Genomic DNA, 122,629 nt, shown 5'->3' on the forward strand with positions numbered 1-122,629 from the left:
CTATATATATATATATATATCACATAAAAAACACAATCAGACAAAAAATGCAAATTATATAAAAACTAACATATAAAGTAAATAATTAATACAACAATTACAATTACAATATATATATACACATACATTTTTTTATATTTAACACTGGTTCCAAGGTTTGTATTGTATTTTGTCTTAAAGATTTTAAGTGAAATGAACAACTCATTTTAAGGGACTTTTTGTTTTTCTCTCAAACATAATTAAAACAAAGAAATGTCTGCTTCAGAGTGATATGGAGAGCAGGCTCATATGGCACCCTGAGACACTATAAAAAGTCAGTTAACCCAAATTGTATTTTTCCACTTACTGGTATCTGGCCATGTGATCACCCCGGTCAATTTACCACTGCTCCTCTCCTCATCTCCTACTTCTGACTGAGATCTTCTCAGCAGGTAGAAGCTGCAACAAGGTTAATGATCCACACGTGACATTATAAAAAGAAGACATGACGTGCGAATGATCGATCGACGAGAAGTATCGTCGCGTTTCGTCTTGCGAGATCTCGTCACACCCCTACTAATTAGTGACAGCTGAGTAAATTTGTTACAAACAGTAGTCAGTTCATTTAAAGGATGGGTTCATAGTTTTTCATATAAAATAACAGTCAGGTGCTCAAATGAACATTAAACCTGTTTTTCTTGCTATAATCAATCCTCCTTTTCATACTGGATACTATATCCACAGTCCTCCTCCTGTGCAAAAATGTATATAAAAGTTGAAGCTAATATCAATCCCAGCCTTCCAAATGAGCCAAATCAAGTAGACAGACAGTGTTTTAGTGCCACAGTCCCTCTTTTTGTTACTATACTTCCACCACAGATCAACAGGGAAACACACAGAGGGAATTTGATGCTAAAAAGACTGTAAATGTGTCAGATATCCACTTGATATGACTAACCAAACAGCAGACAAAGCTGGCAAATACACTCACCATATAAACTATATAAGCTGATAATGTTGCGTTTGCAGCTAACTCTGCTGCCCCCAAGTGGCAAAAAACAAACATGTTGTCATTAAGGGACACAGTCAGGCAAAAGATCCACAAAACAACAGCATGATATGCATGTTTCTTTATTTCATAAAGAGAAATGGTGTCTAGACAAAAAAGTCATTTATATAACACTAGCAATTGAAATGAATGAAAATGGGGTTTGCACAATACCGTATTTACAATGGTTATTAAGTCATTTTAATTAATTAGGGTCATGTAGCATTTAAAAATTATAAAGGTAAGAACTCTTAGTAGAGAATAAGCAAATAACAGCTATTTCAAATTGACAATATTAACACAAACAGTCATCTAGAAAAATGAAAGAAAAAACAACAACTTGAACTACAAGTTTAAGAGCTATTACATTAAAAATGATGCACCAAAATCTACTAATACAATAATCCATATAATCTGTGTAAAAAGCATGTAGAAAAAACACCTGATGCAGTTTGCTGATACAGTCATTGACCAGTAATGAGAGGTATGAAGGATTTCACAGGTAGATAAGTGTGAGAAAGTCCGCACTGGTGACTCAGGGATGGGGGCCCAGGCCCCTGCATACACTCACTTCGCTTGAATGTGAACTATGGCCTCTGCAAGTTCTAAGGCAAATATCGGAGGTGCACTTGTATCCATGTAATGCTGACCCATCCCAAAAGGTGGATTAAAGACAAGGTGAGGACACTCATTCTTTATACAACACCGAGAACCAGTCCAATTGAACCGAGCAATTTTACATGGCAAAAATTGATCAAACATGACATGACACCTATTTGTAAACATATTCCATTTTTTTTTTCTATTTTACTCACTGATTTCAGCCTGCACATTCAACCAGGATACCAGATTTTTTTCAATAAAGTTGAGCAATCTGAGAAAAGGCATGTTTTTTGTTCATATTCTTTTATAGAACAACCTTTGGAGTTGAAAAGCCAGTGTTTGATTCAGAGAAGCAGCAACAAAAAAATGTAACTAAACAAGACAAATACACAGCAAAAAGGTAAGAGCATTCAATTACAGAGTTACAGCCAGAGTAACATTATTGACTTAAATTAGTCAGTTGTATTGGCCATAAACAAATAGTCACATATGACCTGACAAAGGATTCCTCATACCTTTGTATCAAATTCTTAATTTCACTTGTTGTATTTTCTGTTTGGAATCAATTTAGAGCTGCACTAATCAATATTTCTATATCAAAATTGATCAAATGTTTAATGACAAAGGGGTCACTTGTAGCCAACAAAGAATTACTGTATCACCACACTTCAATTTGCTTTTTTGGCGCTTCTGAGCCCTTTTAGCTCAATGTTTTGGTTGTCCAGCCCACAAATTTCACTCTCGTCAACTGTGTTTTCAGGGGGTTTAAGCTGGAAAACCACTTTCAGCCAGACACAGTTCAGAGACTAGCTGGTGAACATAGTGGAGCATTTAGTATCTAAAGAGCCACATTCTCAGGGTTCGGTGGGGATCAAAACAGCTGAAAGGAGAATGAATACACAGACATGACTCCAAATGAATGCTGATATCGCTCTGTGTCTGCTGGATGGGTAAATATGCTACTGTTTGCTAGAATATCATTAACAACCATATAGAGTGATACATCAGTGTTGTGTTTACAGCTTGTTCTGATGCTCCTAAATGGCCTGAAAATCAATTAGTGCAGCTTTAAGTGAAATTAACAACTCATTTTAAGGGACTTTTTGTTTTTCTCTCAAACATAATTAAAACAAAGAAATGTCTGCTTCAGAGTGATATGGAGAGCAGGCTCATATGGCACCCTGAGACACTATAAAAAGTCAGTTAACCCAAATAGTATTTTTCCACTTACTGGTATCTGGCCACGTGGGTAGTTTTGGTTATCCGTGTGTGAGATATCTGCTGCCACCACTTTATATTGAGGATTTTGTTTTTTTTATTTTTTAAGTGTAATTTTCCAGTGATCTGAGCACAGTGACTATCTGCATGGCAAGATACCACCAGAGGTTTTTTAGGGGGGTAATTTCAGCGAACTAACCCTTTAAACAACAGTAGAATTTTTTTTTTTTTTTAAAGGTGTTATTAAGATGTTGACATGAAGTCATCTCATCATTGACACTGAGGATCTCTGTTACTGTACTTTTACCTAACAGCCAGTGTTGGAGCATGCAGCAAGACAAAGAGTTTACAAGCTTTTTCTAACTGGAGAAATCTCTTCATAACTCTATGAGAATCCAGGGGTTTGGTAAATTGAATAAGCAACATACAGCAGATGTAATAGAAATTCTGCTGTGGAAAAAAACAGAAGATTGGGATTATTGTAGGATTATTGGGGTATCTGAGGAGATACCTTGGGAGATTTTGTTACAACAGCTACAATACAAACTTTCTCAGATAGGAAAACATAAAGCTGAATAATCTGTGCTCTGCAATGCAACACTGGGCCTCCTCAATTTAAGGTGACGGAAATTATTAAAAAAAGAAATTTACAAAAAAGTACATGAGCAGTAAGAATGAGTTGCATAATGTTTGCAGAAAATAAGCTGTGATGTTTCTTGAATTTTCTGGCATGAACCTGGTAGAACCTCCACATGGGCAAATACTGTCCTGCTTCAGTAAATATAGGTACAAGGATGAAAAGAGCACAAATAAGAAAAAAAAAAGAAAAAAAGATCAGAACGAACATGAGAAATCACACCAGTCGACGAAGAACCACAACTGCTCCCACCTCAGGCTGTGCCACAATGTATGTACTGTGTGTGTATTTATTGTATTGGGTATATACTGTATGTGTGTGGGTGCGTGTGTTTGTGCGTGTGGGTCATCTACAAAATAGGGACCAGTCTTTTAAAAATGTAAAGACAGGTTTTTTTAAAATACACTTAGAGTTACTCTGCGGCTGTATGACAGAAACAGTCTCACATGTGAGACGAAGATTTTCAACTACATCTAAAAATTTACATCAGTACAAGTCAGGGGGGAGAACTTCAAATGTTTTTTTTTTTTTCAATTTCAACATTTCATCCAAGCCCAAAAGCCCCAATCCAAGATTTTTCTGACCATAAAATATTCATACAGATTTCTTTTAGGAATTAAATTCACAGCTTAAAGTAATAAAACGCTGCCTTTGAGCCTGTCCCTGGGGCGGGTGGGTGACAGGGTGTGTGGCTCTCTGCTTTAAAGTTTTAATTCTCAGATAAATTAGCAGACTACTGCCCTTTTCTACTAGAATTTGACCTCTTTGTGATTTTAACGACATACTGTTGAGCAAGGTGATGTTGTAAAGATGAAATTTCAGTCATTTGCATTATTACGAATGTGTTATACATTGAAAATGTATAACACATTCTGTATCCCAGTTTCTATGAGCAGGACTCTTTTAAAATCTATTTCTTAGCTCAAATAAACCATTACAATATTGAGGTCTATGTTACAGAAGCTCATAATTAATCCAAATGTTCTGGTCCTGGTGCAGAAGAACAAAACCTTGTTCAAAAATCACATCTGTAATAAAGTAAAGCAATAAAAAAAAGGATAGAAATCCCTTCAACATAACCATGGTCAGCGGTTTGCCATGTGGTTGACTCCACGTGTTGAGATAATGACAGTAAATTACACAAAATGATTTCAGTTTTTAGCTGCCTTTAACAAACATTCCCCACAAACGGGTTTTAAATGTCTCCAGTTTGACAGACGGCTTTGACCGACCACAGCTAGCTTGGACACGGTTGTAGCGATAGCAGGACAGAGAAGGCTAACGTCATGTTTTTTGGACAGCCACGATATTAGAAGAGAGCTTTGGTGGATACCGTGGATAAGGGAGAAGCTAACAACTACCATGACGTATTCTACAGGCTGTCGTGCCGGTTAAACTTCACCAGAGCTAATATGCTAACAAGCTAACTGTTTTACTTTGTTACAATCACAAAGGGTTCAAAATTCCAATAACAAGTGTTGTAGTATGCTGATTTGGATAGTAAAGCCCAGGAACATGATTATTTTTGAATTGTTCTTTTGGAAAATCCAATGAAAGAAATGCTAAAAGAGGGTGTGTTGAGCTACACAAGCTAACAGAGGAGCAGCTAGCCTTTAGGTGACACCATTTTGGATTGGGGCTTTAAAGAGCAACAAATAAAGCTTCACATTCTAATTGAATTCAACCGTTGAGATAACTCAGCTTGTTTATATATATATAATTTAAAAAATATATCATTTTAAAGGCAAACTGCTCCGGAAAGAACTTACGAGGCAAACAGAAGCTAGACAAACTAACTAGGCTTATAGCTATAGGCAGCATGCATGCACATCACCAAATAGGATGTTCAAACAAATGCACAATTAGGGCAAACATGTTACTATTTTTTATATGATTGTTACTCAATCATTTGGACAACACATACACTGCTTTCACGTCAAATGAATTCTGAATTAGCTTATTCAAATCCTAAAGAAATACAAATAGAAGGAGTGAACACTCTTATACTAAACATTAGCTTCCTTTTGTGTTAAAAGAGGTTTCAGATACGTGTTCTTCTTAGAGATTCTTTTTTAACTGTATATTGATACAGTTTGATCAGCAAGATGTTTCCTCTTGAAGTGCCAATTTAAGTGCTCCAGTCTCAGAATTTTAAGGGGTCTGAAAAAGAAACAAAGACCCTCATAGAAGTGCTAAAATGGCTCTTAGCGCCTGGGGCTGGAAACAAAGTGCCTGAACTAAGTCTAATTTAAACAAAATTATATTTTTAAATACTGATAAGAACTAAGATTTCCTCCAAAAACACAATGCAGAACGCTTTTTTTTCACATTAAAAGAAGAGTCAAGGGTGGAGAGGAGCTGGCCTTTAGCCGCGCGTTAAAAACATGTCTTAAACGTCTAATTTTTATACATGCATGGGGCTCAAAATCTGACGTGTTTTGGCGCATGTGTCTGTATGTACTGTGTGTGTGTGTGTGTCTATGTGTGTGTAGAGCTGATTTCCTGAGTATAAGAACACCCACCATGATGGGGAATATTCGTTAGGCAGGACAGGAAACAGCAAAGCAAAGATTTTCCCTTAGCAAAAAGGTGCTTGATATAACCCCGGTGAAAAGAAACATCTAAGCCTCTACCTGTACAAAATCACTGTTACAGTCATCATGCTCCATACTATATACATTTCTGCCAAACAAGCACTTGAAAGTCACCGTTACAACATCCAAATACAATGGTATTGCTGATGAGTGGGAGAAAAAAATAGCCTTTTAACTGCCTGCAAAAATCTTTTTTTTTTCCTTTCAATTCAGTGCTGAGGAAGGCAAAAGAGGAATGTTTTCGGTTTACAGCCTGTACAAAGTTCTCCTGTACAGAAATACAAATGCGAGACGCTTGAAGACATTTTTGCATATGAACATTTTACAGTCTAACTGCATCGCAACTTCCTCGTGTACAGAAGCCGTATTCTCATTTTTCATGAATTAGGTTGAACATTCAGAGGATTTTCTTTTTCCTGAGTTTGAATTGCTGTGACGAAAAGGGCCTCTGAGATATAGCGAGAGAAAAACCACAGAGAGAGAGAGTGAGAAAGAGAGAGAGAGAGAGACAGAAAGAGGTAGAGAAGATTGACGGAGACAGAGTGGGAAAAAAGAGAGAAAGGCAGGAACAGAGATACTGTTGGTACACAGAGAGACAAAGAGAGCTGCTGTTTAGGTCCGATGAGGTTCAACTTTGAGTTGTGATGTGTGAGATATGAAGAACAGAGTCTCCACTGTAGAGGTTGCTGCCGGGGCGAGTATAGCACCATTGTAAGGGTTTGGTGAGAAGTTCCCACTCTGTCATGGAGGAGAATACCTGGAGAACAGTATTGCTGCTGTTAAGACAACTTTAGTGTCAACCGTTCAAAAAACAAAACAAAAAACAAACAAACAAACAAAACAAAAAAACCCGACAGCACAAAAAGACATAAATACAAACAAAGCTTGTTTTTCAGTGAACACTGGCAGAGGCTGACCGTCTCAACAACCCCAAGAGAGGGTTTGTCAGAAGAGTAAAATTAAATAATTAAAAAAAACAACATCAAAAACAACAACACAGAGAACCACCACTACATGGTGCAGTCCTTCCTTGGCTGCTCGTCAGTTGTACATTTATCAGTCATTTCCTGGCAGAAATCGACTGTTACCGTCTGGTTGGATTTTACGGACAGCTCCGATTGTGTGTACAAGCTGGCGTCCTGTCCGTCCATATCTCTGTCCGCCCCGTTCCTGACGGCCGAGTCGGGCTCGCTCTCCGAGGGGCCGGGTGACCCGTGGAGGCTGGGTTCCGGCGTGGCTGAGCCAGAGTGGGTGGTGAGGTCGATGCTGGTGGTGGTGGTGATGGTGTTGGTGGGGGCGTGCGCTGGTCTGGAGGCAGGCTTGGGCTCGTGGGCGGCGTTGTTGCCGGCAGTGGAGTTGGTGGGCCGCAGCATGGGGCAGTAGGTGTTTAAAGACTGGACCTGCTCGGGGCTCAGCTGGACGTCCCTGCACACCTCCTGAGACAGGCACGAGAAGTTCTCCCACAGCTCGCCCATACAAGCCTTCAGCTGGTTCCTCTCCGTCAGCAACTTCTCCTTCTCACACACCTGCACGCACGCACACACACACACATATAATGTGACTCAGTTAAGGTTCAGAGAATAAGACAGACTGTGACTGGAAGAAGCAGAAAAACCTCCTACTCACTGTCTACTGAGCTTATAAGCAGTGACATTTACTAATAAAACACTCAGCACTTCAACTCACATAAAGCTGTTTATCATTCACTATTTCATAACCCACAGCTAGTTGGCTCTATATTTAATAGTAAATTGAGATTTTGGACATTTATCATTATCATTATCACTTTAAACCATCACTGAATAACTGTAATGCATTGCACATAATGTATATATATTTTTATCAACATGCAAGGACCTAAAATTCTAAGAGAAAGTGAATGCAGTGTACTAGGTATGAAACCGTTAATGATTTACACATGGTGTCTGAGTTAACTCAACACTTTGACAACACATGAGCAGCATTTAGAACAAAAACAAACAAGAAATAAAACATTTTTTAAAGGGGCATCACAACTAGTTTGGAGCCAATCGTGGTCCAGTATTCAATTTACACAAGTATGATGTAGAAACTTGAAGCCTCCAGTGCACAAACATTGAGAATGAGAAGTAGGAGACATGTCCAACAATTCAGCTTTTGAAATAAAAAATGTTTATATATCTTTAATGAGGCAGTTTTTTTTTGTGTGGAAAAATATTCATTATTCTTAAAAAAAAAAAGATTCAGTAGTAACTTGTGTACTAAATCATTGTTCAAGGCTACAGAGCTATGAGGTCATTTACAGGCATCTGCAGGAGAAAATGAAGTATGATGTTGCATTTTCAACATGCTGCCACTAGAGGCCGACAAAGCCCATGTTCTTATCACTTAAATATCATGTAATCTCCAAAACTGCTACAATGTGTTATTTATGATGAGGTTATCATTTATCAGGTGGGAAATGATTCTTCTCTTTCTGATTGCCTGCATCTACAGCCGGTCAGTCTGTGAGTCTCCTCTGAGCTGCTTCTCATACATAAAAGGTGCTACACATTTAAAAGTTTACTATTATTACTGTCATAAAACTTTTACCACACTGGTGTAACATTTCTGGAGGCTGACACATCAAATCCAGCATGATGGTAGCCTGAAAACTGAAGCAGCCCACACACTATACTACACTGTCAGCATGGCAACCAGACAGCACTCCAGTGGTGTGTTAACTGCTGACAGGATGGAGATCATATTTCATGACATCATCATTTCTTTCACTGTGTCCAGGTGGCAGGTGAGATCAGGGCTGTTTGTGATGATGACAGATGGTGACAGCGTGCCAGTGGAAGTGGTTCACTCACCAGTTTTCTGATCTCGCACTCCAGGTTCATGATGCAGTCGAGCTTCCTCTTGCGGCAGCGCTGCGCCGCGATGCGGTTCTTGCTTCGCCGCCTCATGTCGTGGATGAACTCGAGCTGCTCCGAGGTCAGTTTGTGCATTTTCACCAACATTTGGAAGTCGTTCCGTGGAAGATTTGTGATTTGATCGACGGGGAAAGGGAGCTTCACCTGGAAGAGGACAAAGATTAGACAGGTGTCATTTATTTGAGTCTTTATTGAGCTGTTCATACTATTACTGTCTTTCTGAAGAGAGCCACTGGAATAATGATAGTCTTTTGACAGTGATTCATCTATTAAGAAGTGGATAAATGGAAATTACAGTCTTCTTAAGGGGGAATCAGGTTTTTTTTTTCATAATCAAAGTTTGTAAATTTGCCAAAAATATATCAGGATTTAGTATTTTATCCAGATTGTGACTCATACCATCAGCAATGCTACAATTCTATTTACAGCCCTTAGTTACAGTTGTATTTAACACAGCTGTCTACAACGGCAGAGTTACATAACTACAGTTCTATGAAATCCTACTCAGTGCCAGAAAGTGAATGTAATACCTGGATATTAACAATCTGTGGTGGTCAGGAGGAATAAAATAGAACTGTCCACACTGCTGAGTGTTGATATAAGTGTTTTATTAATAGAGGAGCTCAACCCTGGTCTTGTATTTTTAGGTATTTGGACAAAGTTCATTCATTTCAATGAGAAAGTGCATCTAAACTGCTGACTGGTACTGTAAACTTTACATATAAGTTAGTTACTCAAATAAGTGTATTAAGGTTTAAAGTACTCTTCAATTAATCACATTTAATTTGCTTTAAAAAAAAAACATGTATTAGTTTATCACTGATTATAACTGAACGCTGTAAAAATCTATGATCAACAAAAAGAAACTAACTGCTTCTCTTTTATTCACATCTTCTCTGTGATTTAACAAAAGAGGTCAATGGAGGATTATGGCTGACTGTAAACACAGGAGCATTTATCAGGTGAATCAGTGCACCATTGATGCCTGCACTGACGTAACACAGTTACCCCATCCGAGCACAAGATGGCAAAAGAGCACTGCTCCACATGGCACGCAGAGCAGCACCCTCAGCTCTCTCAGCCTCATATTTAACATGTCGCACAATCCCAAGCAGAGGGGAAAAGGTGATCCAAGAAAAAAGTCCCTCTCCATCTGTCCCTTAGCACCTGGAATGGTGCCAGCATGACAGATTGAGGGGGGCAGTGACTTGTCAACCTGATCCAAATCAATGTCAGGTGATTTCTGGGGGCATGAATATCTGCACCGGCAACAAGCAGCAGTCTCCACGGCTGCAGAACAAAAGAATTATGGGGATGAATGTGAAAGCGGTGTTTTGGCACAGGAACACAAACCAGAATCAGAAGGCCATGTGATATTTCTCCGCTGATATGTGTTTGCTCTCTTTCTCTCAGTTTCGGGAGCAACAATACGTCGGCCTCTCTCCCTCAGGTGATGGCAAACCTTATGATAAGCACATCATAGGCAGATCCACCCCGGCAGTATCTGCGTGCACCAGGGAGCTGTAGCTTTAGGCAGCGAGGGAAGCAGTGGAGGCATAACAAAGAGCCAGAGGAAGACAGCCGGAGAGCTTGGCAGAGATGAGAGAAGCTGCAGCTCTCTCTTTCTCCCCTCTCTTTCCTTTTCCCCCTCTATGTGGCTGCCTCTGCAGAGCAAAGCAAGAACAAAGTCAAACAAAGGAGGAAGAGAGGAGAAAGAGGAGCGATGCCATTCCGCGCTCCCTCTACCTGTACCTGGCTGCTCGAGCGGGGGGGCCAGATGCTCCCCGGAGACCCTTAACCACTCAGAGGCTGCAGCAGAGAGGAACGCGGCTCCGTTTCTAAACCAGACGGCGTGCAGCGGTGGCTGAGGCGTCACCTGGTGTAAGCGCTGCACTCGGGGGATAAAGCAAGGTGCCTACTCATGACAGAATCGAAATTACTCTTCACTGAAGAGCAAATCTAGATGTCAATCTATCCCTGAGAGAGAGCGAGAGAATGGCTTGAGTTTCCTCATTAGAAGTGCAGCCCTCTGAGCCGCCAGGAGCCCTATTTCTCATCTCAGCTCGACATCTGCATGCAGACACATGAATAAGTAATGACCCGAGCTTTCAAGGCCACACTCGGCTCTCGCTGCTACTTTGCCAGGGCATGACAACTCCAGCCTCAAAGAGAGGCGCGGGGCGAGCTATAAAACATCGCTCTGAGCTGCCAGCTTCATCTAAAGCAGAGGAGAAGATGACTCTGTTTGTGATTGTGAACCATAATGCACTGAGCTTTCCAGACACAGAATCAGATGGGATCTTTGTAAGGAATCAGGCCAGAAAAACACTGTGGGGGGAAGGAGACGCTGCGACCTTGTGATGGTTTCTTTCTCCCCTCCCTCATCCACCAGTCGCTCGTTACGCTGGGGACGGCTAAATTTAGCCGCTCCACCGCGAGACCCAGTTCAGCGGCGAGGCCGGGATGACAGAGTAGGCTTCAACGTCGGTCATAAATTCACACCCCCAAATGTTCTGGATTTACATTTTCTTTCTCTCAGTTCTCTTCAGGCCTGCTCGTCCTCCCTCCCTCCCTTCAGTCACTCTCTTTCTCTCTGGGTCATTATGCTGCAAATGGGGTACAGAGTGAAAAGTAGGGCTCATCTGTTATGAGGACCAGTGCTGTGCTGGGCCTCCGTCCTGGCACTGTGCACCTCTGAAACATAATGGATGTCCAAGGTTTAAAAATACTATTTATGTGGGACAAGTGAGCAATTCAGCCTCCTTTTCTTTTCCATACAACTTCTGGTTTATTACAACTCATTTCATAAACTGGAGATTTAAAAAGTTACAAGATATAATGTGTCAATCTGTGAGTTTTAGACGTGTTGGTAGAATGATAGAAATCTTCTCCTTTAACTTCTAGAATGATATTAAATAAGAATAATTTCCAAAATACTCCTTTAAAATAGTTTGTCTCAGTCTTGCAGGCAGTATTAAAACAACCTGATGTATTCACTAGTTTTAAAAAAGAAAAGAAAAACAACATCCAGAGATATGAGGATGAGTACAGGTGGATGTTCTAGCAGTGTGTGTGTGTGTGTGTGTGTGTGTGTGTGTGTGTGTGTGTGTGTGTGTGTGTGTGTGTGTGTGTGAGGCTGGGCAGCTGGCAGGTGGAGAGCTGCAGACAGCTGTAGCAGAGGTGGATGGATGACCCACATTGGGAAGAAGTCACTGTGCTCTGTGCTCACCTGCAGTCTCTTGACCTGCTCTAAAGCCTCCCCGCACTAGAAAAATCAGTCTCCATTCACCTACACGCTCCACACAAAAGCCTCACTGATATTTTCTCTGCTAGTTTGCTTTAAAAGCTGAGGCGGTTTCCTGCCTCACAGCTCAGGTTCAGGTCTGTGTGAGACTCGTCCAATCCAACCTAAAATGAGATCTTATCTTGTAAAAGTGCCATTTAGAATTGTGCACATCGGTGTTTCATGCTACCTCTGTAATTAGCCCTGTTACATTTCACATGCTTGTAAATGGGATTATACAGCAGCAAGTCTTCAGTCAGATCCTAATGAAGATAATGTGCAGAGGTTCAGCTGTGACTGTTGTTTCCTGAGGGGTTAAAGTGATAACCTGCAACATTTTTAGAAAATAAGCAGCTGTTTTACTGCTCTCTCACTGAATGATGTATGTGTATTATGTCATCATGATATCAACCTGTATCAGGTTCATAAAAAGATTTATTTATGTTCTGAGCATTCAGATGTTTCCAGTGAGAAATCCTCTGATGCTTTTTGCATTACTGGCAGCAGAGTTTGTTTGGAAGAAACGGTTATTTAACTGAGAAAAACCCCCATCACATTCCATCAACAGAAGAAAAAAAAAAACACACACCAAAAAAAAAAAAACTAGCAGTGCAAACATACTCGTACGTATTTCTGGGAATGTCAGTGAGAAATAACCCACAGCGCTGACCGCCAAGCAGCAACAATGCAGCCAAAATCAACATAACAAGAATCTGACAGATTAGCACTGTAAGGTAGCTGGATGTTAAATGTCTCAGTGCTTCCAGGTCTGCCACAGGATTTGAGGCCCTGATGTGCAATAGAGGAGTTTCTGTGCCCCAGCTGGCCCTGAGGGCCCACGTACTTTACAGTTTTGCACTAACTAAGCTGTAGCAGCATCCTGGGGATCTCCAGTCCAGCTAGACTCCACACAGACTCAACACGTTACCCTCCTCTGTGCACACACGTTAGGTAAGAGCCCCGAAATATCTCCTCTGTTTGGTCTCTATATTTGTCCCCGCGCTGCACAGCACGGTGAACGCAGCATATACTCCAGGGGCAATTTGAGGGGGTAATGAAGAGGCAACATATCTCATTACCTTGTTACTCCATTCTTTTATACGTGCATCAAGCTAAATATAGATTTCAAAATAAAATGCCTGGGTAAACAACACTGCTCCTGCTCAATTTGAACAAGTCTCCCTCTGTGTACTCCGCAGGCTACAAAATAAGGCTCCCTGTGTTACCATGAGAACATTTTTTATAGGTTTAATATAGATTTAAACTGTACATGAATGGGCAACACATGGCAAAACCTCCAATATCTTTATGTCATATGTTTATATTCCATGACATCATTTCAAAACTACAGTACACTTCTTGTCCAGGTGACTGATGGATGTGTGCATGTGGCTTTCATGTCATAGTGCTCAGGGATGAAAGAGTAACATTACTTTAACGTGACAGACGCTAGCTCATGTATATATTATCATTATCACACAGGACTAAAAATAAGTGAACAGCTCTATCAGTATGAATGGTAAATTGGACTCAGACCACAGCCACATCATATCTGGAGTAGAGCAAAGGTTCTCTGGCATTGTGCAAGGGTAGCGGAACTGATATTAAGGTATGTGCACTTCCTGTCACACGTTCACTCTGGTTCATTTTGCGTCTGGTAGAAAAAAATAAAACAATGTGCTGATGTATCAGGACTACTTCCTCATTCCTCCCACTCGCTGTGAGATCAATATTTGCACCTCTGTGGCCAGACGATACGCTAGAACGAGCTCCAACGCCTACACCGTGAGCGAGAGCCGGAGCTCTGAGAGACAAAGAAGGAGACAGACCGAGGTGCAAATCGGTGCCGTGCAGATCTGTGCGTGATACGTCCTCGGCTGAGATGCCGACGGTTGCGGTGTCAAGGTCAAATCCAAGTGGGATTGTGGCAGCGAAACGGCACTGACTGATTGCACACTCCAATCTGCTCATCGACATGACACAGTCACCTGTCATGACATGGTTCTGCTGGGAAGCCCCCGTAACAGAGCTGGAATAAAGGCCGTTAAAGTAAGCCTGTGTCACTTTAGTTAAAACGCGTGATAACGATAAATAAACGTTAAATAAATAAACAATACAGTGCAAGAGTAAGATAAGTGAGAGGAGTGATACAATCAGTGAGCTGGCACAGTGATAACAGTTACGCAACGATATTTATCTAACGTTTGCTAAGATTACCGATCACAGACTGTATTGAATGTTGCAACGTGTTTGTTGTTATTGGATCCGACGTATTATTTGGCAATGATGAGATAGTGACTGCTAAGACAACACTATCACTGTACAACAAACAGACATACAGTGTGTGAACTGACTCTAATGTCAGCGACAAGATAATATCTATATAGTTTAGTTTTAGTTTAGTTTGGTCATTTTTTTGACAAACTAAAAAAAAGCTGTTTCTGACTGAAAAGGTGTCGGCTGAAGCATTAACTTATAACACCGACCCTTTTTATATTAGTCTTTGAAATAGATTCTCACATACATAACATGTGACACATTTATAATAATATATACATAAGGCACATATAATAATACACCTAAAATATGGATTGGATTTTTATATTTTTTTTTATAATTTCACCCCCAGTTTAACCCTTTATAAGGGGAATAACTATATTTGGTAACTTCGGTAAACATCCAAAATAGCCTCCCCATGTCTCTCTGTGAGCTTGTAGAACCATGTGGAGACTTTTTGGAAAATGTTTTACCTTAGACCTGCGAGGAACCATATATGGTAACTTCATTAACCTTGATTTGCAACATAAACATTTTTTAAAGTCACAAAAGCAAAAAGGTCATGTAATATCGGCCCAATAACTCTCTAGGGTTGAAACTCCGAATTTCCAAGTATTTCAACGAGTTCTCTATGAAGGGTTCAATTTTAAGATTATTGGATCTCAAAATTTTCCAGATATACATCCGCTTCATACTAAAAATGACAAAAAAAACCCCACTTGATTCCACCATTGCTGTTGTGTAGGAGATAAGTCTGACCTCCACTATAGTAGTATACTGCTGTCATAGTAAGCTAGATTAGTTTACAGGCAGATCTAAACCACAGTGGGACAACACATCAAAATCTCACTCATTTGTGAGAGAACAATGTTCTTGTTCTTTCAGATGTTCCACAGTACAACACAGTGTAGAGTGAGCCTGTGTGTGAAAGGTGCTGCTAGTTTCACACAGATGTGGCTCATATGAACGAAACGGTCCATAACCACAGAGCGGGAGCTGCCCGGAGACCTCAAGTGACACGGGCTACCTTGAATGACTAGGCTTCGGTCGGACTGGCCTGCACTTTAACAACTTCCTTCCTCATCGGGATTCATTGTGTCCAGTCCACTGCTGCTATTTTTACCAGAGCTGCTTTCCCTCCCTCTGCCGTTTGCTCTGCAAACACACACAGAGCAGTTTTCTCCCTGTGTTTGTTTGTATGGCAGAATTACAGAGACGCATGGTAGGAAAATGAGCGGCCCAGGAAGTGTGAGGTAGCATTTCTTCACCACACATAAAGGCCAAGGACGAGTAACCTAACACTAAGCTTCATTTTGTAAGTACCTCTCTGTGACCTCCACTATAAGACTGACTGCTGCAATAAACTGCAGCGCAGGCTGATCTGGGAAACATTCATTCATGAGGAATCTTATCAACAGCCTGTGATAGTGAAGCTGGCAGATAACACTGTGTGAGTCAATAGATTTGACAGAGGATATTGTGTGGAGTAATGGAGCACCTACAGTACAATGGCTGACACATATATATATATAAACAAAGTCATACCCACACAAAAAAATAATGACAAAGGCAGCTAAAATGTCTCCTAGTCATTTTTGGGCCGCACTCCCGGTTGATAGCTCAGCGCTGTAAATCAATCTCACATCATTTACTGCAGTACATTCAGCAGCCTTTTCAATGAGCCATAAATCTGATGGCGATGGGAGTTGTGTGCCACGCCATGAAGGTAATAATTACACATTACTGCTGAGCCTCTTTTCTTCTGCAGCTCTGTTTGTGCAGCGGAACTGAATTCTTTCCACGGGAAAAAAAAGCACAATCCTGTCATGTAGCTCCAACCATTGCACAAGCGACTTGCTCTGTGAATCTGATCACCATGGCAACGCGCCACTTTCTCTCTCTCTCTCTATCTCTCTCTCTCTCTCTCTCTCTCTCTCTCTCTCTCTCACTCTTTCGGCTCCCTCTGTGCACTTGGAGCAGCTCTCTCCACCGAGCTCATCAAACATAATTCTGCCTACACCTCGAGCAAGCATCACTGAATGTAATATCACAAGAGTCAAGATGGCTTCCTGGAGCCAGAAGGTCGTAAGTTCAAGCTCTGCAGCAGCCGATATGTGAAGTCATGGAGAAAGACATGTATTCCAATGCTTGTGTCATTTAAATACCTCATAACTGATCTAGTGTGATGTATAATTTATTGTAAAAGCATTTCAAATCCCCGGCTGGGAAACTCAGCTCCTGGCTGCATTGGAGATATTTTGGAGATAAAAGGTTTTCACCTGACAGAAACAGCATTTGTCAGCAAAGGGCCTGAGATGCACATGGAAATTTGAATCATTAAAGTGGGTACACAGCAGCGCTATGAGGAAGCTAAGCCATTCTTTGTGAATTGATTTTACTGTCTTTCACCTTCCCTCAAGTGGGAAATGTGCTCATTCTAATGTTATTACACCTGCATTGTGCTCCATCTGCGAATTAAAGGGTCCCTTAATGATCTTTACCTGGTAAACAACAACAGTCGTCTAGTCTGCAGCTTGGAGGACGTCTGCCCAGGTGGATTAGGGGAGGAATATTAGAGGATTGGCTATTCATCCTTGTCAGCACTGTGGAGCTGCACTACAGTCTCATCATGAGACCAAACTGAGCCTCTCGCCCACTCACATTTAACTCATTGCAACCGCCGCCCACTAAAACTTTATGGCCAGAGCACAGTGCTGTTATGTATTGGTTGTAATCCCTCTGCAACACACCGCACACTTCACCGCAGCTGTGTGTCTCAGCTAATTGTCGATAGATCACCACTGTCAGAAGTCAGCAAGACTATGCTGAGAATTAGCATATGCATATTTATGGCGCCGGATTATGTTGCTTCTGCTGGGATAAAATGAGCTAGTTAGGATAGTTGGCATTGGCAGGGAGACAGATAGAGCCAGAGGGAATCACTTCAGAGGGCAGCTCCTCCCTGGGAGAATTTTGACACTTCAATTGCTTGCAGTGCTTCTCAGATAAACGCTACTTCCAGCTGAGATGATCAACCAATCACAGTCTTAAAAACAGTATCACAGCCTCCTGCATTTAGACAGTCCGACTGCATTTGGGCTCCCATATTCAGACTTATTACACAGATCTCCAGCAGTGCATAAAGCAGATTAATAATATCAAAGCACATCTGTGCCCTTTGGCGGTGCTGTAAATCTTATACTGAGCACTCTTGCTTCAATTACATGATGATTTAATGACTGCTAATGCAGACCTGGAGAGCAAGCCACTGCAATATAATTAGCCAAGGTGGAATTGAGTGTGGTGGATACATTCTGTGTTACATATGAGAGACAATGTTTTACACTCACCTCTGGCCCTCGCTCCTGTACATGGCAGGACTCGCTGTCTCCCTCCGAGAAGGAGCCCGATTCATCGCTGGAGTTGGTGCCGTAGGACTGCTCGCATTTGATCTTGGGCCGCACCTGGTTAAAAAGGGCATCCCCTCCCACACTTTGCTCCTGCTGGTCCACATTGAGGCAGCGTGCCACATTGGAGCACGGCGAGGAGGAGAACTCAAACTGAGGCAGGCTGCAGGGAGAGCCTCCGCTGCCGTCCTCCGCATAGGAGTACGAGGAGCAGGAGCTGGAAGTCCTGGTGCGTGTCTCACAAGGCGGCGAGCGTGGGCACACTTTGATTGGCACTGGGCAGCTGGTGATGGGCCGTGGGTGGCACAGGAGTGGGGGCTCAGTGGAGGTGGTGCTGGGAGAATAGGTCTGGGAGGTGGGGAGGGACTGGCTGGCTCCAGCCCACAGGCCTTTTGGCATGTGCTCAGAGAGCTCCATCTCCAAAGAGTTCCCACCAGGGTAGGAATGCGCTGGGGTTCCCAGACGGTTGCAGGCCCCTGAGGAAAATATGACACTACGGCGGTCTAGCTCAACTTCCTGTTTGCAGACCCCATCGCAGGAGGCGGACTTGAGGGACAACCCTGCAGGGAAACCGTCCACTTCCTTCGGGGATGTAACAGACAGACCCAGCTCCCCAGTGAAAGGCCTGAAGTCTTTTTTATGATCTCCCTGAGAGTTTCCTTTGTCCTGGGGGCAGACAAGTCTGTTGGCGAATAGCTGCTGTGATGTGTTGGGCAGACTGGGGAGGTCCACCCCTTTCTTGAAGAAGGCTCGGAGGCAGGAAGGGGACTTGGTTCTCTTGGTTCTTTCCACGGATATGGGGTTATCCATCTCCATGGCTGTCACACTGTCCTTATCCCTGACGTCCTGCTCATCCCCTGACAAGCACAATGAGATGGCCTCTTCCTCTACCTGCGGTTCAACTTTGATCTGTGCCAAAGGCAGCCTGTCCTGACCTGGCACTGCCCCGCCAACGCCACTCTCACTCTTTAATGTGCTTGGAAAACCTGAGGTACTGGTGTGTGAGGAGGTGTCATTATTGTGCTTGTTACAAGCCCATTGGTATTTCCTGTACTTGGGGCATCGTGGCAGGTCTGACGATCCATGCCGATCAAAGTCCAGCCGGCCATCCGTGAAGTTACTGGGTATAGCCATTGCTAGCCGATCATCGTCAGGAGAAGAAGTGAGGACGTCAGCACACCGCCGCGCCCTGGGGGAGGTGGGTCTTTCTGCCTCTGACTGCATGGTCTCATCCTCCGAGTTGTTGACCTCTGTCGCCACCTTGTGGCAGAGCAGCAAGCTGTCCTCCTCGCTGCGCAGCTGAGCTTCCAGGAAGCGAAAGCATGAGTCCTCGAGGTTGTGCATGCGCAGGAATTCGGCACAGCGGATGACCTCCTGGATGTTTTCTCTGCTGAGTAACAGCTTAGCAGTGTAGGCAAACTGCAACAATGGGGCGAATCCCCTGGCAGTGACCTGCAAAAAAACAGGGAAATTGCCAGCATTACCATCAGCACAGCCATTGTTCGGAGCCCTTGGAGTGTGGTGAGAAAACCCGACAGCTCCAACGACCATAAACAAACATTGTAAAGTACCGGTTAATCTTTTTATCGGGTCAGCACTGAACATTCTGTAAAGCAGTAAATAAGAACTGGTGTTCTGGGGCTGTTGGAAAGTTGTGTGTCCAGCCTCATGTTCACAAAAAACAACCTGTGGGACATTCCAGCATTCCACCACTGTCTGCTCTGTGGTCATCACTGATTATGTCTACACCCACTCCTGTCAATGCTTTCCATCTGCAAAACTCTTACTTCTTCATGTAGAATGTCTTAGCACAAATGTTAGTCTTAGGCATTTAACTGCTCTATATTCATTCTGTTGCATGTATTCACTCTTGGCAGCAGAACATGTTGCCTCAAATGCCTCGTTGAATGGTCAAATGATGGCAATTCTTAAGAAGGGATCTTTGCGGTTTGCTCAGTGAATTATACGTCGGGCCTGGTTTTAATTTTAGTTTTTGTACAACGGTTTGGTATTGTTTTGAGGGTTTTGATCCAGATCCCAAACTAATACTTGGGACCTTATTTAAGAAACACTTTTTCATTCAACAAAACGCCAAAGTTCTTAACAGATAACATTGTTTAAACACAAGCAGCCTAAATCAAATGCCCTAAAATCTGCAAAACTATTTGACTAAAGAATAAATGACAAGATTAGGAAACTGAGCAGACATTGACATTTGACTACTGGTTCTAGAAACAAAAGAGTTGATGCCTGGGACTTTGTTTAACCTTTAGAGTTTTGACCTCCCCACACTGACATGAATGTGTCTAGCAGTGCTCAGTACTATAAGTACTCAGATCAGGGCATGGTCCCACAGCCTCACTTTCTGTGTTAGTGCCCTGCCTCCTCAGGTCAAGTGTCTGTAAAGCCTAATGGTTTGTAAGACTGTGGCTTATCCCTGTTGTGGCCATGTGGCATGGGATGATAGAGGGAAGCCTTCCATTTAGACTTAATGCCAGATAATTAGGTAAACTCCTGAGCCTGCAGAAGTCCAGGCCGCCCTCTGCTGTTGTTGTCACTGAGCACACAGACGAGAGAAAGAAGCTAGGGGAGCCGGCTTTAATACAAGGCTTGTCTGCTGTTTGGAGATCAGCGTGAGGTTCACACTAGGTTGTGTTCATCACTTTACTCAAGCTCTGGTACCCAATCCCTGCAGCTTTATCCTGATATATTCTCTGGTGACAAACACATACTGTTAGGCGCTCTGGAAAGTGATCAAACCACACAGAAAAAGTGCGCTCACGAACCCAATTACAATGGATTCACTTTGAAACTCAGTTGCTATTGTTTGGTCTACAGTACAAAGCACCTTTTCAGGGGCTGAGTGATGTAAAGTCTTCCTTACAAGATTTAACAGAGGCTTGCAGATGTAGGGGATGAGCAGCACAATGTGGTTTTAATGAGCCCACTGTTTACTGATTGTTTTGCTGCCTTTGTTGGGGGAAACAAGATGAATTACCCGAGGTGGAATGGCATACACTGTTGTAAGCATTGCAGCAGCTTCCAGGTCCAGCGGTCTCTGACAGACACCCCAGTCGTAAAACAGGATTTTCCCTCCTAAATAATCAAGCTTTAAAAACCACAGAATTTACTCTGTGGATTTTTCTGCCTGGAAAAACGACTATGTAGTGTGTATGAGGAAACACAAATATGTCTGTAAAAAAATAGCTCGAGGTCATCTATGAATGTATTAAATCATCAGGCTATGTGGATTTTTCTGGAAGTTGAATAAACATGTGTGTTAGGGTGCTGCTTTTTATTTTTTAGAGGTTTTAGACCCCATAGAGTCAATACTTTGTTGACGTCTTCTTTGTTCATTTCCCAAACATGATCTTAAACTAGAGACAGTACATACTAAAGGCTTAAGACTCAACAACACAATAAAGGAAGGGTCTCTGCTAATTTGAATGGAACAAGACCCCAAAATACAGAAAGGGGTGATGAAAGAACAGATATGAGCATTTTAGCTTTAAAATGTGAAGCACCAAACTTGACTTATAGCTAAACTCAAATGATGTCATGATTATGTGTAAGATCAACTACACTGAAGTGACTAGATTTAAAATGGTATATGAGACTATATCTAATTGATTTCTGATTGATCCTGTTTATGAAACAGAAGGTGGTCTTTTCATTTCTGCCATTAATCATTTGGATTTTTTCACAATTTACTTTGGAAATGTATTATTATTTATTATGTCTGTAAACTATATTTCCTAACATCAAACGCTGTTTTGTGAGCACATATGTGGGGTCAGACATTCTACGCTCAACGTTTACCTACTAGCTTCGTATTAGGCTTTCAACCAAATCCCATGGATTTCTTCACTGTTATAAAATATTGGAGTAAGTCTATAGAAAATTCCCATATTACTGACACCCTCAGATTCACAAAGGAAATCACCCCAGTATGTTCAATAGTAGTTACAGCCCTGTGCTTGTGACTTTAGTGACGCTATAGTTCAGTTACAGTTTGTTTTACATTCCAGCCACTACAATGTAGCTACAGTAAAATGCGCTGAAAGAAATGTGCTTCTGCTTTCCAACCTCTTGTGTATTCTTTGTCCATGAAAACCATTTTTATGATCCAGTAGAGTGAAGAAAAACAGCTGAGACTTTTTTTTCATTACGAATGCATTTTGGGAGCAATTTAAAGCTTTGAACATTATCATGTGTTAACATTATTGCCTTTTTATTGTGTTGAAAGTCTCTAGAACTGCACTGGAGGGATAAACAGCATTCTCCCCAATGATATTCCTTCATTTGGTTTTCAGTCGGGTTGAGATTTGGTGTAGAAACTACATCATTTGATTCACATCATACTCTGCGTTCATCATTCAGACTTGTGCCTCGTGGGCTCCCTTTAAACTCTCTATCAAAGCCTCTACATCTTTTCCTCTTGCCAACTTGATCCAAAAAAGAAGTCAGCTGGGCTTGCTCTTGATTCTTGCACATGTCATAGAGCATGATGTTAACTGTTTAATTGTATCATGGAGTACAGTTGTATTGTATTGATGTATTTTCACGCAATAATGCATTTTTTGTATTTGTCATCCCTCTGTACCTGTGTAATTCATCATTTCATCATATCATCCATTTATCCCGTTGTCCCTACATTACACATTGTTCTCTTTCATGAACTATCTACTATCTGTTAGTCACTCTTACAAAGCTATAAATAAATGTCTTTCTTATTTCATAGTGTAATTCTAGCCCTGTCAAATGAGGCAATTCTTCTTAGCGGCAAACAGCTGTCAAATCTTTCAGCATTTCTTTCAGTTGGACAGCTTCAAATATTCCCTAGTCTGGTTTAAAAATCACATTTGAAGTTATTTACATTGCCAGTGCTGTGGTGAGAACATTTAATAAACCATGCTGTAAAACGTTCTTCTATACTTTTGCTGTTTGTTTCATTTTGGGTTTTAAATCTTTATTCTTATGTTAATTTTATTTACACATCAGCTGAATTTCTTCTCTGCTGTGATATGTTTACAGACCAATGTAAATGATTTAAAACATCATACCAGAAACAGATGTTTGATATGCTAAATACACATCTGTTTGCACACAGCATATAATGTATGATGGGATTATTACAGTAAGATATTTCTGTATTTTCCAGGCTTCAGGATACGTCTTGTGTCAACCCGGTGGGAAACAAACAGCTCGGTCATGAGAAACAAGAAGTTAGTGACACCCAGGACAATACATGTACTCCTGAGGCCAAATCCAGTGACATAGAATACCATTTAAAATTTTAAATATGGTGCAATTGTTATTCATGCCGGTGGTAACAACTTCTGATTACAACAATTGGAGGTCACTAAAATTGATGCTGAGTCAGCATATACATATGCAAAGACAATGTGGGACTCTCTGTGCCCCTGCCTTATCTGACCAATGATGAAATGTATAAGGTGCATGTCATCAACTGCTGGCTGTTGAGGGGGTGTCCAGCAAATGACGTGGGCTTTGTAGATAATTGGTGGACTTTCTGCTGTAGACCTAACATTAAAATAAGCAACGAATTCTCAGCAAAAGAGCAGGAAGTTAATACTTGCAATTTCCTGTTTATCACACATCCAAATACATATATATATGATGATCAACAACAAAAACAACAACAGCATCTACCACGAGTGTCACAGCCATGAGTAAAGCTATGCCCCCTCCTCATCCCTGAACCTCTCAAAAACAACTTTTTGTTGCTCCTTTTGAATTGAATTGTACTTCTGCACAATTTTCACAAATTTACTCCACAATTTGAAATACAAATCCTTTTGAGTGTGGTCCGAACAACAGGTTTTTTTTAATGGAATTTTCCTCTTAAATTGTACCACCCATTCTGTCTGAGAACAGGTTTTGTATGTTGCCAGGGAACAGATTATTTCTTGCTTTGTATAATATTTGTGCAGTTTTAAATTCTACAAGGTCCATGAACTTGATAGCCTGGGATTTTAAAACCAGTTTGTTAGTGTGATATGTTGAATGTTGTTTACTATTCTTATGGCTCTTCTTTGTAGTATGTATAATGATTGTAGGGGTGCTTTAGTAGGTTTTTCCCCATACCTCCACACAGTAATTCACAAGTGAACAATACAGAGATATATAATAGAGGAGAATAAAAACATCCCCTGGTTTCTTTTCAGTACTTTGGCCAGGTTGACAGAGTAATAATGATCCATGTATTCCTATAGCTCTCAGTAGTAATGGCTTCATGAGCTTCTTTAATTATAAAATTCTAACTATTATTATTATTATTATTATTGTAAAAAAAAAAATCATCATTTCCTGCCCTCAACTGGCACCAAACCTTAGAAACAGTGATAAAGCCTGATATATTACATTTATTTATTCCCTTATATGACTTAACCTGAATGATTTCTTCAGCTTAACCATCAACCTGTCTCTTAGACCACATCCCAACTAGACTGCTTAAGGAGGTCGTACACTCAGTCAGCACCTCTTATCAATCTGTCTTTAGTAACAGGATATGTACCACAGTCCTTTAAAGTAGCTGTAATTAAACCTCTTCTTATAAAGCCTACTGTTGATTCAGGTTCAACTACAGACAACTACAGACCTATATCTAACCTTCCCTCTCTGTCTAAGATCATTGAGAAAGCAGTCACCAATCAGTTTGAGGATTTTCAGTCTGGATTTAAAAGCATCACAGCACAGAGACTGTAATGGTTAAAGTTACAAATGACCTTCTAATTGCATTGGACAAAGGATTTCTCTCTGTACTCGTCTTGTTAGATCTTAGCGCTGCATTAGACACTATTGACCATCACATCCTATTACAGAGACTGGAACATTTAATTGGCATTAAACTGCATTGTAACTGCATTCAGTTGGTTTAAAATCCAATTATCAGATCAATTTGAGTTTGTACATGTTAATGATGAATCATCCATGAGTACAAAAGTTAGACATGGAGTTCCACAAGGTTAGATTCTCGGACCAATACTATTCACCTTATAGATGCTTCCTTTAGGTAATATTATCATCAGGAAATACTCCTTAAATGTTTATTGTTATACAGATGACACCCAATTGTATTTCTTAATCTGTTGTGATTTGGTGCTATAAAAACAACATCGTACTTGACTTGAGTCTGGTATAAAGCACATTGCAGTGAGCTCTGGGTAACAGACAGTCCGATAGCACTGCGCATATCAGTCATTGTTAAGAGGAAGCTGCTGACTCCATATCCATGAGGGGGGATGTGGTGTGTGTGTGTGTGTGTGTGTGTGTGTGTGTGTGTGTGTGTGTGTGTGTGTGTGTGTGTGTGTGTGTGTGTGTGTGTGCCTATGCTAGAGTAGGTGGGTGGGTGGTAGTGTGTGTGTGTGTCTGAGTATGACGGATTGGGGGGAGGGTAGAGGCTTTGACTGGACTATCCGCTCTACTGATGAGCACAGCACATCCACTACACCGCTGCTGCAGGACTGCTCAGGAACCTGAGCTTACACACACACACACACACACACACACACACACACACACACACACACACACACACACACACACACACACACACACACACACACACACACACACACACACACACACACACACACACACACACATTTATATACCCTCTGCAATAATAGATACATATAAATCAGAATTTCCTCATCTTTTTGACTATAAATTATATGATAGATGTAGTGTTTTCTCTTTACAATCATACTGCCATATTCTATTCATTTATTTATGCGTTAAAGGGTTACTCCTGAGAGGAGGACGAGGTCAAAATTGAAGCAGCAGGGACTGAGATATCCTGACTTCTAGTCCAAGCTCCAAAAACACAGGATCCAACATTTACCATAATAGAAACAACAGCATTTTTATTAGACCACCTGTATGGCAAATCCTTACGTCTTTCAGTTTGTAACACAGGATTTCTGCAACTCTAAGCAAGACACCACAATAACCACAATGACATCACTATGATGTCATTAGGGGTTATTTTCTCAGTTGACAAAGCTTCTCTAGACCTAAAAAAGACATTATAATCCTGTGCATCACGCTCAGTAGTGCTGAACATGACTACTAAACTGATCATCTGTAAAAATCTGTTGAAAGTCCCTTTAAAAAGACCCATTTCTGGGAAGATTAATATTAAAAAAGAGTCAATTCAAGCTTATACCTGTGCTTTATGACTGCAATTCATAAACATACAGAGATGACGGGACAAATAGGAGCTCCACCAGAACTTGTGTAGTTGTTAGATGTCACGTAAACACCACCCAGACACAATCCCACACACACAAATTGGTTGGTGTGTTGCTACAGTAGTGGGATACAGATAACGTTTGTACTGTTGGTAGTTTGGCTGTTTATGGTGCAAAGACAATCCAGAGGGAAAGTTTAGCTGTTCCCTCTGTCTTAACAAACTCTCAAAATATTACTTTAAAAGAAAACTGACATTTTGAAAATAACTAGGTCTATACTTCCATTGTAAAATATTTATATAGTCCAGAAGGGATTCCAAACAGTTCCTGCTTCTAATGAATTAATATTATGTTATATTAATATTGAGTCGCACTGTTTTAAATAAGAATATAGAGTGTATCATATCTAACCTGTTACCATATTTTGAAGGATGAGGTTGATTTTTTTTAAAGTAAAGGATTAAAATGAAGTTTTATTTAAGTAAACATCAACATTCTGCTTGGATTTTATACGTTTTCCAGAAAAAGACAAAACCACACCAACACTCCCAACTCGTGGAGTATTACTCAGCATTAATTGTCTTCATCACTGTGTAATTACATGTAGGATGCTGTTGATGTCATGCACCTGTGCTGTATGACTTGTGTGCTGAGGGGTGACATATAAATTACATACATAACAAGAACAGAACACAAACCCTCAAGCGACTTTAGAAAGTGTACCTACAGGTAACTGCCACTGGCCTCTCTTCATGCACACACACCCACACACACACACACACACAGTTGGTTGCTGTGGATCGAGCCTTGCTGACTGTAATAGTGAGGCGGTCATAGCTTAAATGAGTCTGGGCGTCCGCCTGCTGCATCCAGGCCTGCTGATAAACAGCAAAGCTGCTGGAGGAAAAGTGCTGAGCGTACCAGGGATCTATTTTCAGCTAGTATCAGCAGCTGCTGCCTGCGGGAGCGCGTCTTTATGTGTGCCCTGCACCATATGTGATTACTCCACTGTTACAACCAGCACAGCAGCCTAATGAAGGAAAGCATAAAGGGAGTGACACAGGATGGATGGAGGGAGGGAGGGAAGGGAGGTAAATACTGGGGGAAGATGGACGGAGCACGGAGGAGAATGAGAGAGGAAGGGAGACAGTCACAGTGTAGGAAACTAAATGTTAAAGGAAGAAGAGGAGGACAGGGAGGGTACACAGAGTGTTTCCTGCTCATTAGCTGACTGCCATGACGTTTGAAGTATTTCAGCTGTTAGTTAACACTTAATGCTTGAGTTAAAACAAAAAGGCAAATTCATAACCGTGACAGATTGGGGCCATGTTAGGTTAACGCAGCCCTGCTCTGCGTCTGGAGTGGACAGACGATACCATTACAGGGCAGGAAATTATAGGCAGTGGCCAATCACAGACACGGACAATTCGCCTGACATTTTTAGGAAGCCTGCCAAATATCCTTTCATAAACAGGCTGAGCAATACTACACCACCCTCCCCTCATCCTCTCACCTCCCTCCTCCCTCACCCAGTACTCCTCTCTTATATTGGCCTTTCGCCCTCTGTAGAGGAGAGGGCTAATTTATGCAAATGTGCTTCAGTGAATTCTTGCATGTCATGCATGCTAATGAGGACATGGCATGGCATGACAATGTGTTTCCCTGCGCAAGAGAAAAACAGTCCATCTCCATTGGAGGGAGCAGCCGATGCTTTAACATCAGATCTGCTGAGTAACCTGACATGAACCTCTGTTTTCACAGACAAACAATAAGGAGCCTGAGTCACAGCACTAATGGAAATGAAGCAGGCCCTGTACTGTACGCTGTCATGACGCCATTGTGGGTTAAGCTGTTATCCTGAAAGAGATGATAGGAAATGTGAGAGGACAAAGAGCCGCCACAGAACAGAAAAGCTCTCAGGCCAAAGGGAAGTTTTTATAAAGACATACATCAGACACTTTCTGTTTGCATAACACTTCCATTATTACTGAGAGAGGAATGAGATAATGGGGCAATCACTTTAATTTTGATATAATCTTCAAAATCTTCCCACCTGCAGGCATTCGACTCTTTCTGTTATCATTTCACATTACTGCAGTTGTCAGGGCAGAATGATTTAACAGGTATTCACCCAACAACAGTAAAATAGATATACTGAAATAATAATAATGTGAACGTGTAACATAATCATTACTAGACATGTTATTCACTGGCACGTATATAACAACCCCTATCTATTTTATCTTTCAAGTCTCTGTATGTTACAAATTACGTCAAAATCATTGAATGAAACAAGATAGTGAACAAATAAATATTATTATTATTTCTAAAGTGTTCTCTGGAAAATAGTTTGGAAAAAAGCACACAATACACAATGTTTTAAATGAATTAAAATCATAATATAAACATTGGTATGGTCCATTAAAAGTAACTATTTTATCCACACCATGTACTTATGTATAATAGAGAACACTAATATATATGTATCTGATCAATTACTAAAAATATATACATTTAGAGGTTGATTTTAATACAGATTTAACAAACTTTGCATTTTTTGTAATTACCATAGATTAAGTAAGTTATTATGATAAAGATGTGCAGTGAAACAGAATATTTTGCAGTATTATGGTTAGATATACAAAAAAAGTCAATAATACATCAACCACAGCGATGAAATGTTTGCTTGCCTGCCAACACACACATTAATACAGATAGAACTATGATAAGCCAATAGCGGCTCATAATATCAGCCTGCCACTATCAGTCGAACTCTAGCGTTAAAGTGCAATAGATCAGCTGGGGTAATGATTTTGTACTCAGGGGGGTTTCATTCATATTAGATTGAGTGTAAGCAGTGAAAAGACTCATTGAGCACAGTAGTTCCATTGTCTCACAGTGACGTTGAAACAGTTGTAAACGTAAGGAAAGTGTCTTTCTAGGTGACAGCAGAAGCTCAGACATTCCTGGGGCTGAGCTGCTGGTAAATAAACCTCCCCCTAACAGTGGATTAAAACAGATAGTGTACTACCTAATCCTCTGCCAGTGCAGCTTACAGTACAGACCAGACATGGGGAAGGACATGACCCCACCTCTTCACTCTTTTTAGACATCAAGAGATTTTGTTGGGGCTTTACCAAACACACATCAAATCATGGACATTTTCTTAAGTATATTATATGTGTCTGGACTAAAAAAGGTGTTACTTTCAGTTTTGTGTGAAGAATTTGTTTCCTTTCACGAAGGAGGATGTTCTCTGCTTAACTGTGCTGGGTTTGGAGGTTAAATACAAAGTGCATAAACACAGGGATCACACCACAGGCTGTCGACCGGCAGGCTGGCTGCTCAAGGTGTTCCTCTACCCGGTCTCTCACACTCACACAAAGACCCTGCATCTTCTCTGTCAGCTTATGGGATGAGATGTGTCCTCGTGTTGGCAGGGAAAGAGAGACCCCCTGCTGGACCATAGGGGGCTGGGTATTAGTGCCAGCACTCCCACTACACCATATCACTCCTCTCTCCATCTCTTCGCCTTCATCTTCTACCACCCAACCCCCATCTTTAAGGAAGGCAGGGCTCTGTCTCCTACCATCTGTCTAATAGGCTGTGTGTATGTGTGTGTGTATGTGTGTGTGTGTGTGTGTGTGTCCGTGTCCTGATAAGGCACTTGATGCACGATCAGTCTCTGTGAAGCCCCTTCAGATTAAGCTGGTATTGCAGGTCGAGTCCTGATCAACCGTTTGACCTATGCAAAACCTTCATAAGTACGTTACATTTGCTTATGTGAGGTCTATCTTCAACTGTTGCTTGCTTGTCTACAAGGAGAAAGTACTGTCTTTGTTGCTACTGTTGTCTCACAAGCAAAAAGAAGCTATCAAGTCACATGATAGTCTGATCTACCACCTCTGTGGTTTAAGTCTGGTTGAGTTTAGGTAGTAAGAACTATTGGGTTATGGTTAAGGAAAGGTTGTGGTCATGGTTAAAATAATCCAATGTTGTCAGCATCTGACCCAGCAATCCACCCCGATTTCCTCCCAAAAAGGTTTGTGGAGAAAATATAAACATACAGTACCAGTTAAAAGTGGTAAGGGTGGGTTGCCAAGGAATTTGTCATAATGATTCTGATTCTAATCTTCCCTGTAAAGTCAGGTCGTAGACAAATAACAGTTGTCATTACTGAAATGAAAATGATTGAACACCCACTGTCTCCTATCTTTTATCTCTCTGCTACCATGCCATTGATGCTTTGGGGGGCTCCACCGGAATAAATGGGGATCCACATGTTGTGTGAAGTCTTGTGTATCATCCACTGGTCTGTGCTTGCCTTTGGCCCCCTTTCAACACTACCTACTCCGACCCTACCCCTACCCTGACACTGACCCTACCTCTTACCACCATCAGGACCAGAGCTGGGTATCGTTTAAAAAATGATGATACCAGTACCAATTCAAGTACTCTTAAAGTTATACTGATACACACTGAGTACTTCACTGACACTCATCATGTGGATAGAAACATTAAATTACATAAAATGCATTTTGAAAGTCTTTGAATTATTCATATGTAATATTTATTTATATTAATATTTAGCATTGATTGGCTGTTAGCAAGTCCATACAAATAGTTATATTTTCTAGCTCTGGATGCAAAAAGGATCATTACTACTTGGTATCGATTTATTTTGGTCAATACCTTAAAGGTATTGAGTACCGATATCCAGCCCTAATCAGGACAAACTGCTTTTTTTTGCTGCTACAGCTACTTTTAAAACACCATTCATAACAAGCTCTTCAGTATTCCACTAAACATATTTGAACAGTGTGGTGCAAAGAACAATGAAGCCTTTAGGGGCCACAAACACCACTTCAGTTTAAATAAATCCCAACAAATCCTTTGTGAAACTGCAGGTGGATACACTCTATTTTAACACAGGGTGCACATTTCTGTGTGTGTGGGTGTGTGTTGTGTGTTTTCTTTTGGCGATGAAAAAAGTGCAGTGTTCCCTGGCTCATGACTAAGGAAAGAACTGACAAACAGGAGGTGGTTTGAGGTCTGTGAACCAGCGCTCTGCTGAATCACAGTGCTGCCCTCCTCCTTTTTTCCAGAATAAAAATCAGACGGGGCATTCTGGAGCCCTCCGCTGTCCCCACAATGGTCTGGAATGAATCAATCCAGACCAGTCAGAGCATTCCCACGCTGGATGTCAGATGTGGAAACAAGTGGACGCTGCAGCAGTTAATCATTGGAATGACTCTGTGAATGGTTATTAGATTTATTTAAGTCAAAATAATTGATCTGATTACATCAATAAATTAAGTTTCTGCCGCAATGTATGAATAACATTCAAATGTACAGTAGTGAGTATCATCAGACTGTCACTATCAGCGTCTTGTACAGGACGACAAAGGTAACATACTGCTCACTAATAACTAACTGGCATCAAGGACTGAGTCACATCTTTGCACACGGTTGGACAATATGGAGGTCATTTGTGTTTGTCAAAGTGATGACTGCTCCTCTCCAGTGGAGGGCTCTCTTTGAAATTCTTCTCCCTGGCTTGTATCTGTGGCGCGCTGATTCTTATGAATCCCCCTTTGTTCTGTCGCTCGCAAGAAATATGATGGAGAGAAATGCGAGTGTGTGTGGAGCCTCCTTCGTCCAACGCAGACCTAGTGCGCTTCTGTTCCTTCCCCCTGCAGGCCGGCCGGAGAGGACGGCATCTCTGAGATAAAGCGGGATTGTTTTGTTCCCATGATGTGATGGCCAACAAAGCCCCTCAATGAAACTGGCTGCCCCTCTGCAAGCCTACAATCACATTAGATATAGATGATGTCACTCACCGCGCCGGCCCCGGCTACTCCAGGGGGCGATGAGGCCATGAGAGAGGAGTGATGAAGGTGGTGGGGGAGGTGGTCTTTGTTTCACAGTTCATGTGCATCAGCCCTAACCCACCCCCCCCCTTCTTTGCTTTCCCCCAGTGAGGAAACAGGGCTTTGCCCTTTGTTACACATAGGTGGCAGCCTACAGTAGCTGCTGAAGCAATGCTCTCCATGACCGTGGCCAGACACATGAGTGTCAGTGAAGTGTTGCTAACCCAGCAGAGCTACAGGCTATCGCTCTGAGCTGACACAGAGCAGTAGGGGCTTAGCGGACCCACTACCCCCCCACCTCCACCCCAACCCATCATCTGAGAGAAGACAGCGTTCAGACACGAGGCAGGGGATGCGTCAGCACGCCTCAGTCACTGACCGTGAAGCAAAGGGCGACAAGGGACCTTAAAAAAGTTGACGGGCTACATCAATGAAAGGACATTCCTCCATGATGCGGCTGTGGCTTGTCTAGACAGCCAGATAGAGATGTACTACCTGCTGAACACACCACAACTATACTGTTTTCAGCTCAATCCAACTTTAAATAGATACAAATGGTAAAATAAAGAACCACTGGTAAACTAACTTAAGTTTATGCCACTGTACTCTGCATATTGACAACTAATACTTTTGGTGTTTAATCATATTTAACTGATAATACATACTTAATTAATATTTATAAATGCAGGATTTTTATTATTAACTGAGTAGTTTTACATTGTGGTATTACTACTATATAAATGATCTGGATAATGCTCCTGCCACTGGCAACACTAGATAAGATGAACTGGTTATTCATTATAAATCACTTAATCAAGTAAAATATGCATTAGCAAATCTTTGGTTGCTTTTCTCATTTTTATATAATTGTAAACTTAATATATGAATTTTAGTGATTTGAAGACATCACTTTAGGTTTTCCAAAATGACATTATTCATCATTTTTCATAGATTAGAATTATAATGTAAAAACTGTTACAGTATATAACTACATTCCCGTGGTTGTTGTTGAACATGAGACAATATATTCATTATATGTTGTTTTGCCATTTAGATGAAACAATACAATATGTGAAATGTTGTCAGATTGAGTGGGAATGGACAAAGAGAGGAAACTTGGTTAAATCCTCTACGGGTGCAAATCTTTCTGTGGCACATTTAAGAGACAGTCATTGAAAGATGTTACTTTCCACACTCCATCTCACACCTGAAACACACAGCAGCTCATCCATTATTCATATGCGTGGCGAGTGAATGAAAGGGATGTTGCTTTGAGCATCCAGGAGCCATTCCCTACAGTCATACTTTGAGTTACAGAGGAGAAAAAAAAGCCGCGATGCTCATTTTACATAAGACGACAATCTGATGGAGAATTCTTTTTCAATGAGCGCGGCAACAAAGTCGTTTGACAGGCGTTACTTTATTAATGCGCGCTGGCCCCAGCGAGGAGCCAACTCCACAGCACATGCAGGATGTGCCCCAGTTTTAACCACAGCACATGTATGTATGCGTATGTGTGTGTGTGTGTGTGTGTGGGGGTGTGTGACATCAATACGTCAGATGGATACTTTCATCATGTGTTCAGTGAAGAGCTCTGAAGGGGATCAGTTTAAAGTGACAGTGTGAGAGCTGAGGTGAGCAAGAGTGAGGGAGTGTTGCTGAACCTGATGAGCGCTGAGCTCGAGGTGGCGTTAATCTCGCCGTGAAGTGCTACCTGCTGCCGAAGACGGCGGCGGTGGCAGCTGTCGGGTGCTAATTGGCAATCGCAGCCTTATTGGCTCAATAATGCACTTTTTCGCACCTTTCACAGAGTTTTAATCCCCCAGCGAACGACGGTTCAAATTAAAACACTGTTTACTGGCATCCTCTGTCATGACAGGAAGAAAAAGACGCTGCGAATGGAATACAAAATTAAATCTAAAAAGTCTAAAAATAATCAAAAATCAACAGTGAAGGGAAGCTGTGAGGCGATGAAAAAGGAAGCAGATGGAGTTAAGGTGAGAGTGCTGAAAATGTGCAGTGGAGAACAGCCAGGGGCCCCTATACCAGCTAAAACGAATCAATATCCAATTATTACTTCTAATTTGAAAACTTATCATGTTATCTAACTGTTTTGAAGTCAATATTAACCTTCCTAACACCTCTGTACTGGATAAATCAAGCACGTAATGCTTACAGTGGTGAATTCCTCTCTAAAAAAAGAGGATTCTTTCTTTAGATGGACTTAAAACAATGAAACAAAGCGTCAATCTGGGGTTCTGTTGTAACTAATCGATCACATTTGACCTCTTATGGTGTATTCAGCAGGCAGCAAGCTAACTGTTATAGAACTAGTCCATCAGCTGCAGAGCACGTTACCCCTTCCACAACAAGCATGCTCACTTCTAATAAACCACGAGGCTGCAGTTCAAGCTTAATTTGGCTGGTTTGGTGTGATGGAGAATGACTTGCCAGTGTAATTTGAGGCTATTTGCAGAGATGTATGCTAAGAGTCTACTGAAAGAGAGAGGAGATCTATAGACATACATACAGAACACATCACTTAGTGTGGTTTCTCAGCCTGCCTGCTTTCATAGTTGTAAATAATTCCACTTCCCTCCCATTGTGGCAATCCAGAGAGTGGAAGGAAATGACAGGGAAGTGAAGGGACAGGGAACAGAACGAGAGAGAGAGAGAGAGAGAGAGAGAGAGAGAGAGAGAGAGAGAGAGAGAGAGAGAGAGAGAGAGAGAGAAAGATGGAGAGATGAAGGGAGAAAGAGAGAGAGAGAGAGCAGCTGTTAGAGCTCTGCTAGTGCTCCATTCTGATGTGGCCTTTTATGTCTGATTAATAAATGTATTCTATGAGTTTCAAACAGTAGCCTACTGTTGTTCTTGTTATTTATCCTTTCTGAGGTTATTGCATGGTAAAATCAATTCATTTTATTTTAGCCCCCCTCGTCATTTTTAACAGCCCCTTCAGTCACTTCATGTTGGCACTGAGCCTGCTATTCATACACAATGAGAAGTTTCACTTTACAGGGAAAATTTCACCCCTGAACTAATTTTGCAGCCCATGTTTAGTCACCCCAAACAACTAATGAACCAGATCAGACATTAGCTAGAGCTCACTATTTAAGTACCCACCCACTGACTGGTGTGTGGGTGTGTGTGGGTGAGTGTGTGTGTGTGTGTGTGTGTGTGTGTGTGTGTGTGTGTGTGTGTGTGTGTGTGTGTGTGTGTGTGTGTGTGTGTGTGTGTACACCCAATAATCTCAGAACTCACCAAGAATTCAATTTTTTTATGTTATTGTCCTCCAGTCTCTTTGTTTTTTTCTCTCTTTTCTACATATGTTGGCACATAAAGCCTTGGGATAGGAACAACTCTTTTTGTCTGTGCTTCAGTTTGCTCTGTCTCAGGGGATTGCGTCTTTACATTAACTTTATGTGTAATCACGCCGTCTCTAAAATCTACTTTGCATTCTGTATAAACACACTGTTATATGGAAGATTAAAGCAGCTAGAAGCTTGAGGGGAAGCGAACAATATTGTCGAAGTGAACTTTATTGAAAAGTTTGAACTGGTGAATACTGGACACACACTGGTTAGAGGCTGGATAGAGTGTTTCATCAGTGTGTGTGGCTGCAGAAACTAAAGGAGTGTGTGGAGAACCTGGTTAGTGCTGCTTTTGTATTGGTGTCAGTGGGGAGTTTTAGCGCTGCATTGTTTAAAAGCCGGGGGCATTTCCACTCCTGTGAGAGAAAACTGTCAGGGAAAAGCTACGTGTTTTGATGGACGTACCTCTTCAGGAAGGCTAACGACCAAGCCATTCTCCGCCTGGCGAACCAGAGCCTGGAGGAAATACTCGCTGCAGGCGGCCAGCACGGACCGGTGCCCGCGGAACTCCTTTCCCTCCACCAGGACAGTCACATCGCACAGGATATCCTGCTTCCGCTGGTCGTTGAGGCAGAGGAGGATATTGGTACAATGAACCGTCGACTCATACACATACATGGGGGCTTCAGGCTTCTCATCCACGGACATTCCGCTCACGCCCTGGAAATAGAAGCACAACAGAGGGGGGTCAGCTTTCAGCCGAGCCCAGCGAGCGCATACCGCAGGGCTGACATCAGCCCCGGCGCCCTGCTGCAGCCAGCTCCATGATTCAACACATACAAGCTTGACTGACTACTCTCTGCTTCACGTGCTCACCCTCCCTTTAACATTTAAAACTCAGCATAATGTCGCCCTTGCTCAGTGTGTGGACACATAGAAAAGTATACACACAAATCACTGAGAGCACTGAGAGTTTTTCAAAGCAGTACAAACACACAAATCACATGCACAAACAAACCCGGGGAGATTACATCATCCAATAAAAACACACAGAATAAAAAACACATTTTATTGAAAAGCCAGTTTCAGTGGGATTAAAGCGAGACAAGTGAGCTCAGAGCAAAGCGCGCTGTGGTTCGTGCTCCAGACGTCCACATGTGTTTGTAATCTTAGGAGGACTCACTGTAAAGGTATGCTGAGCAGCCTGGACACACTCAGCAAGAGAACATCAGCTGAAGGAGGGTGGGGGGGGGGGGGACAGTATAAGTACAAGAGCAGCCTCTTCACAAAAAATAAGCACCATCATGACAGCAGTGATTCATTTTTTCAGGCGTGGAAATGAAAGAAATACTGGATATTTACACAACAGAAAGAAAAATTGAAAAACTGGCTTTTATAAGCTTTATCAGGCCATCTCTACAATATGTACACAGTCTTAACTCTGTTTTAACACGGCTGGAATAACCTGCTTAGGTGGCAAAAATGAGATGGGGGACCTCCAACTAATTTACTCAGAAACAAAGTAAATATTAAAGGTATGAAGGACAGGACCTACTTTAACCCTCCTGTTGTCTCTGAGCCTTGCATTTAAAAGATAAAGTGTGTATAAATGAGTCATATCAAATCAAAGAGTCCCACTTCCATCACAAAAACACAAACCCCAAGAAGTTCAGCTCTGGGAACAGAACAGCACGTGGCTGTGATTTTTTCCTGCCAAACGTTCCATTCCTCTCACCCTGTGATGACAGACGCAGAGCAATCTTCCCTCAGAGAACCAACCAGACACATATACACAAACACACATACACACACATGCACAACTTTCTCAAAGAGCCTTTATATTAGATGATACTCTGTGCCAAGATGCCTGTCTCTGCTATATGTGGGCTTGTGGTTGAAAAGTTTAAAATGAACCCTACCACTCTGTGTCGTCAAGTGGCACAACAGCACACGCTGATTCTATCCAGTCGACAGCATTACATTCACTGTTCTGTAGCTGTGAAGGAGTGAAGAAGGGAGAGTAGGAGAGTAGGATTCTGACCTTGAATTAATTTGTGCTATTTCACTGAATGAAATTACGTTTTCTGTCAAAACTAATGCCTTGACATGAGGTGACTTTGTCCTTTTGTCCCAGTTTTACACTGCTCCAAATTAGATTTCCCAGGGAAAGTTCCTATCAGTGTGTTTTTGGCCACCGAGCTATCAGAGAAATTCAGAGGTTAGAAAATGTGATTATATAGAGAAAATGTCCTCATTCTCGTTGAAATTGTTCTAATTCAATGTATGCTCATTATAACTGGACAGAAAATAATCTGCAGTGCTGAGAGTTTTAATGTGATGTGACTTGGGTAACTTAACATATAAGTGACAGCTCGTGGGTCACTTTTCAGAAGGTTTATCTATTTTATTTTTTTTGGTAAATAATGTGGTAAAAAAAAGATTACAACATAACTTCCTATTGTCCAAATCACAAAGGAAGTTCTCAGTGACTCACACTTTTCTGTATGAAAAATGCTTAGCAAGAGGAGAAGTGTTACTGAAAATGAGGAATCATAGCTAACATCCTTTAGGTAAATAAAGACTCTAAAAGTCAGCACACACATTACTAGCACCACATATTTGGTGGCTGCCATAGCAATCGTTTTCCTGAATCTGATGACATCCTCACACACTCGAAGCTTCAAGAAAAGGTGGTGTGTGTGTGTGGAATGGTGCAAGTGTTGCTACTAAGTGTGAAAATGGTGACTGGCAGGCGTCTTCAACTTGCAAATGGTACCAGCTTCCATCTCGTGAAAATAGAAACCGGTCGTCATGCAAATAGAAAGGGACGGGGTGGAAATGCAGTGAAGGAGAGCCTTTAACACTTAGTCAGGCAATCAAGCTGGTTGACAACTGCCAAAATAATAAATACAGTTGCTGAACGGAATCATTAGATATTGGCATCTGTTTGTTTTCCATGTGCCACATGGCAATCATGAGCTGTACACAGATCCAGCCTTTTCAAAAACCTGCATCGAGTGTTTCTGCCACTGCTGTTCTTTTGTTCTTCATCAGGATATATATGATATTGTCTGAGGCTTGTAAAGGAAAAGGTGGTTCCCCTGAAACAGATGCAGCAGTCAGATAAATGGTAGAGAGCTTGTAAAGGACCAGGGGGAAATCTCTGACCTAACTCAAATGTTCGAAAATGTGTTGCAAAAGTATAGAAAATCAGAGAGTAACTGGTAGCTGCATTTACATTACAATCTGTTGTCCATAGAGTGGATTGTGAAAGGTTTAAAATGTGAAATGTCATCATCTCTGACCATTTCCACAAAATCACATCTACTTCTCACTAACTTTAATAATTATAAATTCTATTCAAAAATGAAGTTGACAGTTCTAAATCAGACTGAATCCAGAACACAACTGTAGAAAATCACATTTCTTGATTGTAGTAACTCACAAGCTACTGCAGCTACATACATTTCACTCTTCTGATCTCATCTCTCTATGAAACAAAGAACTCTCTATCTGTATGTCTGTATGTATGTCCTCCACATATCTCTGGAACCGTTCATCCGACTGACTCCACACTTGCAAGGTATGCGGCAATTGACCCAAAGGAGTGCAGTGTTGAATTTGTTCAAATCTGGATATGCGACGTGCACAAAATGATTAAACTATGAATAAGCGAGACATTAGCAAGCTGCTCTACTCTGCAGTATTGGGACAGGGCCTCAGTGGCAGAGAGCCATGGTGAGGAGAGCCAGTGGTGGATAGCTTTCTCTGAAAGAGAGAGAAAGTCTGTGAATGACAATAAATATATACAATATTATTTTTCTGATTGTTTCAGCGAGCCTAAATAACCAAACTCAACAGTTAAATATGGAAACAAACTCTTAGTATGACTTTTGTCCACTGCATTTCTCCTTGCAGAAGTAAATACAACGATCAACAAGACAAATCTGTGTGGTGACTGCTGTGTTTCAAGCATGGCAGCTGAGGAACTATATATATATATAGAGAGAGATGTATATGTGAACATATATAGAGAGAGAGAGGGAGTGAGAGCACGGCAGAGTGAAGACAGGGAACCAACAGAAAGCCTGTGAATGAGATAAATGACTGACCAATCATTGGTCTGCAGGGCTTTCACATCACTTTTTAGTATCAGGCCAGCTCAAGAAAAGCTTTTTCACATGGCGTGCTCTAAAAACAGAAAAGTAGACACCGAAAACACCACTTTTAATCAAGAATGAACAGACTCATAGGCTACTTCCCACGGGTAATTCAAAATCAGTACGTCTCATATAGGCACAAATCTTATGAAGAAATGCACCCGCTCAAATGATCCCGACTGAAGCCACACACAATAAATGATCTAAGTGTCCAATTTTTATTTTTATTCAAAATCTCGTCTGTATTTTATTTTGGAACGCAGCCCTCATTATAATTGAAACGAGGAAAGATTCACTATGACAGTATCTAACATCTGTGTGTAATAGAATGTCAGTTTCTGTCACGTCGTTGGCGTATATACTTATTCACTTCACATTCTTATTTTAGATTCTCATACCATATTCTTAAAATGCTGCTGTAAATCTGAGACACTTCTAACCACATTTGGATTTTCGGTTTATCTTTTCAGTTATTTACTCCCATACTTGGTATTGCTTGAGATTTCTGTTAAGTTGATTAAAACAACTTTTTTTTAGCATTGTATTCCTCTAGCAGATGTAATCAATTGTGCTACCGGCTATCTCAGTCCATCTGACATTAGTTACTCATAGGGAAGCTTTATGCTTTATAACAGGTACATTTAAGTGTCTATATACTTAAAGTTATATTAAACTCAAAGACTATTAGGTGCTTCTAGGTGCTACAAGGGATAAAGTTGATGTTTCAGCACATCTGCTGCACTTAAAATGACATCTGTTGCAGGTAAATGCGTAGTGAACCTAAACCACAACAGGGGAGGTGAAAATTGTGGGCAGACTGAAGCTGCACTGAGTCGCCAATTCCTTTAAGTCTATCCACATCTGGTCATTTGTAGAGTCATCTCTTTACCTGTCACATAGCTGTAGTAATGATTTCACTAGAGCAGTCTAACACTACAACACACGGTCTTGTGTAGGGGGCTGTTTTGGAACATCTACGTCAGTCCAGACTTCTCCTGTGGTTCTGGCTCGTCCGACCGTTGTATAGTTTGCTTATTTCCACCAAAACATTTCTCAGTTGGCTTCCGAGGATAATGACCTGTCTTCCAAGAATAATGTTTCCAGATGCGGTTGCGAGGTTCAGAGCAATCCAAACATGCTATTTCTACCCTGGAATGCGCGTTCGCTTCACTTGGACTTCGAGATGGTTTGTTACAGTGGGAGGAAAATGCAAGGATGACACAAACACAACGCACATACACAAACAGCGCGAGTATATTCATACACACGCGCACGTACACGCAGACACATACCCAGACATACACACACCGCAAAATAGCAGGTTGTGGCAGAATTCTGATTAGAACTGCTGATGGATGCAAAAGATTTCTTTTTTCTCTCTCTTTTTTTTTTTTAACTTCCAGGGTCAGTTGTTGACGGCACACTAATACGTGCGCCGCCATCCTTCTCGGTGAGTTTCCTAACATATCTGTGTAGATCAAAAGTGCGGCATGATGGTGATGAGTACGCTCTGGCGGCGGTCAGGGCTGGATGCACGGTTTACCGCTGGCTGCTCCTGGAGTGAGCCTGCTGATGTAAGGCTGAAGCTGATGAAGACTAATGTGGTTAGAGACCTGTTAGCTCTGCACTCCACATTAATGCAATTATACTCCTAAATGTACACGCTGCCGTACTGTACTGTACTGGACTGAAGGTGTATTAAAAGGGCTTTTTACACAGAATGTTCACCTGTCACTGTGTGAATGGAATGTAGGTACTGACTGTGCCTGCTGTTGCCTGAACATTGTCCTTGGTAAGATAAATGACTTACCAACAGCACTATAGCACTGCTACTGAAGGGCGTTACAGTGTAGTCACAAGTACTGCTGAACAAAACTGTCCAAATGTAGTCTTACTTAAAGGAATAGATCATCATTTTAGTAAATATTCTTTCTTTCTGAGAGAGAAATGAGAGAATGAATATTAGTTTCATGCCTGTGTGTTAGCCAAGCTTAGCTTAAAGACTAGAAGCAGAGGGAAACTGCTCGCTTAACACTCCAAAGTTCAACATTACACCTACTAACATCTCTAAAGTTCACGCATTTCACACTCTTTTAATCTGTATACAAACCAAAATGTAAAAAACAATGTGTGGTTTTGGGGGAATTATCAGGGAGTTATTGTTCATGCTATGCAAGCCTAACTGCCTCCTACTCTGTACTTAACACCGTCTCTGAAAGAAGGCGTATGGCTACATTTCCCAAACTGTTGACCTATTCCTTTAATAAGGCTAATTTATAATGTCTTCTTGGTCAACTGATATTCTTGAACTCAGCAAAGCTGCAGCAAACTGTAAAAAAACTGTGAAAAATACCGTTCAAAATTTCCCCAAATGCAGAGAAATGTTCTGACCTTTTGTTTTTTGCTTGACATATGCCCTTCAAGCTGTGAGAAGTTAACAGATACAAAGACAACTTCCTAAGATCCTAATATACATGTTTCTATAGTCTTCTACTGTTGCATTGTTTCTTCTGCTCCACACGACAAACTGCTTTCCTCTTTTTCATCAGTTATCAGCAGATCACAGGTGTCTGATAAATACAGTGGAAACAGAGTTACGCTTGGCAGGGGGGCAGAACAGATAACTACAACTCTTCCTTATTTTTTCATGTTTATTATATGAGAAAAAAAAAACTATGACTCGGAGAAACTCTAACCGATCAAAACCGAACAAACAAACAAATAAAAAAAGAACACTAGATATCATTTTAACTGATTTTGGTGGAAATGCACCCACAAATGAGTATTTACAAGAAGAAAAATCTCATCTAAGTAGCTAATCAGTGACTATGACAGGACCAGCAGTAGGGTGTTTGAGTCAGCGTTGGCTCGGGTGGATCATATGACGTGGTCTGGGTTCGGGGGCTTTAAGTAGAAGGGGTGGGGAGGGTAGGGTTGGGTGCTGATGTGTGACAGTGTGTCATAATGTGCTCTGTAATGTGTGTCCCCTCTGCTGGGTCTCAGCAGAATAAAGTGCAGGGTGTGTGGAAGGAAGGAAAGGGAGGCAGTGCTGTGGCTCATGACGGAATGAAATATAGAAATAAGTGAGTGATGAACTGAGCCACAGTGGCACAGCTAATATCATACTAAAAAACAAACAAAAACTTCTCTATGTGGATCAACAGTACAAACATGAGCAAAGAAGCATTTTACCGTAGCTTTTATCTGCTTTTTCTTGTCTTTCTACTTCCCCTTAAAGCAAAAAGACAAAAGAAGACAGTAAGAATAGAATCAGACTCAAAGTTCACTGTATTTAAGTTGTAGGATGTTATGACCAATCACGCTGTTCCACTGAGTCAGTGGTCAGATGACTCAAGACAGACTCAGTTAACAGTTTCAGGATGCATTCACATTCTTGAATTCATTCATGAACAACCTTTGATATTAAAGCATGAAGGAGAAACACAATCATAAGGGAAAAATGAAAGTAATTTCTTTGTGGTTGACAATTTGTTCTCCACTAAAGGTCCAAAAATGACTTGCTTACAAAAATAAGTCACAAGCTGTCAATAATCTCCAGTCATCTATCAGTCTCTCTCGGTTGCTATGCAACTGAGAGAGGTTCACATCTCCAGTAACTTACATTTACCTAAATCTTCCATTACAGTTGAGTCAACATGGCCTGCTGATGAATGCTGTGCAATACAGTCGAAAGCGCTGCAACAAGCATGGGAATGGACATCATTTCCATCACTTCTGATAACCTCCTACTCACCAATGGGAACACAGTGACATGACAACAACAAAGTCAAAAAAAGACTTATTTTATCCGGAGGTAAAAACTGCAGGTGAGCACAAACGATGTATTGCTGATAGTCATTGCACAAGAAAAGTGTGCGTGCACAGCCTTGATAAGTGTGGTAAGTAGGTCAATGTTGGAGGAGGAAGTGGGTTTGTAAACCGTGATGGATGTTTACAACAGCAGTCGAGGTGACAGTTCTGCTGTTCACCTTTGTTTTCTCTCTGGAATAAGTGTGGTCCGATCATGCGACCGCTCGTTTTTTGTTGCCCTGTCGGAAATCTAGACAATTACAGTGATGATACATTATCATTACTGATTGGACAGCTGGCTAAAACTGTAATACATTGCAATGATCCTTTTATAAAGAGTAGTAAGAGTTCAATTTTGTTTTTATTTCAGAATAAAACATTATCTTGCTTTATATTTGCATCACTCTTTGATATCCCACATATTTCTTGACATTAGTGCATCAAACAGGGATCAGAGTGGAGCAGAATGACTTGGTGGAAATAACAGTCAGGAGGTCTGACTCACAGTTTATTTACTAGCATTGGGCAATAATCTGAACATCTCTTGAGTGATTGGAATGACTTTGACCCACGGAACATCTACACATGTGGTAAGATTGTGACAAAATACAAAGTGCATGCTGTGGCTCCTTGTTATAAACAAGGTTAGTCTCAACTTCTGCTGCTCCGGTCTAATAACATTATCCACTGAGCCAGTGCAGTCAGAGGGAGACAACATGAACACTGTGTCACTGTGCACAATTACGGGGGAGGACTCCTGCCAGATGACTGTAATTACACTGAGGATGAACATGGTTTTAATTGGAATTATCAAATTAGGCTACAACGATGAATGCCCTTGGAGCTGCGCAAGGCGACAAATGTCAACATGGGATGGTGATGAGGATGATGGGAGGTAAATGGAAAAGCTCTAATCCGGAGTGTATGTCGCCATGTGAATGTTCAAGTGAAAATCACCTACACGTCTGCTGCATGTCAGTGTTTGCGAGCAGGAGCCTTTTCATGCATACTAACATGCAGTGTCTGTGAATACAACATGCAGAGTATTTTTTTAGAGGGGTTTCATTTCCTCAAATTATACTATCTGCTTCCCCATATTGTCTGATTATGTTTGTGGTAGTGTTGGTCAGAGTGATGGTCCATATTTTTACCAGCATGTATGAAAGTCTGTAATAGTTTGGTCCAAATCAAATATTGCTATATTGCTATGAAATATCGTTGGTCACCAGAGGATTTTTCCTAATCATTTTGATGACACCCCCTCTCATTAAGACAAGACCAACACTTACCTCCATGATAAGGTTATCTCAAAAGCTAATGTCTGCATGTCTAATTAATTTAATCTAATATCTAAAAGGCACATTGCTGTGACATTTATGGAGCACATCCAAGGGGATGAACCTTATTGATTTTAAAGGGGGTCTCTGGTTATTTATTATCACACTTCCATAAAATTGAGGGATTCAGAGGCTGCCAGATTTAGATTTTTAGTCCCCTCGTAGAATTCTGCTACTGACCATGAACTCAATGGGTCTAGAGCTTCAGGGTTTGGTCTGGTTCCTTTTTGTGTATTCTCAAATATATTTAGAAATTTCTCCTCAAGCGTTCTATATGTGTCATACGATGCATGTAGATACACAATTCCCAATGGGAAGAGGGAAAGTCTAGTCATATGACAGTAAGGTGTTGCCTGGTGAGCTAATGGTCAGTAAATGATGGGTGTGGGTCCAAAAGTTGGCAGTAGCAGTGCGGTTCATTCGAGTTGAGTCTTAAGGGGGTACTGTAGGACTTTAGTGCTTCCATATAGCTGGAAGAAAGGTTAAACGTGAAGCAGCAGGCGCCAAGGTATCCTGATTTTAAGTCTGTAGCATAGGTCAAACTGTAGAAACACTGGATCCTACAGTTCTCATAACGGTTGGGGGTTGATCAGTACTAATTTCTTGGAGTTGTTCTGACTTGCTGTGTATGAAGTACATTTAAAAAAAATAGATTTGAAATTCATGAAAACATTCATTTTACAAGGTTGAATAACACTTCAGTTCATATTTAAGACAGAATCTTGAAATATGTCCATATCTACACATACAGCACACCACACTTTTAATGCACCATATGTGCTGTGCTTTAATATGTATCAAAAGGTGGTGCTAATCATACCCTGGGTGGCGCTTCTCTGCCGGACAAACTGCAGAGATCATCAGAAATGTGTTAATGGTTCATTACCAGCGTCAAATGGGGATACCAGGCACAGGGCTTGATTAAACAGGGATGTCTCTATTTGGACGTTTATAGAAAATGTTAATGGCATGGAGAATGGACTCAGACCTGACTCCTAACCTGCTTCAAATGTCTCCCTTACGTAATTACACATCCCTCTATGTTTCTTTCATTCATTTATTGCAAACTCCAGCTGTTATAAGACTTGGGTCTCCATGTCGTAAGATGGTTAATATACTTGTAATGAGTTAAATTATCCAGAAATAAGCATTATTGGTCATGTAAAAACTCTATCTTTAACTCTGATCCGAGGTTTTCACTTAACTAATGATCTTTATTACTGTTATGTTGTAACTTCAGGGGGATTACGTGTTTGTCTGTGGCGTGACTCAACTCGACTCTGACCCTTGTGGCTTATGAAACCATTGCAAAACCAATTGCATACCATTAAACATGCACTGTCATCAAGACTAAAAACGAGAATGTTTTTCTTAGTTCCTGAAAAAAAATGACATTTTCTAAGAAGCAAATGTTGCCACAGACAGAGTGTGCTGCTCAGGCTCTATCATACTGTATAACTAAACAACAGTATTGTTCCAGCGAAAACACTTCCACCTTGCTGCCAGCATTCAAACAACACTGTAAAATCATGAATGAATGACATATCCCTGCAAACTGTAACCTACAATTAACTAAAGTAGCTTGAAACACAGAAAAAAAAGATCTAATTTGGCAGTGGGGTGAGATTCTTTCATGTTTTTTGACGTCAGTGTTCCTCACAGCATGAAGAGAGAGTGATGAATGTTAAGGCTCATTGAAATAAAGAACATCCTGTGTTCAGCGTCAAAACAAGCAACAGAACATCATCCATGAAGTAAATTCCTCCATTTAAGATTGCAACATGAGATTAAAGCCTCGACAAGTTGATGGGAGCAGCTTTTGTTTTTTTGGGGCTTTCCGCTCTGACCGTAGAGAAAGCCTGTTAACATCCATGGAAGAGGCTCCTCATTCTCCACACTGCTGATTGGGTAAACATCCTTTCAGAAGGTCGCCGGGTTGCTGATATTGATCCTGAGATAATATATGCAAAGACAGCCACGTCTGAGACATGCTGCTGATGCTCTACTGATTACACGCTGGACAATGTGGAAGCATAATGAGAGTTTTTTCTTTGCCACGTTTCGTCACGCTGACTCAGATTAAATCATTTCTCATGCGTAATAAATCACAGAACATTTACACTGATTCATACTCAAAATAAACAGACAGTGTGAAAGCAAAAGAGCAGGTCCGATGTGACAGGTAGAGTCAAGTTTTTTACAACAGAGGGCATTGTAGAAAGTTCAAGGTAAAATCTGACATGAAGGACAAAGAGTCATCTCAGGCTATGGTTGGAGTCATTATGCTCGAGTCCATCTACACATGGATCAAGTGCTTTTCACTCCAGATAGAAATCAATACTGTCTCCCTACGCTTTGATTGGAGCACACAGGAAAAGACAGCACAGCATCAATTCCTGAAAAATAATGCTCGACCTGGACGATGTGATCATGTGTTCCAGCTTCACTCCAGCAATGATGTTCTGGTTCTACTTTACATTCCTGACCCACTCTGAGAGTCCTTTCATATCATGTGATGTCTCAACAGCTCTGAGGTCCAGTGTGGTCAGGTGAATGGGGGTAACCCAGGTTAGGCTGAGCCCATCAGACCATCTTGCGGTGCTCCTCCCGCTGACAGTGATGAATACCCTGCCTGCTGAGCAGTTACGGCCACGAATGCACTTCGGAGCACTGCACAAACCTGCTTCTATCTGCAATCGGCCTAATTAACACCAGAGCTACTTCATCTCCCTGTGATGGAAAGGTCCAGGCAGTGACCTCAACCGCATGAATCAATACTCAAACCACTGCTGAGATTTACCTTTTAAAGAAACAATTAGTGTGGAGCACAAACTGCATGGAAACCATCAAAGACAGCTGGATTACACACTAAGAAACTAATTATCTGTGCAACCGCAATCTGCATTCAAAATGCTCTCATGGCTTATATCTTTGACATCTGCAAAATATCATGAGAGGAGGGTGAAAGTGAAAAATCTCAGTTATGTTTCTATTCATGTGATCAACAACAAATAATATGTAAAGAGCTGAATGTCAGAGGACTCATGGCTGGGTTTTTGAGGCCAACTGTCGTATGGTGTTGGGCTCTGGTCCCAGTCGGTTTATAACTTGCTAAACTTGTTGCATTTTCCCTTTGGTTCAGCTTCTTTAAAGCAAATCAAAATGCATCACTAAAAGGTCAAATGAGAACCCCCGTTGGTCCTGAAGAAGCTCCCGTCTGCCCAAATACCAACATAGTAATGTACTTCATCGGACCTTCATTCAAAAAAATGTTGATTCCACACATCTGCAGAGTCAAACTTGTAGAGGTACGCCATGTAGTCGGGTCAGATCGAGGTCGGATCACATTCCCACCACAGATGAACCGCTCAGAATTTGTTTGTGAGCAGACCAATACCACATCCTCTAAAGGGTCTTGCGGTTGATTTGGTCCACCCCTTGAGTACAACTGCTGTGTTCAGATCAGCCCAAAACTAATTGTACCAAAAGTAAATAAAATGAACCAGAGTCTGAAAGCCAGATTTGAAAAGACTTCAAAGCTTTCAATCAATCACTGCACCAATACTCGAGAGGCTATTAATAGACATATCTTGCTGACTAATCGTTCTTGAAAGACCGTCTGATTTCGAAGAAGAAGAATCAACAAAGAACAACAGGAGGATCTGTGGTTTGCCAAGCGCCCGTATCCATCTTACATAAGCAAAGACATGCAATCAAGTAATCATTAGTATAGCTGCAACCTGTTTCAATTTGGTTACCTGTTGCACGGGCCTAGAGTTGACTTTAATTTCTCAAAAAAAAATCTTTGCCTTCTATTAAAAAGTCAAAGAAATGTATTGACAAGAAGCCTGGAAAGCGTGAGCAGCGAGTGTATGTATGTTTGGCATTACCTCAGAAAGGCATCAGCACAGATCCAGTCATCTTGTTATTCCAGTCTTTGCTCTGACAACTTGTAATGTCTCTCACTGTATGTTACCGACTGCATCTGAGCCTATCAGTGTCTGTGGGAGGGTGAGTATGACTGAGCAAGTGAGGTATGTGTGAGTGTACGTGTGTGTGTGTGTGTGTGTGTGTGTGTGTGTGTGTGTGTGTGTGTGTGTGTGTGTGTGTGTGTGTGTGTGTGTGTGTGTGTGTGTGTGTGTGTGTGTGTGTGTGTGTGTGTGTGTGTGTGTGATAGTTGTGTATGTGTTTGTGTGATGGCATGCCAGAGTATTTTTGGGCCCTGCCTGCTTAAATGCAGCTTGCATGAATCATGACTTCCCACATAGTAGGTCAGTGAGTGGGGTGAGTCATATTGCTGTCTTATATGGTAACACGCTGCACATGTGATAGAAACACTGGGTTATCTATAGACCGGCCTCGCTGTTTCAAATGTCTGAAAGCTGCTGCTGCTCTGTCTCGGTTCCGTCTCGGTTATTGAGATGATATTAGACCACGTTTGTCTTCAGTTTTAATCTCTTTTTCTTCTTTTTTTTTCTGACATGCCTGAGAACAAATATGTGTGACATTTGTGTTTAGAAAGTGTGACTCAACATGACTCACACCCAATTTGACACATCTTTCAACCTTAAATGTAAAATACCGCACGCCATACATTACAGCACAGGACTCACCACAAAACAACAATATATGTACAGTCTTTGACACCATATAGAAAGTATAGCATATTGATAATTGCGTTTCCTACCTCATGCTCGACTTGTGCGCTGACAGTAAAAAAAGGTACACCTGCACGTCTTCCTGTGCGATTGGCTGAATCATCGAGGAAACGAGTTTGCAGACACCTCAGTTTGCAAAGTGCAGAAAAAAGCATGGAAGTGAAAATAAATGATCGCTGCCAGAGAGGGGGAAAGTGGCCTTTGAGGGACTGGATTAGGATATGTGGAGTATTTTCCGGTAGCAGCTCCACCATCACAGCCAGAGAAGGAGCAGATCTTGTGCTAATTAGGCCCAGTGATTGGCAGGCCGAGGGGCTGCTTGGATGAGCGTGCCCGAGACTGGATTATGTGCTGCATTATTAATGGGGCCCGGTGGAAGCGGACGGAAGAGTTAAGTGGGGGGGGGTGCTTTATTTGAAGCAATAAATTCAGCGCATGCATGAAGTTGACAAAAATTCAACTGTCAGTTTTGACAAAAAAGCTCACGCTCGCAGCACTCATGGAAAAAAGGCAAGTGGAAAGTCTCCCCACAGGAAAGAGTTGACACAGAGGCATCGCCCACGTCAAAACCTTCAAAAGCCACGTCTGTATGCGTGTAAGTGTGTGTGGGTGTGTGTGCAAAGCCAACAGAGTGCGTGTGTGTGCGCGTGTGTATATATATATATGTGTGTGTGTGTGTGTGTGTGGGCTGCAGGGTACAAGTCTGTTGATATGGCAAAGAAAAGCAGTTTTACACAATCTGCTGTAACGTTAAAACCCGAGCAATGGTATAAATATCCAGCTGAGATCAAAAGGACGGAGAAGCCAAGCTGTGAGGAAGATGAAAGACAACATCTACTGATGTGACTGATGGTAATACAGCCTCAACCGGCGCAAAGATGCAACCAACATGTTTGAAAAAAATTCGGGGTGGATGGAGCTGGACGCCACGCTGATGCTTTCTCACATCAGATCCTTTCTTTAGATTAGTTTTTTGTGTGCTGTTCTCACGTCTTGTTTTAAGTTGTAAATGCTGTGAAAGACCACACGCAGCACCGGGAGTCTGTGACAATTCATCCCCTTCAAACTGTCTTCCAAGCATTAAAAAACAAGCTGGTGTGGTAATGCACTTTGGTCTTGTTTTCTTCCTGCGAAAAGTCTAGGAAAACAACTTCACACACACACACACACACGCGCACACACACACACACACACATCTCATTCATGCTGGACAATAACTACAGCATGTCACCTCCTGACTGCACACTCATCAGTTGGGGGACTGTAAAAAAGACAAAGAAAAAGACTTACGTGTCATTTTTACCTGCACGCATAGAGTCTGGAGACCTGAGGCAGTGCAACAGATCCCTACTCCACCCTATTACACAAAGTATCATTTAGACCACACACCACTTAGGTCATGATGGGTCTCAGTTACTTGGGCCACTAAGTCCACTTCTTATGTTGTGATCATGATGATTTTAGATGTCGTGTCCTTTAGCAAACAAAGTGTTTGGACTGCTTCAGTAACACAGCAGTGTATTATAGTTCAAGCTCAGAATTGAAACTGAAAAAAGCTAATCTGTTGTTACATAAGTGTAAGTATATGTTGAAATGAATCTTGAGAGGATTTAAGTCCTCATGCATGCTAATACATGTGTGATCTTATATTGTTCACATAAATCGTGGTATTACAGGTCTTCATGGGTCCACTCAGGTCTGATTGGGCCCAAATTCTTTGCAGTCTAATCAGTTTGGGTTGGGTTAGGGTCACCGCCATGGGTCTCGGGTCTGTTTGTCAATGTGTCAGAAATCAGAAAAACAAGTGTGATAAAAAGATAAAAGGAGAACAAGGAGGTAAAATGAAACGGAACATCAGCTGTTTTCTCCACTTTTATGCAAATAGTCGACAAAGATAAGACATGAAGCTGAATTTCATCTTAGAAAAACAGTCATCCATAAGATTTAAATCTATTAAAATGAATTTTGGAATTTGACTAACAGATATGACATTTATTATGAATTCATATAAAATTAAAATAAAAAGATTAATAGGTAAGAACGTATATTTGTTTGTCTATCACCCAACTGGTTATTAAAGGTTTTATTGTCAGTATCTACACAAGGACTTCTAGTTATTATATTATATGTTATAAATGTGTGTTTGAAGTATATAAACTAATTATTTTCATTTCTATGACTTTACACTTGTTTTTAGGACATTATTATTATAATATTGCTGCTCTTTGCCACTGTGGCTGCTTGTTAATTGATCAAATTCATTGATAATGCATCAGGCTGCAGCTGGTGTTTTTTGTTTTTTCTGTTGGGGTCGACCACAGTTTGGATCAGCTCTGTTATGTTCAGGTGTATTCAGGTCAGGTCTGGCTGTGCTGGGGTCCCCCTCGGGTATTTTTAGAAAATAAATGTATGCACGTCAGGTTCGGGTTCAGGTTCGGTCTAACATTTTGGACCCGTGAAGACCTCTAACCTGTGCGTCATTCAGTCAGTCCATGTCCAGGGATCTGCTGAACAGCCGTCGCTGTCAGTTTACTGTGACGGCAGCAGTGCCAGTGTGAGGGGCGAGGAGGAGGAGGAGGAGGAGGAGGAGGAGGAGGAGGAGGAGGAAGAGGAGGAGGAGGAGGAGGAGGAGGAGGAGGAGGAGGAGGAGGAGGCTGCAACACATTCACATGTTCCAGCACCCCAAGCTGAGCTTTAAGCTCACTCACATTACCCAGCCAGAGAATGGCCATACCAGGTTATATGACCCTCCAACGGCAGCAGCCGCACAGAATGAGGGAGCTAATACACACACGCACACGCACAGGCACACGCACACACACACACACACGCACGCACGCACACAGGGGAAGGGCACTGGACTGTGTGAGTACAACAGAGATTCAATGACCATTTGAGTCAGGAGTGCCAACACATGCATCTTGCAACACCATGTCTTTAAATAAAAAGGGCTGTGACATGCTGCTTCTCTAACTACTCTAACAATAACATGTTACTGAAACATGAACACATCATGTGACAAAACCACAAAGCAGACACATAATTTATATGATCATCATGTGCAGTCGTTAATTTAGGAACGTCTAACAAGTTTGGATAATGTCAGGGTTAAAGTCAAAGCATGCAATTTGTCATTCATATAAAACAAATCTGCATCAGTCCATAGATTATCCAGGAAATGTAATGCTGTGTATTACTAGTCTAAACCTACCAAATCAATAGATGCAGGGCTTTAAGTCTGCTCTCTTGTGTTACAGCTCTGCACTTTGTACACAACACCGCCCACTCCTACACCCATACTGATGTTCTACAATATACAAATGTCAATGTCTGTGCAAAATATTAAAAACCCTGAACTGCCCAAACATTTGCAACAAGCCCATCTTGTGGGTTACAAAGTGTTATACAGTGTATTAAAGACAAATGTATTGTGATTTATATCCGAATCATTGACTGTAGTGCACAAAACCACTGAAGCTGCTTGTACTTGTCTCTCTTTGTAATCTATCTATCGCCTGAAAGTATATTTCTCTCACTCTTCATACACACAGCATGTATTTGCGGTTGATTTAACCACTGTTCTCATTTCGTAGCATTTGCTGGAGCACGGCCGTCTGAATCAAGAGCAAGAGTCTGCAGGTTTCGTACCAAATATCACTACTCAGCTGATTTGGGTTGATCTGTGCCTCCTAAAGCTGCTGTCAGCCTGCGACGTGACTGAGAACCACAAAAAGAGCCTTGCGGGGAAAGGAGGGGCAAAAAAATGTGATTTCCAACAGCTCTCTAAAACAAGACGCAAGTCATATAATAAGCATGTCTGCCTTATCTATTGTAAAGCATCAATTTATCATAGGTCAGTCAGGGCTGTCAAAGTACGTCAACACAAGAACAGAGTGCCTCAGCTCGAGTGCGAGGGCACACAAAGAAAGGTTATGGTTTCGAGTGTGCGCTGATGTGACACAGAGTGTGGTTTGGTGGCTTTTTGGGCAGCAGTCATGATGACTCAACCTGAGAAGAGAAAAGAAAGTGCTTATTGATTGGACCACTTTTGAAAAAACGCCCGAGCATCGCGAGTGACAGCGGAAATATTCACAAGGAGGAGGAAGAGGAGGAAGAGAAACTGTACCGAACGTTTGTGGCATGGTTTGGTTTGAATCGACTGGTCATGATTTCTACATGTGTTTATACTCTGAGGCTGCAGTGTGTGATGTCGTCTGTCTGGTAGTGACACAGCATCTAATTCCACAACCTGCAACATTTTATTCTGTCTGGCTAAGTAATGATTGGGTTCATATCCAACCTATGATTTATTTACACATGGGTGGGCCAGCTGTGTCATGCGGCCATTAGAGCAATGTGTTAGACGCCGTGTTGCAATCTGGTTTCACACTATGATTCTGCTGCATCTGTACACACAGACAAAAATCACAGAAACATCAGCGACACAGTCACAAAAATGGAAGTATTTCATATTTCAAGGAGCAACTTACGAACTCACTGATAAGTAATGATTCACCATTAAGTAGTTCCTGAATTACTCTAAATTAGGGACTCAAGGACCACTTACTAGCTTTTCCTGATTAACACTAAATCTGCTCCTGAGAGTACACATTAATCTCTAATTACTTTAATATCAGCTATTATATTTTTGCCCCTTCGAGTAGAGTGCTGCATCATATTGAGTAATAATACTTTAAAACTTCTTTACTTTTATGCCACTTCAAATTAAAGTAATGCATCATTGGGAATTCCTTAATGACTAACTGCAGACGGCACAACCAATCACAACTCAATGTGCAGTTACTTTCTTTGTGCAGACCTGCTTTGAACTGAAACTCCAATAGGAAAATGTGAAAAATGTGCCTGTGTGTGTGTGTGTGTGTGTAAATATCACACAGGAAGTCCAAGAGAGTGCTGTTTGACTACAGTTATGACTCAGATCATCCACTAGTTCATTAGTTGAACTTTTTTTGGAAGGAAGAACACAGCTCCAAACGTTTTTAATTTTTTCCATTGTACAAAATCATGTCATGAAGAAGGAAACAGAAACATGCGGATTTAACTGCTTAGTTTTTTTGACTTGATTTTGGCATGTAAATCCAGACTCAGTGTGGAAATAAGAAAGTAATTCACAAAACTAAACACTACATTAACATTTAATTTACATAGTATCTTATGATTAGCTGCATAATACAGTTATTCTTTTGTTCCTTGTTGGATACTAAATACTAAAAATATGTGTCATATTATTAAATCAACACACATTTACACTCCTCACACAAAGCTTTCCTTCTCTGCTGCATTTTTTCCCAAACACTCATTATGTGTATGTGTCTGTGTGTCTATAAAGAAGGTGCAGGCTGCTGCTCAAATGACTCAGTCTTGGCTCTTGAGAGATCAATATTTATCTCTAAGACTATTGATTTCCACTTGATTAAAACCCTGAACTGCAACAAGTTCAAGGAGAAAGAGCATTGAGTGCAAAAGCAAAGATGCAAGCTTTGTTGGAGTCAACCCGACCTGAAACCTTAGCCCACACCAACACTGTACACCCCACAACCACAGCGCACACACTGAAGGTATACACACACTACTCAATGACATTTTTTTTCTGAGCAATGTGTGATTGATTTTTCCATCATGGCTGGAAATGACTAATCCAATAATCAGTTGAAAGCACCATATCTATAGGCAACACGCAGCCAGTCAGAGCTGGATTGGTTGTGTTCACGTATTGACCCTCTTCTGATGAGATTTCGTTTTTTCTCACATTCTCCCACAAATGAGTCAAGATTTTTCAGACAACCTTCTCTTTGTTAAACATCCAATTTCAAATAAAAAAACACAGCCTTAAAAACCTTCAGTCATCCATCATTAATCTCAGTCTGGCTTCTCCAATCCTGCCAGTGCGGATAAGCGTGTGCTACTGCTGTTTGTTGGTGTCATTATGGATGAGAGCAACGAGGCTGACTGGTAAATAAAGCACCAGACTGACTATCTGTATCTGCATCTCTCCATCTCCTTAAAAAGATAAACACACAAACCTGTATTAAAAGAACAGCGTCTGAAAGTGACTGTCCTTTCCTGCATGTGAATTTCCCTTTCAAAGTAAACATGAGAAAGACACACTAAGGGAAATTCTTGTGCCCTGTTTTATTCATTAGTCAATAAAAGGGGAATTAATGTTACTCATATGCAAATGGTTTATTTTAAGTGTAAGTGGTTCCTATCATCAGAGGTGTGCTGTTTTACCTCTCATGATGAGCTAATCCATATTTTTCATATTAGCGGTGATCAAATGGCTTTAAAAGGTGTGACCAAGCTGTTCAAACTGTAATTATGAGCAGTCGAGTTGAGTGGGATAAACTGACAGTCAGAGATATTGAGAATTTCTAACAGCTACAATATCTCCAACTTAGCAAACGAAGGAACGAACGATTGAACTGAAGTATCCAAACCTGTGATAAAATGAGTAAAAAGCCTCCATCACTGGCAGTTCCATCTATATACAATTCAAAATGAACACTGATACAATCCATTTAGTTCATTTAAAATGAGCTATACACTTCTTATATCTAGTTTCACTTGATATAAGAAGCTATAAGAACCTACATTTAAAAAAAAAAAAAAACCTGTGAATGCTGGTTGTGTAAATAAGTTAAGATGTTACTAATTCTAACTTCATATGGTGACAATATGTACTGCTCCAAAAACAAAAAAAATCATTTACAGCTGTTTTAAAGATGTTTCTTAATCTCTGAGATACTTCATTGTGATGATTAATCAGTCAGTTTAAAAAAAGAAAAAGGAGAATAATCAATAACTCTAATTTAGTCCACCAGCTGCTATATGGAACTCTCTTGTGTGTGCTCCAGGACTGTGGCAGGAACAGCCTACATGACTAAACTTTTAAACTACTTGACACTCTTCAGCTGAACAGAAATACTCAGAGTCCTGCTGCCCTGCTCTCAAAGGTCACCCTCCTCTGACGCTCTCATTCAGCCTGAAGTCATGTGTAGAGCAAACATTACACTGACTGATGCAGGACGCCAGCCTTCCTCTCAGATCAGCCCTGAGGAACCTCTGGGAGAAAAAAAAAAAAAAAAAAGCAGACGCAAGCTGCTGCTATTTGCGGATGGGAGACAGCGTTGGCTGAAATGACACGTTGGACCATGGTCTGCGGGAAGACGTCGGCTTTTTCTAGTGGCGCGCAATTCTTGGAAGGCATGATTGATGCACATCTCTGCTTGAGCGTCCTTAAGCGTTTTAGCTTGTCTGTGGCCGTGCAGCTGCCGCACAGTGGACACGGTCCGCGAGAAGGCCACTCTTAAGCTCAAAACAGGGCTAAATGGCCCTTCTTTATCCTGCCGCTGTTTCCTGACCGAGGTCAACCGCTCTGCACACCACAAATTACTCCCTGAAATGCTGGCAGAGCGGTCCACGGAGAAATTGCCATTTGTTTGTTTATGGTTTAGACTGCGCACTAAGTCTGCTATCGTAAGAGGCTATTTTTAGCCGCCTAATCCTTCAATGGATTTATAATGGTCCAGACTGACCAGATGACAAAAATAAACATGCAAAGGTTCACGTTAGATTATACTGGGTTTATGTCTGATCTGTCATTATTTTTACCCTTTATATTTACAGTATGGAAAGAAAAAAAAAATCTTTGCATCATGCAGTCACGGTTATGAAAAATGATACATATATATATTTACATGTTTTGCTTATTATGGAACATGAGAGCATTTCTGGGACAGCGACCATGATGATGATGATGTATGATGAATCAGACCTATAGGAGGGGGATTTCAACAGCTAGTGCTACAAACAACAGCTTTTTTCCCCTCTTTCATAACATGCTGGATGTGTCTCACACAGACCCTGACATTCTGCTCTGCTAAGCATTAACTGTGCAGCTAATCTGCTGATGTGGGAGGGGACAAACATGACCACACACAGACTGCATGGACCCCCCCCCCCACTCCCAACTCCCCCTCTTATCAGGAACAAACTCTTCTAACTGTCTGGAACACTGCAGACACATAGAGAGGCTTGGCTGGGCTGGGCTTTACCCTCTTGCCCTTTAATAGCCCCAAAATCATCAAACTAAGAGCCGGGCCCTATTTTCCCACCATTATCCACGGCTCCATCTTACTTGGCTGGGAGTGCTGCTGTGGGCCAATGGGCACTCCAAAAAAAAAAAGAAATCCAGAACAAAAGCAACAGATGTAAGTAGTTTTCAGCACGGTGAAAGGGACAATTATTCAATTTGAAGTTTATTTATGAGCTAAAACTGTATACAGTTCCACCTGCAGATAGGAACCAGCCAACAAAATGCTAAGTCATGGCCATGCAAGCAATAATACAGTTGAAGCCAGAACTTTTTTTCTTTTTTTTTTAAACAAAGATGTGTATAAGATGCTTTTGTGGTTACACTTTGGACTGTCTTTCCTAGTTCATTTTTCCCCCCAGGCCTTTTCATGTGGCTAACATACCCACAGGTGCTTTCCAGGCACTGGCTTAGACTTAGAAACATGAACAGAGAATAAATTAAACAAAGACGTGCATAAACAGACAATATGCCAAATTTTCATCAGCTAAACTTTTTCTGATTACTCTTATTCTAGATGACTAAATTCTAATTTATTGCAACGTGGCCCTTATTTGTGTAGTTTTATTATGATTTCTATAACTTATTATAACAATGTATTAACCCAAGTAACTGCTGAGTGACATCATGACAATAACGTCAGACTGCTCAAGAAACACAAGTGGTTAGACTATCAACAGTTAGGGTTAGGGTTAGGGTTAGGGGTTATCATGCAGATGATCTAAACTGCATCATTTGAATGTAAAAGTAAAAGTGAATGCACTTGAAAGGTCTTAAATGACACCTCACTGCACAGGAAACTACAGTACAGGAAGTACACTAGTTGTATTATGACTTCAGATTTTAGTGATGTCATGAAGTGTCAGCAGTTAAGTAAGATTGATGAGTACAATGGTGTTAATACTGATAGGAGTGCAAAAAGAATCATCCTCTAATGGATGCAGATTGGCCGTGATGTCCTTTTCTACATCTAATGAATCATCCCAAGATATAAATACAGCTGTGTTCACATTGTCGGCTGATGGCCTTCATGTCACCTGATGAAGGCCATCTGTTCAAAAGTCATCCTCAGTATCAATATGAAGCTGAAAAATCATGTTCTTCTTTTTTTACCATCATTATTTGAGTGTCCATTTTGGCTGTGAGAATGTATTACTGCTGAAGATTCAGCCAAGCGAGGTGTAAGTGATGGTGATGATCTAGTGCAAAATCAATCAGGTTCACAGAACAAAAAAAAACTGTACTGGAGTATGATTAAACATGAGGTGAGACAGTGGAGTTTTCCCTACAGTGAGTATTGAATCTAAAAGAAAAGCGGCGTAGTTTCGCAGCAGAACTTTCACGTCAAGGGAAGCCGGGGGTGTGTACCTCTCAAACTCTCAAAATAACTGCCATGTCCTATAGCTGCAAGCAGACATGTGGCGTGCAGCAGCAAAAAAAAAAAAAAAAAAAAGAAGCACGAGGAAAAAGTGTGTTTAAGCGATGCAGAGCCTATCTGAACTCTCCTCACTACAGTGAGATAAGAGCCGACACATTCAGGGGATGATGTGATAGCAGGTGATTTATTTTCCTGGATTTGATGAATGGCTGCTGTTCCACGTGTCAGAAGCGAGTATTGGAGCCTAACCAGCTGCTCTCGTCGCCCTCCATCCATGCTTAAGTCCTACCGATGTCCTATTTCCCTACATGCACAGCCCCTGGCTCTCTGCTCAATATGTTCTAATGTAAAGCCAGCCATTGACCATGGGCTCAATAACAGTACGGACACACGCCTGCCTCACCCTACCTATAGACTGTGAATGTCATTGAGTTTAACCCCTAAGTAGACACTGTCATTGTCTAAATCAGAATGGTGCTGCCCTGCTAAGACAAACAGGAAGATTCATCAGTCATGTGTGACCGCTGTTGACTTGGACAGTCTGTTATTGGTTTGAGGCTTTTGGTTTTGTCTATTGAAACTCTGTTTTTCTCAGCTTGGTGAGCACAAAAACATTTGGTTCCTGGTAGCAGGTTGGCAAACTGGTCCGCATGGGACTGGATTCAATTCCAGCACACTGTCTGAGACTGTTTTCATCCCATATTTTCTGCTTTTTGTTGAGTTTTGATATGCACGATACAGAGGCGCTGACTCACTGACTGAGGAGCATAGAGGTTTGGATTGATTACAGTCATCACTCTCTCTTCTCTCTGACAGATGAAGGTAATCTGTGCCAATGTGGATGTTATTCAGTCTCAAATTGCCGGCTTGAAATTGGTTATTATATAGGCTTTGAAAAAATAACATTAATGTAGGGCTGCTGACTTCAGACTTGAGTCAGAGTTGAGTTGTGAAAATGAGGACTAGTGACTCAACATGTCTGCTGTGAGGTTCCTTTCTGGAATCCAGACGCCTGATCAAACTCTTGTTGATATTAAAGCTTTTAGATATCATCTGCATTTTGTTAGATATTGCAACATCTAACATGTTAGTCAGGATTAACAAAGCTGTGCAAAAGCAGCAAAAAGTGAGCTATAACCTTTATTTAAATGTCCCTAAAACACTTCTTCACTAGTACTTGTCTTTAGCGCTGATAAGCTGCATTCCATCAGTGTGTTTTGGGGCAGAATCTCACATATGTCAGTTCTTTTACACAAGCTTGAGCAGGAGCGCAGTTTAATAGCGAGGCTCAGCGGTGCCTCGGGGCCCCTCACACACCTCATTTGTTGAACTTTTCTCACCTCTGCAGCTCGCAGATCTCATAAAAAAAAAGCCCCAGCCCAGACTTCACCTGTCAGGGCAACAGCCTCAAGTGAGTCACGGTCCATTCATCAGCCCTCCACTGACTGAAGGTTATTTGAGGGAAGAGCTCATGTGGGTGATTCACACAGACTGGTGCTGCTTCGCCACACAATTTGTGTCTTTTTTTACTTTGACTGCTTGGTGATCTAAGAATTCACCATGGCAAATCACACACAGGAGGGAGGGTTAATGTAAACACCAGCAGCAAGATATCATTTAAGAGTATACTCGACAAGCTGACTTATTCTGAACTCTTTCACATCCTGTGTGACTGTCGTAATCTTGTTTCAAACAGTTGCTCGGGCTCGTCACAACAAACTTTCTCCGCCGAGGTGACGGGAGGTGGGAGTGAAGGGGGGAGAGAAGGGGAGGTTGGGAGGGTACAAGGGGGAGGAGCAGGGACGGTGGAAAAGGGCTACAGAGGAGACTCGTAAACAGCTCACAAAGCACCGGGGTTGCCGCAGGACATGCATCCACTCCCATTCTTACACACACACACACTATACTTATGGAGGTGTAGGTGGTGGGGTGGGAGGTGGCGGGGGCATTTGGACTGTATTTCACTTCCCCATTCCCACAGAAATAGAGCAGCGCAGGGCCACACACGTTTATGCAGCCTTGTGAGGTGTTCATTCTGTGTTGGTAGCGTTACTCAGTGTGAACAAACAGGTCTGATGCGTGTTTAAGAGACTCATCTGACATATTTACACTAGTTTCAAGAACATTTTAATTCAATAATTGCAAAAAAAAACCCAACAAATTCTGTCAAGTCATTTTTGTCTAATTATTGAGTCTTTAACAAGAAAATCCAGCAAGAATAAGGTAGATTTTCAAGAAAGGTTTGAGTTTATTTGTATTGCATCCAGAAAAAAAGCTGATTCTAATTAACCTGTTGTCAATGTGTCAATCAGTAAGTCTTGTTTTCATACTGTTTTCAGACTTTTGACAATGAAGGGAGATATATAAAAAGACTAGACTCACTCATCATGTGTGTTTAAATGTGGATTTTGATGCTGGACTGACTACACTTTGATATATCTGTCCAGCATTTCCTTCCTTTTTATGACTTCTGCTATGTATTTTTATATTTAAGATTTCCTGATTTCTTTTTGTACTGATTTATCCTTTTTTATGATATGTTGTATCTGTGGAGGCTTATATGTATTTGGACATTGAAGTTACAACAGTAAACTGCTTTTCCAGGCCAGTATCTGAGGAATTCTGCATTTCCCGATCTACTTCCAATGTCAGCGTTCAGGGTCAGTGCAGGAAGTAGTGTGTCCTTCATGTAGCGAGACAGAGGCTAAGGGTATGCTGGTTGGCATGGACGTATATAGTGCATTTGACTGCTCCTCCTGTCACAGACCTGCAATGAACATCTCTTTTTATTTTTATCGGCCTTTCTCTTTAAAAAAAGAAAAAAAAGAAAAAAAAGGTATTATTAACCTTAACTATAGTTTATTTGCCATAACCATGATATTTTACTGACGATACGACGCGGTATGATATGATGCAATACAATACGATACAATGTGATACGATGCGATACAATATGATAGGATACGATACACTGTAATATGATGCGATGCGATACGATACGATACGATACGATACGATACGATACTATACGTTACAATACGATACGATACAACACCATCCAATCCGCAACAATATGATTGCACTGAAATTCATGTGTCATTAGTTCGTTCTGGTAAAGAGGTTGACACACAGATTAGAAATATGACACACTAATCTGGACCATACTGCTGTTGCCATTCACAGATGAACTGAATTTTGAATGTATTTCAGGGTTTTGCAGAATTGTCCAATACTGATGTCCTTGTCTAGCTATAGGGTTGGCACTTTGCATTTAAACTTTCATGAAAAAGCATATGTGTGCTCTACTTGATGCTTCATTCATTTTCTGGTCTTGGCTTCATCAGACATTTTGACTAATGGCACCAGGAAAGGCACAGGTGTAATTAATAACATTAATGATGGCTGCTTTCCATTTAGGTGTTCCCTGATATTATACATGGTTCTTCAATAGTGTTGCTTACTGGCAGACTTAAATAGAATGGAGCCATTATTAAACTGACATTATTATCTAAATGTCAGCAGTGAGATACAAAGATTTGAAACCCTCAAGTCTTTTTTCCACTACTTTGGAAACTAGATAAACCTTTCTCACACTGCGGAGGACTCTTTCACTTCTTTTAAAAAAAGATAATTCCAATAATAAACACTAATGACTTTTTGCAACGCGGGCGGCACAGAAGCTGCAACAGGATCATTGAGGCTGAACGGGGGGGATGAGATGCAGCCGCTGAGTTTATGTGCATTATACACATACTCAGCCTCCTTTAAAGAGGCTCCTGTAAAAGCCCAAAAGGATTCTGTGCCCAGCGGGTTGCGGGTGGTGACAGGATTAACACTTTCATAAATGCATGACTTGACATGAATCCATAAACAAATCTATATTTCATGAATCTAACTTCTAAATGTTCGAATGAATAATTCAGGCAGTAAAGAGGATGTAAAGTCATTTCTATGAACAGTCGCAGTAATAGAATCACTTTTAAAAATGTATCATGAGGTAACTCAAGCTTCTTTTACATATTGTTATATTTGAGCTAGTTAATTCAGTTATTGTGTATATTTAAGCCTTTAAGTACATTTGTTTTTGTATTCTGAATGATGTCAAGTTTCCTTGTAGGACTTATGAAGTATTCTATCCATCAATCTATCTTTTGTATTTGTGATGTGATTACATAATTGTATGGATTTAGTAACAACTTTTGCATTAGATCTGTATCTGTCTGTCACACACACACACACACACACACACACACACACACACACACACACACACACACACACACACACACACACACACACACACACACACACACACACACATTATCAGAGGAATGCTCTGAAGACTGAAACTTTTTTTTACCCTCTGACTCTGAGTCATAATATGAAGGAGGAAGCCAGGAATGAGTCAGAAAATGTTCCACAAGCCTAATAGTACATCTTAGTGCATGAATGACTCTCAGGGACTGTTTGTCTCTTAACACAATAAATAACTCTGGTGATGAGACTCAACTTGCTGTCTGATGGCATTAGGCTGCAATAAAAAACACTATTATTGATAAACAGTGATTTTGTAGTGTAGGGAGTAAATATGAAGGGAGGTTTCCTGAGGTAAACTGGATTCTCTGCTTCTGACAGCTTTAATTTTTTTGCACAACTTCAAATACACAGCAGATGCATCGTCTACTCGTAACGCTGCACTGCTCTCTGTTGAAAAATCAGGAAAAAATACATACGTCCCTTTCTACAGCTGCTCTTTGAAATTCTACTCCACGCCACAAATTAATTGGCTTTGCAGATGAAAGAAATGTGCATTGTTAACTGCTAAGTGCTGAATTGAGAGGCTTAGCCGAGCGGCATCACATCAAAGCTCCACCAATTACGTAGGGTATCACCCCTCGCCACTCCATTGAAAAGGAGCAGGATTCGCCGTGAGGAGGGGGAAGAGGAGGAAGGTGGTGTGGACATAGAGGATGCTGGGTAGTTGGTAGTTGACTGAAGTCTGACAGTCCGCCTTACGCATGAGAAACATCTAACTTGATTTATGAGTCATTTCCACCGAGCTAATCACTTCAAACTGCAGGACGATATTCACACAACAGCAAACATTAACTGCTGGACTGTGACAAGAACAATTTCTAGTGTCCTGATATTTAGATGTGCTTCATGACTTTCCCCTTCACTCCTTATTTACCACACAGTGCTGTACGTTTACCCTCCACCATTTTATCTGAGTGTCTGAATGCTGAGTGTAAATGTCTCCACAATTTAGACCCCTCAAATATTCCACCATGGAACGAAAAAAGTAGTGTTCATGGTATGTGCACTACATGCAATGTATTCATTATAGGGAATAGTGAATGAGTGAATATGGGAGTGATTTAAGACACGCCTAAATGTACAATAGTGACATATTGCGGTTGCAAGTTTTAGCTCTGGAACATCAAATCAAGCGTTCTCTATACACTGGTAAACTGACCAATCAGAGGTGTTTGCAGTGCATGGTGTTATTTCCTACTCTCTGTTTCTCACACATGTGGCTGCAGGTGAGAAAGAATAGTAACTCTATTTAGGGACATCTTGTGGTGGCCATATTAAAAAGCCTTATTTTAATATAAAGCTGCATGCATTTGGAGATGATTTTATCTGTTTGATGGTTGACTGAAACTAATGAACTAATTGATGATTTAAAAGTTGTCTGTTATCCTTCTGTTGAGTGACCAACACATTATTTGTTTCAGTTGTTTTGTTCACTTTGATTTACAAAAAAAAAAAAAAAAAAGCATGAACAAGAGAACTATGATTTTAGTCATAGAGCTGCATCCATAATTCAAAGTGTCTTCCTGTCAAAACGCTCGCCCACTAGCATAATGAATAACCACATCATATCTATCCAAACAAACAAAGAAAGTGCCAGATGACAGGACTCCAGAGAATGCCCTCAAACTCAATATTATGGAAAAAAATTGCTCATCAGCGCAAAAACCGAGGTTCTTACAAAGACATGAGAGGCTTCATCAGCAGATCAGCAAATGAAGCACTTGAGCTGCAGTGAGAGTGGGGATAGTTAAACAGCTGGTTCTTTCCCTCCAGAGTTGAAGTAGTTTGAAGCAGCATCCAGATCACCTGTCCATCTAAACACATGACCTCACTCCTGCCTCCTGCCTCGTTCCTTACAGAGAGAAGGATGAGGATTCCTATCCTTTCTACCTATCCTGCTCTTGCTTGAACCACAGGGGGATTGCACTCATTCATCAAACTGCTGGGCAGCTCCTAGAAGAGCCCCACTGTTTGAAACAGAGCCAACTTGGTCAAGCTACTTACCCACCGACGACTACATGGAGGAATAATAACACGGAAAAGCATAAGAGCCTCGTATAGAATCAGGAATTTCATGGCAGCTATTTGAAGGCAGATCTGTGCACAGCAGATATTCTTCAACTTATCCAAACTAAACAGTACAATGCATGGCTGGAATCTTTTATATTTCTCTGCTTTTAAAGCCAGATGTTTGGGTCTTTTGAGGTCTGCTGCAGGATGTCTCGTCTGGTTTTTCTACTTTCGGTATTTGGCAGAAATATTTCCATAAAGATCCTTTATAAACCTCGCAACATTAAAAATGATTTTGTTATTAAAGAGATTTTACTTGTTTTTTTTGTTCCGAACAATTTTCTTATCAATACAACAAGAGTACAACCAGTTTTAAAGTCTACAGCCGTGTTAGCGGATCTGTGATTGGTGTTCAGAAGATCACGAAGGATCACATGAGTACAGAAGTCCACAACAATCCACCAAAGAGTTGTTGAGATGTGTTACTCAAAGCAAACCTCATGGTGGTGCTAGACAAAAAATGAGGTGATCATTTTTTGGAGTCAATATATATCAGTGCCAAAATTCATGTTAATCCCTTCGGTAAATGTGGAGATATTTGACTGGATAAATGATGAATGACAACGCCTTTCTACTGCTGTGGCTAAAAAAGTATGGTTCTTAAAAGAATGGTCCTAATGAGTTGAGTTGGTTTGTAAGGAAACGGTATTGTTGCCTTAATCAAATTCAGGAAATCTTATTGTCTAAACTGAGAGACTAAACTCTCTCACAGTATCCTGCCGGGCAAATGAAAGCTGTTGTAAAATCATCAGGTGTCAGTGAAACCCTAACCTGCTACAACGAAGACCACTCAATCGCCCACATGAGTTGTCCCAACAGAACCTCAGTGATTTATTTCACAGTCCAATAAAAACACTGGCAGCGAGAGTCATGGATGGGAGGAGGGGAGTCCATCAATGTTTCAAACCGCTGAGACGTCGTCGTATTTAACCGTCCATCGACCTCTGTTGGTCAGTAGGTAGGGTCCCTGTTGATGAGGTGTCTGTGTTCGGGAGGCCGAACAATGCACAGAGGCAGGAGGTTGGAGGGACACATCAATGAGTTCCTTTTTCTCCGGGGAGCCACTGTTTACTCAGCACAGGGTAGGTGGTGGTGGTGTGGTGGTGTAGCACAATGGTGTTTCTGGGCCTCTGCGCCTAATATTGATGTCATACTACTCATCTCCACATTATCCCTGCTATTGATTAGTCTGATCTCAGCCTGGAGCTCTGCGGAGCAACAACAAACAACCCTTTTTTTTCCACTCTCTCTCTCTCTCTCTTCTCTCTTTCCCAGTCTCATCCCACTGACTCCCACGTACTCTGAGACAAACCGAGAAGCCCATCTGTTTTTTTCCAGCCCTTTTTCTTGATGAATCTTCTGCACCCTTTGTTCATGGTGTATCGATCAGAGCCTCGTCAAAAATGCTGAGATTCTAAAGTCCTGAAGTGCACAATCGCAACAGGAACAGAACGAGGAGAAGCTTTTCATCCCTCAAAGCTAGATTGGCTTTGCAGAAAAGCAATCATTAAGAAAAGCATGCCAACTCTTTTGGCTGTTGGGTTGCTTGTCCTTGTGTTGCAGATGCCCAGTAGGTGTGGTTGGGTCATTGTTTATTGGGAACACCTGGGCCCAGTGTTCTCAGTACTATAAAGGCACACCTCACTTGTTGGATGAGGGAGAAAATAGGGGAATTTGGGCTCCCTACACTCCATTCAACACTCCAATCACCATTTTATCATTCATGCATAAACACAAACACTACTGACTTACTGACTGCCACACCTCATAGCATTTTGACATGTTTGGATTATTCAAATAAACAAATAGTTTCTCTGCTTTAATCTGGTCTTGTGTGACCTCCCATTACTTGTCAGGCGTTTTTCAGGAGGCCATGACAGTGCACATAAAGCAGCAGCTCTCAAACTGCTCAATAAGAGTACAGATGCACAGTGTGTTTCTATATGACAGCATCTGTATTGACTTGACTTGTTTCAGATGTGATGATGAGTTGTTACAGAGATGTAACTTAGCACACAAAGACTTTAAAGATGCTGTCATGTCATGCTAACAGCTAACACATTACTCACAGAGAAGCGTCAGCTGCCAGAAGCTTTACAGTAAGTGGAAAATCTGCATCACCCACTCTAACGCTTCAACCCCAAGAAAGAAAGAAAAAATCAGTGGAAATGTAGGCTGCGCCTACTAACCATCATTGTTTCCACACAGGAAAAATGTACAGAGGTTTTAGCATATTCATAAAATCAGACAGTATCACATCCCTGACTGCAGGATATCTGCCTCCACTGATGAGGAAAGTGGGCAGAACAATGTTTTGATCTCATGCATGATGAGAAAGTGGCATTTAGTGAAATGTATCTGTTGATACATTAGAAGCATCTGTTAATGCTCCACACTGCACTGCTCTGCAAATCAGATTTAGTCTAAAATAATAATTCCACTTTATTATTCCTTGCCTTTTCCCACCTCTTTTTTCATAGGTTTGGCCACCAAATGAAATGCTGCCCTCCAACCCTCCTGTTGTCCTCAGGTCCATTTTGACCAGGGAGGACAACAGGGGTTATCTCAAAAATGAGGTATAGTTTCATTTAAATGAGACCTATTGACCATCATTTCCAAAAATGTGTGTAAAACCCGTGGTAGTAAATTGGACTGAAGGTCTAACACAGAATTGGGTGATAATTTATACCTTATGCTTTGTAAACAGTCAAACCAGACTGGGTCAATTTTGCACAAAAGTTGCACGGTCAACGGAAGAAAACAGGAGGGATAGAAACACAGTAACATTGCTACAAGATGTCAGAGACGACTAAAAACAGGAGCAGTCAGATAATCAGAGAGGTCGTAAACAGTTCAGCCAGATTTCTGAAACCATATCACTGAATTACCAAATCTCACAAACTGAAAGATGCAAATGTTATATAAACTACGAAAATAACACCCACATTGAAATAAACCTGAATAAAGTTTTTATCCTACTCAAAACAAAGGACGGGTAATTATTATTCACAAGTGTCACAAGTGAATAACAATGAGAAATATTAGCACGTTATGAGTCAGAAGATATGAAAACATATTAAGGACTGTATAACTGCTGTACTGGATTTTAAGGACGTGATTAAATATCTTAATTTGTCTAAAATTGCTTGCAGTTAATGTGTTAACATGCCAATCTCAATAATATTTATACATTATATATATACAAAGTGAAAAGTAGTTACTAAGTAATGTACTGTTTAATTCTGAGGTACTTTACTTTAGTATTCACAGTTTTTGATGCTTACTGCTACTCAACAGTTATTTAAGTTATATTTACCTTTTAAATTAAGATTTTAAAATCCTGTAATAAGCATGTAAATATGATGCTACAAAAATCTACCCAAAAGTATATAAACTAATTCAAATCAGTGCATGTGGGCTTGTAGATAATCCTGCAGTGTGCTGTGTGTGCTGCTGCTGATCACAACTCTCTGTCCTCATAAGCGTGCAGCACAGAGTCCAGGTGGCTAACAGCGCTGACACCTTTCTCTGTGTGACACGGGGGGGAGCGCTCTGCCCCGGCTCGTCCGGCGCTCCGCTGGCACCCTGCCTGGACTCTCCTGCCTCCGCTCGTGTTGCCTTTCAGCCTTGCCTCTGACATCAGTTGCCGTCTCACTCCGGCTCGTCTTATCTAGGGTTTCACGCGAAGCAAGGTGTAGTGGGAGGATAATTGGTCCTCTGATGTCTGGCGGGTCACAGTATCTCCCAGAGCTAAAAATATATACGTACACCCCTCGTGCGTCTGCGCTTGTGTGTGTGCAGAGGAAAGCCCGTGGAGGGACAGCAGAGCTTTATAAAGCTTTAGTGATGATGGAAAAACAAATAGGAGCCATCTTTGAGCACCTCGAGGTGTGCCAGTGTGCCGCAGCTGTCACTTTGAAGGCTCACTCTGAGAATTTACTCTTTCTCATGCTTTCATTTGAGCTGCAATGTGAAGATTTCTAAGTGTAAAATGGCAGGATGTGGATCATTCATATCAAGCAGATGCAGCCCTACCTCCCCACACACACACACACACAAAACACACACACTGTGCTGTCTTGTCTTCTTAAATATACACCTGGTTAATTATTCACAGCCCTCGGGGTCTGCAGTCTAGCAGGGTAGCTGCCTGCGTAAGAACCCGTCTTTCCTGATTTTATCTCTCAAGATTTCGTTATTCTGGGCACGGAGTCAACGATAGGCACGTCATCAGAATTTTTCTGGTTTCTAGGAAGGGAGGGGAGGAAAGAGGTCACAGAGCAGTTAAACTGACAAACCTGGCTGATGGAGCGGCTAGGTGAACAAGGCCTCTGAGTGTGAGTGGCAGTGAGGAGGGGAGGGGGGGGGGCAAGGGGGAGGGCGGCCCTCGTGAGGCCCCTGCTGGAAACAGATGTCAAACAGGAACTTGTGTGTTTAACGTCTCCTCTGCATCGAACTTCCTGGAGACGCGATCTGGCAGGCCGGCAAACTGCTGCCTCATACTTTACCTCGGTCAGCCTGTGACCTACTTTCTGCTAGGATGTGGAGAGTCAAAACAAAACGTACAAAAAGAAAGAAAAAAAAAGGAAATTAAAAAAAAAAAGGTGCACTCGCTCACTCACTCTGTTTGATTTGGAAAGGAGGTCTTACTTAGTGGTGGGTTGGGTCTTTTCTAACTGCTCTTTACCCCGCAGGCAGAAACACAGACTGATGTCAAATGTCATTTAAGGGAAATATGGTGAAGAATGTGTTTGGAGTTCTCTCAGCGGCTCAGTAATGATGATATAAAATACAGGAACTGGCTTTACCTCAGACTCAGAGCACCACTAACTTCCCATCATCTGCCTTTAAGAAACATGAAGCCAGACAGTTAAGTAATAATAAAGACAAGTGTTCAAGTTGATAGTGATTCATCCGATTCAAAATCCAAGATGCAATCTGCTTATTGAATCCAAATCCTTTCAATCCCTTATCAAATCTAAACAGGTTTATCTTTCAACAGCTACTAAAGTTACAACTAAACCCTCGCAGTAGGTTTTTGGTCAATTTAATTTTTAACCCTCATAAAAAGTGTCTATAGCAAATGTTGAACCACAGATGTGTTTAGAAAGCATCAATAGTGGATCTTTTTTTTTTTTTTTTTACAGTTGTCAAATGTCAAAACAGGTCAAATTTGACCCAAACAGTATGTAAGGGTTCATGATACAACTTGATATGTGTAACTATTAGTTTGATAAACTAGTCTGGTTAGCCTGCAAATTTTACTTTGTAAGTAAATCCCTTTAAGCTATAAAAGCTAATCGAGTCGGCTAATTATATACTTTCAATCAGCCTCAGACATGAGCATTTAGGAAATATTTATGTACAGTTTACATTCATTTAGAGAGTTTTATGAGGCTTGCTCCGCTTGCCATGATAAACTCTTTTTGAGTCCACATTTCCAACAAATGTGGCCAGTGTAGTTAATGTGACCCAAAGTCAAAATAAGTGCAATCACAAGAATAAGGTTGAAAAATACTATAACATACTGTACAGCCAAAAGATTTATTACAGCTGATAATGAACTGAAGCAGAATCTGCTGATGCTGGCATTTGTCATTCTACAGTGGAGCCAGCTAGTGAAGAACATGAACAATAAGATTTTAGTCAGTGTTAAAGCAAAGTCTTAAAAAATGATGTGTTCTGTTCGAATGTGATCTTGATGTTGGACGGCCACATCTTTCCCATTATTCCCCCTGGCTCTGAGGTTCAGCTCTGTCAGCTTGTTCAGACTGATACATTACCTTTACGAGGTGCTCTGTGCGGCATTAAACAGCTGCCTCAGACGCACGCACGCACGCACGCACGCACACACACACACACACACACACACGCACACACACACACACACACACACACACACACACACACACACACACACAGTAGTAAACCTGGTCACACCTGCTGCAAGTCATACTATTGTGCTTTTTAGATAATATAATTATATATAATTATAACATAATTTAGATAATGTAATAAAATAATTGTTTAAGTAATATTCAAGTAAAACTATCAATGTGAGAAAATAGAATCCCTCAGGCTTTTTAAATGGACTGAATAAGCAGCTTGACTTTGAGCTCTGGAAACGGGCACTTTTCAATCTTTCTGACATTATTTGGACAATTGTATTACTTTAGTAGGTGATACTGATAACAAAGGTCTAGTTTTCGACCCCAAACTTCACAACAGGCAGCATAGGAAGAACAATAGATCGACAAAACATCATCTACAACAAAATGTTAAGATACATTTAACTAAAGTACTTCAGACCAAATCATATTTAACTCCTTATGGGTCAAAAAGCAGGAAAATCTCCATGTGGATCTGCATCAGAATATAATGATGTTTGATTTAAATGAGAAACTACTGAGAAATGTGTCCAATTTGGAGCTGGATTTGGATCTTGGCTCGTGTCTTTAACCCATAACTCTACTAAGTAACAGTCACACACTCTCCTGGGTGCAGGTGGTGTTGCTGTAATGTGTCAGCGGTGACACGGATCAGTCCAGCAGACCAGATGAAGGTGATAAAGTGAGTGATAAATGAGCAGCACCCTGCCGAACACCACGCTCTACGCTGGCGGCTGCTGACATGGGAACAGCTTGTTCCTCTCTCGCTGTTCATTCAATATCCACAGACAAGTAAGCTCCATACACACACACACACAATACACGCACAAAAGCACAAAGCATCAGAGCACAAAAGCAGACAAAAAACAACACTCTGCTTTTCATTTTTCTGTCAGCATCAGAATAAACATCTTGTTTTCTGTCACTTTTTTCGAGCAGTGTCTGTTGCATGCAGATGAAGCTCATTGACATTTCCCAGCGAGAGTAATTGACATGCAGAGAGTATCACTGACAAGACAGAGCTGGATTCCCGCAGAGTCATGGATTATTGTTCTCTCATCAGATCAGTGGTCAGACAGAAGACTAATCATTAGAACTCCTCTCTTTCTCTTTCTCTTTCTCCTCATCCTGATTCTGTTTACATGTTTCATACAATCTGAATATCACATCGCTGCTTTCATCTGTCTCCAAGGTTCTGACACTATCTGTCTGTTATATAAATGTTGTGTTTATTCATACATGGAGAACAACGGTGCTTTGATGGATTTTAAATGAGTCTTAATTATTGACTACCTGCTTCTTGCTTCCTACTGGTGTATACTCATTACATTTTCTAATCTCGTTCATCATTTATTAGGTTGAATAAAGACTTCTTCTATCTGTTTTAAACAGTCCGATGGTGCCTAAGCAATTATGGAATGGAAATTCTGAGTGTTTTCTATTATATTTGCCTGCATTGCAAGAGGTAAAAATGAATGAAACTGAAATCTTTCATTAGTCTGACATAGTGACACATGCTCCTGTATATACTGTACTCTAAGATAAACAAGTAGCTCCTACAGCTCCTGCTATTACCTTTACAATATGAATTATTTGTTAGCATTAGAAAACACACCACTCCTATATGCATATCACGTTCTCTCAACAGTTGATAGGAAATGGTGTTGTTATAAATAGTAGGATCAAATGAACGACACTTGCAATATATTTTGACTAGTTGGACTTTGATCATGTTCATCAATAATATAAAGTTTCATATTATATCATCAATTTAATTTGTATGTTATTGTATGAGAGTGAATAAGGTTAAGCAGCATGTGCTCAATTGTGAATAAGAGTAAATATTAATAATGATTTGTGGTCTGGTACTGCCTTTTATTATATCACAGTTTTAGGGTTAATATCTCACACTGCACTGTATCTTTTTATTTTTCCTGGTTTTATCTGTCTAATTCTATTTTAGATACATTTTATTTCCAATTTAACATTTTGAATTGTATTTAAATATATGTTTCGAATTGCTTTGTTGTTGAAATGTGTTTTTTTTTATTGAATATATCTATTATTCAACCAGTTACACTCCTGCTGTCGCCGCTCTAAGTGAAGAAAAATCCCTCCATGAAGTTCTCCAAATGAGCAAAACATGCAATAAACCTCCACACTAACTGTCAGGAAGAAAGAAAATAAATATCAAATCTCTGTGTGGATGCAGGTTAAGCAAACAGACTGGAGTCCTGATCAGAACTAATATCACAGAAAGCGAGCAGGAGTCTAGAAAAGAAGCTGTGGGTGCTGGAGTCAAAAACATCCATAGATACAAGCAGGGATGCAGGAGAAGATGTGTTCATTATGTATAGTTAGGTTTTCCCCTCAGTTCAGAATACGTGACGAGGTGAAGCAGCAGATGAACCTGTTTGAAGTGAACTTGCAGGAAGGGTCAGTGTTTATCACACAAACAAACATGAGTATGTGTTGTACTTCCTGTCCCCTGAACACTGCACACTGCCCAGCTTGACTCACATTCCTGACATTTCTTTTATTACTCATCATGACCTCAACGTTTGCAGAGTGAGAGGGGTGAGCTGGGATTAGATTTGTTTGGGGAGTGGGCAAAAGATGCCGGCCGATCCGGAGGCGAGAAAGCGAGCGTCTGTCAATAAAGGAGAATGAGAGAGGAGGGAGGGGGGGAGGGAGGGAAAGCAAATGAGGAGCATTAGGGTGTAGGTTAAAGAACATAACAGAGAGGAAAGTGGGAGGGAGAGGTGGGACAGACTGGCCGCGGTGGAAGTGGCTGACTCAAGCAGGGTTCACTGAGTTCAGCTAGTAAATAAGTGACTGACTCCTCCGAGTGCATTCCAAGGCTCCACCTCACCCTCCCGCCCAGCGTCTTCTCGGGGGGATTCCTGGGGTTTCTGGGGCTGCTCTGCGCTTCGTGTGTCAACATTTCCAGACCCCGCTGCCAGCAGTGAAGAAGAAGAAGAAGAAGGAGGGAGGGTGGTTGGGGCTGGCTGCTGCGTGGCTCATTCACTCTTTTAGCGTGTTTGCTGCAGATGAAGAGTGGAAGGTCCTCATACTCCCCTCACGCAAGCACCGCCCCGCCACCGCCCGTCGCCCCCACCCCCCTAACAAAAACATCCTGAGGGTCCCAGTCAAACTGCTCACCGCGGTAAATGAGCCAGTTCCAGCAGAAACCTCACACACACACACACAGGATGGAAAAGACTGACTTTTACACTCAGTCATGTAACGACGTAACTGCACAAGCACAAAAAAATATTTTTCACAGCCAAACATGGCTGTCAGTCAGTATATGCAGATTAATACAACCCTGAAGCTATGCGGAATCTGGCCGTGGCACCATCTGCCTCGGCTTTTGCTAATCACCTCAGCCAGATGGGTTAGCAGATCTTTAGGAAGCTTGTTTTTCCTCTACAATAATGTGCCGTATCGGGCCGTAACGCACAGAAACCGGCACTGCTTTCCCCCCCCCCAATCTAAAAAGGAAAAGTGGTACCACGCTCGATGCCTTTGAGCGATCCCGGGTGATAGGCTGCGAGATTGCTGAGCGTTTCAGGTTTGAGAGCGGACAAAATACCAGAGGGAAATGTGTGTGAAGGACAAAAAAAAAAAGGTAATATTGCACATATTGAAAGAGGGGGAAAAAAAGAAAGGAAAAGAACACACTTTATATTAAGAGAGTTCTACATTTTGTTCAGTAGGTAAGCCACAATTAATGACCATACACACAGCTTGACAGTTAAGTGTGGCATTCTGAATCAGCGGCTCGTTCCCACTGAAATCTGAGTCTCAGCACATCTGCTGCGCATGAAGTCTTCATCTTATTTGGGTTTTTGCCACCTCAGGAAAAAAAACACTGCGGTTATTTAGCTCTGAAGTGGCACATCATCTCGTTTCTCCAAAGAAAATCAAAAATTGAAGTTCCGCGCAGCCACAGCCTTTTATGAGTTAATGGAATTAATCTTTTTAATTAGATTTCTTCTGCGTAGAAATAGACAGAGAGAGTTGAGAAGCAGCAGAGCTTCACTGTTGGAAGGTTCTGCCTGTTTGTTTGAGATTTCAAACCTCGGCCGAAAGCAGCCGGGGTTGTTTTGTACATCCCCTGCATGGAGACGGGCTATAGGTCGAACATTCCTGAGCCAAGGCCTGAAATCCTGAGAACAGCGCCTGAAGTAAACTAGCTCTGAGACAATGGCGAGAGGTTGAAGGTGAGGAGAGTGGGGCCTTTGCAGCTACTAATATATTCCAAGGAGATTTCTAAAGTGCTCCGCCGCCAATTGCCCCACATAATGGTTTCCATGGTGACGGGTCCTCAGATCCAGAGCTGCGGTACAGAAATGAACCGGCAGAACAATGACCCCAACTTCCACCACGTTACGGAACATTTTTCAGCGGGATCCTTTTTCCGTTCTGTGTCAGAAGGTAAGTAAACTCCGATTTACACACAAGAAAATCTGCTTTTGTCCGTGTTCCGTTTCCATCTCTGCAGTTCCCATGGCCCATGGCTTCAGCCCCAAACTTCCTAAAGCTTTTTTTCCCCCAGAGGCATCCTTTCAGCCTATAGTCTTGACAACACAGTAGGAATTTGCATGCATCAATAATTTAGAAGAAAAAAAACATCCTAAATAGAATCCACAAGTCTTGAGACTCACTTCCCCCTTTGGAAGGGTTTTAGCGAGATTTTGAATTTTACATTATTGATTCAAAGCAGTGCACTCCTGACTCTATTTATGCAGCCTTTATATCAATAATCCTTGGAGCAATATTGAATTTTTCACAGTCAATTGATGTTAAACTCAACAATCTACAACCCAGTGGAATAACAAAGAGAAGGAAAGAATTCCATTGTTTTGAGAGAGGCCACATAGCTGCAATCTGATAGGTGCCTCTCAAGTGTGTGATGTCACACTGACAGAGGGCAACATGGGAGAACTGGCTACAGGCATAGCAATGGCACCCACGTCACCCATTCTTGGTAGAGGGCTCTGTAAATGGCGATAACAACTGGGGGTCTCATCATGGAATCCTGGTCCCACGCAACACAGATTATGCTACAATATCAAAATCAATAATAGTCATGACTTGGACAAGAGTTTGCTTCTACAAATGAGACATAAACAAGTGGAACTCAAACCTACTGCAGGAGAAGTGTAGAACAAGTTCTTCATCTTTAACATGCTCGGAGAAAAATAACCCTTGATGATGTCATGGCAATGTCATTAGGATTATCTTAGCTTGTGTTCACATTTATAACAGAAAGCATGTGTTACAAACCGGGGTACTACAATCTACTGAGCTTGAGGAACTATTATTATAATATAGAAGCTAGAGTGCTAATGCTGCGTTCCATTTATCTCGGAAGTTGGAAGTAGGTGTTGGGAATGCCGTCACAACCAAGTTTGAATTGTTCCAATTTAGAAGTCAGAAAACCAGTTCTAGCCAGGTTAGCCATTGATAGCAAAAAACGCATTTCGCTGTATTTCGCTCCAACAAACATCGTAGCAACGTGTCCACACATAGAAGTTGGATAGTGCTGTGTGTCTGACTGATTGAATGAGACACAAATAAAACAGGATATTACTACAACTTTCAAACTGTTGATGCACAGGGTGGAACATCTTGGGTTTTGAGGTCGGGGCCGGTGAGGTTCTTCCAACTTTCATAGTCCGAAATCCGACTACAGGGGGCGCTCCAGTTGAAATTTCCTACTGAGAACTCTGAAATTCCGACTTCCGAGTACAACTGGAACGCACCATAATCACTAACAAAGCTAGCTGGGAAGATGCTAGCACAAGTCAGTCACATTAGCTCTTGGTCACTAATCGCACAACATGTAAGCACGGTTCATTCAGAGAAGCCTTTGTACCATCTGTTTTCAGACACAAAACTGTCTTGTGTAGAGCAGTTAATACTCTGATAGAGCTGAGTTATATTAAAGTGGTTAGTGCGGCACATCTAATAGGCTATGATAGCTTCCTTTGTTTTGGATTCTGGCTCTCCATTCCTTCAAAGGTCAGCGCTGTCTAGACAGTTTGCTATTGGTCAACAGCATAAATTTCCATGTTAAAGTTCAGCCAAGTTGCGGTTTTAAATACGGAGTGAAAGAGTCTAAATAAAAGATGTTATTGTTGTAGTTATATTGTAGAGTGTAGCATCCAGCTTTTTTTAGGAGCTAAAACTCAGTGCTGGAACAATTCAGTGAGTCATTGTTTGAACCTTTGAACATTAGCCAACAATTTCTAATGAGGATTTGCTGCTTTCAATGAAAAGAGTAACTGACATATTAAACAATGATGAAAGTAATCGATGCAGTGTCTTTTTATTGTTCCAGGTTTAATGACGACTCAATGCCTCTGCCCTTTACTGGCTGAATACACAGATTTAATTACATTACAGATGCCCATGTGTTTGTTCAGACAGAGAAGACAATGAATTCAGTAAGTGATCATTTTAAAGAGATTGACTCTATCCAAGAAAGCTGGACTCACCTACATTTGATCTTTCGCCTATTTTCGCTCCAAGTTTGCTTTGGCATCAGATAGCAGCTGGTAAACAGGAGCGTGCTGTCAAACAGTTACCATTGACTGCTAAATGGAGCCACACACAATAACTCGACTTTAACTGACACAACATAACAAACACAGTGTTTTTAAATAAATCCTCATATGGAGCATCTCCTCCCATCCCCCTCATCAACATATATATAGCGGCATAGAAGCGTAAGGCTCCCAGAGACAAAAGTCACACTTGCACAGACGGACGATATACAGCCTCCTGACAGCTCTAATAGGAGTGGGAAGACAGCCTATAATGGAATCTAAACAACACTTGTGCAGGCCTCATTAAAGTTGCCCTGTGTGCTTGGTCATTAACTCTCCTCTTGTGTGACCTTCATTGCTCAAGGTGGGGTGAAGAGGGTTCGCCACTGCAGCGTTCGGCCTTGTTTCCAACAAGCTCAGAAGAAACAGGCAGACTGTGCTGATTTATGTCCTGTGAGAGTGTTGCCGCTTTTTATGGGCTATAAAAAATATTAACCCACTGAATGTCCTCTAAACAGTTTAATTCCAAAACGGAAACTGCTGCTCAATACTGCAAAGCTCGTACTGCTTTTTGAAGGATTGAGATTTTTAATTTTTATACTGCTATCATGATGGGAATTGTAACATCAGAATATAAACTTAACACAGTTCAGTCATAAAGCAAAGTATTGGACAAATGAAAAGTTTTGACCTGATGATGATGCTGGATAAAAAGTGATAATCAAATGTGTGTACCAAAGTTTAATGGTAATCTATCCAAAATATGTTTCCCTGTTGACTGACCAATACTGCATAGATCTACGCCAGTTAGGTTGGCAAAGTCAAGAAAATAATAGTCACTGGTGATACAAAACCGTAAATGACCTTCCACTTTCTTCTATTCTGATGCTGACAGCTGTGAGTCAACACTTCAATGAATCAATACAAACTCTAAAGCTGTGTGAATACTACAGAAATGCTTTAAGGTAAAGTTCAGTTGGGACTCTTCTTCAATTCACATTGTCATTAGGTCCACTCACAACTCACACTCTCCTTTAAGTATCATCTTCTGAGTAAATGTCATTCACAGATGAATACTGTGTGATGCAGGGGAAAGCTTGTAAGTGGACCTTGTTTCAAGGTTATTTTGTCAAACTCCTATTTTCAACTATCTTTTGCTCTCAATTATAATTTATTAAAAAGTGATTTATCAAACAAAAAAAGTAGGTTCCAGCTTCTCAAAACACTGTTCTATTCTGAAATGAATCATCAGCTGCAGCCCTGACAGCGTATAAATCACTGGGAGATTAAAATCTTCTCTCTCTTAAAGTATTTTAAACAAACATCTAACACCAGCTGACATAAGCAAACTGAGGGCTTAATCATGACTTCACGTATCAGTTCAGGTATGAAGCTCCAGCAGACTCCTGCCTCTGTGCACCTCTACCTTAAGGCGACTACTCATACTGTATCACTGTGCTGCTAAATACCAGTTTGACATGCCAAATCCAAACCTCCCTACAGGGCAACGCACTTCAAACATATATCTGTCAGAGGAGCTGTTCCGACTGTATGAAGACATCGGGAGGAGAACGAGTGCACACATCATTCAGTGGATGTCAAAGAGTTTAGTCTGATCATGCACATTAAAAAAGGTCAAACTCAGACTAAAACTTACCTCTTTTTTAGTGTTTGTCAACTAAAAAGTCCTGTCCTGTGTGACAGTGGTCGTGGGATGAGTTGGCATGCTCCACATCCCTCCCCCCCAACTGGCAAGACCACTCGTGTATTAAAATAAATCTGTGCACATGTCCCACCCCAACATGCTTGCTAGACATGACCTTATACAAGGCTAGCACCGGCTCGTTGTGCTGTCTGCTGGCCTGTGAGCAGATTTTAGCTCCCCTGCTGCCCCTGGCCTCAACCCCACCCGCCTCATTTACCCCGCAGCCCCCCTTCCCTCCATCCTCAGCCCCCACCTCCCCTGTATTTCTGTGTACATGATCTCACATGACTCAACAAAACCCTGGGCCCAGAGCGGGGCTTGTCCGGAGTGTTTTTCTTCCCAAGAGAGGAGAGAGAGAGAGAGGAGAAGATTGACTTTGTGGAAGGGGGGACCTGGAGCGCTGCCCTCGTCTTGGCTCATATTGCCCTGCTTGTCAGGCCTGATGGATTTTGGCTAAAAATAAAAGCAAAAAAAGGAGGCCCAATGACAGGCGGATAAATGAACCCGGCTCCTCCCGCTAAAAAACGAGCCGCCGCATCTCCGCCGGGATGCTTGGAAAACAACGGTGGCGCGCACTGCCCTGAGAGCGCCGCATTCCACAAACAAAACATCTCCTTTTCCATGTGTGGTGGTGGTGGTGGTGGTGGTGGGGGGGCTCGTTGAAGGAGTATAGCAAATGCAAAAATGAGCCAAGTGAGTGGGAATTCCTGCACTTCTTCCCCCCCCTTGCCCCTCGCTCTCTCTGTCACCCCTCCCCACGCACATTCCCCCGCCACATTCATAGCAAAAAAAAAAGTCTGAGCAAAACAAAGCAGCAGACTGGATAGAAGGATCATAACCCAACTCAAACAAATACAGCAGCCTGTTGGCTTTTCCCTGACTGAGATTCACTCATTACACCTCATATAACTCAACTAATGTCACTTTCCAACTGTCAAATTGAACAGTGATTTGGCAACTTATTATATGTCCTTCTCTTATAAATCTTTGAACTCTTGATTTTTTTGGCTTGGTTTTCATTCTCTTCATTTTTACAGGCTTATAGTATCTGACTTAGCCATGACATAAATTGACATAAAAGTGATATATATGCTTTATAGATAAAAAAAAACTGTTGAAATGGAACAATTTGAAACTGTGACCTGAACCTACATGTCCAATCTGCACCATGAAAAGTCATGCTGTGTTTGTTTTGTGACCATGAATGTACAGACATCCAGTACCTTTAAGGCTTTGTCACAAACACTCCCAGCTTCAACCAGATGATTGGAAGGCAAAAATTAAGCAGGATTTGAAGCTCTTTTTTTCCTCACACAACTATATAGTAATTTTTCATGACTATAAATACTTTTACCTATGAACTAGTTTGTTTCCAGCATCCCCCCCCTCCTTCACATGACACTGTGGATCTTAAATGAACTGATAATTGTACGAAAGCACAGACCATCTCTTGTTTACAGTGACCCGGGTGCGAGGATCCTTTAAATATTCCTTTGCTGTGGGCCATATGTGAAGCTCATACAGGGTCTGCACGGGTGATCCAGACTGCATCTGGATCCTATCAGAGACCACAATCACACATGTAGTGAAAGTGCTTGGTAGTGGTAGCAGCATGGGACGCCCAGCCTAATGAATAGGAAGAGCACGTCCTTGAACCCATGCAACAGGTCAGCGGTGGGCGTGGGCCTCGCCTCACCTCTCACACACACACACACACACACACACACACACACACACACACACACACACACACACACGCGCGAAGGAGTAGGGAAGATCAAATTGTTGGGGGAGAGGTTCCGCCTCACCTCGCCTCCCAGGCTACCCGAGAGTGTCCCGAAATATCCCTCCTCGCCGAACAAAAGAGCAAAATGGCAAGAGGTGATACGTGATACAGCAGGGTTAAAAATAGACTGAGCACTGACGGATAGGGCAGTGTTTCATGACCTCTGCATAGCGCTCTTGGATTACACCTCGAGTATCTGCAAGACTCCTACGACTCAGCTCAGGGCTGAAAACAGAAAAGGATAGGCTTTTCTTTTTAGCAGCAGCAGAATTCGTAGACGCAGAAATTGGATCAGGAAGCTTCACTTCTATTAGGATTTTATGTGGCCTGGAACTTGAGAACGGAGAGAATCAAACGTTCTCACGCACGTCAAAGCAAAGAAAACGTCCTGTTTTGGGATTCAAAGGGGTCTCATGGTATGTGGAGCATAAATGATCTGCCTGAGAAGACAGAGACGTCCACCTTTTCGGGGGGGGGGGGGATATTTCTTTTGTTTTGATGTCACTGCACATGGCATTACTACACTGAGGATCATCAAAACATTACGTCATGCCGGAAAAATCCATGAGAGAAGCTGCAAGCTTTTCCAACTGTGGTTTGCTGCACATCAATCAGAGCTGAGCCAGAAAAGAAAGGAATTAGGGGGGAAAAGAAGTCTTGAAAGCCACTTGTTTTCTTGCAAAGTGTTAACAGACCGCTCGACTCAGCGGATCAGATATTTGAATCGGACTCTGGAGGTGGTCTTTGCTCCGTGTCGGGCTAAAAAAATGAAAAATGCCTGAATGAGAATGGAAATTAGCATAAAACAAGTTGTTGCTTTTGATGTGAAAACTTCTAAGTCTGTCTTTCTCCTTTTGTACATGACTTTTCCTTCAGTACAATACTTTGTTTCCCTTCCTTTCAAACATGTAAACAAGCATATTTGCGAGGGACTTTGTAAATCAAAGTCTTGCTAAACAGCAGCACTTATTCATACAGAATTGATTGATTCAAAGACATTCCAGCGGTATAATGGGAATAATTTCTCCCACTCTGTGTCATAAGTGCATGCAACATGCCTCACAGTGACAGGAACAATGGGCCTCTTTCACTGCTTTCGCCAGCCTTGAGATTGTGAGGTGCATCATGGGAAAGCAGACGGGCAGACGGGCTCGTACAGTCGAGCACAGATGCTTCAGAGAGGCCTCGCGCAAACCCGGGCAACAAGCAGCGGCACTTCAACTTAAACAGACAGGGGACATATGTGAATGATGTGCTTTGTAAAAAGACACATTGCTGAAGCTAAGTCTGGATTAGAGGGTGAGCGAGTCACAGACCCCTAAAAATCCCTGATTTTATGTAAGAAAACATCAAGTGTGACAAGAGTTTCCACATGCTGTCATTTGTTTCAACTCCTTGAAAACCTTAACACTAATTTACTTATTAATATTATATTACATTTCTGTTCCATTCCACTAGATGCCACTAAATCTTACACACTGGTCCTTTACAAAACTCAACAGAATCTCTTAAAGTATTTTTTCTGTTGCACAATGTCCACAACTACAAGAAGGGAATTTATCCCTTCCTGACAAAAACAATGAAAATTAGCCAAAGTTGCTGTTTACAGACAGAGAAAAATCTTTGGATATTTATTACCTTTGTTACACATTTGTTGCCTCAAACTGGACAATAACTTAACGGATCACGTTTACTTATTTTTGTTTTGGCATATTCATTCAACAATTCATTTCATAATGTCTCAGTCCAGTTTGGCTCCCTGTTCTCCTGTTTTTGCCAGACATTGTTTGAATAACCATACAAGATTCAATATTAATCTGGGCAGGGACAGGAAGCAGGAAGTCATTCAGTATTTTAGCTTTCCTTAGAAATCTGTTTGAGACATTAATTTTAACCCTCGAGGCAGAATCATGAAAAGTGTACAGAGACTAAATAACAATTTCTATGCAAACGTGCAAACAAGTTCGAGATACACTGACATTTCAGTCATCCTTAGATTGATGAACTATGCTGATACTACACTGTATACTAGGGCTGTCACGATTCTCCAAATCCTCGATTCAATTTTATTTCGATTTTAAGGTCACGGTTCGATTAGATTAATTCGATTCTCAATCCTTTCTTTTTGGGTACTTTTAGAACAGATGCCTATGCCATTTTAGACTAATCATGAGTGATATAATCTCCATCAGTTGTCTGAAATGTACCACACTAAGGCCCTACTGTCAACATTAAATAATTTATTAGCAATATAATGTAACAATCACTTGTTTCTCAGTCAATTGGAAACTTACTATAAACAAAATAACTTTTTGTTCATGTTATTTTACCCCCTGCATAGTCAACACTGTGTTCTTTTGGTGCATTCAAGTTGTACTTGAAAGTCAGAATTTCTGAGTTCCCAGTTAGATATTTAAACTGGTGTGCCCCTTAAAGTCAGATTTGCGACTCGGAAAGTCAGCCGAACCTCACCAGCCCGACCTCAAAATCCAAAATGTTCCGCCCCGAGCATCAAAAGTATAATACTATCCTGTTTATTAGCAGTTTGGCCTATTAGTGTCAGTTGTAAAAACAGCACTGTCCAACTTCTATCTGTGGACATGTTGCTACGATGTTTGTATGAGCAAAATACAGCAAAACGCGTTTTTATCAACTGGTATTGCTATCAGTGGCTAACCTGGCTAGATCTGGTTTTTTGACTTCTAAACTGGAATGAATCAAACTCAGGTGTGACATCATTCCCAGCACCGACTTCCAACTTCAGAGGTAAATGGAATGCAGCATTTATCCATTATAGAAAGGAGAGGGCTAGCTAGTGTTAGCATCAAAAGGTAGTGCTGTGACGATGTTATAGATTACAGACCTGTGGCAAAATAAAGTGCTAATGGATAATGTACTGTCACCTCCCCATCTGGTTCAAAAGTATGCAATAGTGTGCTCAAAATAACCTGTTGACATTGAAGTAATATACAGTAACGGTAACACCAACCAAAAGTAAAAGTACTAACAAGCTGATAGACAAACAGCAGTATGGAGGGTGCAGTCCCTGCATTTCTTCTTTGTAGTAATTAAAATAGACCCTGCAGAGATGTGTGTTGATCTCTTATAGAAAAAAAAAATTAAACTTTCAGATGCAGTGGGGGGTCCAGGACTCAGACAAGGCCAGGGAAGCACGCCACTGCCACCAAAAGTAAAAGTATCCACGTTGAGCTTGTCTCGGGGTGTGACACACAGGTGCCAGCTCTCCACGTGGCTTCTCGGCTAAGCACTCTGACAACTTCTACTCCTACTACAGCCGCTTTAACTCCACTACTTACACTAAGCCACAATCTCTGGCTATGAGACTAACAGCTCCAGGACAAAGGACGCCTTTGTGTTTGGCAGTAGACTGTTAAGAAAAAAATGAGGATAAGAGTTCTGACTTTATATGAATGCAACACACGTGATAGCTGCCATAAAGAGATTTATGAGCAACATGTCAATTTAACAGTTCAGTTTTACAAGCTGTGTTCAGTGGGATCTTTTTTATCCTGGAACTATTTTTAGACAGAAAGTGTTGAAGATATAGCGTTTTACATATGAGAGTAAATGGCTTCTTACAACACTTAAAGCAGCATCGGAAAGACAGAAAGTCACAGTTGGATTAATTATCATTCGATATTAAGTTTACTGCAGCTTCTATTCTAGCACCTGCAAAGGAAGTCAGAGAAGGAAGCTTGATTTCCTTTGCAACAGTTAGTTATAAATGGAACTTTGTCAAGAATGTATTAGTTTCGCTCAGTGTGGTTTGTGCTATTGTTTGAGAACACAAAGTGACATTAACAGTCTTCAAGAACTATCGAATCATCTGTTTTGAATTTTTTTTAGATTTTTGCTTTAAGACTAAAATATGCTTTGAGCTTTAAAACAGAAACTATGAATATGTTTACAGGTAAATAAACAAATCTTACCGCTGCTGGGATTATAAATCACATATTAATTACAGATAAATACAGATAACAAGTGGAAACAATCGGGCAGCTTGCACCATCTGATATTCGTATTTGTGTGTTGTGACTGACAAATGTTTGCCTCGGCTTCACGCAGTGTAACCACAACAGGAAAAAATAAAAGACAGCCTTCCTGTCAACATTAAAATAATGTTTTTACAATATAAAAAAAGGTGGAGTAAGTGAGTACAGTAGTAGTAGTGCTACTTACAGACTTGTGCTTCATCTTCTGATTGTGATTAGTGATCATTTATCCACGAGCAGCATAGAGTCACACTGACTACATCACTATCAGTCAGAAAGATGAGAGGTCAGACAGATGATTGGCAGGTCGCTGGTGCGCAGAGCAGTGGGGGAGGAGGGAGGGCGTCCCTGCAACATGAACACAGACCCTCCTATCATCCACAATTACTCATCCATTCTGACAGGAAAGCTTTAGACACATAAATACCACAGCTGAATCATACATCATTTACATTTAACACATTCCAAAGTTAAGATTTTTGCCACTAGAAGAGAAGTTTTGACATTTTAAAGTTAGCTAAACAAGTTGTTAAATTCTTAAAAACAAGTGAAAATGAGCCATTTGTGTAAATTGTGTGAATGTTACGCGTTTCAAGAACGTTCTGTAACAAGAATCCGCACAGAAAAGAATCACAGAAAAACACGGCAGGAAAAGGAAGATCAATCTCCTGGTAGAAAGGAAATGACACTTCATTTTTAAAAAGTGTCTGTAAAGGACGAGGGGACTTAAATCGGTTTCATTGAAATGGTTTTAATGTTGATTTTCAACCTTTTTCCTGAGCTTTTAACCATGCCTCTTGGTCCTCAACTGAGCAAAATCCATCCACTGATGAAGAACATAAAATACTGTAGAAAGTTCATAAAAAAACTAGATAGTATGCCATGTAAACAGATTTATTAGGTGTTATGCCTTTTAGATATTTATTAGATACTGCAGGGCACTATTTCTGGAGTATTTTATTATAATTGTTTACATATGTATGCATATATACTTGTTTTATTAGTACAATTTGTGGTGTATTTTTACTAATTACTTTGTAGTTTTTTCCATTGGATAGTTAGAGATGTGTTTCTACGTGATGTTACGTGTAGCTGTCTTAAGTGTGGGTGTAGCTGCTGTAAACCAAACAATTTCCTGTGAAGTATCAATAAAGTATCTATCTATCTATCTATCTATCTATCTATCTATCTATCTATCTATCTATCTATCTATCTATCTATCTATCTATCTATCTATCTATCTATCTATCTATCTATCTATCTATCTATCTATCTATTTATCTAATTTGATTTAAGATCTAATTTGTCAAATGTTTTTTGTATTTATTGTTTACAAATTTCAAAATCCCAGCTATATATATTAATGGTCACCATTGATATATACCTGGGATTATAACACCTGGGACAATTCTTACAGTTTGCTTTTACATAAACTCCAACTAAATACAAATTTCCATCATAAAGTGCTGAGAAAATTACATTATCTAACTGATTTCACAGACATGATCTTTAACTATTTCAATTATAACTGATTGTTATATTTTTTTTCCAACATTTAGTTTAGAATTCAAAATGAGAGAAATGAAGATGCTTTTTGTACATTTGATGTCATTTAAGGTTGAGTTTTTGTTCAGTTTTTTGTTCTGTTTAAAGAGCAGTTTGGATTCTGGTCATATACAACATTTATCATTATTTCTCAACATTAGTTTCACAAAAACATTTCACAAAAAAAACCCCTTTTTCTAAGGTAAAGAATGAACTTTGATACCTAATTCATTTCAAAGTTTAACATTTCAAAGATAGATGAATCAGCCACAAATATTACATCTTTTTTTTCTGTTTTCAGTCTTAGAACTGTATTTTCTTTCACATACAGTATAACAATCTCAGTATGCTGCTGTTTCTAATTCAAGTCAACTCATTGTTCATTTTGTGAAGAGTGTCTTGGTATCAGTGCAGTCTCGTCCTGCGCTGTGGAATTACTCTTAAAGTCTGAATCTGCAGTTTTTTAAATTCACATCACAGCTGTTAGAGCAGTTTAAACCCACAGTGTGTTAAAGATGATTAATCCCTGATTGTAATGTATTCCCAGCTATCAGCACATTGTCTCTGTGCCAGTGCTTCAACAAATCTTTCGCTTTTACATTCAAATCAGCTGTGAAATCTCCCCCCCCCCTTCTGATAAAGATCGAACAGCTCGAACTGAATGTGTGCTGACACCTTTGTGACACGGACATCACGATGGCTCGACACAGATTAGCCTGTTTCTGCTCTGACACTTTGCTCTTTGAGGAGGGGGGAATGACTGTGATCGTTGGGCTTAAATGCTTCTCTTGTATATGATCCAGAAAGCATATACCGTACAGCTCATCATCACAGTGTTCAAACAGACTCAGCTATCAGAATCAGACTGAGCGGCACTTGCTAAGCGTGATGAGAACCAATTTGCTTCCTTTCCCCTCCAGACACAATCCCTGAGTGAGATGAAAGGGAAGCGGCGCTACTGTAATCCATCTAAATGGCCAGCTCCTGCAGCCTTTTCATGCAGCAGGGCTATTGATCTCCGCTCTCACTAACTCTCTCTCTCTCTCTCTCTCTTCATCAGCCTTTGTTTTCTCCTGTCTTTCTTCTTCACTGCCTTTTATAGGAAAGTCTCTGTAACTGGACACTGTATCCCAGAGAAGTGAGGCCATGTTCTAATTATTCTAATTATATACTTTAAGGCAGCGACTTTATTGGTGCTGAGCGAGTGTCTGTACTGAATATCACAAACTGTGGAGTGCATCCTATAGGCTTCATTAGCAGATGGAGATAAAGAGCTGAAAAAGTTAGTAAGTGCACCTTGAGTAAAAGATACCATCATTTATTTCCTAAAACTCACAACAACGTTTAACACTGTACTTAAACTGAACAAATCATGTTGACGTTCTAAATGATTTATGTGCGTCCTCGTCTTTGTAACAATTAATCTAACATTTGATCGACAGCTGTAATTCTGTGTCTGCATGTAAAACTAAAGAAGCCCGCCTTCTTCTGGCAGTTTCTTTCTGAACGAATTTTAAAACAAACAATTAATAATTTAGACAGTAAACATCAGTAAAATGTAAGACAGAAATTAAAAATACCCATCATTATTTCCAAAGGTCTTTAAATGCATCGTGCAGTTTAAAACTCAGATATAGTTCAATATTCAGCTGACAAATGTGTGTCATTCTCACTGGATAAATGACTTTGTTGTCACACTAATTGATTAATTAACTAATTGACTAAAGCACTAAATGGGTCAGGAGCAATGTTAAGCATGTATTAAATGAGATTGAAGGCTGATGTCTTTACCAGCAAACCTGTAACTAACCTGGACCCTGATTGGCTGACAGTACCAGCACAAATTGATACAATGAGAATGAAGAAATGCTAACATTTTTTCTACATTGCACTCATTGAGAAAATAGTTGAAGTGCTTCATATGTTAAGGTAGAGAGTGGAAAACCAGTTCAAACAGATGCTGATAAGTGGGGAGAAATAGCCTGTCTGTAAGGTGCCAATCAAGACTGAGACTCTAAAATAAAAAATCTAATTTCCACCCAGAGAGGACAAAGTTTTCCTTTAAAATGGAACATAAAACCTGTGGGTAAGTGTTGCAGAAGTCACAGGCAGGTAGCACATTCACAGGCGATACGCTGTGTTGTTTTGACACGCTTGGCTGACTCAGATCTTGTGACTCAGTATATCAACAGTGGACGGTCCACAACTTTGCCTTGTTGACCTTTCACCATCTGTCCTTAATGACACAGGCAGGTCTGTGGACCGCACAGGACTGCATGTGACCGCTGCAGGAACACAACATGAGTCTGCTTACTCACTGAACTGACCATGAACTCTTACTTTCTAGTTGATTTGGATCAGTTCAGTTCATACTGTCATTGTGTGATTAACCAGAGCTTACAGGCATATATAGATTTAACTATAATTCACCTTCTCAGGATCCATCACTACACCTTTTATTACATGGGGTTTTGGTAGAATGAGAAACTGCCGGTTATCAGGTGTCAACATCCATTTTTTGTCATAAAACCCTCACTTCCTCTAGTTACTATGGAATACATTACACACCACCAATATTGGATTTTTCGAGCCGAAGTTGACGCCGATATTAGAGAATTTAAAAAAAAAACGTTTTTCCCAATTGTGGTTACCAAACACGAAGACAAAGATATGTAATGGAGGCATGATATCTTACAGTTTAAGAATAAACTTAAGTTTTATAAAATTACATCAGTGCTCTGAAACAGTAAACTTCACTGGGAATTTAATATTAATATATTAAACTTGAATTAGGAAAAAGGATTAAATATATATACATATCTTTAAAAAATATGACATGACGTGCATCATCCGAGAACCATAATTCAAGTCAAAGTCACCCCATGCTGCTTTAGTCTGTAGGTTTATCTCAGATGTCATATTACTGAAAGTGATGGAGGAGGACATATACATTACTACAAACATGAGACAACATCAAAACTGCATCTGAATGTTGTGAACACTTACAGGATGAAACCTATCTGAACAGTATCCATGTAACTCAACAGGTGGGGTAGCAGACATGATTTCAACCACATACACACTGTTGACTTTCATTTTTTCAAAAGCCATCGGTGTAAACGTCATGTTCTTATTTTGTACGCCTTCAATTCACAGCTTTTTCTTACTGTTATTTTCCTTTTTCTGTGCCATGATTAGAAGAAAAAATAACCTCATACGAAAAAGTATGAGGCACAGTGGGCCACTAGAGTGCACACACAGGATCTCCACCTATGGCTGCCTGCTGTTAAATGGCGAGAAGCCTTCACCGCTGTCAAATCCTGCTGATCTTGTTGTAAGCTTACAGTACTAGTTTACAGAGCAGCACAGGGGCTCGGTGCAGGAAGTGGGCACATTACTGCACTTCCACCCCCCCCCCCCCCCCCCCCCGCATTCCCTCCCACCGCTACGCCAACCCCCCCTCCCCTCCCAACCACCTGTGCTGGTCTCACAGGATGCCTGCCCCCCACCCCCCACCCCCGACCCCAACCCCTCTTCTCCTCCCTGACACAAACTCCTTTACAGCTGCGCTTCTTTGCCAAACCGCACACCTAAAACGCTTTGTTGTTTTACACTTCAGCGCTTCAACAACGTCAATGAAGATATGATATGGTTTACTGTAACTTGCTTCGAAATGCGGTAAAGGGGCCGGCTCAGCCAAGTTTCAAAGTATAAAAAAAAAAGTATTCTCATTAACCTCCAGTGACAGTAAAGAGTGGCAGGTAGTTTAGTCTGTCTGTCTTCGTCAACAAGTCACTCAAATGACTTTAAACTGAGCAAATGACGCCTATAAAATTATAGTTCACAGGTCTGTGGGGATTATTTCTTAAAATAAAAAAAAATCTTTTTTTTAAACAGTGAGCATCATAAACCAAATTCCAATAACCCTCATTTAAGGCTGAATGATTTGAAGAATTATATAGAATATTTTCCCATAGATTAAAACTCCTAAAAAGCCTATAGGGTGATAAACATATAAAAATGAAACGTTTGAATCAATAATTAAAAACTTATACATGAAAGCAGTTAGATAAAATAAAGCAGTATTCACGTTAGCTTAGAAGTTGGATCAACTTCTACATTACCTTAGGTAGTTTTCTATTTTTTAAAAAACTACACATTTAATTCACTCACATATGTATTGATGACAGCTAGATTTTCCACCTATCATATTAATAAGAAAGTACTGTTCAAAAATGTCTTAGTGTAAAACATCTGTTTAGCCTGTCAACATCTCTGCACTATAGCTGTTTAAGCTAACGTTACACTCACAGACTGAGAGAATGAGCTGCCTGAATAACGGTCCCTAACCCTGTTTTAGACTTTTAACAATTATATAATTTAAATGTGGTGAGGTGCTAAGAAGATTTAATTTTAAATTTCAGCAATGATGCTGCACTTTTCACTAGCTGTCTGTCATTCAGTCAACAACAGCAGAGCTACATGCTAACGAGAATGGTGTGAAAATGACACAATACAGTGAGACAGGTTAGAGAAAGGCTCACTCCTCTGTTGTTGTGTTTTTAAAGAAGCAAATCCATGCAGTCTACTCTGTCTTCAAGCATCAAATGATACAGGGTGGTTGCTTCTTCTAAAAGAAAACAAAATTGGCCGAGCACACACCTGCATGCTACACTGGAAAGCAGAAAGCCTTTTAGCCAGAAATCTGTAAAGAGTTTCATCTTGTAGTTTGGCCAGTTTATGAAATTAACACTAATTAGTGACAGCTGAGTAAATTTGCTACAAACAGTAGTCAGTTCATTTAAAGGATGGGTTCATAGTTTTTCATATAAAATAACAGTCAGGTGCTCAAATGAACATTAAACCTGTTTTTCTTGCTATAATCAATCCTCCTTTTCATACTGGAAACTATATCCACAGTCCTCCTCCTGTGCAAAAATGTATATAAAAGTTGAAGCTAATATCAATCCCAGCCTTCCAAATGAGCCAAATCAAGTAGACAGACAGTGTTTTAGTGCCACAGTCCCTCTTTGTGTTACTATACTTCCACCACAGATCAACAGGGAAACACACAGAGGGAATTTAATGCTAATAGACAGTAAATGTGTCAGATATCACTTGATATGACTAACTCAGACTGCTGAAGCTGAATAGAAGCTGATCATCTACTTTTAAATAACTGTGTGGACACACTGTGGACTTCAACTCCTTTAACTCCTTTAAATGTCCCACATTGAAACTGCAGTTTTTGTATAAAAACAATGGATAATTCCGATCTAACGCCACCATATTGGGATATATGCAGAAATAAGTAGATAACAGATATCTCTAAACAAATACAGCTATCAACATGGTTAGATACCACTAGGATTATGTGGAAAATGTTTGCTGTACTTTGAGTGAACTGTCTCTTTAAAGATGCATTTTGTTCTGCTGAGTTCATGATCTTCTATAATCGTCAAGTTCACAGTCAAAAAGCTCTAATGATGTAAATGTCAGCTCTGATGTGTGAGCTCACAAAGCTAAGCAGAGATCAAATTGATGTGTATATTGAATGATCAATAGTTCTTCCCTGATACTTTTGTTTACTCCGACCTCAGACAAGCACGCTTATTATTTTCTATTTATATCTCGTTCATCAGCCGCAGATGTCAGACCTCCATGTTAACATGCCTCACATACACAATGGGAGTGTTTTGTTTTCGCAGGGTGTCTCTGATGTGCAAAGCAGTACAAATAAATCCATCCAGGGAGGAATTCTGACCTCTGCCACAGCCGCTGTCACTTCAGAGTTCATGGCTATCGCTGAGTGGCTCGAAGGGACAACAACGTCCTGCCACAGGGGTCATCCCAGCTGCCTCACCCCCCAGCCCCCCCCCTCCCTCCTTCACTAAAACAATGATCTCACTCCCCGTACCAGGAATCCGCTGATTGTTTAAAATACCTTCCACTATGCTTGACTGAGCGCCACTTCTTTTTCCCATCGACGCAGAGGACACACAGAGAGAGAGGAGGTTGGAGGTGTGGGGGGGGGGGGACAAAATGACCTTGGCAGCAAACGTCAAGCCCTCTAGCAAGATGGGAACTTGCTTCCTTCAGCCCTTCAAGACTATTGGTTTAAATTACAGCCAGTAAAGGCGTTGTAACCTAGTAAGACTCATCGGAAAACACAGAGCCATTCTTGGCAGTGAAGGAGAGGAATCTGAGAGAGAGTGATGCTGAAAGTAAAGATGTGCAAACTGCTAGGGCTCAACCCATGTCTTAGTAAAGATATTTTACTGTTGAATAATAAACTTTAATATCAAATATGACCTAAATAACACATTTCCTATTATCGTCACAGCTGTACATGATAAACAGTATAACAAGGATCTTGGATTAAAAACTGAGGTTGAACTATGATATGACTGCTGAGATTTTTGATCATTTTAAATAAATATAATAAGAAAATGCCACTTTTCTGTTTTTCCGAATGTCTGTTCTGCCAGTATACATGACACTGCAACATGACATGTCTTGGACAGTCCATTAATAGCTGATAAGATGTATCAGTAAGCCTGTCACAGTAACGTAATTATTGACATCATCATGTCCTTATATGGACCTATCTTATGATACATGGGCATGACCTTTATCATTTTTTGACCTCAATATTGCCACACTTTACATTAGCAGCTAAGAGGCTTTTCATGTCGCTAGGCTAGGCGAATAGTGTCGTCCATTCCTCACTGTGTACGTCCTGAGTGGAGACTGCAGAAGAATTAAAGGTAAATGACTCCCCAACCATAATGACAGTGTAGCTCCCACTCTCCAATCCCACCCTGCTCCCCTTGCTTTACTATGCTAACTATTATTATTATATCAGTGGTATAAAATGATCTTCAAATGACAATAATATCGTTTATCATGATTATTTCTGAGACGATATATATCATCCAACATAAATGTCCCAGTGGCATTTTTGCAGTCAAGTCCGTACCACTGCATACAGTATGCTGTGTGTGTTATGACTATAAACAGAACAAATACATACTGTCCAGTACTCTGCAGTGTTTAACAGCAGTAACTCAGCAAGAGAGAGAAAACAGCGGCGATTGCAGTCACACTGGCAAGCTTTTTCACTGTTGCACTGTGCACTGCAATGTCAGTGAACAGAACAAAAGGGTGTCACATATAAGGATATGACCTCAGACTTCAGAGGAAGAGGCACATAACAGCATTCTTCTGCCTGTGCACGAGGGGGAGAACCATGTCGAAACTAACAATTTTCATTCAAATGTCATTTACACGCGTCTTTATATATAGAAACACTAATGTTTGTGACCAACAAGCGACACCTTCACTCTGTCAGACAGGGTTCAAGTATCAAGTATGTACAGTATGCTAAAAGGAGAACTAGCACAAACCGGTAAGTTTTCCAACCGAAAAAAAGTAGCACATGAAGGTTTTAAACAATAGAAGGGTGAAAAGATCTATTACATTTACTTTATTTTTTATCAAAAGTGCAGTTATTTCATCTTTATGGAGGAATTTATTGATATTTTATTTTGTTTGTATCTTTATTTAATTAAAGATTGAAATTTAAGATTAAGCTTTTTATTCCCTATGTACTGTGTACTTGCATACACCCCCCCCCCCCCCACCCACCCCAAAATGCTGTTCCTCCTAGCCGACATTAAAAGTGATTTTAAAAAAAAACATGTAAATCCCAAAGAGAAAAAAAACCCAAAACAAAAACAGAACAAACAATTAGCAGCAAACATATTATATTTTTGGTTTTGTTTGCTTGTCTCTTTGTTCTTTAGAAAAAAAAGATCTCAAAAGTTAAATTAAGTTTGTTAGAAAGTTAATCAATGGGACAAAGAAGCCTATGACTAAAATAAAATTCATAAGAATAATAAATAAACCCTGGAGTTTACATAATGATGTAATTTATGTTATTTTAAAGTATAATATTTATAGTATGAATATGAAACATTTCTTTCATTGTTTTAAAATGATTTTTAGTTTATATTAATGATTGATGTCACTACAGCAGCCAAACACAGACTGACTTGCCCATGTTAATAATAATTATTCAAAGAACATAGAATCATTATCCTTAAGAAAATCTGATGTATTTTCTTTAAAAAATAAATACTAGAAATATAGCTGACGTTAGATGAGATGATTATTCACCATGGAGGCAGAAAACTATATCATTTCTGGGTCTATTTAGTAGCTTTTGTAGTTTTCAATCATATGACATGACTTTCATCAGCAGCGGGAGTTTGAAGGAGATGTTCAAATGTCTTACTTCCATTTTCTGAGCACATTAAGGACCTCTCATCCAAGTTCATTCTCAACCTTGGAGACTTTCTCTCCATCTGCTGCTGAAGAAGATCATGTGATGATCAAAAGGTCACGAACAGGCAATAAATGGAACTCGTGGTGAGATTGTTTTGTCGACTGGAAACAGACTGTACAGTTATGTGTAATTAGCTTTAAGGTGGACAGACAGGTCAGAGGGAGCTTCAACTTTATTTGTGACTCAGCAGCTACAGAGAGAAAAGTGCTGACAGACAGACAAGAGGAGGACTTTTCTATAGAATACTACAGCTACGTGCCTCAGTGTTCCCCAGGAGAACACATAGAAGAGCGGCAAACACCAGGGGAGGCCTAACCCTAGAGACATACTGTTTACGCCGCCTCGTTTTCACAGCAAACTGCTCTAATTTGATATGGTATGCACATCATTTCCATGGTGGTAGTAGGGGGGCGGGCTCTGGGGACCACACAGACAACAGTGTTTACTATGAATAACCTTAGCAACCCCTAAGAAAATCCAACATGAATATATGGAGGAGTTGCCCCAGCTCGATGCCAAGATAATGGCTCTGCTACTGTTACCAAGGTGAATATCAAGACACAGCAAAAGCACTTCATTTGGCCCTTTGGACGCCATTTTCCCAGTTGGCTCCTCTGTAGCAAGGGGGGGGGGGGGGGGCTACAGAAAAACTGTAGCGCACATGTCATTTACTTTCTGTGACGCTTGTAATGGAAAAAAAAAAGAGCGAGACAGACCACACACAAGTCAGTGGAATTCAAAAACAACATGCAAAAGCTTCGTCGAAGATCTTGGATGAAAAATGGAGGCGTGTGTGTCACAGCAGTGTGTGTGTGTTCAGGGCTGTGGTCTTGAACAACCATGACACATGCTAAAGTTTCAGAGCTATTTTTAATGACGAATAGGTGTCCCAGTGGCAATTTCACTACTGAAAACTCCCAATGACAAAAGGAAAATTGATATGTATGGAAGATAATGAGAGCCACAAGAATAGAACATATTTGAGTATTGAAATGAATTCTGGAAATGAAATGAGACTGATTTTAAATGATTCATTCTGAAAGTAAAGTGATCAATAAAGTAACGCACAAATGAATCATACTTTTGACATTTTTCCCAGAATTATAAGAATTTTGAGAAGATAATTAGAATTAGATTAGAATGTGTTTTCAAAGTTAAGAGATTAAAGGGAGAAAATCTCACATTTAAATGATCAAATTAAATCAGAATTTTAAGAGAAAACATTTTTAAATTTAAGCAATGTCTCAAAATTCTAAAAGTATGGAAGTAAAAGTCTCAAAATTAACTTTCTAACATTTAGGCCACAACTAAAAACCAAGAACACAGTTTGAATTCCATGAAAAAAGAAACCTTGTGTTTATTCTCAGAAGTCCCTTTTTTTCTAATAATTAAACCTCTATCAACATTTGATGGACAATATGAGCTAGTGGGGGTGGGTGGTTGGTTGATTGTTAGAATAGGTTTGCATTATGTACCCTATGTTTTATGATTGATATGAATATTGCAACATTATAATAAAGAAACAAGAAAAAAAAGAATTCTGAATTTAATTTGAGAAATCTGAGATTTAAGTGAGAATCCTGAAAACTGGGACTGAAGTGAGAATTGTCAGATTCTTGGAATTAGGAAATCTCAGAAGTTTAAAATTGATTATGAAATTATACAATTTGAAGAATAATCTAAAAGTTTTTGTTGGTTTAAAGTCAGTATTCTGACTTCTGAGAAATCAAATAAGCAATCAAATAATAATCTAAATATGGGAATCATCCAAACTATTTGATTAAACTTACTAATCATTTTAAAATGTAATCGTTTCAACCGGACTGGCTTTGTCCTCCATAGCATTGCTCTACATTTAACAACAGACTACTCATATTAGTTATTAATGTTCTACAATTCACTGCTGAACACATACAAATCCAACAAACTGCTTCTTAGTAAAAAAAAAGAAAATCTAACTGCTGAGTATCTCTTCCTGGAGTCGAGACCATTTCAAAACCATTCCCTGCAGACTATTCCGAGACCGTCTTCTTCCGACTGAGGTGCCGACTGTGTCAAAACAACAGTGGTGCCAGGTTCAGCTGTGTGCACCTCCAGCTTCTGCTTCACACACTGAATGTAAGGAAAGCAAACGTGGCTGCACCTCCACACTGAATCCTCTCCAGCTCAGTGGGTGCAAGTTTAAACAGACCTCAGCAATGCTTCCTAGTCCCTTGCCAGTAGTAGTAGTAGTAGTAGTAGTAGTAGTAGTAGTAACCATAGTAGTAGTGCTGCACTAATCCAATACAAACAGGTCATTACACTGCTCTAAATGTTTCTATTCATTCACTGGATGCCACTTTACACACGGCCCATTCTTCTAAACTGCTTCATAAACCTCCCACTCTCCCTTTCCCACTCTTTTCTGTTTTAATTCCAAAGCTATTAGGAGCAGATGTACATTATTTCATTAGCTCAGTTTATTCTGCACAGTGATAAACGTACAGATGACCACAGGATAAGTTAGTAAAGAGCATTAGCTCCGAGTTCATGAGGTGAAGCTCTGTGCTTGAGGCGGTAGGACAAGTCTGGGATATCATCAAATGGCTTTGACGCAACTCTCCGGATGATTTACATGTCTTAATAATTTCTTACAGGCAACGTAAGAAAATACAAAGCCAAACCAAAACAGTACAATCAGAAATCTGCCCGTGGTGCTTTAGATTTTGATAGCTTCTTGGCAAGTGTCTCCGTTAGAGCAGCAAAAACACGCAGACAGGCACTGACTCTGCAACCGCAGACTGATGGGAGCTGGCTCTGGCGGGATAATGCAATCTGATTTCACATAGCCGGAGCGACAACGCCAGTGCACATCGCTGCCGAGAAACGACGGGACGAGGGGAACGAGCAGCCATGACATGACGGGAGGGGGGAAGAAGGGATCACAACAGACAGACAGAGAGAGAGAGAGAGAAAGAGAGAGGGAGAGGGGGGGGGGAAACAATAGCTCTTGGTGTAAAGTGCAGGATCTTAGATTTCTCCCAGCAGTGCTGTTCCATCTACGCCTCACACTGGCAGCAGCCCAGTCAAACATGCCTTTGTGCTGACGTGGGAGAGCTATTGGGAACATGTTTTTTTTTTCTTTGTTTCTTTTTTTCTAGGCAAGGCACTGACTTGGGATGTTGAGCTGAGCTGGTGGGGGTTACTCAGATATCCTCAGTGATGCAAGCGATCCTTTAATGATGCAGGAAGACAAAAAAAAAGGAAAGAAAGAAATGGATGTGAAAGGAGGGGATCTGCAGCCTTTTGTTCATTTCTTTAAGGAGGATCTGCTTTTTCATTTAAAAGCACACTCCTGTTTTATCCAATAAGAATTAAAAAAACGATGCACTTTTAGCACCTCGAGGGGCTGCTGGGATCGTCGTCAGGAGAAATTCATCTTCGCTCACAGCGAGAGGCACTGATCACTCCATCACATCCTACTCCAACTGCAATTTCATGAATCATTAACCCATAAGTGCCCGGGTTACTTTTTGAACACAAGCAGCTTCTTCTGCCGTCGTCTTTTTTAATTAGGAACTTCAGCGACATAAAACGTGATTACTGAGGGCTCGGCGGAAACCGGGAGGAGGTAGTGCTGGATGGTGCAGTTCTGCATATGCAGCATATGCAGGGGGAAGAGGGGGGTGCAGCAGGTTCACATAAAGGGATCCTGTTGCCGCGTGGGATTTCAGCTGTGGACGGGAACCCTGAGGGACTCATTATGTCTAGATCCCCAAAACAGCCCTGCTCAGGCTGAGAGATGTTCCCAAGCCAGGCTCAACTTGAGAGATGTTGGCCTTGTTATATAATAACAGTTATTACCAATCTTTTTCTTGCTTCCTTTATTGTAATGTACTTTCAGCTGGGGCGGGAAAAAAGAGAGGAAGCTTGAAGATATTTCTAAATGAGGTTTTATTATAAATTCATCCATTCTGAAACCAAAAATAGTTTTTTGGACAATGAGGTTTTAGTAACTTTAAGTTGATCAATCAAAAACCTACCATGCTTCAGAGTTTTAACGGTTGATTCAACAATTTTTTCACTTAATACATACTTACATTTGGCTATTTTCTCTACCAAATTCTGCTGTAAGTGTGAGGACAGTGTATGTAAAGTCATGCCCTCAGCATATCTACTAACATCACTCATGATTATAATAGTTGCAGCTATTATAATGATGGAAGAGGACAGAAGAGAAATATGTGACGCAACAGCTGGGCAATTGTTTACTGCTGTTCAGTGGAGTCATACTGTGATCATCAGATTGTCATTTCAATTTACAGAATTCAGTAGCCAGAAGGAATGATTCACATTTATGTATGCATACATTTGGTATGATGTACAGACCTAGTAGAGCTGCACAATCAACAGAATATTGAATCTCTGACTATTTTAATAATCTGTTTATCACGTCTGAATATGTTTTGGTTTCTACTGTGACAACAAATCGAATATATTTGGAATTTGGAAATATTCCAATCTTTTTGGAAATATTCCAAAATTTGGAATAGATTTGAAAAACAGTGATCAGTAATTTTCATATAATATTTCCTATTTACTGATCAATTTGCAATTTACAGTTTCATTTGGCAGCTTTTATCCAAAGTCTCCATTTTGTTTACTCTGCTTCCTCATGAGATCAGGTGAGATCATGTAAGGTGCTGCGTTGCTCCCTCTCGTAAAATCATCTTAATACTATCCTGTAGTTTGTGATGCATCATTAGTTTCACATCTTGTAGTGTGTGTATGTTTGAGATTAGAGAGAAGAACATGTGTGAAGTGTATCCTTATGTGTGTGTAATAAAACCTGATTTCAAAAATGAGTGAGGATTGAAAACTGCAGTCTGAGCTCAGCTTAAGCACTAAAATGACTGAATCTTGACATTAAAATACTAGAAAAATTTCACATTTTCTATATGTTTTTTTATTTAGACAATAATCATCAAATGCAGAGTATTAGCCCCCTACTCAGAGTGTCATTTGTGATTGAATTTATTTCTTAATTAACACTAATAGATAAAGGAAATAAAGATAATGGATAGAATTTAGAGATTTCAGATGATATAAACAGGAGGAATAAAAGCGTGGCACAGCGGATTAGATGAAGTGGCATTTAAGCCTGACTGAGTCACTGTGGGGTTTACAGTTTTGGACTGTAAACCCCCCCCCCCCCCCCCCTCCTTCATCCCTCACTCCCCCCACAATAAGCAGGGATTGCCATGCATGGGAAAAGAAAGGCAGCGGGGGCTACTGTACAGAACAAAAGGCTCCGTGCGTAAAACTGCGCATGAGTGCTGCCGCCATGCACGTGTTGTGAAAGCAGAGCGATGTCAGGGAGCGAGAATGTGTGTTTTTTTCTCTCCCCTCCTCATTTCAGCTCCCATCAAAATGAAGATGAGTAGGAATTACTCCGACTGTTCCACCTTTTCTCTTCACCGCGCACTTCACATAAACCCGCAACTCTGATTCATGAAACCCAACCATCCTTGCGCTCCATCCACACATAGAATTAAAGGAGAATGCGATATATGTAGAGAGAGAGAGAGAGAGAGAGAGAGAGAGAGAGAGAGAGAGAGAGAGAGAATGGTTGTGTGTGAGTGTTAGAGGGTGATGCCATCATCGCGTTGCATCAGCACTAAACAGACAAAGAAGCTGTGATGCCCGTGGATGTCACCGCTCCTCCAAAATGCTGTATCACCGCATTTAATGGCAGCATCACTCCGCTCCCTTATGATTTCAGGCACCCTCGCAGCCGAGTCAAACACGTGGCGATCAAACAATAGTATCCCGAAATAAACACTATTATTCTGCCCTCTTATCCGAGAGCAAGCACCGCTCTGTGGACACATGCTTCTATTAATTCCACCAGAGACTCAGCAAAGCAAACGTGGATGCTGGAAATTGAAATATATATAAGCTATATATTTCAATTTCCAGCATCCACGTTATATATATATATATAAGCTATATATTTCAGTATATATTTCATATATGCTGTACATTTGTCATTCCTACAGCAAACTTAGTCGTGTGCATAACAGCATGTGCCATCATCCTGCTTATTTAAATGTTTTTAACGCACAAAATGTCATAAGAACATATTTTTCTTTTCTTTAAAAAAAATAGTCCATAGCCTATATATTATTCCTATCGATTTGTGACACCTTCATCGCCACTTGCATCACAGCATAATTCACTACATCACTGACTCCTTCATAATAAGACTGACAGGGACTGACTAAGCCACTACTGCAGCATCAATTCACATGACAATGCAGGAGCGCGCGTAAAAGGCGCAGCTGTTTGATACAGTCACCGTTCAGGATGGAAAAAATAAAAACATTTAAAAAAAAAAAAAAAAAAAAGAATGATATGGGGCTTTCTTCTTATCTTTGTAATGTTTAACAGTATGAGGTTAATGATAATGAAGACATGGTTCTTAACACCCGTCGAGCTATTGCGATGATTCCATTGGCTGTCGGAGCAATAAAGGGCTCTCCTTACACAGCAAATATTTAGATGGATATTTGTGTGTGTGTGTGTGTGTGTGTGCGCGCGCGCGCGCGCGCGTATTAATGAGTAGGTGTAATGATGTGTAGTTTCAGATCGAGATTGAGAAGAGCTAGAGAGATGCACTAAAAACACACAATAATAGTAATATAATGAAAAGTACTCCTGCACAAATGAAATTGATTAATGTACCTGCAGTGAGTGAAAGAGGTGTTTAATGACGCTGCTGGTGACAGCTTCTTTTATGGACATTTTTTTGTTTTGTTTTTTTGCTGGGAGCATGCCTGACCCTCCTGTGGGATCAAGCAACGCATCTACTTTGCAAAAAAAACACACACACACACACACACACACACACACACACATAGAAAAGGGAGCGCTCATACAAGCGTATTGACTCAAAGCATAACAGGATGTGGTACAGAGTTGTGTTTCACTCCCGAACCCGCGTTCACACCCCAGCGCATTACACCCTTTAATATCTGCCCCACCGCCAAGGTTTCAAGATTCATGCATGTGGTTTTTCAGTATTTTTTTTTTTTTTTATAAGTGACTTTTTCCTCCATATATATCACAGTGAGGGCTCTGTTGCCCACCGCTGCGCCACTTATGCAAGTTTGTAACTCGGTTATGAGAGCATCAACAATAGACTGAGATTGACAAACGGGGGATACACACAGATAACACAAGCATAGAGAGAGAGAGGGAGGGGGAGAGAAGACGGCAATAAAAAACGTGCAGTCCAGCTCACCTTTTACTTTCTATTCTGCTCGTATTCCAGCCCTTTTGTCCGTTTCCCACATAAGTTCTTTCACATGATGACTCGCTTTGTCGTTTCCTCAAAGCCTCCCGGCTGCAGAGAGGTGACTTCTTCTCCCGTCGCTGCAACTCGCTTATTTCTCAATTACACACACACGCTAACAAAAAGAGTTTAAAAAAAAAAAAAAAAACACGCACACATACAACGTCTGAGATTCTACGGTCTGTTGTTGCCGCTGTGTGTACGTGGGCGCGCGTGCGTGAGTGCGTGCATGTGTGTGTGTGCGTGCGTGCGTGCGTGCTGCTCCGTCTCCGCTGTTTGTTACACTCGACTGGAACGCCTCCTCTCAGTCGCTACATTGTTGACATTCAGCCGCTGACGTCACTCTATCCCCCCTCATTCACAACATCGTTAGCGCCGCGCGACTTTTCCGTTGGTGCAGGCGGGAAGCGCGCGCGTACTCCTTCGAAAGTGCGCAGGGCGATTTGGAGAATAGCACTACTGGGCTGGTTGCTTAAATCCCTCCCCTAGTGCTCGCTGGTTCGGCAGGCCTGCCCTTCTCCTCCTCCTCCTCCTCCTCCCCGGTGCACACAGCGGGAATATGACGATGAAAGATGACACAAGGCATTTTTTCACAGCTGTGCCCGCAAACGTAAATACAACTCAGTGTTTGCTTATATTTATGTATCAAACTGCGTTTTAGGAAAATGAAACGGCCGACTGGTAGCCTATCAAAATAAAGTGTCCCACTATAAGAAGACGTCTAACCTGTATTGAGACGAACTGCTTGTTATTCTGGAAACACACTTGCACTTTGTCACAAATGTTTGTTGTTTATGTTGTAACGTTTTTTTTTTAATTTGGTAATGACTTGGAAAAAAGGGCTATTTTGTAAAATTAGAGAGCTACATTCAAATCCTAAACCTAAAACTCAACCATAATCTGTAAAAAAAAAAAAAAAAAAAAAAAAGGGGAAAAAAAGAAAGATTTAATCTCAAACAACGTTGTGTTTTAGAGTTTGAAACCAGAGGTTAAAGGGTCAAACCAAATGTGCATTCATTTCATTTTTCATTCATTTTCCATACTGCTTATCCTCTAGAGCAGGGGGTGTCAAATTAAATTTAGTTCAAATACAGCCCACTTTGATCTCAAGAGGGCCAGACCAGTAAAACCATTGCATAATAATGCACAAAAATAGATAATATATATATTCTAACTTAACTATAATAAACTATCAATTTACAAAATGGATAAACAGCCTGAGATATCTTAATCAAAATTAGTGCAATTTCAACATTGTCATGTCTCAGTCTTTTACAGATTATTCTACACAGAAACTGCTGATTGGCATTTTGCACGATGTTCAATATATAAATGATTTAAATATGACCACGATATGCATTCATTGTTTTTTCAGAGAATTGTATTCTGGTCAGTGTGGGAAAAAAATTGAAGTGAAATTACTTCACTGCAATTTTCATACTTTGCAAAGTTCTGGCCTGCGGGCCATATGTTTGACACCCCTGCTCTAGAGGGTCGCAAGGGGGCTGGAGCCAATCCCAGTTGTCATTTGGCGAGAGGCAGGGTACACCCAGGACAGGTTGCCAGTACATCGCACGTCTAACACATAGTAGACAGACAACCGTTCACATTCACATTCACACCTACGGGCAATTTAGAGTCACCAATTAACCTGAGCTGCATGTTTTTGGTCTGTGGGAGGAAGCCAGAGTACCTGGAGAGAACCCACGCAGGCATATTGAGAACATAAATTCCCAGCCAGCCAACGGGTTCGATCCCTCTTGCTGTGAGGCGACAGTGTTAACCACTGCACTTCCATGCTGCCCTCAAACCAAACGTGAGCTCAGAACTTCTCATTGCATATCTTCAGACTATTACACAGTTCAAACATAGCTAGTGTAAGCTAATTGCAATGTTTGCTCATATCTTAGAAATAAATCTATTTTTGATAAAACCACCAACAGACACAAAATTAAAATAGACCCAAGCTGTTCCCCTGGCAACACAAACCAAAAGATTTCAGTTATCACCAAATTATTCTTCTTTCAAATATTTGCTTTATTCTTTAGAAAACACTTCTTGTGGACTCTAACAGCTCTGAAATGATAGCACTTTGATTAAATGAACTTTCTTAAGGAATATGCATCATATGAATACAACAAACAAAATAGTAAAGGTCTTAACACTATAGGTTTTGACACAGGGCCTCTATACAAAACAAGATCACACAGTCATTCATATTACCAAAACTGAAGTGACAAAGTACAAAAGTGTCTAAATAAATAGTACAGAACTATACATTTAGGAAATACATTATGCAATATCATAAAAAAAACTTTCCCCCTATGTGTCATGGTGTTCATGGTGATACAACATTGTGTCATGACTAAATCGGTATTAACTATTACATGACAGAGTTCTACATGATAATATAGTAACATGTTCTATAGAGTGACTTCAGGCGTAATCTGTTGCACTTGGTGAGAAAACCTGTTCGGTGGAGGTTAATTTATAACTATGCTTTGAAACCAAAGCAAACAAACAGAAATGCAAATGATGCTTAAATGAGAAGAGCGAGGCGGTGGGGAGGGAGGTAAGCTGGAGAACGCTGCTCAGCTTAAACACCAGCCATCTGAGGGAGGCCTGTTTTGTTCTGGAAGGAGCTCACATCCTATTTGGACAAGCGAACACTCACTGGAGATGTTTTAATTTCTAATGTAAAAACTACCCTCGGGGAGTTTGCATGTAATTATGAATTATCATAGTACAGCAGACGGCCGCTTCTTCACAGCGGCTCACACTTTTCATGGGATATTCCATGAGTGGCATTCAAAGAGCAGCTCCCTGTGCTGCTGTGCACATTAAACCGGCGATTTGAGATGGTGCTGCTGCTGACATCAAAACAACACCACCAACAGGCATTTTTTATTGGCACGGAGAAAGCATCAAAGTGAGAGAGATTCAGAAAAAAGGAGGGAAAAAAGACAGCGAGAGAGATGCAAGTACTGTATGCATGGGATGATGATGAGTAGAGACATTTTTTAAAAATGCCATTTTCAAAAGCAACCTGTTACAATGGTTACAGTGCACGCCACATAACCGCAACATCACTGCTTTTACTCTGACTTTGGACCACTGTTGCTTTTCACACATTCTCCCCGTTTCCTGTCTGCTACTCAACTATTGGTGGACCAAAGTCCCAAAACAGAACCTAAAAAAAAAAGAATAAAAAAAAATGTACATTACTCCATCCACCATGCTTTACTCTGTGTGATACTTGTTACTCTGTATATTAGTCCGTCCAATACTCTGTACATTACTCCATGCTTTACTCTATACCAGTGGTCTCCAACCCTGCTCCTGGAGAGCTACTGCCCTGCATGTTTTAGGTATCTCCTCACTCTAACTCGTTATCAAGCAGCTGAGGCTCGTCAAAGGGCTTGATAACGAGTTGATTATTAGAATCAGGTGTGTTAGAGTGAGGAGATACCTAAAACATGCAGGGCAGTAGCTCTCCAGGAGCAGGGTTGGAGACCACTGCTCTATACATTACTCTGTACATTACTCCATACATTACTCTGTACATGACTCCATACATTACTCTGTACATGACTCCATACTTTACTCTATACATTACTCCATGCTTTACTCCATACATTACTCTATACATTACTCCATGCTTTACTCCATACATTACTTCATGCTTTACTCCATACATTACTCTGTACATTATTCCATGCTTTACTCCATACATTACTCTATACATTACTCCATACATTACTCTATACATTACTCCATGCTTTACTCCATACATTACTTCATGCTTTACTCCATACATTACTCCATGCTTTACTCCATACATTACTCTATACATTATTCCATGCTTTACTCCATACATTACTTCATGCTTTACTCCATACATTACTCCATGCTTTACTCCATACATTACTCTATACATTATTCCATGCTTTACTCCATACATTACTCCATGCTTTACTCCATACATTACTCTATACATTATTCCATGCTTTACTCCATACATTACTTCATGCTTTACTCCATACATTACTCTATACATTATTCCATGCTTTACTCCATACATTACTCTATACATTATTCCATGCTTTACTCCATACATTACTCTATACATTATTCCATGCTTTACTCCATACATTACTTCATGCTTTACTCCATACATTACTCTATACATTATTCCATGCTTTACTCCATACATTACTCTATACATTATTCCATACATTACTCTATACATTATTCCATGCTTTACTCCATACATTACTCTATACATTATTCCATACATTACTCTATACATTATTCCATGCTTTACTCCATACATTACTCTATACATTATTCCATGCTTTACTCCATACATTACTTCATGCTTTACTCCATACATTACTCTATACATTATTCCATGCTTTACTCCATACATTACTCTATACATTACTCCATACATTACTCTATACATTATTCCATGCTTTACTCCATACATTACTCTATACATTATTCCATGCTTTACTCCATACATTACTCTATACATTATTCCATGCTTTACTCCATACATTACTCTATACATTATTCCATGCTTTACTCCATACATTACTCTATACATTATTCCATACATTACTCTATACATTATTCCATGCTTTACTCCATACATTACTCTATACATTATTCCATGCTTTACTCCATACATTACTTCATGCTTTACTCCATACATTACTCTATACATTATTCCATGCTTTACTCCATACATTACTCTATACATTACTCCATACATTACTCTATACATTATTCCATGCTTTACTCCATACATTACTCTATACATTATTCCATGCTTTACTCCATACATTACTCTATACATTATTCCATGCTTTACTCCATACATTACTCTATACATTATTCCATGCTTTACTCCATACATTACTCTATACATTATTCCATGCTTTACTCCATACATTACTCTATACATTATTCCATGCTTTACTCCATACATTACTCTATACATTATTCCATGCTTTACTCCATACATTACTCTATACATTATTCCATGCTTTACTCCATACATTACTCTGTACATTACTCCATGCTGTACTCCATACATTACTCTGTACATTACATTACTCTGTACATTACTCCATGCTGTACTCCTTACATTACTCCGTACATTACTCCATAGTCACCTCATTACTCCGTACTCTGTACATTACTCCATGGTTTACTCCATACATCACTCTTTACATTACTTTATAAATCACTCTGTACGTCACTCCATACATTACTTTATACATTACTCTGTATGTCACTCTGTACATTACTTTATACTTTACTCTGTACGTCACTCCGTCCAATACTCTGTACATTACTCCATGTTTTCCTCCATATTATTCTGTACATTACTCCATACATCATTCTTTACATTACCTTATACATTACTCTGCATAGCAGTAATTTGTTCAGTAGGACCTATAGTGTTAAATAAAAATGTTACCATTTTTTGTCTCTTCAGTAGGTCAACATTAAAACATATAACAGCACAATAACAAACAGTACAAAGCAAAACACACACAGGACATAAACAGGATACAAAGCTACACACAATAACAAAAAATAGCACAGTGGGTAAGGCTGTTCCACATTTTGTGGGACTATCTGTCTCATGTTACTTCCTTATGTTTAACACTGAATATACATACTACCTTATAGAAAATACTCACTGTAATAATAGCAATACATCTAGTCACTATACTGCTTCAACCGCCACTGCACTATCTTTATAGTTTATATTGCCTTACACAAAAAGTGAACAGAATTCAAATTCGAGTTGCTCTTTAAACAAGCTGCTTTTCCACAGGCTCTGTAAACATGGCAGACACTGAAGACATTTGCTTAATCCAAACACTACTTTTTATGTGCAAAGTCAGCTTACTTCTAAGAACTCAGATGACAGGCACAGATTTCATTCCAGCCTGCACATAACTTGGAATTAATATGCACTACTTATAATTTAAAAGTCAAATGTGCCAGAGGGGAAAAATCAGAGGTGCCCTGAAAATAAGGAGCTAAATGCCAAATGAAAAGTAATGCGGTAAAAGAGCCGTGATCTGTCATTGCCTGATTTTTTGGGGGTCCGGAGACACAGTCTGACAATCCGGCTGCTAATCCTCCAGATTAGTGAAGGTATTCATATTCATATTCATCCACGCAGAAGCCTTCAGGACAATTGAGGGGTGTTTTTTTTAAATACGGAAACCTAAAGCGACGGAGCTCCAAAAGCTGGGGCCGGAGGTGGGTGGGTGGGGGGCTTCAAGCAAGGCAAAGAGCGGCCCCGTGTCTAAAGGGGGCTGGGAGACAAGCCTAGATCCCCTTTTGTCTCATCGTGGCGCATTCACAGTCAACATCTTGTTCATGCGCCCAGTGCACTAAATGCATGAGGAGAATTTAATTACAGAGTATAGACTCCCTGCACATATATGCATAGACACACAGAGCTGATCGGCATTCCTGCACTCGGTGACCTCTCCTCCGGGCCTTTTCAAGAAAGGTGGCCGACTGGTTGGGTGGCGGAAAAACAAGGGGGGGGGGAATGGGGTGGCAGATGGAGGTGAAAGAGTCTACAGAGCGATGGCTTTGGCCTTACTTTCCCGCCCAGCACCCCACACACTGTAGACAAACACTGTGTTCTTATGTCAGGAAGTCTAATTAGACTTAATAAAAGCAGCATGTGAAATGTCTGTGATTCCTCTATGACAGTAAGAGTAAGGTCCACTGCCCCCAGTCCACCCCTGTCTGTAGAAACCTTCCAGTTTGAGGACAAGGCAGCGCTGGAGATTGGAATGTTATTGTTTGGTTGATAGGTGTCAGTAGAAAATGCGTCCTGTCATGCATGCATTTGTGAGAAGCAACTGATACATGTAAGCATGTCCGCTCCGCTCACATGTGTTACTTTTTAAGCGCCGGTGCAGGTACAACACCGTGCTGCTGCTGCTGCTGCTACTCTCACTCACATTATGCCAAACATGGTCAACAGCTGTCATTTATTATAGTAACTGATACGCCGCACAGGCCTGTATGTTTTTTCTACTTTTATGTTACCTTATATATGTGTATGTATATTTGATTTTTACTGCAGCCAGACATGAACATTAATACTGGATGATTCAGTTTTGACTCTTGTGGTATTCTCTTTCCAGGTCTTCTTGCTAAAGTGGAGCTCATGTGGTCCAGGTACTTGTTTTAACGACAGCCGTCTACCTAATATTGTAAATTTACTTCAGTATTTTTGTCTACTCTGTATATACAACATCTATTCCATGTCTGTAAATCCTGGATCTCCTCTGTTTTTCCTTCATAGTGGAGGTTTTTCTTATTCGGTTATAAAGTAAGAAAAAAAAAATGGGCCAAATTTGTGATGTACTCTTAGGTTGTATAAATGGAAATGGTTCAAATTGAAGAAAATGCAAATGTTAATTGAGACGTTGAGTCTCCTGCATGTAGGCGTGTGTAACAAGCATCAAAGGCTCACTGCTTCCTGCACTGGCACATCAATGTTGGCAGTGAATGTGAATTGTGAGAGGTTTAATCCTAATATTTAAGGCATACTGAGCTGATAATATACTGTATAGAAAATAATATATGTGTGTTTATTTTCAGTCTTTGACACATGCATTTTCTCTGCAATGAATAAAGTTCTTTCTTATCTTATCATATCATATCGGTGGTTAATTCATTATTTATTAAAGCTTGATAAATCAGTTATGAGCCATAAGTAAGAATAACTAAAAATCCTCGACGTTTAATTCAAATATTGACATACAGAGGGCGCCATGACATTAAACTACGTGTGCAAATTAACTTGATGACGTAAAACGGTTGCAATTCGAGAGGAGACTGTGCTGCTTTTGGTTGTAATTTCCAGTCGAAATAAAACCACAGAAGTGATGCAAGTCTTCACAGCTCGACTATAGATAAGAAGAGAAAGAAGTGGACGAATACTTCCACTTCCTCAGGACCAGTGTTGTGTGTAACGTGTTACTGTAATCGTTATAGTGTCTACAGTCAGTGATCATATCACAGTTACTAAACAAACAAATATGGTGTTACTTGCATTACATCAATTATTTAATTATTATGTATAAATTGGGCGGATAAAATGCTAACACAAAGTTATTGGCAAAAGTCAAGTTGAGTGTATGCAGACCCCAACCAAGCAGCCAAAGCTTGTGTGTTGCTCCTTTTTACAGACGAATTTCCGTCTGTCAGAAACAAACTCAGCAAAGTAGCGATAATAGTGAACGGACGGCCGTCATCAGACAGGAAAACTTCGGTGAGCTATCTGGACCGATGTTATGTCAGGATGGAAACGCCATCTAGTGTAGAGTCTCTTCAGCCTGGCCAGACCTGTGCTGACTCAGAGGAGCAAACTGGTTGTCTGACAAATGATTTAAGAGACTCCTCCTCATGAGGTTTAACCACTACTTTAGTGATAAACATGTCAAATAAATAGGACTAGTCTACTATAAAGTCATGTTTTGGTGAGTGAATAACTCAAGTGAGTTTGTTTGAGTGTGTTTGACCTGTGAAGTGCAGTTCATATGTAATCTAATGGTGTTAGGAACAGCTGCTAAAAGAGCTAACTAGGAAAGGCTGAACAGCTGACATGTTTGCAACCATTTAACATCACTACCCAGACTGCATTGTGACTAAACCAACAGTGACGGGATTTCAGGTGTTGTAGAATTTTCCGACTGTCCGCAGAATCTTCCTGCGTGACTTGATGCTACAAAAGCTACATTCACCATCTCCGCTACTGTTCAAATATGTTTACTGAAAGCAGTGTTATTATATTCAGTTTACTGCAGGAAATGAATGAAATGAATGATGAAAGAATAGTAAAGAGTAACCATAACCCCCTAACCCAACTCTTCATTAATTACCACTTCTGTTTTTTCACCTATGATTGGTATGCGTGTACCTATATCACATGCATTATTCAGTGTAATTATGCTAGACTTAATCATTTCCAGATTACCATCATTTTACATTATGTTTAGTATAAAAAATATTAATGTAAAACACTAGATACTATTACAAATGTATTTAACTATTTATTTATATTAAATATTGTACATTAGATTTTAAAAACTATCCAAAAAAAAAAATCCCAGTGCAAACAAATTTTAAAAATGGAAAATATAACAAAGAAAGAATAAATTACAATGTGCAAAACCGCAGCATCAAACTGTTTTAACAGTGAAACAGTGTTAGATTGTCTTTAGGGTAGATTGACATTAAGAAAGACACTAAGTAAGAGTCTCAGTTTATAGGGGCTGATCCAGTTTCTGCTCTGTGTTATTATCTGCACTTTATATTGAATGTTGTAAATTCAACCATTCCATATCACACTCAAACAGATCCACCCATTTCCACCGACTTAGAATTTTGCATGTGTTCCTTTCTCCTTGGATTTGAAGCAAGGTGAAACGTTACAATAAAAAAAACAAAAAAAAACAACACACATGACTAGTAAACAAAAATGGTGACCTACAAGTGAAAGGATTTATTTACAATTTTATGAAAAATGAAGGCACCAAAAGTTTTTATATTTATATAGAAAAAAAGAAAATAAGCCTCAGTAAAACAAAAGGACTTGTTCATGTGGAGATATTTCCCCTTCTTATGCAAGCATACTTGGATCCAGCCCAGCTGAGACGTACTGTACTTGAGTGACAAGTCAGATGAGTGAAAACAGACTGCTATTTATGATGGATTAGCTGAAACATTATCATCATTTTGCGTATTCATACGCACACAAACACACTCATATAAACTGCAGCTGTATCCAGCTTCTCCGGGAGCCTGTCTGCACACAGCAAGTCTCATTAAAGCACCCGCGAGAGCCATTTGCAAAATACTGTGTAACAAGAATGTTTGACAAGTTTGAATAATGTCTTTCTTTCTTCAACTATTTGGGGATTTCATCCAATAACAGCAACACAGCTCATAGTTAATATCCAGAGCAGTTCGGTAAATTTGCAATGTGAGCAGAACAGGCACATGTATAATCCTGCATCTGCTCAAAGTAATGACTCATAGGAAAAATGTTCAAAGCAAATCCAGAAGCATGAAGAAAAAAAAGAAAGAAAAAAAACAGAAAGGCCTGCTCAGAATGAGAAACACGTCAGTCAAAGAGTCACCGCTTTCGAGAGTGAGGATGACTCATTTCCAAGTGATTCATCTGGTGTTTTGCGGTCACTGAGATAGGACCGCCAGCCAAGAAGAACTTCCACAAATTCGCTGGCTAAGGAGAGCGGCAAGTCCAGGCAGAGGCACAAAGACGCAAATGCAGCGCCTGTTGTCAGCAAGCGAGCCAGCATGTGACCCACAGCCAAATGCCTTTGATTACATCAATTACTGTGAGCCTGACGGGGCCTCGGGGACCATTTTAACCACCATTCATAACATAGGCTGCCACAGATCCACCTATCAGGGCTCAGGTTACCCTCCATTCCTCGAAAAGATACACAAACTCATACATTGTTGCACATGGAGGAAAAAATTCAAACAATGTACATTTTAAGCTTGCATACATGTTCCATCAATGACTCAACATGCACAAAGATAAACATACATATATATACACACTCAGGAATATATATATATAACCGGTTGAACCCTGATTGACCTTTACATTGTTTCTAAAGTAGCTTAAATGTTGGAGAAACATTGTTTTGCATGGTATGTAACACATTTCTGCCTGTGCCTGTTCCAACATGCCTCTGACACTATGATGTTTATACTGTCTGCAGGAAAATATTCACATGCATGATGCAACTGCAGCTGCCAATACATATCATACATTTATCATATTTATATTGAATTATTTGTATCCTTATTCTTATTTATTTAAACACTTGTCCAGTTACTTCTGTTTCCTCCTCTTCTTCTTCTTTTAAGTTTTCAGTTAGATTTTAAGGATAAGGTTTACATTCTTTTGTGGTGAGTCAAGTTTTACTATTCAATCCTTTTTTTTTTTTTTTTTTTTTTAAATCTGACTTATTTTAATTCATTTTTCAAAGCCTAGTGGGGTTTGTGAAAATTGACATTATTTTACAATTGAGTTTAAATATGCAACATACAAAGATGGGATGTCAGTTCCTCAGATTTTCTACATTTCTTCCTTGATGTATTTCCAGAATGTCCATATGTCCCAGAAAATATGAGTATGATCCCCGAACCATACCTCAGTTTCTCCATCATTTGTTTGTCAAATTGTCTTTAAAAAACACAGACCACACCCCCACCCTCAACTCAAATTCTTTCCATATCTGGCTCCCCACCCCCATGTGGAACATACATCTTCCCACGTGTCATCATCTATGGTTGCATTGAGCTCCAGTTCCACTATCTGCAATTTTAACGGGATTCATAATATATGACCTCATTGGATGTTTTCATTTTGCAGGCAATGTGAGATTTTTTACTGCACATTAAAAGCAAATAGTAACGTGTGAAATCTCATGTAGGATGTGGTTTTTGGAGATTTGGTGTGAAAACATAAATTTCACACATACTTTTTTCAATATGTAGTCTTGTGATAATTCTACTTTATGTTTATTACTGAGGTTGTACTAAGTGGTGGTAGTGGTGTACTGGGTGAATTATATTGACTGGTTTCCCTAATACCCCCCCCCCCCCCCCCCCCCCCCCCCCCATGTATGTTAATAGAGTGGACAAAATATTAGGAACACCATTCAATATAATGCGCCCTAATACACCACCATCACCCACTATGACCTCAATAATAAACATAAAGTAGAATTATCACCTTTTTGACAATGTTAATAAAAATTGAAAATGTATAAACTTCATAAATGTAGATGTAAAGCAGAGCTGTTGTATTGGATTGAAATAGATTGCACAGGTGTTCCTAATGAATGGGCTGGTAAGTGTATATATATATATATATAAACCCATGACTCAATATTTATATATGGCTGCATTATTCAACCAAATCTGAGCAAAGTTTGGCTGCACAGTGTGAGTTTTTACTGGCTGACTCACTGATGAGTCACTGAGGTTGACGACTTTAACCCTTTTAAATGATTCTTCAGTGAGCAGTGAAGTTTTTACCCTTTAAATACCAACACAGTGCCCTCAAATAGAAATATTCTACATATCTTGTGCATCATTTTAAACACAATTCAGAAGAACCTTGCAAACTTGATTAGAATTTGAGAGAAAGTCTTCAACACTTCTTGGCTGCACAACTTCTTTTTTTTTTTTTTTTTTAAATCAATAACCCCGCTGCTGGGTTCGACGGGGTCAAAAAGGTTAACAGACAGAAAATATTGGAATGCTGCAGAAGAAACCAGGTGCCGGATCCCACCACTCTGTGTTTATTCTCTGAGAAACTAGTGTTTGGCTGGCTGAGTGGAAGGAACTGTAGGGTCAATCCCTGCCTCCGGCTTACCACAGGATCCATCTGGCAGATTTAGCTAGTTTGTAGCTCTCTCTCCATACCTCTGAGATTAAAAGGTAAAAGGCTGAACCTCCCGTAGATGACAGGTTGTCACTGTGCGTTTTTCATGTGTGTATGAGTGTGCGTGGCATGCGTGCATGTGGTGCGGCGAGTTGCAGAGTTCAGATGGGGGGGGAACCAGTAAACATATAAACATAACCATCGTGGCTTTCCACAATACAAAAAAAAGGCTTTGCACAAACCAGAAGTACAAGTGTCCAGAGAGGAGAGCTTTGTTTACTGGCTGTTCTTGAGGTTTTGGAAAGAATGAATCTGAGCAGCTAAAGGTGGAAAGTGTATGTCAACGAAATTCAATCTACAAGTTTTGGTTTTTTTTTTAAGGCAGATGTTTTTCACAGTGAAGCTAGTCGAGAGCCAGTATCTGTATTCTCACCACACCCCTTCAATCCGGTTCACACATATCCTGCAAAAACCACAAAGTTTTGTATCATAACCTCCACAAGTGACTGAACAGTTTTTCAAAACCAACCATGATTTTCTGTTTCTGTCAAATTGCAACATTATTGCAACCACACCTCTAAAATGAACTCATGACTATTTGTGTGTGAAAAACATCAACTGCTCTGCAGAGATTTGTAACTTCTTACAGTTGAATGTAGCAACTAGTAGTAACAGCTGGATGCAGATGAATGCAAATATTTCTCTGTGCGTGCTAGATGCAGATGAATGCAAATGTTTCTTTGTGTGTGCTGGATGAAGAATATTTGCTAAGGTATTCACTATAACAGCTTTATAAGGTGATAATATGTATAAGTGTTTACAGCCCATTGCCCCCTAGTGGCTAAAAATCAATGAATTCAGCTTTAAGTTTTCAGTCAGATTTTTTTGTAAATTACAATAAGGTTAAAATCTATTGTGGTGAGTTATTTTAGCAAAGTTTAAGTTTCACTGATTACGTAAATATCCAGGTGAACTGTAGTCATCGCACATTATGACAATAAGACGTTTTTACCCTCATAAAAAAAGATACATTTCCTATGAGATCTGGTTCTGTCAAAATTTAACGATTCCCTGAGGAGGAAAGCAACATTTCCTACTTCCATTGTGGAAAAAATTCTGCATGACAACATTTAGACAAAAGCATTATGGGACAGTAAAACTCACCATGGAAACCAGCAAGTTAGAGCATTTTTTTTTAGCTCCTCCACACCAGCACAGGATACCTTTGAAGTTTCAATTCGCAGAAGCAGAAATCTCAGTTACAGAGACGCCTCGAACCTGGACAAATAAAAGCAAAAGTATGAGCAGGGTTTGATACCACCACAGGTACATGAGAAAATATGTATTTGTACAGTATGTATCTATATGCATATGATACGTATGATACGTATGATCGGACCTTTTAAACTTTAACCATTAAAGTAAGGTTCTTTAAATTTAGAAAGCACATGTTTCCACATTGTATTACACACACTATCTGCTCTTTATTTAAGTTATATGAAGTTTGCAAGACTCATGTCGGTTCCATAAAATTACTATTTAATGTTCTAGATGTTTTGTGCATGATTTTATATCGGCTACATTTACACAAAATCCAGCCTGATATATTGTTCATTTTGAAACTTAGATTAGAATCTTAAATAATTTGTGGGTTTGGGTAAATATGAAGCAATCAGTGTATGAGAGCAGAGATAAATGACTGAACAACACATAAAGGCGTACTGTCTAGAAGTCTAATCCTAGACACTGCAGCACCTCCAGCACTATGAGTGCAGAAAGTAAATTTAGACCTGTGTCTGAGTCTCCTTCTCAGTCCAGTAAACAGAGGCTTACAGTCTGTCAGATCTGGAGGCTGTTTACATAGGAAGTGGACCTGGATCTAACTAAGCTGCTTGTCCTGAAAATCTAAACAGGTGAAATCCTTTAAGACGGCCCAATCATTGGGTGACAGTTCCCCTGTCTGTCACTGCCTGGGCTCTGGCTGGAGATGAGCGGAGTAAACAAACAGGAGTGAATGGGGTGTGAGAGATGAGTCATCAGTTCTGGGCTGGCTGTGCCTCTGTGCGGCTCTGCGTGCCTCAGTCTGCTCAACATCCGCTCCCCTGAAGGCCCTCGTCACCGCAGGCATACTTCAGCAATTACCTTCTCGCCCACACGCTGTCAGTCACATGGGTGGTAATAACAGGCTGTCGCACTGTACTCAAAACTCACTCGCCAGCACTCTCCAGCTCAGCCCCCCCTCCCTCCATCCCCCACCTCACACACACACACACATACACACATAACGTCTGCTGTGCACATACTGAATCTGATTACAGGGGCTACACAAGGCAATATTAGGTTTTTATTCCATTTAATGAACTTCAGTCAGGCTGTGTCTTCCTCTACTGACTATATAGATTTTCTATTCTGTTATGAAATATTTAAAGGACCAGTGTGTTAGATTTAGGGGGGATCTATCTGCAGAAATGGAACATAATATTCATGTTTTAATTAGTGTGCAATCCCCTGCAGAATCCTTGTGTGTTTGTTAGCTTAGAATGAATTCTTTATATCTACAGCGGGAGTGGGTCCTCTTCCGAAATCGGAATGTCTGAGTTTGCAGAAAGTCGAACCGCAGACCTAAAAATCCAAGATGTTCTGCCCCGTGCATACACATTGTGAAAGTTGTAGTAATATCCTTTTAATCAGCAGTCTGTGCACATGTTGCTACAATGTTTTTATGAGCAAAATAAAGCAATATGTGTTTTTATCAACTGGTATTGCTATTATTAGCTAACCTGGGTTCCGAGACAAATGGAACGCAGCACTAGTTGAGTTTCACAGCCGGCGTAGGTTCTACTACAAACTATAGGAAAGGGGTTGGGGGTGTAATCAAGATATGCAATCTGCAACCTCACCACTAGATGCCACTAGGCCTGACACACTGGTCCTTTAAAGCTGCAATTATCAAAACATGCATATAAACAATGCATGAAAGGACTTGTGTAATATGTTGCTTGAAGAATTATCACCAACTCTGCACTTTCCTCAGCTTATTTTGCACAGTTTTTTATGTTTTTCAGGCTAGCAAACCTGCTCTCATCTGTCCTGTAGCAGTAAACAGCAGACAATGTTAACAACTAGCTGGTGAACTCAGTGAAGCATTCAGCAGCTACAGCTATATTTTTTTGGTGGAGACCAAACCAGAGCTAAAAGAGAGTGAATATTTGAGGTGAATACAAACATGACTCTAAATGAATGGTAATGTTGCTCTGTGTCTGCTGCATGTTTAAATAGGCTACATTGACAAGAGCAACTTTGATAACATATCGGTGTTGTGTTTTCAGACAGTTCTGCTACTCCCAAGTGTCATACAATGAATAATGTCTCACTCTGTAATGATAGGTGGCAATAAATAAGTCAGTTGGATTGAATGAATCTCTGCTTCTCACAGACACACACAGAGCCAAGCTACTGTTCCTTTGAAAAATACATTGCACAACACCGACACAATCCCAAGACTCTTCCGATGAATCTGCACATTAAAAGCCTGTTTCTCAAGTCGTGACTCCTCCCGAACCAATACGATAGCCAGAAATAACATATCTCCTTACAATGAAGAGCACGCCACGATTTCAAAAGCTACTATCAGTCATATTTGTTGGATTTTTTTTAGACATCGGCAGGGTCGGAAAAGCAGTAAAGGTTACGCTCACACTGCAGGTTTGACTTTCTCTTCCCTTATATGACAACATATTTCTCAAATGCATGACTGAGAACACACCAGCTGGCATTTTCGGTTCTGATTGAGCTACTTTCATTTACTGTTTACTGTTCAATCTGATAAAGCACGTGGCTGATTTGTGAGATTGCAACTTTAGTCTGAACAATCACTACATTTCCCCTCTTGAACTTTGACTTGACTTCTAACCAAAGTTAACGTTTGTCAACAGGATGTTTATTTGAATCAGCGTTTTGGTCATGTGCTGTGTCAGCTCACAATAGGTAAACACAAAAAAATATGTAAATATCTTTATCTGGTGCAAGAAGCATTGATCTTGCAGTGTGAATGTGTTTTTTTAAATTTTTTTAACATCCACTTCCAAACGTGCAGACCTCAAACCAAAGCTGCCCTCTTGACATTTGACTTTGTTTATTTGTGCTTTTCCTAGACCTCTGCTTGTGGAAAAGTGTGCAGGTTGATACGTGTGTTTACATGCTAAGAAACGGAATTGTTACCCACAGACATTTTCACCCACTGCTGCAAAAGATACTGTGGTAGATCTTTAAACGAATTCAAGTCAACGTCTAGTTCAGGCCTCAGTGGAGAATGTTAGTAATATCACAGCATCAGCGCTGCTTCAGAGGCCGCCCCACCCTGGATAGAAATGCACACACCTCACACATTTTCTTGTAAAATGTCACATTTTGTCAACCAGATGTGTTAAGCAGACAAAAATGTGGTGACATGAAGACATGCTGATGCTGCACACATTTTCTTTTCTTTTATAGCCCTGCTCTCATCACACCCCACTCATTCAGTCCTTGAACCTGAGGGCATCTGTGAATAAGATGTTCATCTTACCGTAACACACAGATGCCTCACCTCTTACTCATGCGACGCTTTCCAGAATGAAGCAGCAGCAGCGCGTCTGTTGAGGTCAGCTGTTCATCATTCAACACGTCACTTACAGGTGTTTCATCCACTGCTGGTCATAAATATACACAATATAACTGGAGTTCTTATTCGTCATTGTTATTATTCCTATGAGTCTATGAGCAGAATGTTTAAACAAGCTCCTAAACTGTGCACTTCAGCTGACTCACCATGCTTAGTTTTCACCACAAACCTCATTTTAGATTTAACATGAGGCAGCACACTGTACATTGATATTGTCTTGCATAATATTTGAAATATCCCAATTTCAGTGTATGTCAATTTATATGCTTATTTTGTTCTTGAATTTGTTTGGGTTTTTTTCTTTTATGGGTGTGTATCATGCTGGACAGTGCACGTGTATGCATATGCATGTATATACGTACTGTATGAATCACGCTGTAGTAAATTTCCTTCCTGTTGAATGCTGACGAGGATCAATATAAATAAATAATAAAGGAATTGACACTTTCTTTTATCGTTATACATAGAACTGGTGCTTCAACTCCTTTCTTTGGTTGTTGTAAAGAACTGACGCTTCAACTCCTTTCACCACTCAGTTCAATGCCTGTACATTCACTGACTCTTTCTGTACTTACAGTATATTAACCTCAGTCACTTGTATTTCAGCTGTCCCTTCAACTCTTTTCAGCACTTTCACATCAACTGACACTTCAATTTCCATCAGTGATGAAAGAGGGACTTAAGTTAACTGTGTTCCAGATGTTTAACTTCTCATCCGTTGTATTACAGTGATATAGTAGCGTACTATACTGTAGGGTGTGTCAGCGGCAACAAACTTTCAATAAGAGTGAAACAATGTTTTAAGCCTTTCAGTGCTACTGTTGCAACTGCCACAACAGTTTCTTTCAGTGTTTCAACTTCAGCTTTCTCTCCCGTACAAATACATTAAAAAGCTGCACAGAATCAACATTTTAGAGTATTTAATTTCCCCTAGCCATCTGGTAGTGGGTCTGTGTGTTGTTAAATAGCTGAGTGGGTGGGTGTGTGACCCTTTGTGGTCCTCCACAAGTGTGTAGAGTGGACATTGTACCTGTGTCTTCCAGCAGATTGCACAAAGAGCTTTGACTTTTGCCACTATAAATCTAAAGAGGGTTAACTCAGCCTCTCTTCCATGACTCATACAATCAACCATTAAAAAAATCAACCATAAAAAAAACAAAAAAAAACATTTTGTTAAAGTGCTTGCTACCAATGTTCCATCAGAAAAGGAGCAGCTGCTCACACTCTCCCTCCTCTCACCCTCATTAGTGCCCTTTAAATAGACCCGCGGTGAAATTATGAATGGAGAATGACGGAGTTGAGTGCTGTTCCAAATAACAAATTAATTCATGATCCCAATTAGCATACTTACGCTGTTACTGTATCTAAAATGCAATGTGTAATTACATAATGCATGAAGTGGAGTAAACAAAGAAATTGGCGCTAGAGAGCAATGCTCATTCCTCCTCTAACATCTTTTGACTCTGCAGAGGAGACCTTATCGAGTCCTCAAATAATCGCCTGCAGCCACTTTGAAGACCGACCAGGGATTCATGCAGATTAATGGAGTCCTAACTGGCACACGGTGCAATTTATAGACCAACATGCAAGATATTATGACCCAAATTCTGTCCATTATTAAAAACTGCAACATCTCTCTCTGCCACTGCTAGCCTATTTATGTCATCCAGTTTCCATGGCTACCATGCCATAGATAAAATCTAAAGCACACACGGGTTTTCAAGTGCAACATTAACTTTCCCTCACAAAGAGGGAGGAAAGATGACACTACTGCCTTATATTCAATAATGCACTTGAAGAAAGGCAGATGAGGATGTCATTGTGCTTTATCTTAGTCATTATCTTTATGTGCATGAAGATAATAACAAGAAAAACTGTGTTCACCTCATTCTTAAGATTTAAAAATGGAGTATAGCACAGTACACGCTCAAGTGCCTGTGATGAATCACACTAAGTGCTGCTGCACTAATGCTGGGTATCAAAACCTCAGTCACATATTATAAACTGAATCCTGTCTTTAAATACTTCATCAGTCATAATATTGTTAACCTATTCTTGGATCAGATAGTTCCTTATTTCATTTAAAACCTGTCTCCAGGTTTAAAGATGAAAGTTCTTGCTTGTTTTTCTGACATTTGATGAATAGCTTCTGAAACTGGTTCCTGTACAAAATCAGAGGTATTGTATCAGCACTAGTTTTGGAAGGAATCTACACACAAGCATATCAGAGGCAAGTCCTACACAGTCCTAGCAAACACACTTACACTAAGGCTGGTTATTGAAGCTCCAATTACTGAGCATGAATGCTTGTCATATTCTCTTATCTTTATTTATACTTTGATCAGTCGGTCCCTGGTTGAGGTCACTATTTTATTCGGGCACAAGTTCTGGTAGAGAACTTCTGAAATTGGCTTCAGTAGCTCAGGAATCATATCTTCACTAGTATCACGATATCTGAAGGATTAAGCAGCGCTCCTCTACACATTTAAGAAGCAAATCCTCAGCAAGTCCCAAACCAGGTTCTGAAGGTGCTACGTAAAGGCTGGGTATCAAACCTCAATACTTTTTATCTGACGAAATGTCTCCATAGAACCAAGTAGCAAAACCATCAATGGATCTAGAATGTTTGAGAGATTTGTAGCGATGTTTATGTGTTCTCTGAGCAGATACATCAAGATTGAATTGAACTTTTATATCAGACTGAATTCTATTTAGAGAGCAGCTTCATGATGTCAGTGTACTGTACTGTACTGTACTGTGCAGTACTGTACTGTACTGTACTGTGCCGGCAGCAGTTTCCAGACATTCAAAGAACTTTACACGCACACTAAAGGAAGCATATTCCTCAGAAGTCTTAGAAATACAGCATTGGTGTTTCATCTGTTCGTGTGAAAGTAAAAAGCTTATACACACATGAGCCATATGGACATTAGCCTTCCTTTCTTGAACTTACAAACACACACAAACACACAGACACGCAGATCATCGCCCTGGATTTCCTACCAGCCTTCAGAGGGCTGAACACTACACATCCTTCTGAGAACAAAAGATCACAGGACAAAGCTGGCAACGACACGCTGTCTTCCTTATTTCCACCAGTTCAACGAGGCCAAGTAGGAGCACATACATAC

General features: G+C 40.5%; 2 protein-coding genes across 3 annotated transcripts; one reads left to right on the forward strand and one right to left on the reverse strand.

Annotated features, from left to right (window-relative positions):
- Positions 1–5,264: 5,264 nt before the first annotated feature.
- On the reverse strand, positions 5,265–102,624 carry bach2b (BTB and CNC homology 1, basic leucine zipper transcription factor 2b). Of its 2 annotated transcripts, XM_062437840.1 has the most exons (6): positions 102,307–102,624; positions 85,320–85,480; positions 35,806–36,060; positions 17,887–19,395; positions 8,914–9,120; positions 5,265–7,605 (listed from the first exon to the last, which is right to left on the reverse strand). In XM_062437840.1, the coding sequence occupies exons 2-6, from the start codon at positions 85,356–85,358 to the stop codon at positions 7,090–7,092; spliced, it is 2,526 nt and encodes an 841-aa protein (XP_062293824.1). In that variant the 5' UTR covers positions 85,359–85,480; positions 102,307–102,624; the 3' UTR covers positions 5,265–7,089. The 2 variants fall into 2 exon arrangements, with proteins under 2 accessions (XP_062293824.1, XP_062293825.1); XM_062437841.1 differs by lacking the exon at positions 85,320–85,480.
- Positions 102,625–106,240: 3,616 nt separating this feature from the next.
- Positions 106,241–112,734, forward strand: LOC133997401 (dynein heavy chain). The gene is made up of 2 exons (XM_062436973.1): positions 106,241–107,464; positions 112,618–112,734. Exons 1-2 carry the CDS (start codon positions 106,241–106,243, stop codon positions 112,732–112,734), a joined length of 1,341 nt encoding a protein of 446 aa, XP_062292957.1.
- The last annotated feature ends 9,895 nt before the right edge of the window (positions 112,735–122,629 follow it).

This window comes from Scomber scombrus, chromosome 17 (assembly GCF_963691925.1).
Source record: "Scomber scombrus chromosome 17, fScoSco1.1, whole genome shotgun sequence".
Taxonomy (NCBI): Eukaryota; Metazoa; Chordata; class Actinopteri; order Scombriformes; family Scombridae; genus Scomber; species Scomber scombrus.

Excerpts from the sequence above, each read along its gene's own strand:
- bach2b (XM_062437840.1), bottom strand. The coding sequence starts at position 85,358 with ATGATCACTAATCACAATCAGAAGATGAAGCACAAGTCT. Across the intron at positions 36,061-85,319 it reads AGAAGATGAAGCACAAGTCT|GGCGTGAGCGGAATGTCCGT; the intron begins GTAAGTAGCACT and ends TTCTATTTCCAG. Across the intron at positions 7,606-8,913 it reads AGTGCGAGATCAGAAAACTG|GTGTGTGAGAAGGAGAAGTT; the intron begins GTGAGTGAACCA and ends GCGTGCGTGCAG.
- LOC133997401 (XM_062436973.1), top strand. The coding sequence starts at position 106,241 with ATGCTTTACTCCATACATTACTCCATGCTTTACTCCATACATTACTCT. Across the intron at positions 107,465-112,617 it reads TGTACTCCATACATTACTCT|GACCGCCAGCCAAGAAGAAC; the intron begins GTACATTACATT and ends TCACTGAGATAG.